Source organism: Pyrus communis, chromosome 6 (assembly GCF_963583255.1).
Source record: "Pyrus communis chromosome 6, drPyrComm1.1, whole genome shotgun sequence".
NCBI classification, from domain to species: Eukaryota; Viridiplantae; Streptophyta; class Magnoliopsida; order Rosales; family Rosaceae; genus Pyrus; species Pyrus communis.
In genome coordinates this window covers 25,922,681-26,024,477 of record NC_084808.1, presented here as the reverse complement: position 1 = coordinate 26,024,477, position 101,797 = coordinate 25,922,681, and the positions used below count along the sequence as shown (strand labels likewise).

General features: G+C 37.7%; 16 protein-coding genes and 1 pseudogene across 17 annotated transcripts; 10 read left to right on the top strand and 7 right to left on the bottom strand.

The window, feature by feature from the left end:
- Positions 1-11,063: 11,063 nt before the first annotated feature.
- LOC137737599 (probable protein S-acyltransferase 22) lies at positions 11,064-16,403 on the top strand. 2 transcript variants are annotated; one of them, XM_068477133.1, is made up of 9 exons: positions 11,064-11,604; positions 11,692-11,805; positions 12,772-13,158; positions 13,559-13,627; positions 13,715-13,786; positions 14,214-14,342; positions 14,511-14,591; positions 14,946-15,134; positions 15,385-16,403. In XM_068477133.1, the coding sequence occupies exons 1-9, from the start codon at positions 11,563-11,565 to the stop codon at positions 16,174-16,176; spliced, it is 1,875 nt and encodes a 624-aa protein (XP_068333234.1). In that variant the 5' UTR covers positions 11,064-11,562; the 3' UTR covers positions 16,177-16,403. The 2 variants fall into 2 exon arrangements, with proteins under 2 accessions (XP_068333234.1, XP_068333235.1); XM_068477134.1 differs by lacking the exon at positions 13,715-13,786.
- Positions 16,404-17,568: 1,165 nt separating this feature from the next.
- On the bottom strand, positions 17,569-18,576 carry LOC137736318 (uncharacterized). The gene has a single exon (XM_068475605.1). It carries the CDS (start codon positions 18,574-18,576, stop codon positions 17,569-17,571), a length of 1,008 nt encoding a protein of 335 aa, XP_068331706.1.
- A 2,531-nt stretch (positions 18,577-21,107) lies between these two features.
- On the top strand, positions 21,108-23,006 carry LOC137738206 (uncharacterized). The gene has a single exon (XM_068477838.1). It carries the CDS (start codon positions 21,504-21,506, stop codon positions 22,569-22,571), a length of 1,068 nt encoding a protein of 355 aa, XP_068333939.1. The 5' UTR covers positions 21,108-21,503; the 3' UTR covers positions 22,572-23,006.
- Positions 23,007-23,478: 472 nt separating this feature from the next.
- LOC137738005 (uncharacterized) lies at positions 23,479-25,831 on the top strand. The gene is made up of 6 exons (XM_068477603.1): positions 23,479-23,699; positions 23,882-23,911; positions 24,064-24,165; positions 24,647-24,754; positions 24,975-25,029; positions 25,328-25,831. Exons 1-6 carry the CDS (start codon positions 23,608-23,610, stop codon positions 25,397-25,399), a joined length of 459 nt encoding a protein of 152 aa, XP_068333704.1. The 5' UTR covers positions 23,479-23,607; the 3' UTR covers positions 25,400-25,831.
- Positions 25,832-30,879: 5,048 nt separating this feature from the next.
- Positions 30,880-34,667, bottom strand: LOC137737547 (protein argonaute 7-like). Its single transcript, XM_068477066.1, has 3 exons — positions 34,089-34,667; positions 32,548-33,790; positions 30,880-32,466 (listed from the first exon to the last, which is right to left on the bottom strand). The coding sequence occupies exons 1-3, from the start codon at positions 34,459-34,461 to the stop codon at positions 31,008-31,010; spliced, it is 3,075 nt and encodes a 1,024-aa protein (XP_068333167.1). The 5' UTR covers positions 34,462-34,667; the 3' UTR covers positions 30,880-31,007.
- A 4,388-nt stretch (positions 34,668-39,055) lies between these two features.
- LOC137737548 (CSC1-like protein At1g69450) lies at positions 39,056-43,513 on the bottom strand. The gene is made up of 9 exons (XM_068477067.1): positions 42,772-43,513; positions 42,440-42,503; positions 41,991-42,200; positions 41,664-41,855; positions 41,228-41,526; positions 40,685-40,961; positions 39,780-40,055; positions 39,467-39,700; positions 39,056-39,377 (listed from the first exon to the last, which is right to left on the bottom strand). Exons 1-9 carry the CDS (start codon positions 43,206-43,208, stop codon positions 39,213-39,215), a joined length of 2,154 nt encoding a protein of 717 aa, XP_068333168.1. The 5' UTR covers positions 43,209-43,513; the 3' UTR covers positions 39,056-39,212.
- A 1,858-nt stretch (positions 43,514-45,371) lies between these two features.
- On the top strand, positions 45,372-48,132 carry LOC137736852 (26S proteasome non-ATPase regulatory subunit 11 homolog). The gene is made up of 2 exons (XM_068476150.1): positions 45,372-45,543; positions 46,536-48,132. The coding sequence occupies exon 2, from the start codon at positions 46,562-46,564 to the stop codon at positions 47,828-47,830; it is 1,269 nt and encodes a 422-aa protein (XP_068332251.1). The 5' UTR covers positions 45,372-45,543; positions 46,536-46,561; the 3' UTR covers positions 47,831-48,132.
- A 444-nt stretch (positions 48,133-48,576) lies between these two features.
- Positions 48,577-50,603, top strand: LOC137736853 (vesicle transport v-SNARE 12). Its single transcript, XM_068476151.1, has 5 exons — positions 48,577-48,893; positions 49,163-49,221; positions 49,337-49,525; positions 49,849-50,019; positions 50,333-50,603. The coding sequence occupies exons 1-5, from the start codon at positions 48,797-48,799 to the stop codon at positions 50,483-50,485; spliced, it is 669 nt and encodes a 222-aa protein (XP_068332252.1). The 5' UTR covers positions 48,577-48,796; the 3' UTR covers positions 50,486-50,603.
- Positions 50,604-51,738: 1,135 nt separating this feature from the next.
- Positions 51,739-53,863, top strand: LOC137738062 (uncharacterized). The gene is made up of 5 exons (XM_068477664.1): positions 51,739-52,275; positions 52,834-52,933; positions 53,065-53,185; positions 53,341-53,436; positions 53,557-53,863. The coding sequence occupies exons 1-5, from the start codon at positions 51,879-51,881 to the stop codon at positions 53,689-53,691; spliced, it is 849 nt and encodes a 282-aa protein (XP_068333765.1). The 5' UTR covers positions 51,739-51,878; the 3' UTR covers positions 53,692-53,863.
- Positions 53,864-56,898: 3,035 nt separating this feature from the next.
- Positions 56,899-60,505, top strand: LOC137737045 (serine/threonine-protein kinase VIK-like). Its single transcript, XM_068476396.1, has 11 exons — positions 56,899-57,288; positions 57,415-57,489; positions 57,600-57,716; positions 58,217-58,311; positions 58,532-58,652; positions 58,780-58,859; positions 58,959-59,018; positions 59,223-59,344; positions 59,452-59,537; positions 59,644-59,759; positions 60,249-60,505. Exons 1-11 carry the CDS (start codon positions 56,989-56,991, stop codon positions 60,376-60,378), a joined length of 1,302 nt encoding a protein of 433 aa, XP_068332497.1. The 5' UTR covers positions 56,899-56,988; the 3' UTR covers positions 60,379-60,505.
- Positions 60,380-62,079, bottom strand: LOC137737047 (transmembrane emp24 domain-containing protein p24delta9-like). The gene is given in 5 exon segments (XM_068476397.1): positions 60,380-60,665; positions 60,761-60,837; positions 61,357-61,566; positions 61,677-62,033; positions 62,035-62,079. Coding segments are annotated over 5 exon segments (834 nt in total). The 3' UTR covers positions 60,380-60,520.
- Positions 62,080-66,042: 3,963 nt separating this feature from the next.
- Positions 66,043-69,961, top strand: LOC137737635 (rhamnogalacturonan I rhamnosyltransferase 1-like). Its single transcript, XM_068477176.1, has 8 exons — positions 66,043-66,685; positions 67,392-67,459; positions 67,539-67,627; positions 67,717-67,879; positions 68,235-68,524; positions 68,718-68,922; positions 69,046-69,203; positions 69,277-69,961. Exons 1-8 carry the CDS (start codon positions 66,430-66,432, stop codon positions 69,545-69,547), a joined length of 1,500 nt encoding a protein of 499 aa, XP_068333277.1. The 5' UTR covers positions 66,043-66,429; the 3' UTR covers positions 69,548-69,961.
- On the bottom strand, positions 69,908-71,992 carry LOC137737636 (ribulose-1,5 bisphosphate carboxylase/oxygenase large subunit N-methyltransferase, chloroplastic-like; annotated as a pseudogene).
- A 7,240-nt stretch (positions 71,993-79,232) lies between these two features.
- Positions 79,233-82,649, top strand: LOC137737852 (phosphate transporter PHO1 homolog 3). Its single transcript, XM_068477420.1, has 9 exons — positions 79,233-79,878; positions 80,017-80,347; positions 80,444-80,564; positions 80,659-80,788; positions 80,894-81,014; positions 81,105-81,363; positions 81,461-81,565; positions 81,662-82,135; positions 82,222-82,649. The coding sequence occupies exons 1-9, from the start codon at positions 79,272-79,274 to the stop codon at positions 82,456-82,458; spliced, it is 2,385 nt and encodes a 794-aa protein (XP_068333521.1). The 5' UTR covers positions 79,233-79,271; the 3' UTR covers positions 82,459-82,649.
- A 260-nt stretch (positions 82,650-82,909) lies between these two features.
- Positions 82,910-91,696, bottom strand: LOC137736471 (phosphate transporter PHO1 homolog 10-like). Its single transcript, XM_068475735.1, has 13 exons — positions 91,138-91,696; positions 90,563-90,911; positions 90,404-90,452; positions 90,226-90,297; positions 89,939-90,068; positions 89,660-89,780; positions 84,448-84,700; positions 84,194-84,298; positions 84,064-84,108; positions 83,822-83,971; positions 83,356-83,637; positions 83,176-83,262; positions 82,910-83,005 (listed from the first exon to the last, which is right to left on the bottom strand). Exons 1-13 carry the CDS (start codon positions 91,694-91,696, stop codon positions 82,910-82,912), a joined length of 2,298 nt encoding a protein of 765 aa, XP_068331836.1.
- Positions 91,697-96,853: 5,157 nt separating this feature from the next.
- Positions 96,854-98,932, top strand: LOC137736578 (galactoside 2-alpha-L-fucosyltransferase-like). The gene is made up of 2 exons (XM_068475825.1): positions 96,854-97,139; positions 97,341-98,932. The coding sequence occupies exons 1-2, from the start codon at positions 96,854-96,856 to the stop codon at positions 98,813-98,815; spliced, it is 1,761 nt and encodes a 586-aa protein (XP_068331926.1). The 3' UTR covers positions 98,816-98,932.
- Positions 98,933-99,595: 663 nt separating this feature from the next.
- Positions 99,596-100,965, bottom strand: LOC137737711 (uncharacterized). Its single transcript, XM_068477257.1, has 3 exons — positions 100,848-100,965; positions 100,359-100,762; positions 99,596-99,746 (listed from the first exon to the last, which is right to left on the bottom strand). The coding sequence occupies exons 2-3, from the start codon at positions 100,742-100,744 to the stop codon at positions 99,704-99,706; spliced, it is 429 nt and encodes a 142-aa protein (XP_068333358.1). The 5' UTR covers positions 100,745-100,762; positions 100,848-100,965; the 3' UTR covers positions 99,596-99,703.
- Positions 100,966-101,797: the final 832 nt, after the last annotated feature.

The following is a 101,797-nucleotide window of genomic DNA, read 5'->3' as shown; positions in this document are numbered from 1 at the left end:
TTATGAGTATTGTTACTAATCCATGTGTAATATTGATCGAAATATAGTGTTAGTTGGGTAAGACAGGGTAGCGCAGGACTGCAAATCATTTTCTTTACATGAAATTAACAACTTTTTTTTACTTTTTTTTCCAGACTCCTCCATTTAATACTCATACCCAAATTCACCCACTTCAATCAAAAAATTTCATCCCAAGTTCCAAATTTCCTTCCTCAATCCCCTTGGCGCCACCATCGCTATTGACCTGCCCACAGACAAGGAAACTTAGGCAAAAACACCACACAACGTTTTTATACCTCATCCATAAAAAAAATCATGATTCCGCCACTGTTTAAAAATATTAAAAAAAAAATCATGAATCTTCCTAATATTTAAATTCATGAATAGCATGTTTCACTATCTATGAAAACATCAATGATGGCTAAACTATTGCACATTAGAAAGACAAGTATGAAACAACAGTTTAACATATAATTAGTGGGAGTCCTTAATCAGAACGGGAAGCTTAAACAAGAAACCCTTATTTTAAATTAACACATAATTAGTTGGTTTTGTCTTTGATTAGGGTTTTATCTTAATAAAGTTGAAGTGGACGAACTGAGTCTAACCGCTTGGCCGTGTGTAAGTGGTTGAGCCATACAATTAATTAATTAGATTAGGGCTTGTTTTCATGATCCATCGGACACTCACACCACCCACCAAATGAACAACAAACAAATCATAAACTACGACTGTTTTTTGGTGTTCAATGAAAAACTTGACTCCATGTTTCATAAGCCCCAATAGAACAAAAATTAGGTAACAATTTTTTTAAGAAATGAGAACGATTGATGATCGATCACTCCCTTTCAAACTTGTTTCAAGTTCAATGTTTGGCTCACTTGCACTAACTATTTATTGTAGTTTATTCGGATTTTACTTTCGTCGTTGTAATTTTTTTTGTACATTCGCGCTTATAAACTCGTTACATTAAACATTGTTGGTCTAACTTGGGTTTTTTTTTTTTTTTTTTTTTGTCTTCTTCGGATGAGAAGACGTGCATAAAGCTGGATGGAAAATTTAATTAGTTTGCAGATTGGACTAACAAAGAGAACTATATTGATGAAAGTGAAAATTTGAGTAACCTACATGAAATATTAGTGCAATTTGGTGTCTAAGAGGCGGATGCTTACTGGAACCTAAGTGGTTTTAGGACTATCTGGAGTCCAAAAAATATACATGCGAAGGACTTCCGATGATCCTCTGAATGTTTTGTACGGGTCTCTTTGTACTTACTAAGTGTTTGATATAATATATGTTAGACATATCTTGACAAATTGCCTGAACAACACTTGACAAATTTTATTGATATCACGTTTTATTTCTATCTAAAAAACTTGGGACCTTTACGACCGGAACCACCCAAGACTCGAATCCTAGTCCACCCCACCACTATATAACGGTGTTTAAGAAAATTGAACTTGGTGTTCATATTTAATTTACTTATTATTCTCTTTCTTTTTCCTACAAATGAGGGGTAAGCTCCTTGTTTCATTTGTCTAATTCTCCTTTATGTCACTATGTGATTATTCAATACATAAAGCGTTAGCCAGGAATACAATAATATCAAATTAATTAAAATTAATTAAGCAAATAATATAATAGTTAGGTACAAATCACACTCAAAAGACTAAGGAGGAGGACATAATATATCTCTAACAACTACATCATCATATAATCTAATGATTATTAATGACTGTGTGAAAGCCTAGACCGAGTCAAAGACTTCCTGCTCAGAGTATTTAACTTGTTTAATTGGATTAATTACAAATTAGTGGATGATCATCTGGACAATGAGACTGATTCAAAAGAAGAAAAGAACAAAATCTAACATTGGATATCAGCAAAAAAAACATTATTTTACCTGGATTATTACTAAAAAGGAACAAAAAAGAAGCCAACAAAAAGAAGATACAAGAATTTTTTTTTTTTTTTTTTTTCCAAATATCACCAACCCAATTATTAGAACGCTACTTCGCTGCTAAACATTTCAGTAGGAGGTACTGCTTAAACCCAATCCCGTATAAACATGTGTTCAAATTTTGACGGGATCAAGTATAAGCAGGACCTCCTGTTGAAATGTTCAGCAACCAAGTCTTATTACAATTATTATGTTGTGGTAGACAGCTACACTGCACTACAACTGCTTGGTTTGTTCCCTGTTGCACCAATCCGCACCCACTTTTAATATTTTTATTTTTGGTAAAGCACTTTTAGAACTTGGAAGGAAGAAAAGTTTGAGAAATGTTAAGAAGACTCTCTTAAAAATGAAATTTTGTATAGACTCTTCGTCACTTCATGTTTTTGACACAATTTTTGTGTTAAAAATGAAACTCTCTATGGACTCTCTGCTGCCTCGTAACTCTCCACCCCTCTTATTTTGTATTATGTCCTAAAATTAAAACGCATGCATTAGCCATAATTATTTCCAATGTTCCAGTTTAGACAGTGCTAATTATTTTAGGAAATTGTAACAAATGACCCGTTTAACGAGCGATAAACTATATTAATTATTTAAATTAAATTAAATATTCTTACTCTTCAGTCATTTTTTCGAATCACAATGTCACTACGTTTGACCATTTCTGTACACACACACACACACACACATATACATATATACATTTATATATATATATATATGTTGAATCCCTTACCCAATTGATAGTATTTTAGGTATTTTGACACACGCAAAGCCAAAGGAATATATCCCTTCTCATTGGTTGAGTTTCTCCCAGATTTGATACAATGCATGCAGTATATATGTGCAAGCAAGGGTTTAAACGCCGAGACTATATAAAATTAAGAGACACAGCAGCTTCATCGATGGCTGCAAAAGGATTAAAATCCCCATGTTCTTGAAATTTATACGACTTCAGATTATACTCGTCGTAGACACAACTACATCAATGATGATATGTTTACTAAAGAGAAATAGAATTGCACCCATTTTAAGCGATTCAAGTGCATGCTAACGAGAGATTTTTCAGTATACTCAGAATATGAGATGGTACACCACGTGTCATTATATAAATGGAGGAAAATTTTATTTTTCAAGTGTATCTCCACTTGTATAATGACATGTGCAAGGGTGGAGCCAGAATTTTTTTCTTGGGTGGGCTAGTTGAAAATAGTACCATAAAATTATATGTTTATTTTTTTGCTTATATAAAATTATATATTAATCAATATAAAAGAACAACAATATAATATAAACTATTCTCAAAATCATAATCCTAATCGATAAATTCAAGGACCATATAAATAATTAACCTACTAATTAAATCAAGAATAAGTAAATAAACAGATTAAGAACGTACCAAAGGTGACATTCATTGGAAAATTGCAATAGAAAATCAAGAATTGAGGAGATAGGGATCTAATTGTGTATTTAAAGAACTTTATTAATCTTTTATTGAGTAAGAAGCACATAAGCTAAATTATGTAGGGTAAAGGGTAAATTGTCATTTTCTTTAAAGAATAGAATAAAGGGGGACTGAAAATAGAACTAATTTATAATTTTTAGCAGAAAATGTATTATTTACTGCCTCTCCTCTACTAAATATACATTAAATAATAATCTGTATTGAAATTGAGTAGGCTATAAGCATGAGTTTACAAAATAATAGTTCTATTCACAAACCCATTTTACTTCCAACACAGCCTTATTAATATTTTATTAGTGATCACCTTCAATTCATTCGATCTGAACAACCGGCAATTAAGAGATGTGTGTAAGAAGTAAAAATGAGTGTATGGATAGCACTACCCTTACAGAAAACCTCCCTAGGCTATAGCCCACCTTAGCCTTGTGGGTGGCTACACCATTGAACATGTGGTACCACCCCATGTTTCGAACACACTGATAAATCTCTTTGTGCTAACAGTTTTGTTATAAATTAACAAGTGGGACTCGCCTAAAATTAGGAATCAAACTCGTTAAGTTTTCGAGATTGAATTATTGAAGAGAGAGTATTTGAATTCCTAAATTTGGAGAATGATTTCAACCTAGCCCAGACCGGCTAAATAATTACTCTTGGACTCTGATGGGCTCAGATCAGCCCAAAGTCGCATTGTATAAGATGGTTAGAAATCTGGGCCCAGGTAGTAGGGCTGAATTTTCTTTTGGTGTGAAATTTTTACCACATTTTTCAGCCCAAGTGGGGGATATAGGTGCGGGACGCATATAGGATATACGAATATAGGTAGAGGGACCATCTAATCTAACGAACATTCAAGAGGAGAAATATTTTAGTGTGTCAAGGCACGACTTTGTACAATAAGTATCATGATACAAACGGTTTATGACATTTGATGTACCGAACTGTATCATCCGAGACACTAAAAAATCTCTCAAGAGGAAAAAAGTGGGGACATTAGGTTAGCTAGGCCTAGGCATGATTGAATGCATAACATGTTTGTCTAAAGTTCTAATTGTAAATATCTATCTCAAAAGCCAAAAGGGCCAACACCCACCCAACATTTCCCCTTCTTTAATTTCCCATCGAGTAAAGAGTGAAAAGTGATCCTGACTCATGCGCTTTTAATTCTCCATGGTCCTACTACTTCTTAGCCTTACGAAAAGAAAGGCCACATAAATTTCGGTGGGATTGCATGATCATGATAGCTCTCACGTCAAGTGATTCATACGTGAAACTAACATTTAAGAGTCCTACATTTTTTCTAGCGATGCCCAGCAAATTTTAGAAGAATTCAACTGTTTTTAACTCAAAAACCTTAACTCTTTGTGAGAACCAAGGCGATAGTCAAACTCTTAATTTGAAAATAAACTTGTATTGATTGTATATGATAACGTGAATGAGCCCATATTTATCATAAGTTTCAATCTATTTTGGAAAAAGGGAATGCCTTTGTAAGTTTGCAACAAAAAGAACCAGCATGACACATGTATACTGTCACAGTAGTGTCTCGTGTTATATATGTTCATTTCCTCCTCCTTATGTGTAGTCTTGGGGGCCCCTTGGAGTTTTAAGGAGAAATTGCAAAGGAAAACAGAACATCAGCAAGTTTGCCTCTCCACTGCTCTCTCCTTTAATCTGACTGACATACTTTTCTGTATGATATTTATTTGCGTATATTTTTTTAATTATGAAAGCTACATTCAGCAGTCCTTATCCATTATACATGTGTAATTTTCGACAGCTAACTTGGGATATCCAATAATCCAATGATTAATCTTAACACATCCTTAAAGGCTTAAACTAAATGATCATAACCCTTTTTGGTATTATGGAACAGGGCCATACTTTTACTCTTTTTGGTGTTTTTTTTTTAATTATTATTATTATTTTTTTTTTTTAACAAACGATATTATTTATATTAAAAATGAAGGATGGGTTTAGCCTCACAATAGGCTAGCAATAATGTGATTTAAACTCGCATTTGGCGAGAATCGAATCTAAAATCTCTCACTTGATCTTTTAAACGAGCTTATGTAGTTGAATTAAATATAATAGCTAAATGTGTGTCGATACTAAATGTAAGCAATTATTAAAAAAAAATAAAAAATGAAGTCTTGTATATAGACTTGAGATAAAAACTTACTCACAATGAAATTAAAGAAAGTTGATATTCCATCATAAAAATTGGTAAAATGGGGAGTAGTTCAATCACTTATAAGCACATGTAAGGTCCATCATTTCCCCGATGTAGGTTTAATACTCTCAACACACTTCTTCACGTGTGACGAATTTTGAAGTCTAGCACATGGACAACACAAATTGGGTAACGTGGAGCATGTGTGGCTGTTGAGCTTCACATGCGGGACAACTTGCTCTGTTATCATAAAGAATTGAGATTCCACTATAAAACTAATTGGTATCTCAACTACTTATAAGCACATGCAAAGTTTCTTATTTCATCAATATGAGATATATTCTTAAAAAAATGCTACTGTACGAATATCTTAACTCACGATATTTTAATTTCTTTACATCACAATGAGATAATTGAATCAAAACGTCGTTGTAATGATATCACGTTGCATGAAACGAGGAGAAAGAATAATGGAAAGGAGTTTCATTTATGTGAAGGGACCATGGATTCCATTGGTTCCATCCAAGTCCAACATAGGGAAGGAGAAGCTATTGTCATGAGCATTGCGAATAAACAACTCAAAAGAAAAAGATGAAAGGAGGATGGTCACGCGTCAAATGCTATCCAAACAGATCTTCTCTGTATCCTTTTGACGAATATTCTGAAGATTCGTAAATCGTTTTTGTTTATCGTGCATCGTATGATCAATTTTTGTCATGCATTATTTGTATTTAATTTTAAATAAAAATATTTAAAATGATTTATGATTGCGTGATGTACGATGAACAGATACAATTCACGAATTTTCGAGATCCTAACAAATAAGATCAATGAGGATCCTAATTCAAATGCTATCGCCTTCATGTTTGACACGAGCTTATAATTAACTAATAATTAATCATCATTATTATTATTATTATTATTTTGAATGGAATCATAATATTATTATAAACACAAATTTTGAGTCGTTTCATTTGTTTTTATTTTGTTGTTCATTTGTACTACCTTCGTATTCTTCTCGAAATGATGGTCTTATAATAATTATATATTACTTAGAAGTAAGTAAACGAAGCAACAATTTCTTGGCAAATAGTTGGTTAGATTTTGACTTCTATTTCCACCAAAAATAACAACTCCCCATGTTTTGCTTATGCATCACTCTTTTCACTTTTTGGTAAAATTATGAAAATTTGGAACATTAACATTTTTATCAGACCTATTTGTTGATTTACCCCTTAATATGTATAGAGATGCTAATTTTTTCCTTGAACTTTAATTTTAGCAAATTATCTCCTGAACATTTATAAATAGCTAATTTCCTCCGACGTTGGATTTTGAAATTTTCCATTCATCTTGGTCATGTGGACAACGCATGGCAACTATATGAGAGTGAAAAAGTAATTTTGTTTTGATAAATGTGTGAAAAACTGATACTTTACAACTTCTAATTGTATTCTCATAACTAATTCAGACAGAAAGTGTAGGGAGTCGAAGAGAAGAAAAAGAAAAATCAAAAAGCAATATGCTGCCCACATGCAAGATAAAATTACTTTATTGACCTCAAACATTTGCGATGTGACCAAATTGTATAGACAAGTAGATGGAAAATACCAAAATTTAACGTACGGGGGCAAATTGGCTAATTATAAAGTTCAGGAGAAGTAATCAGCTAAAATTAAAGTTCATGAGAGAAATTAGCAACTGCTTACAATTTCGGGGATAAAACTGACAATATCTCTTTTTATTAACTCATTGAACACGTTTAGTTTTTACTTTTTTTACAACAAGACTTACAAATATAATCACTCGCAGCTCCTCAAACAGTGCTTAGATTTATCTTGAATATTTTTCAAAGATTTGAATATAGAACTTCAGATACAGAAAATTATTTTCAAATATTATTTTTCACATCCCATACATACTCTTGTTAATTGATAACATAACTTGGATAAAGTAAAGAAAAACAAGCGCAAAATTAAATAAGAGTATGTAAAAAGAAAATTGTGTGTATAAATATTTGTTCTTAAATTTTTTTTTTATATATTTTTATTCAGCTTAATTGCTTGGAAAAAAAAATACTGGGATCAGCAGTTTCTCTCACTGTCAGTGCATGCCAATTGCCACATGATCTCGACATTGGTCCCAAGGAGAAAAGAACAAGAGCAGAAAAGTATCGATCATCTATCCACTACAGCTTCGTAAGATGTAGAAGCCGACGTGTACTGTGTGAACCGTCGATTCCATCATCAATAACAACCATCATGCAGCTTTGCTGGACATCCACGGTCGTAATCATCTGTCTGGTCAACGTATATGGAAATAGGTGGGGTCTCGTAAAGCGTGGGAGCATACACGATTTTTCAACGTTACAGGCACACGAAATAGTATATCACGTATTATTATATAAATAATGGAATATACATGTTAAAAAGTTGATAACTTAAAAAATAAATTTTCCTGCAATTTACATAAAAATAAGTAATGTACCACCTATATTCTTGTCACAATGATATTTTTTACATGCGAACAGATCGAGATCCAAAGAATTTAATGCAGCCCAACAACTCTGTCAGCGACCCTATACGTAAACTCCCTTTATTCTTTTCACTTTTACCTCGTATTTTTACCCAAACAAACCAGTAAAATTTCACGTTTGTATGAATAAAGCTAATTATGATTTTACTGAAATAATAATACCACAAGGCCGTGTGCCGGATACACCAAATTTTTTTTCATATGTAATTCCTGTTACAATCTTCTTGATTACCAACTTGGCATTTAATTGTAGTGTTTTTACGTTGGTGATATTCACATATCTATTTTTATTTTTTATACACTTTTGTTATTTGTTTTGCCATTTAAATTATTTGATTCATTTGATCTAACGGTAAAAAATTAAGAAGAGTGTGTGAAAAATAAAAATGAGTGTGTATGTAGCTATCCTATTTTTATTAGGACGATACTATATACGCTAAATTCGTGCACCAAATAAGATATTATATTATGTACCATATAAATTTTATTTATAATTATTAATTAAATTTAAACTTGAATTAATGTATAAATTTAATTGGTGACACATTATTTAGTGCATAAATTTGGAAATTTGAATCCTCTTTGGACATTAGTCTTTAGAGCTTAAGGAATAGGAAATTTGAGCCCTTGGTTTGTATGAAGAAAAATTGATGCCCTTAGTTTATGTCAGGTACACCAATAAAAGGAGTTCATAAAAACCGTCAAATTCATTTTGAATTTTAAATTATTTAATTATTGAGTTACGGATAGAGAGATCTGGAGCGAGTCTATATTCTAAGTTTGCTGAACGAATTATTTTTTGTACTATTTTATATGTTATTTTATGTGTCATCGAGGCCAAAATCTGACAAGAAAATGCCAAATGCAAATTGACAAAATGTTTTTAGAAACTCTAAAAAACCAGTGCCGGATGAATGGACTTCGCAATCTGCAGATTCTGCACCATCCCCTTCGATTGCCCCTTTGAGCCTTTTCTCACTGTTATGTCACTCTCTGGCCTTTTATCAAATTGTTTATCCATTTAAGTGGCGAATTTAGAATTTTATAACAATAAAGTTATGATTTTAGCCTAAAAAACCTCATTGAAACGTTTCGTCTAGCTTTTGATGATGAGTATACTGCTTGCCAAGTTAGGCCACATTCTATCAAATTTTACCAGGGCCTGTCGCGTGAAGCTTTTTATCAAAGACAATAAATGGAAGAAGAAAAAGAAAGAAAAGAACTACATATACAAGGCGTTGCACAAAAGAAGCGGTAGTTTGTAATTTAGTGCTTTTGACTTGTTCTTTTAATTTGCTGCAATTATGTGTAGTGTTATACACAAGTATACAAATTTAAGTTATGAAGCTAGCTATTGGGATCATGAACAACCAATGATCCCATGTTAGCTCCGCCATTGCCTCACACACATTTTATTGTCTGGCACTGAAGAGACTCTTGATACTCCCCAAATGTTAGAACAACTTGTACTAAGACGTTCGGACTATGTCGTTCGTTGAGCAACTCTCTTGAAAGCACAAGTTTTTCTCACATTTTGGAAGTACCAATAGTCCCTTGGGAGCACAAGACTTTTTCACTTTATGGTTTAGGAAACTTGTACTTTTATAGCTATGGATTTAATGGCTAAGGATCTTCATGCATAGTTTTCTCCGGTTCATATAAGAAATATCTGTAAACAAGTGAATCTTGTTCCAATACTTTATAAGTCATTATTTTTGGTCGAAATATTACTTTATAAGGCTATCTGTCTGATTACTTAGATGAAACGATACATTCATGTAAACGTACATAAAACACATTCTCTCAAATACAAAAAAAAAAAATATATATATATATATATATATCCATGCAAATCACTATTTCTGGACTGGGTTTAATTAATTAGATGGCAATGGTTTCAACTTTCAAGACATGAGTTGAGGGAGGAGAATTCTCTCCCTTTTTAATCTCTCTCTCCCCTTTCTTCATCTCCTATTTGAATGGTTACGGTTTAGTCACGTCAACATCTTATATTGATTTTTTTATAGAGACAAAAAGACAAAAAACAATATGTGAGAGGAGAAGAGGGAAGGAGATGAGAATAAGACGGGAGAGAATCCTATTCCTGAGTTGAGAGACCAATTAAATTTATCCAAACTAATGGCGTGCAAAAGAACAAACGTGAACCTTAAGCGTTCATCAAAGCAAAGCAATAGAGGAGAGAGAGAACAAAGTAGGACCATTCAACATCAACATCCTTGTTTGCAAATGTTTGCAGAATTACTCAAGTTCTTAGAAGGTTTGATGGTTAAGGCAAAAGATCCAAACTTGGGTCTTTTTCTTGAGGCATCAATCCAACCACCCCCTCCTTGTAATTTTAGACGACATGATGAACAAAAAAACAGCATTCAATTTAATTAGGTATTTGTCCAGTTCCTATAAGAAATACAAAGTTTTCCCATTAGAAAATACAAGATGGATGGACTTACTTACATTGGTTACTTCCCTGAAGCGGTATCTCAAACAATAATTAACAATGAATTCTCACTGTTCCTGTTAGTTTTGAATACCGTCACAATAATATAAGGCTATTTGGAAATGTTTTTAAAATAGCTGAAAGCGCTTTTGATGATGTTTTTATAACCAATTATTGGTAAAAAATGTAAGTGAATGTTGAAAAAGTTTTTTTACAAGAAACATATAATATAACTAATGCTTCAAATGCTTTTAGAATCCAAAAATTTCTTATCTGAAAACAGTTTCGATTATTTTAAAAACAATTTCAAACAAACTCTATATTACATAGAGATAGTGAACACGGTTGCATGGGGGTTGAGGGCAATTACAAAAAGGAGAGGGAAACAACTGTGAACTGTCTGTTGAACTGGTCTGCGACACACATGATTTGCCCAGAGGAAAAGGTAACGCTAGCAACAAATAAAAAAGTAATAGGTTGGTTGTAAGTAATTATAGGCAACGAGAGAAAACCAGAGACCCTCTCTCTCCTCGCATCGCATGTGTGTACAGTCAACCAGCCATACATCTTTGCTCAAGAAAAAAAAGCCCTGCGGAAAGAAACAAGAGAAAATCCAAAACCAGCAAAGGTCCTCTCTTTTTCTCTCACCTTCCATAACTCAAAGGTTATGATTGAGTGAACCAGGACTAAGATTCCTCATTGCTGTTTGTTGCCCATTTCTCTCAAAAACCCACTCTCTCTCCACCCTTTGAGCTCCTTTTTCCCTCTGATTAAACACCCTCCTGGAAGATGTTAATCCAGTCTCTGTTGGGTTGGTTCCACACTACCTCAATTATTTTTAATTCACCTGGAAAATGAGGGAAACTGGAGGAAAATAAGTAAAAGAGACACCCAAGTCAGGATTTTTTTTCCCCATACATTGTTTTCTCTGCTTTTCAATCTTGGGTTTTCAGCATTCCAGCTGAACATAGTGAAAGATGAGGAAGCATGGATGGCAACTTCCATACCATCCTCTCCAGGTAAAAATCTTTGCCGCCATTGTTGTTTAAGCTCAGTCAATTGGAGTACTAATCTTGTTTTGTGGGGTTGTTTTTGCATCTCTGAAGGTGGTGGCTGTTTCTGTATTTCTGGCGCTGGCGTTTGCTTTCTATGTGTTCTTTGCTCCTTTCGTTGGAAGGAAACTTTTTCAGTATATTGTGATGGGACTCTACGCTCCTCTTGTAAGCCATTTTCTTTTGAATCCCTTAATTTTGTGCTCATGTTTTGGTGGTTGGACAGCTGAGATCCGTTTTTTTTTATTGTTCCATGTGATTTATTCGTTTTGTTGCTTATTTATGTCTGAAATTCATTCTCCAATCTGGGTTCTTGCTCTTTCTGGGTTTGATTAATTCTGGTTCTTATCATTCACTTTAGCTGATAAGGGAAATGGGTTGCTTGTCTTTTAGCTTGTGTGATTTCTGTTGCATGAAATTTCAAAATTTGATGTGTTAAAGTACGAGATTTTGACAACTTGTGTGGACAAAAGCACATAATTTGAGTGTCTAGCTATATCGTTCTGTATCCTCGAAATTTTGAAGTGATTTCTGCTGATGTTGCAGTGCCCCTAAAGAGATTGACAAATAAGCTTGTTTGGAGAATAACTTTTGTCTGTGCAGCCATTTCTATAATAGCAATCTGGCTGCGTTGATTTTATGAATAACTAAATTGAAGTTTGAGACGTCAATCCACCGTTCCTATTGCTCTCTATTTTCATTGCCTTGAGAATCTAGACCATATTTAGTTTCCCATTGCTTGGGGATAAGTATGCAGAACAAAATGATGCTTAGCTCAAGAAAATTTAAAGATGAAAGGGAAACAATAGACTCAGGATAGTCTGTTTGAGTGAAAGGACATTAAATTGGGTAATGCAGGCAGACCAAATTTCTAAACCAAATTTTGTAAACCAAATGATGTGGATGTTGATGATTGGATTATTAAGTGTTGATTAACGTGCTTATTCCCTATTGGTGACGCGTTTGGTTTAAAAATTTGGTCTCCCCAACATTATCCCATTAAATTTGGAGCTCCATGTAGCATGTTTGATGTGCCAGTTAACGAAGTAGATTTACATTTTTCTTGATTGCATCCAATATAATATTACTTCTACCTATGCCCTCCTTGTTAAGTAACATCTATTTTCTTTTCAGATTACATGCGCCTTCAGCCTATATATTTGGTGTGCAGCTGCTGATCCAGCAGATCCACGAGTTTTTAGGTCAAAGAAATACCTCAACATTCCAGCCGATGAAAAGCATAAAAGAACAAAAGATTCTAAACTATGTGGGGAATCAACATCATCAATGAATGATGCTAATGCAGCTGGAGGAAAACCCTTGGATAAGGATGTTCTGGGCAAAGATGGGACTTCTAAAATGTCCACCAGTGATGGTGGAAAGAGTCCATCAGAAAATTCATCTTGCTTTCTACTAGCTTGCTCTCCGTGTGCTTATGTCTGCAATTGCTCCGGTTCAAGTGAGGAATCTCTGCAACAAGGTGAAGACGGCATGTTCTATTGCAGCTTATGTGAAGTTGAGGTGTGTAAATGCAGTTGACATCTACTAAAATTCGTTCTTCTTCCCATACATTTCTTGAGTTGTGCTCTGCATTAAATAACAAGCAGCGGAAACTGAAGGATTCATTTGAGGTGTCAGGTCAATAGTGTTGCATGCAGATATTTTGCACTCTAGTTTTGGCTTACATTTAGGAGATATCCTACTGCAAAGCGGGATTGGTTGCGTTTCATGATTGCCTAACTACTTTCCCTATTTTGTATTTTGTTTTCTAAGAGAAAAGCTTAATTAAAATGTAACCTGTTGGGGATCATTTCCTCCTAATATCTTCTCAAGCATCTCCTAACCATTCTTGAAATTATTCATGGCTTTTGCTTTGATGGTGTACTTAGTTGCTGTAATCCAAATAATTCTTCGCTCACAGGTTTACAAGTACAGCAAGCACTGCAGAGTTTGTGACAAATGTGTTGACCAGTTCGATCATCACTGCAGGGTATACACGATCTTGATTGGTTGAATATCCTATTTTCTTTTGTGTGCCTTTGTAACTCTTCTAATTTCATTCAATTTTGATTTGTAGTGGCTTAACAACTGTATTGGCAAAAAGAATTACCGACAATTTTTCACCCTTATGGTTACTTCTCTCCTCTTGGTAAGCATGCTCCTCCATTCCTTAATAGCCTTTTGAGTTTGCTCCAGTTCCAGGTAACCCGTGCCCTCTAATCATCAAACCCCATGGACTCTAGCCTTTTGTTTAAAATCTTGATGAAGCTTTGCCATTGATTCCATATGTCATCTATTACTTACCGGATAGGACCTTTGCCTTAGTACTTGTAGGATCTTCCTTGGCAATATTGCTAATCAATTTCGTTTTTTCACCAATGGCATTCCCCAACTGTTACCTCGACAGTCTTCCCTGGTTTCCTTATCCTATATTTTCTGTCATTATGCCCAAAAGCAACAAGCCGGAACCTGAAGATCGCCTCAGAGTAAGCATTTTTATTTTCAAGTCACTTTCATTCGAATTAATTATTGACAGGTATGTACATGGTTTGTGCACCATGTGCTTGAGATTGCAGCTTATTTTACAATGGTCAACTGGAATCTTCGTGATTATCTGCTGTATTATTGAGAGGAAGCATATCTCTGTGGATATTTCATCCAAGTTGGGAAGCAGTTTCTCTTTGGCGCCTTTCATCATTGTGGTGGTGAGTCTTCAGCTATTGTCTCGATTTCCAATTTAGCTGCATTTCCTAATCAACCTTCTGTAAATTCGTGGCTTTTCTAGTCTAGCTGAGCAATGCCTTCATGATGAGAATTATTTTCTGTGGTTTGTGCTTGTACTATAGAACTTATGAAATTCTTAAGCTTTGCAGGCAGCGTGCAGCCTTTTGGCTATGATTGCAACCCTTCCACTTGCACAGCTTTTCTTTTTTCATATCCTGCTTATAAAGAAGGTTAGCCTTCATACATAATCATGTTGGCGTTTTCGTTTTATATTACTATAGAGGATCAGGTCCTTGTAGTAATTGTTTGGATCATTTTTGTCATTACAGTTTCAGGATCCGTTTAAATGCCTCCAATGTCTTTTTCTCTAGTAATCGTTAGTCACCCATCTTACTGTCAATGAGCATTAATAATTATTCGCCAATTTGATACTTGTCCATTGAATATCTGTCTGTTTCACCTCAATTTCTTGCTTAACAGTTCACTTGCAGAACCTATCTTATCCTTTTTCATGCAGAATATATGTTTAAGGTGAATAGAATAAATTGTTAATTAGCTAACAATGGTAACCTGCAATTGTGCAGGGAATCAGCACGTATGATTACATCATCGCTTTGAGGGAGCAGGAGCAAGAGCAACAAGGAGTTGGAGGTCAGCAGAGTGCTCAAATGTCTCCTGCTAGCTCACTTACGGGATTAAGCAGTGCAAGCTCCTTTAATACTTTCCACCGTGGCGCATGGTGTACACCTCCACGACTGTTCCTTGAAGATCAGGTAATCTGATATGCAACTGTTTTGCTACAGTAGATAGTGCTTCCTGATCCGTGTTTATACTTGTTCCATTGGGTGGTTGTTTTCCAAGTGATGGACTTTTCTAGAGTTTCTCCTCCTTAGCATCAGCATCAGTGCAAGCTCCTTTTCCATAGGGCTTCCCAATCTGTAAATTGCAGTAACAGCCCTGATATTAGAACAAGGATCGTAAACGAAATGAGCTGATTTTGTTTTGCTGTTTTCCTTTTTCTAGTTTGATGTTGTGCCCCCAGAGACCGGATCTGTAAGTTCATGCGGAAAAAAGATGGTGGGAGGGGATCCAGTTAAGAAGAAGAATGCACCAGTAAAGATAAGTCCGTGGACTCTGGCAAGATTAAATGCCGAAGAGGTATCAAAAGCTGCAGCAGAGGCAAGAAAGAAGTCCAAGATCCTGCAGCCTGTGAGACGGGATGCTCCTTTTGTACTAGAAAGAGACAGCAGCTTTGGCGGAACCAGTGGGCGCCGAATGGTTCCAAGGCCTGACAATAACAGAAGGCGACCTACCAAGCGGGTGCGACTCCCAGCTGACCTTCCCATGGAGTCTATAACGAAGGGTTCAGCTATAGCTGTTGACAAGGGCTTTACTGAGACATCGACTAGTTTGGCCCCTCTTCAGCTTGAAGCTCGGAGTGCTTTCCAAACAAGCCGAGCTATGTCAAGCTCCACGGGAATTGTTGCTTCTTCTCCTGAGAGCAGTTTAGACTCACCTGACATCCATCCTTTCCGGGTGTCATCATCAGGAGCTGAAGAGGCAAGGCGGCTTACAGGTCTGCCTGCAGGCGCTATTGCAGCTGGCCAGAGGGGAATACCACTATCAAGGTCCACCAGTGATGGGTACGAAGGGTATGAAGCCTCGGGTGGAGAAGACAGCGACAGGGTTCCTACTAGAATTGTCCAAAGGTCAACAAACAGGAGTAACCTTCTCTTTGGGTCTGATCAGGACGAACGGGTTGTCAAACTGAACGCCTCATCATCTTCTGGCCTGGCTTACACAAGAAAGCTCTGATCAACAACTGCGATTTGTCGGAACTTAGGTGATTTTAATTTTAATTCTTTCATTCGTGGGGCTGTAATCCGCGTCGAGATCTTAGTCTCAGGGCTTCATGCGATGTACATAAATTATTAAAGTTCGGTTTCAAACTTTTAACCGAGATGCACATACTTCTGTACTGTCTGATGAGCTTAATTGCAGCCACACCCTCAGCTGGATTAATGTCAGTAATTACTTTCTTTCTTCCTCCACAACTGGCTGGGTAAAACAATATGGATAATTGACTCCTTCAAATGGCTTCCCAATAGCCATTAACATTGGGAACAATCCACATAACTATAAGTCTAAAACAGTATCGGTATGGTATCGCTTTTGAAATGTCTAAAAACGTTTTCAGAAAATAATCTTAAAAGCATTTTTGGGTTATAAAAAGAATTTTTGGTGCTTTATGGAGAATTGTTTATGTTGGGCTTGTTTGAAATTGCTTCTTTAGAAAGTTATTTTACTTATAAGTGCTTGTATTGTGATCACGTTGAAAATTTTATTAAAAATTCAAAAGGCGTTTCTGTTATGGATGACACTCCTGATTTTTTTTTTTTTTTTTTTTTTTTTTTTTTGTGTCAAACATGGTTTAGAAGCGCTTTGATTATATATTTGCTTCCAGATTTATTATTGTGCGTAGCATCTCAGTTCCTAAGAGGTTGCGCATTCATCCGCATTTCACTGCATCCAAATATAAGGCCAAATGGCAAGTGCTCTTTTACTACAATGGTGAAAAAGTGTTGAATCTTTGCATGATGACGTGAGTTTAAACCCCGTCAGTAGCTAATCTAACATTTAATTTAATAAAATCTATGCCGCCTTGTTACTTGTTAGACTCGCAATTTGGAAATTGGTTTTAAGTTTATTAATCGTTAGTGCCTTCCACTGCATCCTAAACAAGCAACTACCAAAACCAGAGAACTCAAAGAAGCTCAAGCTTGAAGAACTAACCACATCAAACGAACCCAGATTCAGCAAGGCGAGTTATGCATCTCGTATCAACTTTAAAATCGACAGATCTAAATGCGCAGATAGCTTCTTCGTTGGAACAAATTGTGGAAATCGTGTTAATGTTAGGTTTACCGGATAGTGGCTAGTCTAAAACAATTACTTTCAGAAGGAGCTGCAAGCGCTATGGCTTCGCTTTACATACCAATCCGAAAACAACAATGCCATCCGTTTCCCACAATCGTCGAAACACGAAAATCAGGCAACACCAATTGTATTTACAAGACATTTGTATTGATCACATACATTTGATTTTATTCGTTTACACATAAGGTCCGACTCTGATGTACTAAACTATACTAGCAATTACCAAGAAGTGCAGACGTTCTAAGTTGCAGACTGACCTCAAGCTCCTCGTCAAGCATATGCAACCGAAACAAGATGAGGGACTTTTCCGTTGTCGAAGGGCAAGCTCACATACTCCCTAGCAAACTCCTCAGCAATTTCCATGGCAAGCTCACCATTCACGGCCTTGCAATACATATACAACACCGTATTTGCGGCGGCATTGTAGAGCATCAGCAGCACGAGAGAAGTCGCAGTCACCACAATTTGCACCACAAACGCCCAGCTCTTCCACCCATCAGTATCTCCCTTCAAATCCAATGCCGAAACCCAACTGCAGAACCCCAAAACCCCCACGAAAAACCCGAAAAATATCAGCAACCACAATGCCACCCATCTCATTCCCTTGATCAAATTCGCACTTCGGGTCAAGGACCCGAATCCCCATTTTGATTCCACCACAACAACAACACCAGCCAGTGTCCAATTCACTTGAAGATGCAGCAAAACCAGAAACAGAGCAGTCACAACAACCGCTAAAAACCCAATGAAATAAGGCGAAGAGTACTCCAATTCAAACCCCATGAGCTCAGCTCCTCGAACCACCAAGAACACGTACAGCCCGAAAAGAACAAAAACCAATAAAACGAGGACCTGGGAAATGAAAGCAGTGCCCAATAGAGGGAAGAAGGAGGAGACAACGGATTTGACGGCGGAGACGAGCTTGACCGGCCGGCCATAGAATCCGTGAAACACACTGTAAGTGATCGACCCGAGGGCGCAGAGAGAGAAGACGACGGCGAAGAGGGAGAAAGCAAGGGCGATGAGAAGGGTTTTGGCGGGGATGATGGGTTGGTGCTGATGGGGGTCGAAAGTTGAGATTTCGAGGAATATCTTGGAGTTGTCTGGGACTCGATCGGCGAGGAGGTTCTGGATTGTGGGGTAAACGGTGGAGGAGAAGGCGAGAGGGAGGAGGAAGAGGACTGAGAGGGCTAGGAAGTGGCAGGAGTGGGCTTTGACTATGCGCTTGGATTCGTTGAGGACTGTGCAAACGGTTGGAGGCGGAGATGGGGTTGCCATGGCTGATCCGGAACGAAGAAGTTTGAAGGTTTTGGAATTGCAGGTGGAAGGAAGCCAATGATGAAGAAGATGATGATTTTGGAGGAATTGGGTGTTGAGGACTGAGACGGGCCCGGCTCTATTTTCTTGGGTTGGTCTTCGTCGGACCGCCGTTACTATGGCTACCAGCTCAAACAAATTAGGCTGCAACTCAGTCAAACGTAATGTAATATCACGTCAATCAGACAATGTTACGTGATTAAAATTAAAAGATATAACAGCCTGATAGACTTGAGATATTATAACTAAATTTGTTCCGTGTAAATTTTACTCGTATTTTTTTATCTTGAGTATTTATTAAGGGAATTGTTATTAACATTTCAAAAATCTTATTTGGCATTTTAAATTTTCTATAATTATAAAGAAAAATACACTTGTGAGGAGTGTAGAATGTAATTTTTGAAGTGCTAATAACTTTACTCTTTTTTTCTTTAATTGAGTCACCTTTTTAACTTGACTTTCATTTGTGTTTCTTTTATATTTTACAAATATTATACAAAATTGCCATCTATGTAAATTATACGTCAGAACTTTTGTTTAGAAAAATAAAAAAAATATTACTAAATCGCAGTATTAATAATAGAAAGAAATTTTAGTTCTCTTGCTTGCTTGATAGTTGCACCGTACGGGTCTTTAATTGAAACCCATTGTCATGCTACTAATATAGAAAGGAATCTAGGATACCTTTCTTTCCATATGATTATTAAATCGTTGATTCACGATGTATGGTGGCCTCTTTTTTTTTTTTTTTTCAGTTTGAACGTTTCGGTAAAGTTCTTTTACATTATGATTGAATTAAGAAAATAAATTTAGAATTTTGATAAAAGTCAGAATTTATAAATTGATATGCACTAATTTTCTTGTTTGAATTCATAAATATAAAAATTTAAAATTTTTACATGGAAAAAAATTTGGAATTTGGGATATCCAATTTCTAAGTTTAACTTCCATGTAAATAGATGTCATTTCCAAATTTCTATGAGTGAGAGTTTAAAAATAACAAATTTTGTATTCAACTTCCAGTATTCTTTTAAGTTAACAAACAGAAAAATTCACAAATTTTAAAAAATAAAATTTTATCGTTTCAATTTCTGCTATTTTAAAACTCGGAATCTTAATTTCTATAATCTTGTACATCTTACTGAATGTTATACCTTTCCAAAAAAGAAAAAGAAAAGAGACATGCATGCATTACCAAAGCAGTACTACCACATCTTTCAAAGTCCATCACAGACGCACAATTGCACGTCTCATTAAATGCTAATGTTTGTTGGTACATAGAAAAATAAAATACTAGTTCCATTTATGAGGATTTTAGTCAAAATAATTTTTAATATTGATATAATTCTTTATTTTAATCCATGAAAATGTAAATCGTAGAAGTGGATTCCTGATTTTGTCCATCGTAAATTATTTTGGTCTTTCCGTAAAAAAAAATATCAATATCCTTGTTAGGTGGACGGATTGGTTTGACCAGAGTATCTAGTCACGTGGTCATACATGTGACAATTTAGCCAAGATGATTTACAGTGGACAGATTTTTTTACAGAATAACCAAAATGATTTACAGCGGACAGACTCAGAGACCCCTTTTGTCAATTTTCATTGTCAGGGACCAAGTCGAGGAGTTATGCCAATCTCAATGATTATTTTGAATTAAAAAAAACCCTATTATAATAATCAAGTGGTAATTAGTATATTTATACAAAAAAAAAAAAAAAAGTGAATTTGGATTCTTGTTACTTGTAATCACTCTTTTCATGTGGTAATTAGGAAATTTATACACAAAGGAATGATTTTGAATCTACGCATGTGATCTAATATTCTAGTGGAACGGTATTGAGTTTCTACTCTAATATCGCTTTTATGTCACTTGAATTAGGTGCAATGTACAACCATTGATTACTCTCGTTTGAATTCTTTTATGTAAAACTCTTAATTTGTGAGTATAAATGCTGTAAAATTGTTTATGAAAACGTGTTTCCATCACTTCTCAAAACAGTGCCAAACGAGACCTTAAAATATCAAATTATACACAATATAATTTCTTTTATTTTATTTTTTTGCACTAAACCAATTCTTTACAAATCCCTTGTATCCTCCGAGAAATAAACAGTTTTCTCCTAAGCCGTATATTATCCAACAAACAAAAGTAAGTCTAAAACGTCGCCGTCCAGAGCGTAAGGTGGTGCAGCTGGCAGCTCCACCACAATCCCATATAAAGAATCCGAATCCTCGCTGGATTCTCTTTGTGAGGATTCTGAAAATTCGTGAATCGTATCCGTTCATCGTACATCATGCAGTCAGAAATCATTTTAAATATTTTTATTTAAAATTAAATAGAAACAGTACCTAATCAAAATAAATTATATGATGTACGATGAACGAACATGATTGAAAGATCCCTATATCCTCACCAAAAGATCCGGAGAGGAATCTGTTGGCCATATAAAAGCCCGACCAAGTTAAACTCACCGACGCGCACACTCGCATTTCCTTCATTCATTTCTTTAATTCTCCTTCACGCCCAAATTCCACACGCCATGCACGATTCTCAATCAAATCCTCCTTGAGAGTCAGCGCTCGCTCCTTCTCAACGCCTTCCTCCTCCGCCAGACTCGCCGGAGAACCTCCGCGAAACGCCTCTCCATCACCACCCCCAATGCGACCTCCCAGCTTTCAAGGTATTTCCCGTCTGTATTCCGTGACTCCTCAGATCTGTAGTGCCGGTAAAGCTTTTCGTGCGAATCTGGCTTCTGGGTTTTGCGTTTTGAGTTGAATCTAGCTCCGTTTGATCTTTAATTGTCATCACATATATATATACATATTATATGTATTGTAATTCTGTTGAATTGGTGTTGTGAGTGATTGATTTGGAGGACAAAAAAATGGAAGCTGAAAGTTCACCAAGAATGAGATTGGATCACTCGAAAAAAGAGGGATCCGAAGAACCCCATTTGCGTAGATTTGAGTTAGATCTCTCTGGTAACGATCATAGATTTCATTCGATGAGTGCTCTGGAGATTTTGAGGGAAACTGTTAGAATTCTCCGGTACAATTCGTGGGGGTTTTTGGCGATTGCCATGTTGCTAATCTGCCCAATTTCCGCTGTGCTTTTGTCGAATTTGCTAGTTAATCAGTCACTTGTAAAGAGACTAACCATTAGGATGCTGTTAATTGCAAAGTCCAGTGGGCTCCCTTTGAGGGATTTTATCAGTCACTCTTGCCAGAAGTTTGCTGAGATGGCTATCTCGTGTACAATGTGCTTTCCCTTGTACATCACATTGTCATTGTTGTCGAAGGCTGCGGTGGTTTACTCCGTGTATTGTAGTTACTCCCTGAAGAAGTTTGATGCATCCCAGTTTTACTTTGTTATGTGCAAGATATGGAGGCGGGTTGTTTCAACTTATATATGGATGTGTATGGTGGTTGCTGGTAGCGTCGTCTTGTTTTTGGTCCTTCTTCTTGCTGTGTGCAATGCATGTTCGATAGTGGGGTTGTCGCCGAATTATATTGTGTATGCTGCAATGGTGGTTGGGCTCCCCTTCTCGGTCGTTTTTGCCAATGCCATTATTATTTGCAACATTGCTATTGTGATCTCTGTGTTGGAGGATGTCTCTGGACCAGAGGCATTGGTTCAGTCTGGGGTTTTGATCAAGGGACAAACTCAGGTGGGGCTTCTGATATTTCTTGGATCGAGTATTGGAATGGCGTTTGTTGAGGGATTGTTTGAGCATAGGGTGAAGACTTTGAGCTACGGAGACGGGTCTTCACGCATTTGGGAAGGGCCTCTTTTGGTGATCATGTATTCGTTTGTGGTGCTTATCGACTCCATGAACAGTGCAGTTTTCTACTTCAGTTGCAGATCTTTGAAGATGGAAACATCTTTGGATGGTGAATCTCATTCGCTTTTGGAAACAATAACCTTTTCTACTGAATCAGTTGGCATTCAATGACACCATCAACATAACTTTTTGATACAATTATTTTGAAGATGGGAGCTGCTGCATGAAAAATTAGGATTTCGTTGCCAGTTTGTGGTCACCGGCTGTTAAATGCCGCAAACTTGTGCATTGGTAGACCTTCCGAGCAAGGGTTCACGGCCGGATGTAACCTCAAGTGCCTTCAGCTGGTTAGTATTTACTTCATTTGATTGCAAAAATTGACTAGTCGAGGGAGCTAGGAGAATGAAGAATGAGGAAAAGAATTCTCAAGGCCACAAAGGAAGTGATGGGAAGCGTTATTTTCTTCAAGAATAAATTATCCGTAGTTCAATTCATATTTATTTTTATTTTCCGATACATTATGCCAAATTAGTGTTAGTGTAATTCATACAGGTAAGTTACTTTAAGCTTATCCAAATTTACACCGTTAAACCAAATGGTAATACGGACAATATCTCAATCCATTTTCTTTCACGCACACTTCAGTTTTTAACAAAAAAAAATAATCAAGGAAACAAAAATACTGTGTTGCAGAGAAGCCAACTTCCTATTTTTGGGAAGGGATCGGGAGAGGATCTCTTTCTCCTAATCCACCAAATCAGGAAATCCGTGCCGTTGAAAATGGATCCAACGGCTGAAGTTATTATAACTTTTAAAATGAGCTTTTGTTTGTAACCGTTTGATTAAATTTTAACGGTACGAATCTCTTGATTTGATAGATTAGGAAAAAGGGATTCTCCCTTTGTGTACTCAGAACACGAGCCGGGATCATGGATAAGGAGAAAAGGTTCACATATTTTTTTTTACTTTTCTTTTCCGCTTCGTGTCAATGAAGACGTTTTGGGCTTGGGCCTGTACCCCGATAAGCCAGTAAATATAATGCTGTCCATCCAAATTGGTCCGAGACCCAAATCGGGGACGCCTTATACGACGTCGTTGGATCAAAGCCTATCATCCCTCCAGCTGCATCGTCATTTACCTCCAGAGACCGAGTTTCTGTGTGCAGAGAAGCAAGCGAGCTCTGCAAATCCAGTCCAGTCTAGCGCTCATGGACATCTCCCGCCAAAACAAAATTCAGAAATTCGAGGAGTTCGTCGACCAACGCCTCAAACCAGACCTCGTCCGCGCCATTGCTCAACGGTACCGTTTCGTACGCCCTCTCCCCACTACTGTACTGGAACCCCTTTTCTAGGGTTTTCTTGCGTACATTACCAAGCTCCAGTTGCATCAAATTTAATTGCTTATCAACTTTAATTAGGGTTTCCTATTTGCTTATCAAATTTAATTGTATATTTTATTGGGGTATGATTCTTGCTTTGCAGGGACAAGGTGTTCGAGCAACAAAAAGTTTTGTATCCCTTTCGGTTTTCCCTCTTTCTTTTTGATTAATTAAATTTTACCCAAATGTGATTTTTTTTTGGAAACTCGACATTCGGAATATGCAATTCCATTTGGTGTTTTTTGGTTTTTGAAGGTGTTTTCTTGACTTTTGTTTAAATTAAAGCTCAGATTTGCGGAAGAACATAGAGAATTTGGAGAAAAATAGTGTGACCAGTCTTAGGACTTTGGTTAATCTTGGCTCTGAAGTTTATATGCAAGCTGACGTGTAAGTGTTAGCATCTCTGTATCGTTCAACTTTCTCTAATTGTGCTTTATATGTTACGGGAGATGCGCATAAATAGAATTGGAGATATACTATTACTAACCCTAAATGAGCCGTATGTATGTAAACCACGTTTTGGTGCCTCTTTATTGACTTCTTAGTGTCTCTTGGGTTCTGATTTTGATTAAAACTTTGTAACCAATTCCATTTGTGTGTAAGTTTATATTCACTAGAATCACTACGTTGTTCGTAATCATAGGTATATTAGGCTAAATTGGTAGTTACCACGATCCACGACCACACATTGGAATCTTCATCAAAAGCATTATATATGTTCGTATGTTTTGTTTACTATTGTTGAAACTATTGTCATTCTTAGTTTTGTTTCCATCTTTGATATCGAAGGATTTTTAGTTTTTACCTGTTCCTTATTATTGCTGTGGGATGGGGCAGATTCACCTTCTCTCTGTCTGCATGTTCACAGGCCAGATACACGACGCATATTTGTAGATATTGGACTAGGATTTCATGTGGAATTCACCTGGTCTGAAGCTTTAAATTACATATCTCAAAGAGAAGAAAAGTTAGCCAGGTACGAGCTTTTGTTGTAATTGTTCCATGTTGGTTTTCTTGGATGGTTTTATCATGGCAGATTGGATTACAGGACAGAAACAAAATAAAATTTGTCGAAATAGATATTAGTGAAATGTATCCTACTAGATTCGTTGAAAAACCCCTATTCCCTGTTTTAATATATTCCGTCTTCTTTGATTAAGTACTGTCAAATTAATGCGTCTGATCAATCTCTGTAGGCAAGTTGAAGAGTGTACTAACCTTATCGCATCAATTAAAGCCCAGATAAAGCTGGTATGTTTACTTGCAGCAATGCTTTCTACTTGATTAGTTACATTTTTCCTTGGACATGGGTTGCAGAACTCGAAATTGTTTGATGGTCTCCCGTCTATCTCATTTGGATGGGATATTTTTGTGTTTTTTTATAAGTATGTGTTCCTATAATTCAGATAGTATTTGCTTCCAAAATAGAAAGTATAAGACAGAACAGTCGTAAAAGGCAATATGAAATTGTGATCAAAGCATGCGTACAGAATTTGGCATGGTACTGGAAGTGTTTGCCTACAACGATCTTACTATGAATTGCTTGCAGGTCTGCGAAGGGATTCGAGAATTGCTCCAGCTTCCAGCAGAAGCAAAAACTGCCTCAGAGCGCATTTTTTGACATCGACAACTTAGTAAACTTGCCGTCTCATGACTTCCAAGTAAATCAGACGTGTCTACGAGTACAACTTTAAATTTTTGATTGAGTGTTGGCATGCTTCTCTGCTGTTTCATTTTCTAAAAATTAAAAGCATGTATCCTCTTTGACCTTGTTAGAGCATCCCCAATGAAGGCTCTATTCTCCACGAGGTTACATTTCCAGCCTTAGCGAGAAATTTCAACCCCAATGAGCTGGAAAATGGGGCTAGATCCACTACTGGGGCTAGCAACTTCCTTTCTTGGGTAGCATAAAATCGGGCTACATCTAGCCCCAAAAAATAGTGGGTCCCACAAAAGAAGTAGCAACCCATGTGAACAAAATTCTATCAATCTCCCTCCACTTGCGAATACACTTATATTCTCCTATTATTATTATTTCAATTCTTTTTAGTTACTTACTTTTCTTGCAATTTGGCTAATTAATGATTGTTTTAAATTCCATAAGAATTAAAATTTCAAATTGATTTAATATTCATGGGCATTTGTGGCTAAAATTTTCAAATAATTTTTTTTTCGAAATTGTATCCTAATTTACCAATTGGTGCTAGGTAAATTGTTGTGTTATACGTGAAAATCAAATTATTTCAGAGGGCGAAGTGGAGGTTTGTTTCTTTCAACGGATGAGTTTGAGATAAGAGAATCTAATCCAACGAACGATTCATAAATGATGAAATCTAACTTTGTCATAATTTGAACTTTTTAGGTTGAAGGGTTTATAAAAAAAAATTTAAGATAGCGCGTCCAAAAATCAATTTGAGAAAAAAAAAATCATTGCTTAATCAAATTACTATATAAATAAATATATATAGCCCCATATAGAGCCTGAAAGATATAGTCGAGAGATTCTTTTATAAAGCCCCAAAGCTTTTCCGGAGCTCTAAAATGGGTTATATTCATCATTTTTCTAATCCCATATAAAGCCCCTCACTGGGGATGCATATGGTAGTTTTCCAAAAATGGGCTATATTACAACTCTTGTTGTCGATTCAGAACTTGCAAAATTGTGCTTGGCCATCAGGTATGTAAAATAACATGATGTTATGGTAAAATGAGAGCATTTAACCTTCCGTAGTTTCTTGAGCTTGAATTCACTTGCAAACTCAGTTGTACATGGTGCACTGGAAATGTGTCCATTTTCTCATGTTCACTCTTTAACCCAACCCTGTCCCCAAAGACCAAAAATATACACTCACCCGAAGGAGAGATTCTTGGGTAGGGGCTGTGGCATCCTCTCAGGGCATCTCCAACTGATGGCTGATCAGATGATTCGTTTTAGTCATCTGGTCCTCGAAGATATTAATATTTTAATAAACAGTACAAGGTCATATTTGCCTCCGTATCCAACCGAGGACCAAAGGGCCAGAGGGCTCGTTTTAGCCTTATCACAAAAAACCGTCTCCAACCGAGAGCCATAGGGCTAAACATAATTTATTATTTAAAAACTATAACTTAAATGTTGTTTAAGTTTCATGTTGTTAAATGTTTTTTTTTTAACAAATATGAAAAACTAGAAATGTTTTTAATAATTTCTTAAATGTTGTTAAAAACTACAAATTTTGTAAAATAAAAGTTATAGAAAAAAATAGAATTAAAAAAAATGAAAAATAAAAGTTATAGGAAAATTTTCGTAAATAAAAAATAATAATAAAACTGTAAAAAAAAAAATTCAAATCATTCATGTCGGTTTTAACCGATAGGATTTCCATTTTTTCTGGCTAGCTCGGGTTGGTTGGTTGGCTGCAGCCAGCCCTCCAGCCCTTTGGCCCTTTCAGATTCCATGAGCCCTCTGGTCTAACCCTCGGTTAAAGATAGTTTTCAGACTATTTTCGACTTTCTGGCCCTTTGAATCCTTCGGTTGAATATGGCCTCAGTTCAATAGGTGTGGCACTCACGCGGTCCACCCATTGTGTGGGGCTGATCAACGAGGCAGCCTGTATCCAAGAATTCCACCTCCGGAAGTATACTCACCAACTTTGCAGTCCAAAGGGTTCTTGGGCTTAACACAAAAGAATGTGCATGCCAAAATGCTAAAAATATTGGTTTTTGAAGCAAGCGCATCAAAGAAAAAGAAAAAGAGACATGGTTGCAGGTTAAAGGTCAGAGATTCGAGCTGGCTCTGAGATGCCGCCTGATCATTTTCGTCTTCGGATGCCTCCTTTGGTCACCTCGAACGAAATTGATTCGATGGATAATACCGTAATTTTACTGTACCAAATATTTACTTGCCCGTGGAAAACTGTGATCAATTGTTGCTTTGAAGTGACAGCAAAATGACACTGGATTTCTTGATGGATCCATCAGTTATCATTACTCATTTGTTTTGTGTGATTGGATAAAACTTCGATAAGGGTGCCCGATCACGTTATACCTAAAATATCCTAAAATATCTAGAAGTGGATTGTCTATCTTCCCATTTTTATACTCTCCCTATTTCTTATTGTTTGTGTGATTACGGTTAAGTCATGTCAACATTTTATATTCCTATTACTTTTTGTTTTATTATTTCTATAAAAAAATTAATATAAAATATTAACGTGACTTAACCGTGATCACATATTACAAGAGGGCATGGAAATAGAAGGGCATACAATCTACCTCCAAAATATCTTTTATAAATGCATTGATTTTTATATTTTGATTACATTTGAGCTTTCACTGATTCCTTAAAATATAGTTGGAGGCAGATTGTCGACCCTCCTGTTTGGATGCCCTTTCCATCATTTTCTATTTGTGCGGTTACGGTTAAATCACGTCAACATTTTATATTTCTATTGACGTGGCTTAACCGTGACCACATAAAATAGAAGGGGATGGGAAGGGCACCCAAACAAGAGGGCAGACAATATGCATCCAATATAGTTTCAGTAGTGTCATTTGTTGAATAAATACGTTCAAACAATATACCGCTCATCCAATAAATGCTTGTTACGTGATAGGTTGGGTTGAGGTTGTAATACTTTGAATATTTTATTATTAGTAATTCAAATTCAACTCACTCATTCTATAAAACAAACATTCTTTCTCTCCCTTTTCTTCTTGCTCTGGGTCTACCCTTGAATTTTATCATCATTTTAATATTGAGGACAAGAATAATTGGAGAAATTTTTCAATGTGTTAGGAATATTGTTTGGTACACTAAGTGTCATAGTTCAATTAGTTAGATACTTGAAAAAGAATTTCTTGTCACATCCCGGCCCGTGGCGGATCACTTCCCGGCCCCGCTCCACCACCGTAGCACAATATTGTCCGCTTTGGGCTTACCATTCCCTCACGGTTTTGTTTTTTGGGAACTCACGAGCAACTTCCCAGTGGGTCACCCATCATGGGATTGCTCTAGCCCTTTTCTCGCTTAACTTCGGAGTTCCCATGGAACTCGAAGCCAGTGAGCTCCCAAAAGGTCTCGTGCTAGGTAGGGATGAGAATATACATTTAAGGATCACTCCCCTGGGCGATGTGGGATGTTACATTTCTAATCACTTATATTATGACACTCGATGTACCGTGCTGTGTTCGCAACACAATAAAAAATTTCTTCAACAATTGCACTCTAAATTTAAAGAGTGACTATTCATTTGTATAATAGAAACTCTTTTACAGCATCTGGATATATTTTTTTACTTTGATCCTTTTAAAATAGAGTTGTTTTACAGGGATTTGAATCCCATATGAATCCAAATTGTGGGAATTCTAATAATTCTCACATCCTAACTATTTATCATATATCGTGCGGTTATAAATTATTTTAAATTTTTTATTTATACTTCAACATGAATAATACCTAATGAAAATCGGTCGCATGATGTACAATCAACAGTTAGAATGTGAGAATATGTAAAATTTCCACAAAGAGGATCCAGAGAGGATGCACATCGGTTTTACAGCATCCATCGGAGATGATCTAAAAGCTTGCCTAGGACCGAAAACAGAAATCCTAGTCACCCCTACATGGTAATAGCGTAGTGTAGTATCCAAAGGCTACATGTATGGAGCTGTGGACAAATCACATCACACAGATGTCAAGGTTTTCTTGTCCAGTTATACATAAATTCTACCATTATTGTACAACACATGGAGCTTTGCTTTCATTTTGTTACAACCAAAGAACCGTTTGCGCATGGTTGATTGAGTTTAGCACACTCTATTTATCGTACATCTCTAGATAAATGCATGGAGAAATTTAAGTTTGTATAGAACTGAATTATTAAGTTTGTTTTGGCGTAAGATCGAGCTAGTGTGGAGTCATACACTTAACAAGAGTGTCAAGTTCTTGTAAGACTTCATACGTATGACGTGATCGAGCATCTGTAATACGACTTGACATGCAACTAAAGATCCAACAATAAAAAATTCCGAGGTATGCAATCTTCATGTATGTATGTATGTATATATGTAGGTATACAATCTACCTACTGTCTAGAGAGCTTTGATAAGAGTAGGGAGAACAGAGGGTAAGGGGCTGGTGAAGCGTCCTGCCAAGACCCAAGTTGTGTCCCAGTCGTTCTGTTTCTTCTCGTGGCCGTGCAGTACTTAAAAAAGTATCTCTCTGACGCATACACAGTGCAATGCACATATACACAGAGAAAGGAAATATACGAACTACTTATATAAAACGAGTTTATTGTTATGTAACGTCTCAGTTCAACAATGATGATGAACCGATTCTGGGTGAGTTATGAGAAGCACAGAGTAGGAGAGAGAGGAAATAATCGTGGGAAAAAGCCAGGGTTTTGCAAAGCTGAAGAGACAAAGGGGGATGTCCAAAGTCAGACTTAGACTCCCTTTTACTTCAAATCCTGCCCCTTCTTGGCTCTTCATTGTCTTCTTCCTCCTCCATTCTCTCTCTCTCTTTAGAATTATTCAAATGGGCTGGCATTTGGCAGTGGCGACAGCTTTTGCTTCAGATTCTGAGTGACTGATACCATTCATTGTGGGGGACCATATATACTTACACACACACACACACACACACATATATATATATAAGAGTTATGAAAGTGCTTTTTTCGTTAAGTGTTTTCACACTTCTGCTTTCTATTCTTCTTGCCGTCTGCATAGTTTTGCACAGTTTGCATGCATGGTATAGTAATTACACTGAAAAGGCTATGTCACATTTCTCTCTTCTACACCCCTTTTGCCCCCACCACCACCTCTACACTCTCAACCTAAGATCGTCTCCCCTCTCTCTCCTCATGTCACAAATTATAGTTTTGTAGCAATGAAAACGATTCTTCCTTGTCCATAGGTGTATATTGCCGGTGGCGGCAATGCGCAAGATTTATCCAGGATAATGAACTAATTAAACTATAAAATGATAATTTTAGATGATGTTTGTGGTTAAATTGTTTACATGTGTATGTTGAGGGCTGCAGATAAAATCCGTCTCGGACTATTTACCAACTTTGACAGTGTCAAATATTTGACTAGGGTTTACGATGAGTTTGGCATGCAGATTAATCATCATAAGTTGGAACTGTTCTGTTACATTGGCCTAACCATCTCTGTGGCCTTGACTATAATTAAACTAATGAATTAACTGCCATCTCAAGGAGGTTAATTAAAGAGATTAAAACTCAGCAGTAAAACATGAGTTTCTTAACATTCTCACTAAGTTTTGGTAGAGCCATTTCCTTCGGAGGGCCAGCTCTGGTGAGTGTCGAACCACTTCTGGTGTAAGTTGTGGATTCTGACCTCTCAAGGTAAAGCCTGCCTCGATATGCCGCCAAGTGAGCGTAGTAAGCCGGGGGCACCAGAGAAACTGGCTTCGTGCACCTTGCGTACGTGTAGCACAGAATGTTGACCAGCTTCTGAAGTTCATCTGAAGTGAACTGGTTTTCATCCCACAATATGTGGTAATGAGTTGGCCTGCTTGTCCCCTTAACACCCCAATGGCTGCAAAGATAGAAGTCGAATTCTTTCGGGTGAGTGATCACGGTATCCACAACGGTTCCAGGGGGAATGTTTTCGTCGAGTAATTGGTTCTGCTTCGAAGACAGATCAGTTTTGAAAGGGAACAGCCTTGTGTGATGCCTCTTTTGAACCACTGCAAATGTTATGGGAGGTGCATAACCGGGAAAATTTGAACATGCCCCTTTAATGGCTTGCAACTCCTCTTGAAGCACTTTGTAGAATTGCGTTTCGCTTACCCCGTCTCTGAAGAAAATGATTCTCTTGGGAAGTTTGCCAACTTCCTGGCGAAACTCATTCAATAATTCTTCCACCATTGCGTCGAGATCCTGGATGATTTCTTGTCGATGCGTCTGAGACCTCATTCTTGACACGTACTTATTTGCCGCCGGCCAGTTCATGCTACTAACCACAGCAGCAACAGAAGGACTAAAATCATCGAGTGGGTGCGGATGAGTCACATCCGCGCCCATAAAGATCACTGGTTCACCAGCCTGAAGCAGCCGCGGGATTTGTGTTGGTAATGAATTGTACAAAGAAACCGTGCATCCTCCAACTTTTGCATTGATCTTGAGAGCAAGATTTGCCAAAAACTGTGAACCCATCTTCCCGAGGTTTGAGTACAAGCAGCATTGGCTTAAAACCCCAACGCTTGTATCCGCAATTCGCTTGAGATCTGCGTAGCCTTTGTGCTTTCTTTCCATCACACATATAAGCAGCTGGAGGTTGTTCGATGCACCTCTTTGGATTCTTTTGAGCTTGGATTCTAACAGCGACACATTGTTAAGCACTTGGGATGGTTCGAATTGGGGGCTAACAACCGTGTTCTTGTTGAGGAAGATTCCCAATTGTTCACATCTTTGAGATAGCTGGCGTATGAATTTTGGGATGCTATTCTTCTGATCAGGGGTGCCACCGAAACCAATCAACGCCCACCTCTCGATTCGAGTACCTTCAAACACATGGCTGTTTATAAGATTCCATTGCCGATCAAGACGAGAGGGAACTAGGTCTCTTACATGACCACCATCACCAAGCTTTAGCTTTGGAGGTTGAAGAACTCTTCCTTTTAATCGAGTCATGTCTCTCGAAACGTGGAGCTTGAATTCTTTTTCCTGAATGCCACTGTAAAGAAAAAAACTGAAATGAACATCCACAAATAATCATAAAGCAAACTGAAATACATTTTAGAAGTTGAGAGATTACCTTGTTGGCCCAACAGGACCTCTCATGACTCCATCTATAATGGCTTTTCGTTCTTTGGGGCGTTGGCAGCCCATCTTAAGTATCCTTGCAGTTTGATCATCGGACAGTTTCCCGAGAAACTTCTGGCCTTCACAGATCATGCATAGCTCCATCGGAAGATAGCATGGTTTACTCCTACTAATCTGCAAACAAGGCAAATTCCTGAATTGTATATCATAATTATAGTGATCCTTGAAGTAAGTCAACAGCCTCAAATTCTTGCCATCCCTGTCTGCAAACCAAAGATTTTCTGTGGCTTCCTCGGTCAAGCCACAAACGCGGTATCTCTGGACAGTTTCTCTGTGGCAAACAAAGACCCTGATGTTCTTCAATGCCTTCTCCACTTCTTTCCTTTCTTTATCAGTTAAGCCCCTTGTCTTCCTTTGAGGAAGGTCTTGAAGAAACTCGAGGCGCTTCTGCAAGTATGGGATCACTCCAACGCTTTCGTGGAATGCAGTCACGGAGAAATCAACGTTGAGAGCTAGTCCTTGTTGCGTTGGTCGAAGGCTCTGGAAGAACCCTCTCAGTCCTACAGCTCCTCCTCCAATTTCTTTACTTCCTCCCATTGAACTCGAATAGAGTGATCTTCCCACAGGTACACACTTCTCCAATGGCGCCTCCCTCAAGACGACATCCAAGGCATGGAGATAATCCTGAGGAATCGGCTTCCATTCATTGCCCTCCTTGCTCAAGTAACTACTCAATTCCTTCGCATCTATCTTCGACACGAGTCTGATATTTATACGAAAAAGTTTATGTTCTTGATGCTTCTCCTGTAAGTCACTGAATGCTCCATATGGCAATGTTGGCTTGCTTGTGGGGATGGGAAGGCTCATATAGAACTCAAGCCTATCGTCTTGGAATTCAACTGCGCTGTAAAGATTCTTCCGGCCATCATAAGCTGGAATTGCACCGGATAGCACAGCCGAGTTATCCTCGATCAGCTTCTGTTTGATCATTCTAGCAACTTCCTTCGACGGGTTAGGGGAAATGTCGACATTGTAATGGAAAATTCGCTGCGATAAATCGAATTGGACAAGAAAATGGTTAGCCAAGAGGGAGATTACAGTGCCCTCCACACCACCAGAATCTGGCCTCCTTGCAGTCACTATTGCTTTTCCTGTTCTTGCAGCTGTGAGCAACTTCCTTCCATCTTCTCCTTTAAAGGGTGAACTGGTTTGCTTCTGATACCCCTCTGAAGCTTCTGATTAATAGTAAATAACAAGATTACTAAAAAGTTAAGGAATTTGAAGCCTAAAACCAACCATTTTTATTGAAATTAATGCTTTTGAACTGGTAGCAAATATCATTTTTTCAACAATCACCCTTCTCATTGCAGATAAATTTCTATCCATCTCTCTAGCAGAAAGTAAATTACTGGGAGAACAAGAACCAAATATGTAAAACTGAAGGTAAATATAAAAACCAAAACTTTGAAACACAGATAGAAAAATGGCATGCAAAGGAAATAGCAAAAAAAAGCAGAGAGCTTTGAGGCTTACTTGGTGAAATTGTGAGTTGGGGCAGCTGGGTTTCGGAGGAGGCCGCGAAAGGAGGAGTATTGAGCCTGCAGGAATGTTTCTGGAGGTGGGTTTTTGATCGGAAGTGGTGGTTTGGAGGCAGAGGTGGAGTTAGAGCGAGTTGCAGAGGGAGGAGAGGAGGGAGAGGAAGAAGAGCTGGGTAGGAAGAGGAGTATCTCTGATTATAGAGGTTCTGGTTGCAGAAACCGAACTGGTTTGTGTGGCGGATTAGTTGGTGGTGGTGGTGGTGGTGGTGGTGGTGGTGCTTCTGAGGATTGGCTCTGCTGCCGCCCCTCAGACTTCTGGTGTTGGGGTGGTATTTCTGGTCGCCATTGGAGTTTTCTGTGTCTTCCATGGCTTGATTGAGTGAGAAAACAGGAATGAGAGAGGAAGAGAGGCTGTGTGCATCAGAGAGAGAGAGAGAGAGAGGAGATAGAGATGCCTGAGCAGAAAGCAGAAGGTGTGAGTAGTTATTGCAGAGGGACGGAGAGAGAGTGTTTTGAGTTTTAGTTCCGAAATCCTATGAGGTTTCTTTATGTCGAAATCGTTTTGATACTGGTAATTTTGAAGGGAAAAGTGGACCGATGCCTAAGAAAAGGTTAAAACACCAAATACTTTCGGAATTTTTTTTTTAAATTTTTTATTTTACAAACGATATTATTTACATTGAGAATCACAATAGATTAGTAATAATGTGGTTTAAATTTATTTTTCACGATAATTAAACCTATAACTTCTCATTTGCCAATGAAAAGAAATTCCACTAAACCGTAAGACAATGTCATTTGAACCTACTAATGCAGTCTATATGAAAAGAGAGAGAGAGAGAGAGAGAGAGAGAGAGAGTATCTTAGGGTAGAGTAAATATTTGGTGTGGTTAATTGGTTAGGGCAGCTTTCAATCTCAATAAGAACAAAATGAAATAAATTGCGTAGCTTTTTAAAAATAACGCGACCATGTTGCTCTATTAAAAAAAATTATTAATTTTTGAAAAAAATAAAACTTTAGACTATTTTCGGACAACTCAAAACTATACAGAGTGAAATCGAAATACACAAAATTCTTAGCTTTTGTAAAAGCTGCTTTAGGGATTATATTATCGGGTTGTTTACTCAAATTTTTTTACACAACGTATTGTACGATTGATACAAGACGTTATAGACTATGCTCTTCTATTTTACTGTATTGATTATTCAAACACCCTTTTTGTTTCATTGACTACCTGTCAAACATATGGATTCTTCGACCTTAACCTTAGACCTTTTCCTTGAAAATGCATGGAAGTCAAACGAGGATGGGAAAGGTTTGTTGATAGTGATTAGGGTTCTTATCCTTTTACACTATTTTTTATCCATCTTTAGTACTTTGCTCCTCCCTTTCTACAATTCATAATATTTGACTGCCTATTTTCTCCTCTTTTTTTAAGGCATCATTGTCTTTGAAAACGGTTGATTTGGATCTTTTGGGACCAGTTTTATGCGACCTCCAAGTGTTTTTTTAATAGTTTTAAGTGTTGTTATTAATGCGGGGGCGTTTTAAACCTCAAAGCGTGAATAAAAATTTAACACTTTACACACTAAAATATTATAATATATACTCGACCTACAAGTGTTGGTTAAGGTTGAAAAGTTAGGAGAACAAATAAAATACATAAATCCCAACAAGATTGTCCACATAAGCTTGATGACATCTTTTAATTAAGAAAGACTAAAACACTTTCTTTTTATTTTCTCCAAAATAAATTGTGTTTTACTAGCTCCGTCGAATATCGATTTTGGCTCTGTGTTAAGAATTTGCGCATTAATTGATTGGTTCATAATTTATTTGTGCATTCACAGAAACTGAAATAGTGCAAGAGATTAAAAAAAAGCGTTTAGATTAGAGGTGGGTTCAAAAAACTGAACCGAACCCCGAATCCAAGCTGAAGAAAAACTGAACTGAACCAAATAGTAGTTTCGATTCGATTTTTGATTTTATCAACAAAAAAAAAAAAAAAAAACCAAACCGAATAAAATCGAACCCATCCCTAAATTATATCATTATTTTTCAATACCCACATGATGAAGGGCATTTACAAATATCTGCATTTCTTTGTGTATTGAACATTATTGAACATTTTTCCGATTGTATTTCCACTTTTTAGTACTACTTGCAGCCCCCCATTTGCCTCATCTTTTGTGAACATGATTAGTGCTCGTGTGATGATAAGATCATAAGAGAAGGGACCATTGATCCACTTAGGAAGGTGGGCCCCTTTGTATTTTAAGGATAAACATTGTTGGAATGTGGTGATGGGACAATATGATTAGTGTGGAGCCTATATGCATTGTGATAATTAGAGCAGTGATCTTTGAATTTTTTATCCCTAAATTAAAAATTTGTCAAAATTAATCTTGAATTTGTCTAATGTAGAGCAATAAGCATTTGGGCTAACTTCGTTAGAATTTTCATTCAAAATAAAGGGCATAAAGAGAAAAAAAATAGATGAAAATTTTAATAGAGTTGGCCAAAAAGATCATTGCTCCACGTTATAAAAAGTTCAATAACCAATACTCATGAATTTTTAACTCTGATAACAAAACTTTAATTGAGCCAAAGTTCAAAAACCCCAATTTCTCATAAATATTTAACTTATTCAAATTTAAGACCACATCATATCCATTGTTCATTATTTTTTTTTAAGAAAACCTCGACAATCCAGTGTTCATAATTTTTTATTTTTTATTATTTATTTATTTAATTTTTTTGTGCCATGTAGCCTCCATTGTTTTGGTTTGTACAATATGAACAGTATTAATTACATGAGTTTACGTCAGAGAATCTTACATACAGTTAAAATTTATTACAACACTAATTACGTGAAGAGAATGATAACATGTCGAACGTTTTCACTCGAGTTTTTTCTTCTTACTACGTTCCTTTGGTGGTGTCAATATTCTTGATGCTCATGATGACAACTTGGAAAAGAAAAGGAAAGCAACAAGTGAGAAATGCAAATCCAAATTGGATACAAACAATGTAGAAACGGAGAAAACAGAATGGAGACAAAAGATCAAATCCTCCCCGCTGCAACAATGGAAGTCAATTCAAGCAAATCTGGTTGAACCCGATTAGCAGAAACTAACGACTCTTAAGTTTGATTAGCGGAGACTAATGACAATGTTTATCGTTTATGTCATCATTATTGCGTCATGCAAGATTATCTGTTACCAGCACTCCAATATTAAATAGATGAATATTATGAAAGTTGAAGTCAAGACTTCACTTTCATCTCCAACCGTTGCTTTTGCTTTGATCATGATGTCTTTGACATTCACAAAAATATGACCCTTTGATTAAATAATTCATCGGGAATGATAAAATTATTTACTTTGGCTGATAAAATATGACTCTTTATTAGTTAAAGTGATCATTCTAATTTCTATTTAAAAAACAAATTAAACAATTCAAAACCGATTAAGCATTCGGGTTAAGTCACTTAATTAAGACATGTCACTTAATTAAGTCACTTAATTCAAAAAATGTACATACGAGGGTCTTCCAAGACCTTCCGAACATTTCTTAAGGGTCATTTTTGTGCATATTAAGTGTGATAAATGCCTCTTGTGGGTGGCATTGATAACACCATCGGTAGCACTCGTTAACTTGCTTCGGCATGTCAATATCTTTTGACATGGATGCAATTTAGTTTGGCTGACGACAACAAGCCCACCAAATGTTCAACGAAATGCTTTAGGGAATAAATTGTGCGCTTCGCACTTTGTTTTTATTTAAAAACCTAGACCTTTAGAGCCCTCCAAGATTTGAATCCTAAATCCGCAACTGATTAGAACACAGCACTTGTCATTTGAATTCATATCCAAATCTTATTTATATAATTTAAAGAAGTTTAGAATATCAGTAGGTAAAAATACAAGTAACAACTGATTAAAAGCTCAAAATTCTATACATTTAAATGTAAGATTTAGAAAATTTGGTGTAAATTTTTGAAATATTTAACATGTTTTTGTCGTACCATGTTAAAAGTAAGATTGTTGCAGTCAAACATAATTATGAAAACACCAAATTTCAGTGGGCGGGAAGAAGACCAGTTTAGTGATGTCAAATTATAAACTTCACTCTTTCCCAAAAAAAAAAATTTAAACTTCACTACATACTTCCAATGGGAAGAGGCCACCGGTCAAGTTAAAGACCAAATTATAAAACTAATATTTAAATAAATAAATAATTATTGTTCGATTTTGTATACTTTGAAGCATTTTCTCTCTTTTTTTTCCCATTTTTAGTGTGAAATTAAATTTTGGAAAGCGTCAACATTCGTTGTTTGCAAATAGGGCTTAGAATTTTTCAAATGTGGGATTTGATTAATCTTGCAGTATAGTTACGACTTACTAGATGTGAGTGGCCAGTCAACCGATGGTTTTGTGTGGAGTACTCGTTACTCACATTCTGCAACTATTCCCGCATTCGACAAACCCCCTATTTACTTAGAACAATGAAATGCATATTCCGTTAAGTCAAACTAATTTGAAATTAGTCCATCACAGCAAATTAGTACATTGAATAAACTTTTAGAACAAAATCTTTTGACAATCTGCTATCAAAAGGGGAAGAATCAGACTTTTTAATATTAAAGTTGATTCAAGAAACTTTTCTTTTTTCCTAAATTTTAGCTCATGATCATGACTTGGACCAAGAAGGACACTAATCATGATTTACCTTGTGAATGGTTTAAACCATGCATCGATATTGCAACACCCTACACTGTATTTGTCAACTCCCCGGGATAAGTAATCGCGATTAGTGTGGGCTAATCGCGATTTAAATTGTGTAATTCGGAAGAAATGTAGGGATTACAGAACCACTAAGACACCTTTATAAAAATTGATTTCAAGAACACATCACAGATGGATATGCATGCATACAGATGAGGAGAATATACACATCGATCAGGTTGGAAGATTGATCTTTTCGGGACATTTTGTATTGCAGAGGGAAAAGAATAAAGCTATGGAATGAAACGAAAATGGGAGGGAAGATAACGCGTAGAGCTTGTACTATAACACCAATGTACATCGTAAAGACATTCGCGAGCATACCTCACACCTATGCTCGATGAGCAGAAGATAAAAGGGGACTGCTGAGCCTGTCACTGCTCCCAGAATAGTTGATAGGCATCAAATCGGGGTCCTGATAGACTGTGACCAATTTATCGAAAAATTCAGGCATTGAAGGATCGTTCTCATCTTGCCTGTCCTTTCGTATCAAACTCTGGAACAAAAAAGAAAGTAGGTCAAGCCAAAGATTTATAGGCCAGAAGTTGTGTGAAAGTGTTGTAGAAGTGTGACATTGAAACATACCTCGGCAGGGTAAGCAACGAAATTTGGAAGGAAGCGCTTCCGGCAGTACTCGTTGAAGAGAAGTGTGAATACAGGAAGAGGAAAGGTTAATGTAGATGCTAGATCGACCTTCTTGATTGTAAAGATTCCAACTGCAATAGCGTGCATAAGTACCAGAGAGAATATCATTGAAGTATGCACGATCGGCCAAAACTTCCCAGCAGTTTCGTACCTTGGAGCATATACGTTCATGAACTGCATAGTGATTTTTTCCGAGTATCAATACGCTATATTCAAATCAAATCCTCTAACTAGTTAATTGAAATCTACTGACCTGGTTGCGATAGATGATGAATCCGAGACAGAGGTACACCAAAAGGAAGGGAAGAATTAGTGGAGCAAGGAAGAAGTAAGTGATACCGAGAAGTACAAAGAAAAGAACTCTAGGCATGTGACTATGGTAAGTAATTGCTGGAACTTCAAATTCATCATCTTTACTGTCAGTAAAAGGTCTTTTTAATAGACTCCATATCAGAGGAATTATGCGAAAGAGTTCTGATGAAGTACTCGTCCATCCTGCCGTGACTACATACGCAATGAAAAAAGACGACTGCATCACCCAAAGTAAATGATGTTAACAAACTGAAAATAGTGAACCTGATACAAATAAGGCAGTTAACTTGTACACTCATCATTTTTATCGCATGCTTAAACTGAAGGGAATGTAATTCAGATTCAGATGTGTATTGCAAAAACATAGATTCATTCTCAGAAGTGCCCGACACAAAATATGTCTGAGCGTACTGATTGTAGCCATCTTTCTGAAATGAGCAGCTGTGATCACTTGCAACAGAAGGTGTGATCACTTGCAAGTTGCAACAGACATCTTGAAATAACTTAAAACTTGCTTGTACAAGATACTATTCAAAAGCAAAAAAGTTTGAAGATTTTAGCTCATCAGCTTTGAAAGGATTCATATACATTTTTGTGAGAAAGATCGTGATTTAGTGCGGTTATAGATAACAAAACAGAGGGCAATTGCGCAATAAAAAATGTACCAAATTTACACTATGAAATAGATTAGAGAAGCAGGAATTTGTTACTCAAAAAGCACAGACAATAGCCTACAGGTTAGATGTGTTGACAATTAACAAATAAGATATAAGCAGTTCCTAAGTTTAATTAATTAATTGAACAAGACGTTTATATAATTACATCGTAAAGGAAACATTTTCTCACCTGTGCTGGAACAGAAACGCCTAACTTTGAAGGAATATTCTTGGGGTCAAGAAAGACAGAAACCGCAGAGAAAACTGATCCGGAAAATACAGTAACAAAAAAAATGTTCCATATTGTGAACCAAAGTACTTTTGTACACGCACTCTTTTGTATATCACTGAGAGAAACATATCCTTGAATGGATGAAAAGAACTCCATGACGGGGGGCACCATTTTCAGAAATAATAGAAGAATAAGACTGGGAAGGTATCCTGTAACGACCTGACTAACAAATGTTCTGCAGGAAGACACAGAAAGTTAGATGTTTGCATCACCAAGTGATCCAGAACATAAAAAATTGTTAGAATAATTATTTTAACATTTTGAACTGTATAAAACCACAGCGGTCGTTTACAGAAAGAGCAAACGATGGCAATCTTCAGAATTCCATAATATTTTTGGTACAACCGATTTCTCAGAACTTTGCCTAAGATCAAGTATTTCACAAATGCTGCAGAAGTATTCATGAATTTAATCGATCACAATGTTGTGATATTTACTCACATGGTTAGAACGCTTTCGAGAAAGGGAAGCCAAACTTCCAGCTGGTTTAGGTTAGTAAGACCTTGGACAATTAGAACAGGAATAAGAAACAAGATTGTTAGGACTACGCATAAAATTATAACCACAAGCTTAGATATCCATCTTCGGATGAAAGATGACGAGAAGAACGGCCAATAAACATCATGAGGTTCAGGAGCTTCCTCTGTGACCCAGTTGGTAGGATTGTTTGATTGTTTCAAGCGGTGAGTAACTGCAGCACCATACCGAGACTTGAAGGAAACAAAAGCAGCTCGAACTTCCTTAAACATAAAAAAGAAATAAAATAAAAATTGAATTAATAGCATGCCCTGAGAACCACAATTACATACAACAAACAGTGGAAAGATCTTCTAGAATGCTGAAGAGAGTGGGGTGGGGAGAGAGAGTCATCACATACTTCTACTCCTAATGAAGCCTCTGATTGCTCCGATCTCACATTGTCCTCTACGTCTTCAAGCTTCTTTTCATAGTGATCCACAAGATTAACCTTGCGTCCAAGCAATCCAAAACAACAAGATCGTTTATACTTTTGCCGGTTGGGATCTGACTGCAAGTGAACGAGCCTGGTATAGAGTTCTTCCGCATCTTTCTAAAGAATGATAAAATCAGATAGTATTAAGAACAAAGTATAACATACAAAAACATGTTGAAGCATGCAGAAAGACAGAAATAGAAAACTTCACAACATTAAAACAGTATATAAAACATCAGAAACAATGCTTACAAGGAGTTTTTTAAGTTTGTTTGTTCGACGAACAACAATATGCGACAGATATGTTGAAGGGTGATACTCTCTAAAGAAGCTGTCAACTCTTTCGCTGACGCTGCTCCCATAAGGAACAGGTATGCTGCGAACTAAGATCGTGAACTGATGTGGTTGAGGTTTGGATGACTGAAAATAATCAAGCCGTCTTTGGGAAATATATCTATATTCCTGCACAAAGAAGGATCATTCAGTATCCACTTCCAACTTTCCACTCTTCCACAGATCATCAGCTGCAAACCAGTGACATCACAATTCGAATCTTGCGAGCGTAGTTTGCTTTCCAAGGAAAAAGTAACAACAAAACTAGCAACATTACATGCATCTAATACAAATTATGACGGTCTTAAGCACATCAAATTCGGTTTAACGATGTTCAACTATATAAGTGCACCAAAGATTTTACTTACATAATAAAGTAGACAGCAGACAAAGATGGTGACAAGGTACACAGCAGCAAAATGAATCCATAACCTGTCAAAAACGTCTGCGTTAGTAAGTTTAACTTTTGCATACGTAGGTTAGGCCAATTGGTCAGAGTTGCGTGCCCGCCCCCTTAACTCGAGTTCAAATCCCCTCGTAGTTTAAAATAGAATATCGCCTTGTAAATAAAATGATATAATACACAAGGAAGACTAACTATAAATTTTTCTTTAACAATTTTTAGACATTAAAAGAGCTTAATTGTAGATTAAATAGAATCAACAATTTTATAATTAGAAAATTTAATCTAATCACTCACTTGCTCGAGCCATTGTTCACATTCGAAATCGTAAACACGTCGAGAGAGTTATTCGACAGATCGGCGAAGTCAACATACTCGAGCTGGTTCCCGGAGCAGTTGACCGGAAGCAGGACGAAGACCCCGATAACTCCAGCGAACAGAAACACTCTGAGACTAAAATTAATGAGCCGCATGAAAACGACAGCGTCGAGGCCGGAGGACGACAGCAAGTCGTCCTCCGTGAGCTGCCAGGCCCGCTTGAGCCAGTACGGCGACGGAATCAGCCGCTCGAGGTTGAAACGAGTCGAAGAGTAGGACCCCCCCTCGGCGAGCAGCCGCGGCATGTAGACCTCATAGTTGCTCGGCTGCTTCCGGAGGATCGAGTAGAGCGTGAAGAAGAGGACGCAGAGGCCGGAGTTGATTGCGAGTGACGTCACCAGGGCGGAAACCAGCATTTTTCGATTTCTGCAAAAACCCTAGAGATTCGGGAGGTTTCGAGAAGCGATGAAGCTTTCGATCCGACAGTTGGCATTCAAATGGCTCGAAAGGGACTGCTCTCACAGTTGGGTTATTGATATTTTCGGGATGCCGAAAATACCCCTACATTTGCTTGCTTATTTCTCACGGAAGCGGGGGAAGCTTCAGTGAGGTAATGGAGATGGTTGGAGCGGATCGGGATTTTACCATTATTGTGGTGAAAGCGATGGTGTTTTGCATTTGGATTTCGGGGGTGATTTTGGGGATTTCGGTAAGGAAGACGGCCGCGGTCTGCTGCCCCAACTACCAGTCAAATTCCCGCCATCGCCAGATTTTTCTTTCAGACTCTTGCCTCCATATATCACGTGATGCTAATGGATATTTTTGGTAAGGCGCTTAATGAGGAATGATATGGAAACTCTTTCAAAGTCTATGAACTATTTGTGACATCACGGTTTAACGTTCTTTTCGCGTTAATATTATAAAATATTATGTAAAAGATATGAAGTAGAATTTCACTTTTCAAAGTCCTTTTAGCATTTAACAATTTGCAACGCAAAATATCTTTGTCACATCTTTAAAAGGTTAAAAGTGTGGATGACGTAAAAATGTGGGGTCTCACCTCAAAATTACGTAGAATTCAATTTTATCGATGTTTTGGTTCACAAGTTTGATTACCACAACTATTAAATCTTTTAATTTTAATTTAGTCATTCGTTTTTCATATCACTCAATAATGTGTTAATTGTAGAAAAATTGCAAAACGTGAAAGTGGTCTTACTCCGGGAACTTATATGTTTGTACTGAGTTATAATGAAAACGATGCCATGTTCCTTTGTTATTAACCGGAGAGGAGATTCAAGTTTTAAGCATCGTTTGAAAACGATACAAAAAAATATTAGCAAACTAAGTATGAGTTGAATAAATTAAAAATAATTATAAATTACTGAATTACAAGCGGGTAAATATACCTCAAAAATGTGCTATATCGTTGGAGATATTTCTTTTCTATTGGTCATAGGAGGAGACGAATATTGATGAAAGAAAAGGAGACGAGAAACCTTCACTGAACTTTTATTTGGTTCCACACTACCTATATATTAATTTTTGGAAAAGACTTTGCTGCTGAAGAATTCAACAGCAGGTCTATCCAAGTTTTGATTAAAAAAATCAAAACTTGAACAATTGTCCAATCGAAATTGAATGTAAGCAAGATCTGCTGCTAAATTTTCATCAGCTACGTTCAGTTCTTAATTTTCTTTCTTATTATTCTTTGGTCAATATTTTCTTCTTTTTGGTAGGTTCAAATCAATGAAGAGTTTTATTGTTAAAAAAAAAAAAAAAAAAAAAATCAAAGAAGAGCCTAAAAAACATTATAATAGCCCAGCCCACGATCAAACTAGGCCGCAATCTCACATGATGATCATTTAGGGCTTTTAGCTAGCAATTAGCCCAAACATGGGAAGGGACTTCTTTATGGTTTTTAAAACTGTAATGTTTCGGTCTAATGATACATTAAAAAACATTAAAAAATACAAGTTACATAACACAATATCATTCCTGTTGCGTTTTAGTTTTCTACACTTTTTTGCATTATTTACACATTTCTATTCTATATATTTTAAGCCGTCGTTTTTTGTTATTTAACTTTTACTGCTCCATTTCTTTAACTTAAATATTTATTTTTTTTGGTGATAATTTTTTCATAAATAATAGCGTTATTAGATTAAATTATTAGTTGCCAGAGAGAGAAGAGAGATTAATAGGAATTAAGCCCGAACTAGAGTGTTTGTTAAAAAAAAAAAGTGCATAAACAAATTTTTTTTCTGCCATTGTCGCAAAACGTAGTCTCAATTTTTATTTTTTTATTTTTTTTATTTCAAACAATAAATTTTGTTAGATTAGATATTACAATAACCACCGACTGAGTTTGAACCCCAGATCATCATGCAAAGACTCAACAACTTCCAACACTATTGTAGTAAAAACCACCTGCAATTTTCTTTCTTCTTTTATTTCTTTCTTGAGAAGAAAGAAAAGAGCAATTTTTGTTTTGTGAGGAGGTGTTATTCCATACAGCTGTAGGCCACCAGATAAATTACACCTCCAACAGGAAGTAAACAGCACACCATTCGAAAAAAAAAAAAAAAAAAGGAGAGAGAAAAGAGACTCCCACTGGCAAGGCTGAGCCCTTTACTGAAGAGTTGGGAACTTTCACAAATCGCCCTTCTCCCTCTCTCTGCATCACCACCGATCCTCTGCGCATCGTCTTCACTGTTTCTTCAAGCTCTTTCAAATCCCTAGGTCGACCGGGTAATCTCTCCTTACTGCGATCTCATTTACTTGAAAATTCTCTGAATTTAGGTTTAATTTTATGTGTTTTTCAAATTAGGGATACGTTCTACTTTTAGGGCTTTTCTCAATTTTTAATATTTGATGTTTGTATGCTGATTTCTGCTGGAAATTTAGGGTTTTTTCGCCTCCGACTTGCGTTTGTATCTGTGGGTAGTATGTGCTTACTCTGTTTTCATCCGATTTCGCTCGAATGTTGATGTGTTGCTGGATATTTACTATATTAATCATCAATCAATCTCCCTGGCTTTGTTTCAATTTCCTGTTCAGTTTGTTCGTCGGTGTTCGAGTTCAATTTTGTGTTTTTCCAATCGAATTTTGGTCCCTTAGGCACTTAAACCATAGTTGGGCCTTAAATCTGCGGGATGCTATTTCTTGTTAGTTATGAAGTTATATTGTAGATTGCCAAATTTTTATTAAAACCCAGTTTGTGATGTTGGCAAAGCGATGTATGAAATATGCTTTGGTTGCGCTAGATTTTGATTAGCATTGGTGCGACATGGTGACAGATATAAATATGCAGATGAACAAGAAACTAATCGGTTATAGACTAGCCATGTAGATCTTACTTGACTGAAGATTTCATAGGTTCTCGGAAGTCCAAATGGGTCGGCTAGATAAATTTGTGGTGCATATATTTGGGGCTGAGGTGGATGGTTAAATGTTCTTGTAAAGTAAATTAGTTGCTTCTTTGAAGATGGCTAATAAATGTCGGTAAATACTTTGCGGAGAGATGATAATCATTTTCCGAAGTTAGTGCTCTGGAATTTGAGTTTAAGTAGCGTTGTTATTTGCGTGTTATATTATTAAAGAAAATTCACCCAGCACATCAGAGTTCTTAAGAGACTTGCAACCACTTGGGACCCTTACTGATCCCTCTTTTATTTGGATATTCATTGCCTGATTTAATTTGCTACAGGAATATAGTAATTTGGTCTGTTCTATTTCTGCAGGACTTTGATAGTTCAAAGCATTGACAATGTCTTCGTCATATCTCCCAGCAACTACTGATTCGATTGCTCAGGCTGCAGAGGCCAAAACTCCATCTGAATCCATCTCTATTCTTTATCGCATTCTTGAAAACCCATCAGCATCTTCTGAAGCTATACGGATAAAGGAGCAGGCTATCACAAATATTTCGGATCTTCTTAGACAAGAAAATAGGGCGGAGGATCTCCGTAACCTTCTCACCCAGTTGAGGCCTTTCTTTAACTTGATTCCCAAGGCGAAAACTGCAAAAATTGTCCGCATTATTATTGATGCAGTAGCTAAGATACCAAACACGTCTGAACTTCAGATTTCCCTTTGCAAAGAAATGGTGCAGTGGACCCGTGCTGAGAAGCGAACTTTCCTTCGACAGCGAGTGGAGGCCAGGCTTGCATCTCTTTTGATGGAAAGCAAGGAATACTCGGAAGCACTAACTCTCCTATCAGACTTGATCAAGGAAGTGAGAAGGCTAGATGACAAGCTTCTCCTTGTGGACATAGATTTGTTGGAGAGTAAACTTCACTTTTCTTTGAGAAATCTCCCTAAAGCCAAGGCTTCGCTCACAGCGGCAAGAACAGCAGCCAATTCCATATATGTGCCTCCAGCTCAGCAGGGAACTATCGATTTGCAGAGTGGGATCCTTCACGCAGAAGAGAAGGACTACAAGACTGCTTACAGTTATTTCTTTGAAGCATTTGAAGCCTTCAATGCTCTTGAAGATCCTCGTGCTGTATTCAGCCTCAAGTACATGTTGCTGTGCAAAATCATGGTGAGCCAGGCTGATGATGTGGCAGGTATAATTTCATCAAAAGCAGGCCTGCAGTACGTGGGACCTGAGCTGGATGCTATGAAAGCGGTTGCTGATGCTCACTCGAAGCGTTCTTTGAAGCTTTTTGAGACTGCTCTTCGTGATTTCAAGGCCCAATTAGAGGAAGACCCTATTGTCCACAGGCACCTCTCCTCCCTGTATGACACACTGTTGGAACAGAATCTCTGCAGGTTGATCGAGCCTTTCTCAAGGGTGGAGATTGCTCACATTGCAGAACTGATTGAACTGCCAATCGATCATGTGGAAAAGAAACTGTCTCAAATGATCCTGGACAAGAAGTTTGCAGGGACTTTAGATCAAGGTGCTGGAAGCCTCATCATTTTCGATGATCCCAAAACAGATGCAATCTACCCAGCAACGTTGGAGACCATATCTAATATCGGCAAGGTCGTGGACAGCCTCTACGTGAGGTCTGCGAAGATAATGGCATGAGGTTTTACGGTCAAGGAGGCTGTTTCCTGCCCATCGCTTTATTTCTTTTCATTGCATTCGGAGTCGGTAATCCTTTATTTTCATGGTTTTAGACTAAATTGTACTTGTGAGTTGGGTAGGTTCTACCAGTCGGAGAATTTTCATTTTACACAAAAGGAGCTTGTATTGAGCCTTATCAGGTTGTTTGGCATTTACTTTTAGAGGTTAATTTTGTTGAGGAAATTTGCCATTTTACTGTGGTTTGTGTTGATTAATCCCCTTAAGCCCTAACCCCTTCCGGCTATATTTTTCCAGAGCTCTAATTCTTCATCTGAGCTCCTTTTTACAACAGCAATAGCTGATTCTTGCCTTTTTCAGGTATTGGATTACGTATTTTTGTGTTTGGGTCGCGTAATGTTTAGTACTGTTGTATGTGTTAATAAACGCAGAGGAAGTTTGGAATTGGAATAATTATTACTTCTCTGACTCTTCACCATTTCATTTGGAACCTCCATATTCCTTAAATGCCGAAAGTGTTTACCGCAATGGCGAAATGCAATCATGCCTATACATCTGTATTGGATTTGATTTCCACCGATCCTCCTCCCCTCTAAATGGTTGATCATATCTACTGACAAGAAAATTAGCAGGGAAAAAAGAAACAAAATGATCGAAACGCAGCGTCGCAAAGGGCAAAAAATCGTATAACGGCAGGGTAACTTAAAATCTACGGGGACGTCTTAACCGTCAACGAATAGAGAGAGAGAGAGAGAGAGAGAGAGAGAGAGAGAGAGAGGTGGACGCCTGTTCATTTTTCACGGAACCTGTCCAAGTCGAGTCTGGATTTCCGTAGAGACCAAAATCTGAAAATCGACGTTGAAGCCCCGATCCTCCTTCTCAGAACCCTCAGATCGTTGCCTTTCCGATTCCCAAATTCCCAATTGAATTACTAGATTTCTGCGCCGTGCAGTAAAATTAGTAATCAAGATGAGTGAGGTGTTCGAAGGCTACGAGCGTCAGTACTGCGAGCTCTCCGCAAACCTCTCGCGAAAATCGAACTCCGCCGCTCTTCTTTCCGACTATGGTACGATTCTATTACCCTGCCGATTTAATGACATGGGTTTGCGAGATTATCTCCCAATCTTCTTAATTATGTGTTTTTTTTTTAGTCAATTAGTAATTCAGGAACATTAATTCAGGGATTTCTTTTGGGGCTTTTATTGGGTTTTTTTTAGTTCAAGCGTTTGTTGGATTTCTTTGTGCAATTCAGGTCCCTTAATGCGTATTTGTACGATTTGGGTTCGTTCTGTTCGTTTTATGAAATGGGTTGTTTTGGGTCAATGTGAATTGCAGAGCAGAAGAAGCAGAAGTTTTCCGAGATTAAAGTTGGATTGGATGATGCCGAAGCTTTGGTAATATGCTGCACAAAAAACGCATATTTTCGCTTGTTTTTGCTTTTGCTGGAAAGCTTCTGGTTTTGTATACTTGTTTGTTTATGTGAACGAGTGATGTGATTTGTTTCCTCAGATTCGGAAAATGGACCTCGAAGCCAGAAGCTTGCAGCCAAGCGTGAAGGCGGTGCTTCTTGCCAAGCTAAGGGAATATAAATCTGATCTCAATAAGTTGAAAAGGGAAATCAAGAGAGTTGCATCGCCTGATGCCACTCAGGCTGCTCGCGATGAACTGCTGGAGGCAGGAATGGCTGGTACGCATGCGGTAAGTGTGGACTCTCTATGGATCATTCCACTTTCATTGTACCCTTCATTGATTGAGAAGTTTTTACCAAAGCATAGAATTTGGCTCGAAGATTTTTATGAGTTTATGCTTGGCAATCTGTAATCAAAATCCGAATTCCCAACTATCTAGGGTGCCCTTCTTGCATACTTTTCTCTTGATTTATGACAATGGTAACAACTAGGCCGTTTTCTTTTATTCTCAATGTACTATTTACAGGATACATATATTATATTTATCGTTTGTTGCTTTATCTTCGGTACATTACAATACATATTCTTGGTGGTTTATGGACAATGAAACAGGTTTCGTCTGATCAAAGAGAGAGAATGGCAATGTCTGTTGAGAGATTAAATGAATCAAGTGATAGAATCACACAGAGTAGAAGAACAATATTGGAAACTGAAGAGCTTGGTGTCTCCATTCTTCAAGATTTGCACCAACAGCGGGAAACTCTCCTGCATTCCCATCAAAAAGTATGTCAACTTTTTAATCATGTTTCTGCTTAACTTAAGGTTCGTTGTCACTTAGACTTCCTTTTGGCTTCCCCTGATGTCGAAATGGAGCTTCTCTTTACATGTCATTCACATATTTGAAAACCAGACTCATTCTATGAAGTGGAGCTCATAACTTCGGTGGCAGTGTGCCAAAAACCCAAGATATAATGTGGGCGTCTCGCCCTATATCATCCCAGGCCATAGTCCTTTCCGATATAGAATATGAACAAGGCAGCGGCACTAACGAATTGCTAATCTGTGTGTTTTTATTTCTTCCCCTTTTCTTTTGCAGCTTCATACCGTAGATGACGCCATTGACAAGAGTAAAAGAGTTTTAACTGCCATGTCAAGGAGGATGACGAAGCATAAATGGATCATAGGCTCAGTTATCGGAGCTCTTATCGTTGCAATCCTCTTTATTCTGTACTTTAAGCTTTCTCATTAACGGATACCTGATACGGATACCATCTGTGTGGTACAGGTAACTATATATCTCTATTCAAAAGGTTGTATCTATATATGCTTTGTTGCCCAGAGAGTTATGAATCGCATTCTTGTCATAATTCCCGTATTCTAAATCTGTCATTGGTCTGATTTCTGCGTACTTTAGTGAAATGTTTAGGGCTCAACTACTCGATTAATGAAGAAAAATCGTCATTCCGCTAATTTTCTCTTCAAAGTGATTCAATTTAGTCATAGTGATTAGAAATTTACAGCAAATTGGGGCATTGGATACGTGTGCGGGATGGTTCCAAGATGTTACGCCGTACAATTGTGGTGCTGCCTTTATCCCTACGGGGAAGTTGACGGCCCTTATGGGAGATTCGCCGGTACTCCGGCCGGAGCATGATTGTGTCAAGAACAAGTATGATCATGTACTTGTCAACTCATCACCCCAAAGAAAACACCTGGATTCGTTTCGAACTTGATATTACCAGTTCTGCACGCATGGCGATCACCTACTTCTCCATTCACCAGCGGAATGAACGTACGGAGTTGTTTTAATTATGTTTAGAGGTGCTTAATCTGGGCTATTTGAATATTAAAAAACGATCTTGATTTTCGTTTAGGTACGTAGTTGCATACTTCCACGGTCAACTCACATAATTTTTTCTTTCCCGATTTACATAATTATGTGTTTATAATTAGGATCAGTCATATTATAAATCACTCTACCAAAATCATCTATGGTAAAAATCAATTATAATTAGGGTAAATTATAACAATGGTCTATTAACCTTAATTTAATCGGAGCAATGGTCCCTCAACTAAAAATTCATTATCATTGGTCCCTCAACTTCAACCTAATTGGAGAAATGATCCCTCAACTGTAACCTAATTGTAGCAATGGTTCTTCCAACATAACTCATTTTGACAAAATTCTGACGAAGTTGACGAAAATAATCATAGTTACACGTTTTAATAAGTTGAGATACCCCAATTGTAGCACTGGTCATTCCAAAATAATTTATTTTAACAAAATAATAACGAAGTTAATGAAAATGATCATAGTTACACATTTAATCTACCGAATATTACTTAATTTATAATCACGAAGATCTGTCAATTGATCGTGAGTAGGAATAGTAGCAAAGTAGTGTTCCGGGCGCAAACGTAGTCCTGTTTCATGCAGGGACCCAAGTCTTGTGGACCAACCAGCACCACGGATTCATTCAGAATCACAACCCAAACCTTCCTTCCTTTTCTTGTCCCACCTTCTAACTTCTAAGCTCCGCCTACCACCCACCGAACCGGACCAACCCAGAGAGACCCAAACGTAATTGCAATTTTGCACCCATTTTTATTTTCAATTAATTCACAGCTTAACACAAGCATCCATGGATTCACTCTCATCGGTAAAAGTGTCGCCCTCCGTAGTCACCAACCCTCTCTCTCCGCGGCGCTGCCGGATGCCTCTTTCTTCTTCTTCGCTCGGCAGCTTACACAATCGAAGTCTCTGCCGATTATCCTCCTCCTCCTCCTCCTCTGTATTCGGTGTACCGTGCCCTCCCTATTCTAGAAGGAGGCTCGTGTGCCGGTCCGGCGGTGGCGGTGGAGCTGCGCAGGAGGAGGAGGACGACGGCGATGACGACGGAAGTAAGCAGGTGGAGAGAGCGCTTCACCTCGATGGTAATATCCCCTCTTCCTCCGACGAGTTCGTGAAACGCGTGTCGTCTCGTGCTTACGACATGCGCCGCCACCTCCATCAGACCTTCGATTCCGGCAGCTACGATGGTACGAATTCAGTTCAAAGCTGCTCCTGCTTTTATTAAGTCGTTTGAGAATAGAGATTTTTGCGAGTATCTGTTCTTTTAACGAGTGATTAATAAATTAATTAACAATTAATGGCAATTTATTTTATTTTTTGTCATTTCCTTTGAAATTCATGATTCAATTTGCTTGAATTAATGTTAAATATGTAGAAACTTTACTGGATTCACACATGACATGAGCTATACTTTCTTATTTCCTAATGTATTCACATGTGCAGTGGCTTTTAGCTCGGTTTTAAGAGCATTCGCACATGTACCCGAGGTCTCGTGTTCAATTCCTGTTTGTGTGGTTTAGTATAGATTATCCTATCGTTTGTCAACTATTGAGTACACGTGCAAATGAAAGAGTTGCAAAAACTCACGTGCATGGTTGGCTTTGGGATAATATCGTAGTGCATAATTGGTTTAAGATACTGGCACTGTAGCACCCCGAGTGTTATGGTGCAATTTTCTCACCATCACATTAATTGCCTGTCGGATGAATGTGATTTAATCTCTCCGTACACAAATCTTGGTTCAGTATTGGAGGCCAACCCCTGGAGAGGAAGTTCCAAGCCTGTGTATGTATTAACGCAAAGGGAAAACCAGTTGTGCACCATGAAAACCCGAAGAAATCGCAGGTCTCCTTCCTCAGCTCTCTCTCCTGTGTGTGTCTGTGTTCCTTTTCTCTTCAGTAGGCTTTAATTCTTGTTACTTGTGGCTTCAATAAGTCACTCGGTGTGGTGAAATGTTCATGGGGTATATGTGACAGTGAAGTTGAAACGGAGCTTGGGAAATTGTTTTCGAAAGGAGGGAAGTGGAACCAAGCGAAACAGCCTAGGAACGAGACAAAGTTCCAGATGCTTGTGGAGGATATTAGGGATGGAGTGCTTGTAAGTATTTGTCTCTCTTCTTCTTGCCAATTGAGTTAATTAATGCCTTGAGTTGTTGGTGTCAGCGTGAAGTTCTCATTTCGTAGGGATTCATAAATCTCGTCTTACTGTATCTACGGTTGCATATGTTTCGCAAATTCCAATGGCGTTTGTAGGTTTTCGAGGATGAGAACGAAGCTGTAAGGTACTGTGACTTGTTGCAAGGAGGAGGTAAAGGTTGTGAAGGTGTTGCAGAAATAGAGGCCTCATCGGTAAGAAATATAGAGCCGTCTTTAAATTTGGCTTCTTTAGCATCGCAAAATTGTAATTCAACGACGATGGATGCACTTTTTACTGAAGTGTAACAACAATTGTATGGTGTTATAAATTAGGTATTCGACGTCTGCCAGAAAATGCGAGCTTTTGCAGTTCTATTCCGTCGCGGAATAAGCCCTCCTCTGCCTCAAAGCCTGGAGCTCAACCTTCGGGCTCGAAGGCGCTCGCTTGAAGACGAGCAAAACGCGTAAAGAGTATTCGATTCCTTCTTGAAACTGTATATTTGTAAAAGAAATCATTCTTGTCGTCTCGGTAGCGTGTCACATATTGAATTCTTGTATGTGCCGGTCATATGTAACTTGGATGTCATAATATGCATGTGTAACATGTGGATACAATGATTTTTTCTAATTTTGATGGCGGCTGCCGTAAGGTCCAAATTCAAAATTGAGATGCATTTGCCTAAGAAAATTCCCATGTGCAAACAAGTCTCCCCAAGTTCCAAAAGTTTTGGATGTGAACGCGATTGTTACGCTATCATATAGCGAATTCACACATAAATTAATTTTTTTAAACTATACCCGCTTCATGATATAAACTATGCCGCTGTCAAATTATGGCATCTATTAATTTGGCGGCGATATTTATTGAATGAAATGAATACAATCCCAAATTGGCAAATGACACACCCGGACCGAAGAGTGCTGGCCGTCACACCAAGGTGACGTAGCCATGTGCACGTGCGGAAGCCAATAAAGTAATAATATAAAAGTACGAATAATTAAAAACTAGCATACAAAGTACTAAACAAGTGCTAGCGTAAGTGAAAGACAATTTCAGAGCAGGTCTACAGCAGTCCAAAAGAAAGTTGCGACATAAGTACACCCAAAGGCGACCCTACGCTGGTGAGTATCTGTCAGAAAAGCCGGGAGAATCCTCTGGGAAAACCACCGAAACTGCTAATCAACTAGAACCTGGAGGGGCGCAAAACAAAAGCGTGAGTGGGCAAAAACAAAGTTCTTTGAAAACCATTTAGCAAAATATAATCTAACCCCTCGCCGTAAAACCTGTATACTTCCCAGAAAATAACATATATACGTATGTATAGATATGCCAACCATGCTCAAGGGTATGCCAATCATGCTCAAGATATGCCATGTCGAAACCTCATAATGAAATGTATGTGCTCAGGTATGAATCATATCAATAACATAACATCTGGCAACCGGAGTCACCTAACGTGACCTGTACGGCTGCATATAGAGCTCCAATCTCAAACTCAATAACTGAACCTGCCCACGAGTCGGAACCACCTAAGTGGTCTGAACGACAGGCCTGGGTGTAACATATATATACGCTCTAGTGCTACGATCACGTGAAGGCTGTGCGAATAATCGCGGGTCACCTACGTGTCGGAACCACCTAATGTGGTCTGTACGACAGGACTGTGCACCTAACTTGGATCCAAGCTGAGCGTGTGGTGCGGGAGGTGAACATCACGTGAAGGACTGTGCCCTACTCTGGGCGGGAGCACTAACACCGGGGGTGCAGGTTATGAGCTCTCTAAGCATCTCAAACTACTGCTGAATGTAAATATGAATACCACTTACCTGGCACTTACCTGTGCGTCCACAGCACCCAATATGCATACGAATATATATATATATAAATGTATGCCACTACTAATGTATGATGATGCATAGACGATAATAATAAAGTGCATGGCATAACATAAATAACCCTTTTTAAACAATTTCTGGGAATATAAATGTATATAGGTATATACGGAAAACAAAAGCCCACTCACTGGTATGTGGAAGGGTCGTAGCCCCCCTGCCTCGCGTGTGCACGTTCGTCCTCGGGGTACGTGTCACCTATATGCGAAATAGCTATAAAAACGTTAACTTTAAAGCACATAACCAACTTCTCGTAATAACTTCTCATACATTGCTCAAAATGGACAAATGAATATACCAACGTGCTCTACACAACCTCAGGATCACAACCATATTTTTAAAATAATTTTTGGACCTCTCACGCGCCCCCACGCGCCAAAATAGGCACGGACCTACGCGCCCCCACGCGCGGCCACGTGCCATGCACACTGACGGTGTCAATTGACGCCGTCAGGAATATTCCGTTAAAATTCCGGAATATTCCGTTAAACTTAACCGGATACCGTTACTGCCGTTAGGAATATTCCGTTAAACTTAACGGAATATTCCTGTTTCTTCTCCGGCCTACCCTCGCCGGACTCCGGTCACCGGAAAACTGGGAAAACCTGCAACTTGGGTTTTCTCGCTCATTTCTCAACCGTTTTTCAAGATTTTAACACCCAAATGAAGCCCTAAACTAGTAGAACACGTCCCAACAAGTTTTAAGGGTTAAAACTTACGCGATCTTACCTGAGCAAACAACCAAAACCGGCCAACTTCGAGCAGGACGATCCCGACGTCCAAATTCGTCCAATGAAGCACTCCGAGGCTCCTTGGGACCTCACTAAGACACCTATGAGCTTCAAAAACCCAAAAACATACTAGATTAATCTTGCATGAATAGTACCCAAGTCGGACCACTTCGAATCGACGTGAAAACGAAGGATTTCTCACCTGAAAATGGTATGGCTGTGCTCGCCTCGACCTCACGAGTTCAATGGTGTCCTTGGTTTCCTCGATCTGTGATGGTTTGGGTGAGTTTGGTGTTTGTCCGTACGTTTACAGTGGAAATGGGAGCTCGGGGGAGAGAGAGACAGACAGGGAAAAGAGACAGAGAGAGACAGGAAGTGTGAATGTGTGTGTGTGTGGCCCAGCACATGCCACAACACACAAAACAACCAATAATGTCAAAGAACGAACTAGGAGTAATTTAGTCATTTCACACGTGCGTTTCGATATTTCCGGGACGGGATGTCACAGCAAATATTAGCATTAACATCCTTGAGTAATGCTTAACTATTTCAAGATTAGCAGGAATTCGTTCTCAAAATTTTTCGTGTTTTATTCACAAATCTTTGTGCTTATAATCAGAATCAGAATATTATAAATTACTCTTTAAAAATCATTTTTATAAAAACGAATTAAAACAAGGCCGTTAAGTCAATCACCTGTTACAAATAGAAAGACATATCGTAATGTTTTTTTATCATTTTCTTCCATTTGTTCTTATACAATTCGATGACTAAACGATCTTAATTTTAATTCATTTTTTACAAACATAATATTTATAGAATGATTTATAATATAAATTGTTCGGATCATAAACACAAACATCTATGTACCATAAACGAACAGTTTTGGGTATTATTCAAAGTGATTCAACTGGGGGCACACCAACGCAACTCCAAAAGCTACGACAAAGCGAGAAAGGAATGCGATTCCGTTGAAAAGTACGCCATAAAGCCAAAGTCACTTTGTCTTTTTTATCTTCTTTACTTGCTTGTTTAGATCTCAATAAATAGAAAGGATGACACAAAAACACATTAGCGCACAAGTTGCACCATATTGTCAAAGCAACAGCGTTCACATTGGTGGACCAAACTCCGATCACTGATGAGCTCCGACGCTTCCGACTCGTCCGGCGGAGGTAGTGCTTCGACGGCCGACAAGGACAAGCGGAAGGAGAAGGAGAAGGCCCGAGCCAGCACCTCCCTGATGCTCTGGCACGCCCACAACAACGACGGCGTCGCCGTCCGCAAGCTCCTCGAGGAGGATAGCTCTCTCGTCCACGCCCACGACTACGACAACCGCACTCCGCTCCACGCCGCCTCGCTCCACGGCTGGATCGACGTCGCCAACTGCCTTATTGAGTATGGCGCCGATGTCAACGCCCAAGATCGCTGGAAGAACACCGTACTTGTTCCCAATCTTCTGTTAGTTGTTTAATTACTTAAATAAGTAATTAAACGCAATGCTTTTTGTGTGTAATTACGATTATATGTGTAAATCGGGTCTTAATTATGTTAATCTTGACGGCAGCCTCTGGCTGATGCAGAAGGAGCTAAGAAGCAGACGATGATTGAGCTACTGAAATCGAACGGTGGCTTGTCTTATGTAAGTCCAAATTCCATAGCCATAATTTATTTCATGGAGTGAAGTTCTTTCGATTTTGTTTGGTTTGATTGCCTCTGATGCTCTTATTTCGAGTGTTTCTGGTACTGCAGGGCCACAACGGGAGCCATTTCGAACCGAAGCCCGTGCCACCCCCTCTTCCCAGCAAGCGTGATTGGGAGATTGAACCGTCCGAGCTCGACTTCACCAACTCACTTACCATTGGGAAGGTCTGAATTTCTTATCATTTACGAGTTTTAGTGGCCAACTTGCAATGAAATCTTGTTGCTTTGCACTGCACTGCTATGAATTTCTGGTTTCGTTTTCGGTTTTGCTTTGCACTGCTATGTAAATCTTGTTGCTTGGATTTTCACATCTGTGGTTTTTAAGATTTTCCGTTGTTTTAATTAGTTCATAATGTTACATCGAGTCGTTATGCTGTATATTTAGCCCCAACCCACTATAATCTGTAGTTACTGCTCAATATTCGCAGGCTTCGAATAGTAGGTTCCTTTGAGCTAAGATTTCCCCCAAGGTTGAACTCTATTTTCGCGAATGTGGTTACTTGCTCTTTTATGCAGATGATCTTTAGGATTTATCTTTTGTTTTTCAAGTTGAAGTAGTTGTGGTCTGCTCATGGTTTTGTTGTCACCACGCTAGATCTTTCTGTATTTCTATAATCATTTGCATTCCGCAAGATAGGCCTCACCTTGGAGGGTGTTGCTTTCAGGGATCGTTTGGTGAGATTTTAAAAGCGCATTGGCGTGGAACCCAAGTAGCTGTCAAGCGAATTCGTTCATCTCTTTCTGGTGATAGAATGGTGATGTAAGTTCCATCTAAATTTTTATTTGCGAGAGAAAAAAATATTTGCAACTTAGTTGCTGTGGAACAATTTATGCATATATCAAGTTTTTCAGGAGCCTGGGAGGTGACCTTAATGCTATGCTTAATATTGAAATCACAATCAGCATATTTTCTTTACCCACAGTTCCGTTATATTAAAAGGTTGTAGATTTCTGACTTGCTCATTGCTTTCCTGATACAGCCAAGACTTCCGGCATGAGGTTGATTTGCTAGTGAAGTTTCATCACCCTAATATAGTCCAATTTCTTGGAGCTGTCACTGAGAAGAAGCCCCTTATGTTAATAACGGAGTATTTAAGAGGGGTATACTTCTCCATATTTGAATTATGTTTGGAATTTTTATTCTCTCCGCAGGATTCTTGACAGTAGTTTTTAAGATGTGTCGTGCAAAGACGCTGCTTCTTACTTAATGTGTTGTGTTATGGTTTAGGGTGATCTTCATCAGTACCTCAAGGAAAAGGGTGCACTTAGTCCTACAACAGCAATTAACTTTGCTTTGGATATTGCCAGGTACTTCAATAAAACTTCAATCAACTTATTGCCTTAGTTTAAGCAACCCTTTTGGAGGTGAAAGAGGTTCCTAATGTTCCTAAATTTCAACATGGCCAGAGGCATGGCGTATCTTCACAACGAGCCAAATGTTATAGTTCACCGAGACCTAAAACCAAGGTAAGTTGATTTTATATGCTAGAATGTCTTTAACTAATACAATGCCCTAGATGATGCATCTGCACATGATGAAAGAAACTCTGGATTTGTACAATTTTACGAGTTTCCATTTCTATTTCTTTAGTCTGTTTCCATCACCGGGAAAATGTGCCTTGCTCGCAATGTTTCCTATTTGTGCTTCTGAATTTTGTTTGTTTATTTCAGGAATGTTCTCTTAGTCAATTCCAATGCCGACCATTTAAAAATCGCAGATTTTGGATTAAGCAAGCTTGTCAAGGTTCAGGATTCTCACGATGTATACAAAATGACTGGCGAAACTGGAACTTGTGAGTGTCTTCTGAAATGTTTAACATTGAGTCGAAGCTACTACTGAATAAAATTAATTATTGTCATAAAACTTGTTCTTTGTGTTTTGCATCGGAACAAACAAAAGACCGCTATATGGCTCCCGAAGTTTTTAAGCACCAGAGATATGATAGGAAGGTTGACGTGTTCTCTTTCGCAATGATACTGTACGAGGTAATGTTGGTTTCTGCTAGATATCAAATTCAGATTCACCCTTGAAGGAAAAGATGTCAAATTGTTCAATTCCAGTCCTGATTTATAACACTCTGAACGGATGCAGATGCTTGAAGGGAAACAACCACTTTCGGATTACGAGGCTTATGAAGCAGCCAAATATGTGGCGAAAGGACACAGGCCTTCGTTTCATGGAAAAGGGCACACCCCTGAACTGAAGGAGTAAGTCAGTTCTGTAATTTTTCCGTCAACCAAAATGTTCCCTTCATTCGTGCTCTTCCACTTGCATTGCTAATAAATTAAAAAGGTTTTTTTGGTCAAAATGGTCTTGAAATTGTTATAACTCTTCACTCTGGTCATTGAGATTTAAAATCCATGTAAGTTGTCCTGATATTATTTACCATCAATCATTTTGGTCATTTCTGAAAAATCTTCATTAGATTGGAAAAACTACCAGTTCAAGGAGAAGGGTTGATTTGACAAAAATATCCTCAATTAATGGAGATTTATTGTGGAAGGACCAAAATGATTGACGATGAACAAATCTCAATGACCAATTCTATTGATTTTAAATCTCACATACCAAAATGAGGTGTTTTGCCAATCTGAAGGACCATTTTAGCTAAAAAGCCAATCCAAAACCATGTCCATACGTTCAACAGGAGTGAGTGGCGTTCGGTTGCTTATTTCTTTCCGTCGATTGTTTTACAGGTTAATAGAGCAGTGTTGGTCTGCTGACGTGAACCAAAGGCCTTCTTTCTTGGAGATTATCAAAAAGCTTGAGAAGGTAAAGGAAAAAGTTGTACAAGCCGAACATCACTGGCACATATTTAATGCATAAATTTGAAAGCTTGCGCGAGTGTTCGTTGTGACTAGCGTTCTACTATTCTGTTTCAGATTCAATAGAAAATTCTCATGTTGTAAGCTATTTTACAAAATAAGCAGTAAACGACGGGACTATAGAACTCCTCTCCCGAAACATTTTATATAACCTTCTTCTTCTCGAAAAATGTCTTCAGGTGCCACACTTGCAAACCCGCGACTGATAAGCAAACAATAAGCGAAAGAAGGCTCAGCCAGGCCATTTTCGAGTTTGTCGCTCTGTTAAGATCCTGCATCTCTCCTTCCCTGAAACACGCATTGAGCAGACAACATATAAATGAACAAACGATTGACATCTGTTCCAAACGAAAATACTCATCGAACAAAGAACAGTTGCTTACCTTTCGCGGAGATAGAACATCTCCTCGTGAATGGAAGTAACCGTATCAAACAACTTTCTAAGCTCCAATTCCATGACCTGGTACATAAGAAGATAGACAAAACATTTGTCTCAATATATTCACAACTGAAAACATTTGCATTACCCTAACCAATATAAGAACCTTCGGCGAAGACAATGTAGCCTGCGTGAATTCTTCCGATACATCTATCAATGTTACATTGTCGGATCTTGCGTGCACACAAGACTCCACACTATCGATGGCCTCGACAGATGACAAGAAAACATTTCTTATCCAAGAAATACATACGAAAATTGGTGTTGATTCGTAATTCGCAAGTTATCAAGCATTTGCGTAAGGCATGGATCAATTGGAATTGTTTCGAAGCTCCCTAGTTATCAACATCCAACGAAACCAAATCTACGAGCACTAAGATAGTTTTGCTATAAATAATTTGCTACAAGAATTCAGTTTTAGTTAGAAATTAAACAAAATTACTACAAAGTTAACGGTATTGAAGCTGAATTTCTTAGCAATATCGTAATAAAAAACAAGCTAAATTTAGCTGAAAATATAAAGGGTAGGAAAATACTTACGTCAACGGTGCCTTTCTTGGCGACATTGGACCAGTCTTTGGCGGCGACGCCGGTTTTCCAATCGAATTCGATGGTCAACGTCGTCTCGGGCTTGAAAACCGGCGCCCAGAAGCACGCCATGTAATCTCCCGCCTCCGCCGCCACAAACGCAAACTGCCCCGATTCCACCAGCTCCGAAAAGTGATAGCTATTTCCGTAGTGCGACGTCACCTATACATATATATACAAATACAATTAAATCCAATAATTATATCGATGAATAAATAAAAAGACTTCAAATTCAACTTTTGGGTAGAAAAATTTGGAGAAATTAAGCGTACCCGGACGGTCAATTTGTGAGAATTGGGCATGGGCTGGCCTTCGTTGGGGTTGACGACGCTGTATTTTCCGACGGTCATGGCGCTGGATTTTATATCTTCCACGATACATTTCGTGTGACCCGATTGCAGCTCGAACCGCAGACATTCGGATGTAGACAATAAAAACCCTGCGATCACGGTAGCAAGTAGAAGACGCAATCCGACCATTGCTGTGACTGAGTGACGACTCGCGTGGGAAAAAAAACGCTGCGACTCGGATGACTCGGAGAGAAATCGAGAGGAAAGGGGTTTTTTCTTCGTTCTCTTCGGAAGTGAGTCGGACTCGGAAAATCTGGAATCTTTGGTTTGTGTTGATTTTTACAGCTTGGGCTCTTTAGGCCTGCTTAGATTTAGGCCAGGCCATGTCAGCTTTTTAGACACGTATTTGTTCATCATTCGTTGAAGCACGTAACTGAAAAGGTTGCTGTGTTGGACGGAAAAGGATTATCTCCGAATTCCTTTCTCCTAAACCCTCAAATTCGGAGATCTGGACAGTTGAAATTTGATCAAACGCTACAAACATAGGTTTACTGTAAAAATAATAATAACTTTAGCCGTTAGATTAAATTTAATGATCCCGATCTCCGAACTTGGTAGATTAGGAAGAAGAGAGGATTCCTTTCCGTGTTGGACTAGGACAATACTACTGTTTTTCTTGGGTCGTAATAAATTTTTTGGGCCGATTTGGAATTTGAACAAACTCAAATTTAGGCCCAACTTCAACCTAAAACTCACATGGGCTGCAAGTGGAGGCCCAAAACGTACAAACAAAGCTTTAGCAATTAGTATGCAGGCTGATACTCTCGTAGAACCGATCAATTTAGCATTAGCCGGCGACGAGAAGGACTTTCATGCAACAAGATAATTGTAGACAGTGATGGAGTCAGTATAGAGTTATTAGTTGTCTTTATTATGCACATCAAATGCTTGATAAAATGCCTCACTTAGAGTCTTTGGAGTCTTCAACATTACTCTACAATTTCCTGTAGCCATCCTTGACAAGAATCTACGTATCATTGTAATTGTTGACATATGTTTGTATCGCCTTCGACAAATTTTACAAGAACCGACATGTTCCTATCAGGAGTTTGACGAAATAGTCCAATAAAAATTATTAGGTTGAAATCATGACCCTCTTATTTGAAAATTCTAACTCCATTACTGATTATAAAAATATTTCAAAACTCATCATGCACTGTCATATAAAAAGTTAAAACTTATAACACAATAGCATCTCCTTTGTAAGCATCCCTATACCATATATTCCCCAAATCATCATAAGCATCCTCAACCATTTTTACATTTTTGGCCTTCACTTACGTTCCACGCACACAAATATAATTGCTGTTGCTTGACACTGCTTTTTGCCCGCTTGCCGACATCACTCTTTCGAAAACTTATGAGGCAAGCAGACCCTTTTTTTTTTTTTTTTTGGGGTAATGAGGCAAAACGACTTTACTTGAAAGAAAGGGAATTGAATTCCTGAAAAAAATAGCCAAAAATTGGAAACCTAAAACCAGTTGATTTGTCAATGGTTCATACTTCTTATCAAGGGTTGCATGTGTTTTGTGCGTACACGTACTATATATACAATTCCATGCAACACAAGTAATTTTAGCGTTTATTACTCGAAATACTAAAGTGTCGCAACACTTTTCTATCTATAATAAAGGACAGATTTGTCACACCATTCTTTTTATATACGTTATTGTGAAACTCACTTCGTAATATGTTTTAATGATTTGGATTGTCTATGATTTAGGTATCTTTCAAAGATCATTTATACCAAAAAGTACCTAAATTTGAAATCATACGACTGTTAGTTTAAGAGTTTAGTGTTTCTTTGTAGAACCGTATTGGTCCATTTTCTTCACTACAAATGAATGTCTTAATGGTATCTGAAACCATGTGACGGTTGGATTAAGAATTTGGTGTTCTTTGTAAAATCATATTCGTCCATTTTTTTCACTAAAGAGGAATGTCTTTATGATTTTGGATTTGTCTAATTTTTTTGTAAGGATAATCTATGAATGTTGTACGATTCAGATCATTAAAATACATTCTGAAGTGTGCCCCAAAAAAAAAAAATGTCAAAAGTTATATAAAAAAAAAGGAGAAATTAGGTTCACATTCTTCCTTTTGTTACTCCTTTGATTAAAACCTTATTCATTTCCATTTTTTGATCAAGGTCCTAGATATTAATAGCATCATTAATTATTTCAACAATTAAATATTTTTTATTTCAAAATATATTCATTTAATGTTAAAAATGTTACAATTAGTATATTTATATTTATGGTTAAAATTTTTTTCATATATTTTTAGTTTTAGTTTGTACCCATTTTTAATTTGCAACCCTTTTTTAATTTGTACCAATTTTGTTTTCAGTTTTAATTTGTACCCATATATTAATTTCTTTTTGTGCCCATATTTTATAAAGTTTTTTCTTGTATTTGTACCCATATTTTTTTATTTATTTGTACCTTTTTTTAATTTTGCTAAATGTACCCATGCTAATTATATGTACCATTCATGTAATTTTTTTCAAAATTTTAATCTTAAAATGTACTCGTTCTTAAATATACCAATTTGTTATATGTAAAATGTACCCTTATATATATATATATATATAATCTATTCAATTTTTTTTCGAATCCATTTTTAAACTTATATGGGTACATTCTTTTTTCTTTGATTTGAGATTATATCCATGTTAAGTTTAATCAAAGAAATTTACTAATTTTATTAACCCTAATATCTTTTTTTTTCTTTTTTTTTGCGATTTTGAAGAATGTACCCGTGTTTTGATACAATCATTTTGTTATTAATTTTGATGAATGTACCAATGTTTATATATATATATATATATATATATATATATAGACACACACACACACACAATAGTATATTTATATTTTAATATTTTTAATCCCACAAATTATGGTTTTTTATTTAAAATCTCATTAATATAAACAACTATAAATTTTAATTTTTAATTTAAAAAATATAGTAACGTATATATAAATAAATTATCACATTAATTTCAAGGACTTGGATCAAAAATTGAAAATCAACAAGGTTTCAGTCAAAGAATATTCATAGTTAGGGACCGTATCCAAAGTCTTCTTAAAAAAAAAATTATGTTATGGATCCATCTCCTATAATATACATCAATGATTTGAATATTGCGTAAACTATCATACATGAATGATCCATAAAAATTAATATATACATATACTCTTTTTAATAAAATCCAAAGAGATTTCAATTTCGAATTTTGTTACCATCCTTTAGAAACACTACAAAGTAAAATGTTTGATGGACTGGTTACAAGTTGAACAATAAAAAAATAAAATAAAAAATTGGAAAGCAAAAGTAAATATGAACTCCCTAAGCAAAGAAAAATGGTCCATAAAACTCTTCATATCCTCGGAGGCTTCGTTGATCGGCAAAGGGATCTTAGTATCTTAGAACATCTTGGTTTTGAAGAATCCTAGACTCCTATACCTTGAATTCATCAATTTAAAAATTAAAATGAATACAATTATTCTGTTTTATTTCTTAATTAGTTGGAGGTTGACTTTATGTATCGAAAAAGACATGCATGCATTTTAAACTCCACCATTTCATACATTAGCTTTGGAATTTTTTTATTTTTTTATGATAATTTGGACTTCATACTATATAACATATAGCATAGTTGGTACATGGTTTGGATTCATCCTAAAAGAAACGCTAAGGACATTCTCTCAAAAGTAGGATTTTTTATAGATTTTTTGTCAACTTATGTTTTTAATACAATTTTTTTTATAATAGATACAAAAATTGACGTTACAATGTGAAGTGATGGAAAATTCATGAAAAATCTCATTTTTTTAGAGAGTTCCCTTAGTATTCTCTTCATCCTAATGTATCATTATGTTACGTAGGAAATATTTTGTGTGTGTGGTGTTATTCACACTCAGTTTTACCTTTCACATACTTAATGTAATTTCTATCATTTGATCTTGTTCAATTCCGATAACCGAAAATTAAAAAGAGTGTGTAGAAGTAAAAAAAAAAGTATGCGGATAGCACCGCTATAATAATATATAATTTGTATCTTATTTCTAGATTTAGAAGAACGAGAATCAGCTAATAAAAGGTGGATCTTGGTTTTCTACTTGCAGTGCAAATTAACTGACTACTTTTATAAGCCTAACAAAAAAATATTGACAGCACTTATCAGACGAGTAAAACTGTAAAAAGCAAAAAACTGGTGTGAATATTTGCAACTTATATAAGCATAGAACGAGAGCAGAATCTAACCACCCAAAAATTCCTTGATTTTCTTCTTCATTCCTTTTATTTTTAATTAAAAAAAAAAAAAAAGTTCATAGCACGTCGCTGAGAAATCACAAGATTTTCCCGGAAAAAGGAGGAAGCAAGGGGAAAATCGAAAATTGCCTTGCGGTTGCATTGGGTCGTTGAGATTTTTAATTGGGTTATGCATTTAACTCGTGAAATTTCAACCTCCAGCCTCTCCGCGCCGATTCTTCACACAAAGTTTTGAACTTTTTCCCGTTTCAAAATCTGGGCTTTGAGGGCTCCCAAGTGTGTTTGATTCGGCAATGCTGGATTGAAATTGGGGATTTCGTGAGCTGAATTTGAATTAGGGGGTTTTGGGAATTTCGGAAACGATCGATGAAGCGGCGATGTGGTGTGTGAAAGAGGAATGGAGGTTAGATCTGAGGGCGGTTTACAGGTGCGGTGCGAGAAGATTCCGGCGCCGGTGATTGGGCGGACACGGTTGCAGGTGTGGTTCATTCGGGTGTGTTCGAGCTTGTTCCTGTGGACGTGTTTGGTTCAGTTAGTGGCGGTTGGGGAGCTATGGCATCCGCATTTGCTCTCGAATATAACCCATCGGATATCCGAAATCACGCAGGTTCCACTTCCGGCGGTCCCATCGCCGCCGCCTCTTCTCCCCGCCAGTGAGTTTTTAGATTAAAACGAAAGCTTTTTCTTTTACTGTAAGTTGTTGGATGGTGCAGATAATTTTGCTGGTGTTACTTGTATTGAGCATGAATGTGATTGTTGGAGTTGGTAATTTGAGATTAGTGCTCTACTTCAATTAAGTTGTGTAAATGTTACCGGCTTTTGTTATGATTATCTTATGCATGAATTTGGACTTTAGTTCATGAACTCAGAGTTTAGGCTATGAAAATTGATATTCGATTGAGGGATACAAACCGATTTGGCAGCTTTGGCGGGTTTGTTTGTTTATAAGTGTGGATCATTTGAGGTTAAGAGAAGGGAGTTGGTTGTTTTTAGTTGTTGGTGGAGAATTTAAGGTATACGTGCTCATATAGCCATATAGGTTGTTGTCTAATTTTTCCCGGCTCACTGCAGACTCGGAACCTTTTATGGGGTGAGTGTGGCTGTTAGAATGACTCATCAAAGAATGCCGACAACAACTATAGTTTTGGAACTCTTTTTATAGTGAATTTGAAATCTGCTTTTGTGAGAAGTTCGTTATTTCAAGGTTTTGATGAAATTGTTAAATAGGTTGTGTGATTCTAAGTATTACACTGCGATTTTTTTTAATGTTATCTTGAAATATTATAATAACGGGGATATATGAATATGAACTCGGTAATACAATATGGATATGTATGCCTAATGACCTGAGTTTTGCAGGAAATTATACAAGTAACGGTTTTCTTAGAGTTTCCTGCAATGGGGGCTTGAATCAAATGCGTGCTGCGGTTTGTGCTGTTTTCTTCTTTACCTTTCTTTATTACTTTATCCTATGTCTAGCTATTGACCGAAGCTTCTGCATTTCAGATTTGTGACATGGTCACTGTTGCCCGGCTTTTAAATCTTACGTTGGTTGTTCCAGAGCTCGATAAGACATCTTTCTGGGCTGATCCTAGGTAACAGTCCTTGGTCTGAATGAAACTGTGACTTAAAAAACTGATTCGCTTCAGCTTATTAATTTCAACTATTGGTATTTCTATTGCAGTAATTTTGAGGATATCTTTGATCTAAGACATTTCATTGATTCACTGCGAGATGAAGTCCGAATTGTCAGACGACTTCCAAAAATGTTTAGTAGAAAATATGGACATAAACCGCTTGAGATGCCTCCTATTAGTTGGTCAAATGAAAAATACTATCTTGAACAGGTTTGTGTACTCTCTTCCCAGTTTATTTTGGCCAACAAAGTATCTGACTTTTGTATGAAGTTAACAACTTTCTATAGAATCTTCGTCTTTTAACTACTAAATTGGTGATACCTTGTTTTGTTAACTATTTGTCATCCTTTGGATAACATGCACTCACTTGTGCATAACGTAGAGATGCAACTAAAACATATTCCAAATTGTTGTGTGATAAAACTGATTTAATGTTTTCGTTTATTGGGTTTCATTGAGTTTATCTATTCTCTCTGCTTCCTGATTGAATGCATTTGATTCCGTATGCAGAAGTTTCAATTTTTCAGTAATCATCCTGATTCAGTGCCTTGAATCCATTATGCAGATATTGCCGCTTGTTAGCAAGCATAAAGTGTTGCACTTTAACAGAACAGATGCACGTTTGGCAAACAATTGGATACCTCTTGATCTTCAGAAACTTAGGTGTCGTGTTAATTTCCAAGCACTGAAATTCACTCCCGAGATTGAGGCTTTAGGGTACAAATTGGTTCATATACTTAAAGAAAGGGGACCTTTTGTAGCTTTGCATCTAAGGTACGAAATGGACATGTTGGCTTTCTCGGGTTGTACTCATGGCTGCACTGAAGAAGAAGCTAACGAGCTCAAACAATTGAGGTTTGTCGTGTTCAAAACTTGACTATTAGTTTTGTGGAATGTTCCTTTGAAATTCAGCCAACAAACAACCTTCATCAGTATTACTTATTATAGTTTGCTTGATAAAAGAGACATGCTTTAAGCATTATTGTTCCCATAAAAATATATTGAGCTTTCCTTACATGCAATATATATTGGTGTATGTTTCATTCAGATATGCATATCCTTGGTGGAGAGAGAAAGAGATAATGTCTGAAGAGAAGAGATCTCAAGGTTTGTGTCCTCTAACACCCGAGGAGAGTGCATTAATATTGCAAGCCTTGGGGTTTAGTAAGGACACACAAATCTATATAGCAGCTGGTGAGATTTATGGTAGTGAAAGGAGACTTGGTCCGCTACGAGCTGCATTTCCACGGATTGTGAGTTGGTCTTCTAAATTATGTATCATGTCTTTTTACTATTGTGCGTTTGGGACTTCTGATATTAGTTGTTGCACTGAATGGTTGTTTAAACACTTGGGTCTTTTTGCTTGTCCGTTTTAGGTTAAGAAGGAAACACTTCTTGCTCCGGAGGAGTTGTGGCAGTTTCAGAATCATTCATCTCAAATGGCAGCTCTCGATTTTATAGTTTCGGTTGCTAGTAGTACTTTTGTTCCTACATATGATGGGAATATGGCGAAACTTGTTGAAGGTCACCGAAGGTATGCAAATATTCACAAGTCGGTGCAGGGTTGTGTACTATAAATACACACTTCCTAATTATATTTCATGCAGGTACCTTGGGTTTAAAAAAAGCATCTTGCTCGACAGGAAAAGACTTGTAGAATTATTGGACTTGCATCTGAATGGGACACATTCGTGGAATCAGTTTTCGGACGCTGTACGTTCCGTTCATGAGAAAAGAATGGGACAACCAACTCGACGCAGAGTCATTGCAGACAGGCCAAAGGAGGAAGATTATTTCTACGCAAATCCTCATGAGTGCCTCTGCGAGGAAACGAATTGTGACGACTTTAGCCCTGGAAACTCAAGCGAAATCGGATGACTGCAAGCGACCAAATCTGGAATCAACCTTCCACAGAATTGTCTTAAAGAGGGGTCAACAAATCCGTGTGGCTGTTCATATTAGGGAAGCATGTACACACACATGAGAGTTTTGTAGGAAGCGGCATAAAAAGGATTCAAGTTCCCAATTCGGGCGTCTAAAGATGTATTCATTCGTTTTTAATCTTTCAATTTGTCCATATGTTTCTTTCGTTTTCTCATGTATTTCACAAATTGACACGAATTCAGCGGTGTTCGGTTCTATATGAATTATAATTTACAGGAATATAGATGGAAACGTTTGTCCATTGATGAAACTACTGCTAATTTATGACTTATCCCTCAGTGACATGAATTTTCCCTACTTGGGTTCCCAGAAGACTTGTGTCTTCAAGCTCCCCGCAGAGGCCGAGATCCTTGAGCCGCCTTTCCTGGTAGTATTCCGGTTGAGGTAGTTCTGATTCTGTGTCCTTGAAAATCCCATCAATATGCTGCAGCACCTTCTTCTCCCCTTGCCTTATTCCAACAGCAATCTCAAGCCTCGGATCCAGTTTTGATTCTTTCAACTTATCAACTTATCATCCTGCAATGAAAGATTTGTAATTCAGTTGTTACAGATATATTAAAGCATGCAGATATATCAAAGAAGGCAGAACACCTCTTCGATGGTGGTGGGATAGCCGGAAAGAGCGGATTTGCAGGCATCTTGAACTACTCTGCATATGAGCTCTTCATTGGCAGGGCTCACCGGCAGTTGAAGGTGGTCCCAGATATCGTTCCTGAATATAGATTCCAAGAGGAAGGCGTCGGTCCCTCCAAGAGCTACCAGCCGCAGATATGGAATCAATGCAGGTGGAAGCGAGCTCTCCAAAAATATGTCGAAGTATGCAGTTTCTCCCAAACCATTTTTCTCAGCAATGTCCAGCTTGTCCTCATAAAATCGGTCTGGTTCGGAAATTTCCAGCGTTAAGGTAAATCCACTGCCATTAGTGTTGGAATCTATGATTCCGAAGTCCAAGGCAAACTCAGCATTGCTCTTGTTTATATCGTATTGGGAAAACTTCGCCTGCACGCCCGCCTTGACAGCAGCGGGGCTCCGTAGCGAAAACAGATAATCCCAATAGAAAAGACCTGCTGCTCCTTTGACGTCATATGCATGTTCTTCTGTGGTTATGCTGGAACTGTGGTTGATCTAACAAAAGAATGCGTTACTTGATATCCAAGGAAACGAGCAAGAATCATAATATTCGAAGATCGAGCTGTTTGCATTGGGAATTCAAGAACTTACAAAGTCTGCAAGAGGGATCAAAACAAGATTCTGACCGCGGAGGCGGGAGAATGCCCTCGATCTGAGTATTCCGAACGCCCAGAAGAAGTCGTCCATTGTGATGGGAGAAGGAAAAGGCTGCTTGTTAGGGAGGATGGTTTCTTGTTCCAGTTTTAGAAACTCAGTCCGCACGTACTCCTTTACACTCATTGTTGTGCTCGAAAGTTGGGTTCCTGCAAATCTCAGTTCAATCAATATCCGACCAAAGATTCAAAAAGTTGCAACAATCAACATGTTTGATAAAACTTACTGTCATTTTACTTTTAGAAAGCACTTTTAAAGTGCTTTTCCCACCAGGAAGCACTTCCGGGTGTGATTTTCTAACATACTAATTGCATGTGTTTTTCTACCTAAAAACACTGCCAAATATTATTAGAAGCGCTTTTGTTTTCTTGAAATTACATTTAGAATATTTATAGCTAAAAGCACTGCCAGACACGCCGAAATGAATGAATTGCAGTTGTAGTGAGTGGCTAACCTTGAAGCTCATCAAGCCCCTCTTCTGACCTGAACTGAAACCCATCAAAGACAAATTCTTTATCAACCCCCACAATCGAATCCGCAAACTCATTAAAAACCGAAATTTCCATCAAACAAAATTACTACAACACCCAAAACCCACCAGGACACAGTCGAGTTGGTCGACTCGGGAAGGATGTCAAGGTAAGTCCGCCACTTGGAGTCGTCTCTGCTTTTCTCTCTGATCAGAAACAGAGCAACCGACACCCACTGCTTCAACCCACTGCAGACACTTCCGACCTCGGAGGCCGAGACGGTCTCTGGGTTTATCCAGAGCCTCTTGGGTACCTCCAAAACGACCTCGTTTTTGGAAATGTCACGGTGGGCGACGAGCCCCATGCCTTAGGGGACCAAAGCAGGCTTTGCGGCAAGGTACTTGCTGGAGACCACGCCTTCGTCCCGGAGCCACTGCCAGAAGGTTTGAACCGGAGGAGGGAGCGACGGGTCGCATTGCATGCAGTGGGGAGGAAAGAGCGGTCACCGCAAGGCGGACGGGATTCCTGAGATGGGTTGGAGTTTTTTGTTAGTGAAAGCTTTGTTCTTGGAGTGGGGAAGAGGAAAGTGGAGGATGAAGAAGATAAGAGTGAAGAGAGTGTCCATTGTTTCTCTCTCTAACTCTCTCTCTCTCTCTCTCTCTAGATATTTGCAGTGTGGATTTTATAGATTGTGCATGCGGATAGGATATTTGGATGCGCCACCAACTGTTAATCCAATGCTAACGGTTTTACGTATGACCGAAGAAAAATTACAAATGTGACATTTTGCCACTTCAAGAATTAAAAAAGAAAAAAACTAGAATTTTAGGTAATTAATTTCTGTACACATTTTTTTCTCTAATGATTTTAAATTGAATAAATTAATAAAGAAATAAAGAATATAACGAAAAGGTGTGTGCGTAGGGAGAAAAAAATGTGTTTGATTTTCTAAATAAAACGCTTTATCGTAGTCATGTTCAATGGCGAAGCCAGAAATTTTCCCGGAGGGAGGGGCTGAATTTTAGAAGGTAAAAGCTTCCAAAAAGTATCGATAACCACATCATTTAAGATAGTAAATAATATTAATGTCGTTCATAATTTGTCAATATAAACAAGTTATAATGTCGTTCATATTTTGTGGTACTTTCCCTAATAACTTGGCATCATTCCTATGGAACTTAGAAAATCCTCATCCAAATATGAATATGAATGCATTTAGCCAATTTTAGATGTGCCCTACCAGGTGATCCGTTTGTGAATGATTGTGGCCGTGTTAGCTACGGTGTAGTGTTGGTCATGCGAGTTGGTGGGGGCAGTGTGTTTCAGTGTAGGTTCAGAGGAATCAGACGTCCAAAGAGGCGGCTTATCACTCTTAGGGTCGAGTTTCAATGACCAGAAGTGCATCCACACCTCTTTGCGTCTCTGTGGCTCGCCACTGCGCGCACAGTGTCTGCGCAACTGCAACAAAAAACAAGGCTTCTTTTTTTGAGAGAGGAGGGGCGGGTACTCGCTCTTGGGCTTCATTTCCAACGAAGGGAGGGGCGGCCGCCCCTCCTTGACCTTCTGTAGCTTCGCCCTGCTCATGTTGGGTCTAGACCCAAATTTACATGTGTTTTGGCACTTGATCCTTCAAATTTCGTTTTATTTTGTAGTTGTCAAATTGAAACATGGCCTATTCAGATTATTTTCCCATAGATAAATAAAATAAAAATCTCTGAATTTGATCGTAAATTAGGAACTATATCCAAAATGGTTTAAGATGAAAATGGGTTTAGCAAGAAGGGGATAACCACTTTAGGAAATGGGTTTGTGGGTTGTGGGTGGGTAATCACTAAGAAATGGGCTCTACATTGTTTCAATACTCGGACGACTTCTTCTACCATCCATTTTTCTTCACACGCTCTTATAAATGCTTTGCTTCTAGTAGATTTTGGTCAATCCACACAGCAAAAAGAATTTGAGTGGTTTTATCATGAACACCCAAGTTTCGTTTTTAGACACTTTTGATTTTTTCACACCTAATTTTCTCTCACGCATTTTTTTGGATAACTAAAATAATTTGTTGTTTATTTTGAACAAACGATATTATATACATTAAGATGGTTGAGGAGTAAGTTAAGCCTCATTATTGCTAAGACTTTTAAAAGGAATACCACTAGATTATAGTATTATGTGACATCCAAAATAATTTATTAAAATACACTTCTTTTCCTTTTTTATAAATTTAATTTTCTCCAAACACCCATTCTGCCATTTGACTTTCCACCACCAGCGCCACATCCTCGACTCGGCCTTCAACGACTCATCAGGAGCCTCAGGCATCTCATTAGCAACCACAAAAATTAATAGAAAAAAAAATACATAAAAAAAAATTCCAAAAATATGCAGATAACTAATTACCCATGTTTCTTATTTCTCACGTATTCAAGTTTCAAAACATCAACCTTCTTCTAAACACTTTATCTTTCTGTTCTTTCGTCTTGTAAGTAGCGGAGTCAGCATGAGATAATTAATTGCTCATAATTATCATACATCGTATGGTCAGAAATCATTGTAAATTTTTTTTTATTTAAAATTGAATATAAACAGTACCTGATGAAAACTGACCGCATGATGTACGATGAACAGATTTAAATTCATCAGAAATATATTTAATTAATTAATCACTAGCCTTGATGAACGCGCTCACGTGTGTGTAGAATGCATTTTTAAATGTATTTATATGCGTAAATTGACAAAAGGAAAATCAAATATTTGAAATAAATGAATACTCTTAGATTATGCTAGAAGAAACCCCTCACAAATCAATTAAAGCAGTTGAATTCATAAATCAATTAAAGCAGTTGATTTCCCTTTTTTTCTTTTTTTCTTTTTTTCCTTCTTCTTCTTCTTCCTCTTCTTCTTTTTTCTTCTTCTTCTTCCTTCGGATTGGGTTGGGGTTGTTTTTTTTTTTTTTTTTTTCTTCTTCTTACTCCTCCTCTTTCTTTCTGGGTTGCAGGAGGTTGGGTCTGTGGTGGGGGGACGAATTGGGTTTGGTTTGGGGTTTTTTTTTTTTTCTTTTCCTCTTCTTCTTCTTCTTCTTCTTCTTCCTCCTTCTTTCTGGGGTTGCAGGAAGATGGGGAAGAGAGAGAGGAGGGAGGGACAAAAGGGAGGTTTATTTTTTAATTTTTTTATGTACGTTTTTTTATTATTTTAATATTTAAATAGTATTAAATAATTTTTTTTGTTTTTAATAAAAAATGGGTCTCGGATCAAGCCACGTCATCATTTAACTGAGAAATACACGGTCAAGCTAACGGAAGGTATAACATTGACACAAATTCTAAAGATGAGGTAGGACATTGTCAATTTTAAAAGATAAGGTATGAAAGTGTCGTGACACCAATAATTGAGGTAGTTTTTTGTACTTTACCCTAAGATTTTTTATGTACTATTTCTTGGGTACTTTGACTATGTAGCAGTCATGGTTAAATACGATTCACCTGTACGACTTTCTTGCTAAGAAGATTATTCAACTTATGATTAAATTAAATCATCAACTATTATATTTGCCTTAAGCCAAAGTAGTAGGGTTACGATTATAATATGGACAGTTGGGTCTTGCGTTGCTCACCAAGAAATTGGTTTGTTGAAAACATGAAAGTGAAAGGCGAGAAGAGGCAAAACAAGATGTCGTCATGTAATTAGTTTGTAATACTGTCATTTTGGTATTTAGTTGCATGTAAATAATATAAGTTGGAAAAAATGAGAACCGTATATCCTTGGTAATAATATAAGTTGGAAAAAATGGTGTACCACTTGGTAATAACAGTATTACTTTATATTCTTCCAATCTGGCTCTGGTTAATGAGAAACGTATATCCTTGGTAATAATATAAGTTGGAAAAAATGGTGTACCACTTGGTTAGGACTCGAGGGCATCCCATCACTGAAATATCATGGGAGTACCTCATCTTCAATAAGTTGCAATTAACGTAGTCACATGGTTTTAGCATACAAACTTACTATAATAACTGTTCATTTTCTTTAAAACCGACTTTTTAGAAATTATTTTTGCAAAAAATAGTTAAATTATACATAATCCATGTATAAAACAAATAGATAATTTTATATCAAGTAATATTTACATAATGAATCGTTCATTTATTTAATGTTATGAATAGAACTAAAAGATCTTCTACTTGATTGAATATTCGCAAAATACAATCTTATGATGATTAATAAATGAATACTTTCAATTAGGCCTTAGTAAAACTACGTTAATCACATATAAATAAGGTAAATACAAGTATTGAGTATTAATTAGTATTAATTAATTCTGTCCAAGAACGAGCTTTAGAGAGTGGAAACTAATTAAGAAAAAGGTAAAAAGCTCTTTGTACGAAAATAAGTAGCTCGTCAACTGCTCGTCAACTGCGACTGCTTCCGATACGAGTACTGGAGAAAAAACGCGAAACATACGTTGTTTTGGGGCCCATTTGTCCTTTACTTTCTATTTTTTAGCACAGAGCTCGTCTCCTCTTCTCATCAATCATATCAAGCCTGCCCAAATGGACTCAGAAGCTTCTCGCGTGCGCTTGACTCACTCAGAGCTCACACACACACACACACACACACACACACACACACACATATATATATATATATAGGTATGTATGTAGAAAGGTCGTTAAGCATCAATCTGAATCCCATCTGTTTTAGACGGTTAAAACCGAAAACTGGAAACTAAATTTAAACTTGATTTCCAGAAATGAAGTTCGGGAAGGAATTTTCTGCACAAATTTAAACTAAATTCACACGGGGCTCTTATAAATGCTTTGCTTCTAGTAGATTTTGGTCAATGCACACAGCAAAAAGAATTTGAGTGGTTTTATGTACACCCAAGTTTCGTTTTTAGACAATTTTGATTTTTTCACACCTAATTTTCTCTTACGAATTTGAGTGCCTCTTATAAATGCTTTGCCTCTTATAAATGCTTTGCTTCTAGTAGATTTTGGTCAATGCACATGGCAAAAAGAATTTGAATGGTTTTATGTACATCCAAGTTTCGTCTTTAGACAATTTTGATTTTTTCACACCTAATTTTCTCTTACGAATTTGAGTGGCTCTTATAAATGCTTTGCTTCTAGTAGATTTTGGTCAATGCACACAGCAAAACAAACGATATTATCTACACTAAGATAGTGGGATAGTAGGTTAAGCCTCACTATTGCTAGCAATAATGTGGTTCAAATTCGCCTTTGGTGAAAATCGAACCTAAGACCTCTCACTTACAAATGAAGAGGAATACCACTAGACCAAAGTACAAAGTAGCACCAAAAATAATTTGTTAAACTTCCCAGAATACACTTCTTTTACTTTTTATAAATTTATTTTTCTCTAGACACCCATTCTGCCATTTGACTTTCCACCACCAACATCACATCCTCGACTCCGCCTTCAACGACGGAGCCTCAGGAATCTCATTAGCAGCCACCAAAATTAATAGAAAAAAAAATTACATAAATAAAAATTCCAAAGTTAGGCAGATAACTTCATCATCAGAGCATAAATTTTACAAATATTTGGTAGACAAACTTGTTGATGAATTTGATCTCCTTTCCTCTAAGACTATCTCCTCGCCCGTGCGCTGAGTCGGTTCAAGCATGAATTATTTGACCCCATTCGAAGGAACTGGCTCATTGTCCAGAGGATACGCACCTAAATTATAACTCTTTAATAATGCAAAATTATATTAACTTATTACTTGGTTGTGGTCCTTTGTGTTGTGTGGGATTTCTCACATGTTCAAGTTTCAAAATATCAACCTTTTTCTAAACACTGTATCTTTCTGTTCTTTTGTTTCGTAGGCTGAATTGTGTATGGTATTAAGTGACGGAGTCAGCACAAGGTAATAGATTATTCATAATTCTAACAACTTAAAAAATTTATGCATTTTTGGTTTATTGTATTTGATCGTATAAACGGTTAGGACTACAACCTCTTCTTCTTGTTTGTTCTTCTATTTCTTTACCGTCCATGTTTTTTCTCTTTTATTGTGTGCGGCTCTATTGTGCGCACCAAATACCCAACGAAATACTTTGACAAACCTCTACGTAACATAGTAGTTGGTGACATATATTGACATGAGCGGAGTTAGTCTTTTCTGTCGTTCCATAAGTGATATTCTTAAAATGTGATCAGAACAGTTTTGACAAAAGAAAATGTTTTCATACGATGCCATGCAGCCAATCCGGTTTGAGTAGTCAATTGATTATCGTGGCAGGCAGGTCCATGCTACTATTTTTTTCAGGTGCTATGTGAAAAATGAAAGAGTGAGGAACCTCACCGGATCCTTTTTATGAGGATTTCAAGAATCTTTAAATTACATCTGTTTATCGTATATCGTGCGGTAAAAAAATATTGTAATTTTTTTAGTTAAAATTGAATATAAACAGTATCTGACGAAAACTTGTCGTAGGATGTATAATGAACGGATTGAAATGCATCATTTTTTATGTACTTTTTCTTGGGTACTTTCACTTTGCAACAGTCGTGGTTGAATACGATTCACCGTACGACTTTCTTGCTAAGAAGATTATCAACTTGTGATTAAATTAAAAAGAATTTTAACGAAAAACTTCCGGTATTGTTTACTTTAACAAAAAAAATTATATTTTTACACTAAAAAGTCAATCATGGTACTATTTAATTTACCCTTTGTTTTGTTATTATCGTTAAAACTTAAAGTTTTGAAGTCATTTTAATTAGTTTTCCTTAAATTAAATCATCACTATTATATTTGCCTTGAGCAGTAGGGTTACGATTATAATATGGACAATTGGGTCTGGCGTTGCTCACCAAGAAATTGGTCAGTTGAAAACTTGAAAGCGAATGAAGAAAAGAGGCAAAACAAGATGTCGTCATGTAATTAGTTTGTAATATTGTCATTTTGACATTTAGTTGCATGTAATTTCTTTCAATCTGGCTAATGAGAACCATATATCCTTAGTAATAATGTAAGTTGCAAAAAATGGTGTACCACTTGGTCAGCACTCGAGGACATACCTCATGGGAGTACCTCATCTTCAATAAGTTGTTACTGATGTGGTTTTAGCGTACAAACTTACTATAATAACTGTTCATTTTCTTAAAAACCGACTATTTAGAATTTATTTTTGCAAAAAATAATTAAAGTATACATAATTCGTGTATCAAATAAATAGATAGTTTTGATACCAAGTAATAATTGTATGATGAGTCGTCACTTTATTTAATGTTATGAATAGAATCAAAAGATCTTCTACTTGATAGAATCTTTGCAAAATACAATCTTATGATGATTAATAAATGAATACTTTCAATTAGGCCATAGTAAAACTACGTTAATCACATATAAATAAGGTAATACAAGTATTGAGTATTAATTAGTATTAATTAATTCTGGCCAAAAACGAGCTTTAGAGGGTGGAAACTACTTAGAAATTATAGAAAAAGAAAAAGGTCAAAAGCTCTTTGTACGAAAACAGAAAATTCCGACACTCATGGAAAAGTTAGTCGTCAACTGCGACTGCTTCCCCTACGAGTACTGGAGAAATGCGACATATACGTTGTTTTGGGCCCCATTTGTCCTTTACTTTCTATTTTTTTAGCACAGAGCTCACTCTCCTCTTCTCATCAATCATGTCATGCCTGCCCAGATGGACTCAGAAGTCTCCCACGTGCGTTTGACTCACTCAGATTTTGAAAGCTACTTTCCATATATATATATATATATTTTATTATTATTATTATTATTATTATTTATTTATGTGTGTGTGTGTGGGTGTATGTATATATGCATGTAGAAAGATAGTTAAGCATCAATCTGAATCCTATCCGTTTTAGACGGCACTGGAAACTAAATTTAAACTTGATTTCCAGAAATGAAGTTCGGGAAGGAATTTTCTGCACAAATGGTGCCGGAATGGAAAGACGCATACATGGACTACGACTATCTAAAATCCCTCTTAAAAGAAATTCAAGTCTGCAAGCAAAGAAACAACCCCGACCCACCGGCCGCCGCCACGCCCCGCAGCTACGGCCTAAAGCGGAGGCTCACGTTGTACAGAGCCTTCAGCGGTCTGACAAAAAGTAGGCACACCCACCAGCCCGCCAGCCCGTCTTCCGCCTCCGACATTGAGAGCCAGGCCATTCTTGTCAACTCCGTCAACGAAAACGGCTCTGAGAGCTACCAGACGATGTTTCTGATGGCGGCGGAGGAAGGCGGAGTTCAGGAGCTGGAGTACTTCAAGAGGCTTGACGACGAGTTCAATAAAGTGGACAAGTTTTATAGGTCGAAGGTTGACGAGGTGATGAAGGAAGCTGCGGTTCTTAACAAGCAAATGGACGCTTTGATTGCGTTTCGGATCAAAGTGGAGAACCCTCAGAGAATGTTTGATTGGTCAGGGGAGATGACTCGCCTTGCTTCCGATGTTGCCACGTCTACAGCTGCATTGGCTGCCGCCACCCCACGCAGTGCCAGAGCAAGCAGTAAGTACACTCATAAGCACTTCTGCTAGAAGGGCTTAAAAACATGTTAGAAATTTTATCGAAAATTGGAAGCGGTAATTGCTAATATTGTGTTTACGTCTAAAATTGCGTCGTTTTAACATTGTGATTTGCGAGCAGGGCGGGTACTGGCTATGGATGCGATTGAAGAGAGCGGATCAAACAGTTCGGGTGACGAAGAAAAAGAAGACAAAAAGGGTGGAGACGTTGAGATGAAAGTGAAGAAGTCGGAGAGCGGGAGAGGCACTAGGCCTGCGCCACTAGATATACTGGACCAAGTGACAATGAATCACATGGCTGAGACGCCGCGTTCCACCATCAAAGGCTTCCTCAACGTGGCTCCACACACGGAGCTCAAGTTCAGCAGGGCTAATCTCAGCAAAGTTGAACAACAGCTCAGGGGCGCTTTCATTGAATTTTACCAGAAGCTTCGGCTTCTGAAGAGCTACGGGTAAAAGATATAACGACTTTGGGGCACCTAATTTGGTTGGTTTTCCTTCTGTTTTCTTGACTGTGAAGCTAACTTTGTTATCCGCGAATGAAACAGATTTTTGAATACGTTGGCTTTCTCAAAGATCATGAAGAAATACGATAAGGTGGCTTCGAGAGATGCATCAAAATCTTACATGAACATGGTGGATAACTCATACCTTGGTAGCTCCGACGAGGTGAGGATTCTTCATGCGTGATGCTAAAGAGAGGAAAGATTACGAGTTTCTGTTCATAGTTTTAATTTCTTCATGTCATTTGCCACTACCGCAGATTACAAAGCTTATGGAAAGGGTTGAAACTACGTTCATCAAGCATTTCTCGAACTCCAATCGCCGAAAAGGAATGGCGGTCTTGAGGCCAAAACCGAGGGTAGAAAGACATCGGATAACATTCGCTATGGGTAAGGTCTCTAGCTTAATCAGTATAGTAAACTTTCTTTCACTGAACAAGGACAATTTCGGCATCAATTTGTTTCGTCTGAATATGTTTACTCAAAAACCTTCAGGTTGCTTTGCTGGCTGCACAGCTACCCTCATATTAGCCCTTGTTTTGATCATTCGTGCTCGAAATATTATGGATAATCCGGAGAGAAGTAAATACATGGAAAACATGTTTCCTCTATACAGGTGACTAACCCTATGCTTTTCTATTCATTCTAAGTTTCCGAAAAAAGGGATAATACTGAATTTTTCGTGACATGTTATTCTTCGTTGCAGCTTGTTCGGATTCATAGTTCTCCACATGCTTATGTATGCCGGAAATATATACTTTTGGCGGCGGTTCAGAGTCAATTACTCTTTCATATTCGGTTTCAAGCAAGGAACCGAGTTGGGATACAGAGAGGTCCTCCTTCTGAGTTCTGGTCTGGCAATGCTAGCACTAGCCTCTGTGCTCGCAAATCTTGACATGGAGATGGACCCGAAAACCAAAGATTACAAAGCGCTAACTGAGCTTCTCCCACTCTTCTTGCTCCTGGTAAGATCATATTATTAGTTGAACTATTTAATTTCAGCTGCATTGGCTCATCAAACATCTAGAGATTATACGCTGAAACTAAATTCTTCTTATGCAGCTTGTGATTGTGATATTATTATGCCCCTTCAACATCATATATCGCTCGAGTCGCTACTTCTTCCTGGTTTGTGTGTTCCACTGCATCTGTGCTCCTCTCTATAAGGTAAAATTCCACAGCAGACACCTTGATTATTCGAGTTAAAAACTATAAAATGTAACTCGGTTGGACATTCTAATAGAAGTTTCGATTCCCTTACAGGTCACACTCCCGGATTTCTTCTTGGCAGATCAGTTAACTAGCCAGGTGCAAGCCTTTAGAAGTCTGCCATTCTACATTTGCTATTATGGCGGGGGAGACTACAAAGTCAGAAAAACAACTTGCAGATCAGATGACGTCTTCAAAATTGTTACTTTCATCGTGGCGTGCGTTCCATATTGGTCCCGCCTCCTTCAGTGCATCCGCCGTTTGGTTGAAGAGAAAGATCCAATGCAAGGTTACAATGGACTGAAATATTTCTTCACCATCGTAGCTGTCAGCATGAGAATAGCCTACACTCATAACAACGACGTGAACTGGAAAATTCTTGCTGGGATTTTCTCAATTGTTGCAGCTATCTATGGAACATACTGGGATCTTGTCGTGGACTGGGGACTTCTGCAACGCCGCTCCAAGAATCGATGGTTGAGAGACAAACTCTTGGTCCCTTACAAAAGCGTGTACTTCGTAGCCATGGTGAGTGCTCTTGATTAGTGGTTCAGATTCACAGTATGACAGTATAAGTTTTACTGGCGATTTATACAATGATTAAAACATTGCAGGTGTTGAATGTGCTGCTGAGATTTGCCTGGCTGCAGACAGTTTTGAATTTCAATGTCTCCTTCATGCATACACAGACAATGATCTCGGTTGTGGCGAGCTTGGAGATAATTCGTCGAGGGATATGGAGCTTTTTCCGGTTGGAGAACGAGCATCTCAACAATGTCGGAAAGTACAGAGCATTCAAGTCAGTGCCACTGCCCTTCAACTATGATGAAGACGAAGGCAAAGATGAGTAGGCAAAGCAAATCGCAAACATCTCAAATTGTCTACAGGCTGCTGAAACTTTTCTTCTTTTTCCTCCCCCTTTCCATTCATTTATTGCTGCAGCTGAATGCAGAGTTGCATCTGTAGTTCTTTATTTTTTCTTTTATTTTTTGGGAAATTTGTAAACGGAATTTGTTACATTTTACGTAATGCAATCGCCTTGAACAAATTATACTCCTACGACTAATAAGCACTCGTGAATACGAACCTTTCGGTATATACAGTTTCTTATAAACCAGAACCAGAGAATTTTGTTCAGGAATCAGGATCAACAACGAACAAGGCGATTCCATATGTACAATTACGAAATGAGCATTTATATGCTAATTGTGAATTGTCTACAATTAAACACAGATCGCACATTTTTTCTTGGTTTGCCGCTTCGTTATACTCGGGTGCATGAATGGAGCGAGACTTTCATGTTTAGTCATCCTTGTCGGCGTCCTCATCGTAGTAACTGAAAGGAAGAGGGACTGACTTGAAAGCGCGGTACTGGCCTACATTGTTCAAGTGCTCGTTCTCTAACCTGGTTAAATTGTACACGTTAATCTCTCAAGCAAAAGTTACTTAAAGGATGCAACAACTGAAGACAAAAAACAGTAAAAAGTCTCAATGTTGAATTTCATGAGAAAAATATACCTGAAGAAGCTCCAAATGCCACGACGAATGACCTCTAGGAAGGCGATGACAGTTGTTATTGTCATTTTATTAACGGTACGCAATTTAAATTCCAACACCAACTGCATCCAAGCAAGTCTCAATACCACATTCAAGACCTGCAATGGATTTCCATAAACATATTGTGAATTAATAGTAGAAATTGCAACATAGAACCCCATAACTCTCGAATTCAGTCACTTTAACCTTACCATGGCTGCAAAGTATACGATCTTGTGTGGAACTACAAGTCTATCTCTCAAATACTTGTTCTTTGATGTCTTTCGCAGAAGGCCCCAGTCCATTACAATGTCCCAATACGTATTCATTGTCGTTGCGACAGCTGAGCTAATCAAAGCTAACACCATCCAGGATGTCTTTCCCTTTTTCATTTCATAAACAGTTCGTATAATAACTGCAACGATTGTTGATAAGTACTTTAAACCATTGCAAATGTACTTCACATCCTTCTCATCACAGAATCGACGAATGCACTGCAAGACAAGATACGCTATCTTTAAGTGCATCTTTCCACACAGAGGACTAGATCTTCCAGAGATTATACGAAATTATAAGCTAGAATACAAGTGATACTATCCATCTCCATATTCATTTTCATTGTGAATAAGAGTGGCACACGCCTTTGAAAACACTAGAAAGAGAAAAATGTAATGAGACCTGTAGGAAGCGCATCCAAAATGGTACGACAGCAATAATGAAATATAACGTATTGTAGAGACCGTGGCTACGGCACTTGCTTTGCCTCCTTGAAGATTCTCCCAAACCGTAGTAGCAAACGTATAACACAAAACTCCTCAGCGCTTGCACCTGAGATCAGACAAAAGCAAAGAGCCTACTCAAAACAGAGTTGGGAGTATTTACTACTTAATACCAATAAAGTTATAAGGGGGCTTTTATACCTGGCTTGTAAGCTGATCTGCCAAGAAAAAGTCTGGAAATGTCTCCTGAAAATTTGAAAAACAATCAAGAAATCACGCTATTTAGCTATATCGTCTACTTAAATATCCAAATTGTTATCCCATGCATTACCGGGTAAAGAGGGGCGCATGTGCAGCGGAACAAGGATCCAATGAAGAAGAAACGACTTGAATGGTATATAATTTTGAAAGGGCAGAAGGTGATGGCAATTACCAACTGCACAGAGAAAGGTAACACACATCATTTGCACAAAGTGAGAGGCACCAGGCTATAGTTCATGGAAAAGGTCATGCAGCAGAAATCAATTGTGCTAATCAAGTTCAAGGGACGCCACAATAGATACTCTAGCACTTCATAAATCTTACAGCAAGTAAACCCAAGGGAACCAATTCTGTCACTGTCTTGTATTTTTCAGCACTCAAGTCCAAGTGTAAGTTTGCCAGGAAACCACCCAATGAAAGTACTGCAAGACCAGTGGCAAGGAGAAAAACTTCGCGGTAGCCCAGCTCCGTTCCTTTCTTGAAACCAAATATAAAGGCATAGTTGACCCGATAACGCCTCCAGAAATATATATCTGCAGCATACATGAGCATATGTAGAGTGATGTATCCAAATAAACTGCAAGAAAACCCACTTGCATATTAGAGAAAAGACAGGTCAAATGAATAAGATAATATTGAATTTTGAATGTCTATTTTTGTATATGTGTGTAACTTACAAGGAAAGCTCATATAAATGAGCGGAAGAAAGGAAAGCAAAACATAAAGAAAGAAAAAGCAAAGCATGAAACATGGAAGCATAAAACATGGAAGGAAACATGGAAAAGTAAAAAGCAAAGTATGAAACATGGAAGCATAAAACATGGAAGGAAACATGGAAAAGTAAAGTTTCTTCCAATACTCCCCCTCAAGCTGGATCAAAGGGATTAATTGATCCAAGCTTGAACAAAAGACGTTGAAAATCAGCAGAGGGTAATCCTTTTGTGAAAATATCCGCAAGTTGATCATGACTGCGCGTGTAGTGAGTGTCGATCACCTTGGACTGAACTTGATTTCTGACGTAGTGACAATCAACTTCAATATGTTTAGTTCGCTCATGGAATACAGGATTCGATGCAATGTGCATCGCGGCCTGATTATCACAGTGTAGGGACATGGGTTGTTGATGAGGAAAACCTAAAGTCAACAGAAGGCTTTTGAGCCAAATAAGTTCACAAGCAGTGGACGCCATAGCACGATACTCTGCCTCTGCACTAGAGCGTGCAACAACACTTTGTTTCTTGCTTTTCCAGGTAACTAGGTTGCCTCCCACAAACGTACAAAACCCAGTGGTAGACTTGCGATCGAGAGAATTGCCTGCCTAGTCAGCATCGGTATAGCCTGAGATCTGAGTGTGACTATTGTTGCGCATAAGAATTCCTCTACCAATGGAACCCTTAAGATAATGTAGCACACGATGAACAATCTTCAAATGATCCATGCTTGGAGAGTGCATAAACTGGCTAACAATGCTGACAGCATATGATATATCAGGACGTGTGATAGTCAGATAAATGAGTTTGCCAACCATTCTTTGATAGTAACTTAAATTGGGAACTGGATCACCGTGAGTTTTTAGCTTCAAGTTGCTATCCAAGGGGGTACGAGCAGGCTTGCAATCTGTCATTTTTGCTTCGTGAAGAAGATCCATGACATACTTGCGTTGGTTGAGGAAGAAACCCTTGTGAGAGTGTGCCATCTCGATGCCCAGAAAGTATTTGAGAGTGCCAAGATCCTTGATAGCAAACTTGTTGTTGAGATACTGTTTAACAGCATTAATCTCTGACATATTATCACCTGTCACAATTAGATCATCAACATAAATGAGCACAACTAGTTTACCCACTAAGCTGGAACGAACAAATAGGGAAGAATCCGCAATACTTCGACAAAAACCAACCCTTTCCAGAACATGACTGAGCTTGGCATACCATGCACGTGGACTTTGCTTGAGACCATAAATGGATTTATGGAGTTTGCACACCATTTCTGGATTGTTTGATTGAGGATGACCTGGGGGTAGCTTCATGTAAACCTCTTCTTCAAGTTCACCATGCAGGAAAGCATTTTTAACATCCATTTGAAAGAGAGGCCATGCATTGTTAATTGCAACCGACAACAATACTCTAACAGTGTTCATTTTTGCCACCGGAGCAAATGTCTCTTTATAATCGACGCCATAGGTTTGTGTAAAACCTCGAGCAACCAAGCGAGCCTTATTCCTTTCGATTGTGCCATCTGAATGAAACTTAGTTTTGTACACCCAACGACTCCCCACTGCCTTATTTCCTTTTGGAAGTTTCACTATAGTCCATGTGTTATTTTCATGGAGGGCTTGAAGCTCCTCTGCCATAGCATTTCTCCACTCACTATAAAGATTGGCTTCTTGAAAACTTTGAGGTTCTCGAGCTTCATTAATGGCACTTAGGAATGTAGCAAAAGAAGATGAAACTTTGCTATAATCAATAACATCAGTCACGGGATACCTGGCAGTGTAGGTCACATAATCATGCAACTTGGATGGAAGTTTCCTCTCTCGTGCAGGATTGCGACGAACTGTAGGAGATTGAACTACAGGTATTTGAACAACATCATGGTTGGAAGGATCACTGGAGGGTGCAGTGTGAATCTCTGATGAGGAAGGGTTTTCATCTTCAAGATGTTCCACCGAGTGAAGGTTAACATCATCCGGCACATGATCACTAGGAGTGCATGTTGCATCTTCTCCGTTTGGATATGGAAAAGGAAATAAGTCCATCAAATGCTCCCCCTGTCTAGAGTAATCCAGTGATTGTGAGAAGTAAGGAACATGTTCTTCAAATTTAACATCCCTTGAAACAACCATTTTTCTAGTTGTTGAATTATAGCACTTGTAACCTTTTTGGGTAGATGAATAACCTAGAAAGACACATTTGGCAGCCCTTGGGTCTAGCTTGTCACGATTTTGAGTTTGAATGTGAACAAAGCATGTACACCCAAAGACTCTCAAATGGGAAAAGTTGATCTTTCTATTTTTCAAGACCTCATAAGGTGATTTAAAATTCAACACTTTACTAGGCAATCTATTGATGAGATATGCTGCAGTAAGGACTCCTTGAGACCAAAACTTCTTAGGCACATTCATGTGAAACATAAGAGCTCTAGTCTTCTCAAGTAGATCTCTATTCTTCCTCTCGGCCACCCTATTTTGTTGAGGTGTTCCAACACAGCTTGTTTGGTGTAATATACCATGCGTGCTCAAGTAGTGTGACATGTTATGAGACATATATTCTGTGCCGTTATCTGATCGTAAAATATGAATTTTTGAAGCAAATTGGGTGGCCACAAGTCTATGAAAATCTTGAAAAACTTCCATCACTTCACTTTTAAATTTCAAAAGATACAACCAAGTAATCCTTGTGAAATCATCCACAAAAGTCACAAAATATTTGTATCCATCAAAAGACTCTATAGTTGGTCCCCAAACATCGGAATGCACAATTTCAAAAGGGTTACTAGCCCTAGACAAAGAGGAAGTAAATGGTAATCTAGTAAACTTAGAAAAATGACAAACATCACAAGGACTTGTAACTTTGCACATATTTGGGAACAAGGTGGATAGAACTTTTTCAGAAGGATGTGCTAGACGTTGGTGCCAAAGTTGTTGTTCTTGAGCTAAGCTTGAAGTGACTTGAAAAACCTTGGGAACTTGAATATGCTTGGAAAGATAGTAGAGACCATTTAAGAAAAATCCTTCACCAATCGTCTTCTTGGTGACTACATCCTGAAAGATCACATTTTTGGGAGAGAAAATGGCAAGACAATTTAATGAGTTTGTGATCTTGCTAACAGATAAAAGTTGAAAAGGGAATGAGGGAACATAAAGAGCCTCAGACTCGACATCACTTGAGATCAAATGTATTTTTCCTTTTCCCACAACCATAGCATTTTTTCCATTGGCAACTGACACTTGGGATGGAATAGAAAATTTTTCAAATTTATGCAAGTTTGTAGACTTGTTAGTCATATGATCAGTGGCTCCAGAATCTATAATCCAATAATCATGCACATTACCAATGCTGAGAGCAGTTGAGAAGGAGTGTAAGATACCTGGGATGTCCCTTTGTACCACGCCTTCATTTCCAGCCAGGAAGCCAGCAAACTGTCCTAGTAGTGTAGTTTGATTGTTGTCACACTGATTTAGTGGTCCTTCACTATCTCCAAGACCTTGTTTCTTGTGAAGAAACATAGCAAACTCGTTGATCAGTGCAGCTGGATTAGTGGTGAACTTCAGTGCTCCATCAGAAGAAGTTGTGGCAACATGATTTGCCTTGTAAGAAGGGTTGTACGAGCCTTTCGAGACACCTTTGTTATCCCTAGGCAACTTTGGTTTTAACTCTGGATGAAGAATCCAGCATCGGTCTCTTGAGTGCCCACCAGCATCACAATGGCTACATTTTAAGCCAGTTTTCTTTCCTTTGTAGCCTCTCTCCTCACCAAGTTTTTGGTTAGAGAAGTAAGCCCTAGCTTCTGGTATATTTGCCTTCATGTCCAAGGTCATGACTTTCCTTTGAACCTCTTCTCTTTGAATTGTGGCACACACACTTGAAAAAGAAGGCAGGTCGGGATTCATGAGGATATGGCTTCGAAGATCTTCGAATTCAGGGCTCAGGCTTGCTAGGAGTTGGAATATTTTGTCTTCCTCGGCTCTTTTAGTTAGCACAGCAGCGTCGATGGTGTGTGGTCGATACACATTCAGCTCGTTCCACATAGTGGTCAGCTTTCCAAGATGTTGCACAAATGGCTTCCCTTCCTGTTGCAAACCAGCAATGTCCTTCTTTAACTGAAACACTCTAGCCGCATTGTTCTGATTTCCATACATTTCCTTGAGATTTTTCCAAAGAGTCATGGAGGATTCAGCATAGCTAAAAATTTCTGCAATCTTACGATCCATGGAATTGAGTAGCCACGACATGACCAACTGGTCTTTGCATAGCCAAGCATCATACTCCGGTGAGGTAGTCTCAGGCATTGGAATAGCACCATTAACATAACCAAGCTTTGATCGTCCTCCCAGAGCAAGAGAAACTGCTCTCTCCCATGGAAGATAGTTAAACTCATTTAGCAAGACAGAACTAAGACGTTGATTTGGGTTGATATCAATATCTAAGTGTGGTGATGGTGGAGTAGCATGAAAGCCGTCTCCTTCCAAATTTACTAAGCTTTCTTCAGCCATGATTGAAGGACAAGAAGCTCACAAATCTCTCAAGAGAACACCACAGAGACAGGCCGGTTAGGGTCACTGCTCTGATACCATATTGAATTTTGAATGTCTATTTTTGTATATGTGTGTAACTTACAAGGAAAGCTCATATAAATGAGCGGAAGAAAGGAAAGCAAAGCATGAAACATGGAAGCATAAAACATGGAAGGAAACATGGAAAAGTAAAAAGCAAAGCATGAAACATGGAAGCATAAAACATGGAAGGAAACATGGAAAAGTAAAGTTTCTTCCAATAGATAACTTTTCGTAGTTGAATACCAGAAGGTTAGCGGTCACCTGTAAAGTGGGAAAATGTTTTCCACGTACTCTGCACCCTCCTCCTTATCCAGTAGTTTTCGAGCTTCAATTCTTAAAACAATAGCTACCAGTAGTGCAATTGAGCAGCCAGAAAAGAAACCTGAAAGTTAAAATGAAATAGGAATTAAATTATTTTCTTTAACAGAGAACTAGGAATTAACAATTGGAGACTCCATGACACTGCTACATGTTGCAACGGTCATATTTCTAGAAGAAGGTGGAGCAAAAAAGGTCAATTAGCACTTTTACTACTCTTACCGGAGAAGAATGTTACACTGTGCCTTTCTCTTTTAGCTTTTGGCCTCAGTGACTTCATACCTTCCCTGCGATTTGAGTATGAAAATTTTTGTATGAAGGTAGTCTCCACTCTCTCCAACAGGTTAGTGACCTATAAAGAAATAAAAATGAACCGATAACTTACAAATATACACCTCTTCAACATGTTTACAGGAAGAAATGATTAGAACTTGAAGATCAACAAAGCAATAGAATTCTGAATGCTGAAATGATTAACAATAGAAAAACAAGAAATACATCTGACAAACCTCATCAGAACTGCCAACATTAGAGTTGTCTACTATTAGCATGTATGATCTGGCCGCTCTCCTTGATGCAATCTGTGTTATTAGAATGGATTTTTCATCACAACACTTTGCTTAAATTCAAATTGAGAATATGGAACTCAAAATTTTGACACATTTTGGTTTGAAATGTATGTCTTACCTTCTCATATTTTTTCATAATCTTCGAAAATGCTGAGAGGTTCATAAAACTGGTTCATCCATTTGCAAAAGTATAAGTACATAATACTGAGTGACAACCCAAAATGCAAGACCATGCATCCAAAGTGGAAGGTATGCTGACGCAATTACTATTTATCACCTGTAGTGCTTTAGCAGTTGAAGCTGGTGGTAAAATTGAATGAACGCAGCTCTTAAACGTTCTTCCACTCTCTTCAGCTCCTCTTTATCAAAGCTCAACTCTTCTTCCCTAGTGTCCTTGAAAACACCTTTTATGGTCGATATTGGAGATTCAAGCGTATTGGTAATCCTCACATGCTCAAGAACCTCCATAGGATCTTCTTTTTGGGTATAGGTTTTCAATAACTCTCTTCCGTCACTACTAGAATTCTTGACATGGTTCGGATTGACTTCTGAACCACCAGTGCTTGGTTCTCGTCGATGCTCCTCATTTACTTGCAATCCAGATGCCAAACCAATAGGCTCATTTTCTACACATTTGGCAGGAAACTTGAATTTGTAAGAATTAATTAAAAGATTATTGTAATCGTCAACCAAAGCTTCATAATTAACCACTCTCAATTAAGTGTATCATCTATTAATATGCTTGCACTGCATGTATTACACACACACACACACACACACACACACACACACACACACACACACACACATATGCGCACATATAACACAAATTGATCATATATCTCCACTTACCTAAGTTGTCATCTGCACTTGACTTATTACTTGTCAGGTGTACTGCAGAATTGTTATGTCTCTTTGAACGAGAGCCGTATTGATCAAGCTTCTTGACTTTTAATCTCAGTGCAACCAAAGCCTCCATTTGCTTATCCAGATTATTTGCTTCTTTCTTCACCTCCTCCACTTTATCATTATAAAAGGTATTGACTTTGTTGAGCTCTTGATCGAGTTTTCGGAAGAATGTCGCCTCAATATCTCCTCCTTCTTCGGATTGCCTCAGAAACTTGGTCTTGTAAACCTCTCTGCAACCGTCTCCCTGCAATGTGTTGACATCGATTACTTGGTCCTCGATATCTCCGTTGCTCCGGAGACTGCCAGATTGTAGCTCAATCCCACTGATGGTTCTGTGCGGGGGAGAACGTCCCCGCTCAAAGTCTTTGGAGGGTGTTACGGAGTACTTGTTTCGCTTGTATTCTCTGAGCTCCCTTAGTATCCTCTTGAGACCATTGTAATCCATGTAGGCTTCCGCCCACTCAGGCACCATTTGTTTCTTGAAATCTTTGCCGAATTTCATCTTGATGTTGGGTTGCAAGCAATTGCTTATGGTTACATAAAACTGTTGAAAGTTCTGAACTCCAATTCCCTGCAAATAATAGGTGGTTTCTTAGAGAAAAACAATATCCAAAACCAAACCCAACAAAAGTTATGAGAAGCTTGAGCAATCAACTATGCATTAATCTGTAGATTACCCTGTTTTACTAAACCAAATGGAAATTAACGAAGAACAAAAGATGGGGGGGTTTTTTTTTTTTTTTCTCAGAGACCCATCTCCTCGAAACTGCCATTTGAGCTCCTCTTTCTTCGTCTTGAAGTAGTAAGAAACAAAAGAGTCGCTCAATCCAATTAGCTATGCCGCTTCGATATATGTGCATACAACAAAAGTCACCGACTAAAATACACAAACACGTAGTGGGCATTACATGCAGTCCCGTGACATTACCTTACGTGCTTCAATTTTCCAAAATTCAACCTCACACAGCGAATGGAAGTCGTATTTATTAGCTGGGTCTGGATTTTGCTGGGTTGGAGTGCAACGCAAGCAAATGACACTTCAGAATGCGGATAAAAAAAACACCACTTTTTACACGCGTCGCCATTGGAGCCTGAAACTTCTGCTGAGAATCCAGGCCACCGAGTTTGATGGTGGTGACGTTCCCTCCGCCGACTCTTGAGCAGGGTCATTTCCAACCGCCATTTGCTTCGACTGTAATTGAACAGAGGCACTGGTGGCTGATGGGCCTCTCTATGATATTATGGAAGATGGGTTGGACTAGCCTGGCCCAGATTCATATCAGCCCAAGGTTGCGGATCGTAACATTCAAATATTCAGTACCCAGATAGATACCTAGACCATCTTCAATCGAAATAGATAGACATAGCCTCTTCCGGATAGACCTAGGCCGTCTTTCACAAAGTTTGTAATTTTGTTCTTTTGGTGGTTTGAAAGATTCGTTTCCCCTTGCAGGCAAAGCTTGAGAAGAGCTAACTCACAATGAAAGTGTTGCTCAGTTAGGGGGACTTTTCATACGACAAAGAACTGTAGTATGAAATCATCTTATGCTTTGATTAATTTATTATGAGTTGGTTTGAGATTGTTGTGCTTTAAAAAAAAAAACTGTTTATTAAAAAATCTGAAATATTAAATGTGTTTGGTAAAAAAAAAAAAAAAAAAAAAAACTCTGTCAATGAAATTAAAAAAGTTCAAATGGCAAGTATACCCACACATGTTTTACAAAATTACAATCTTTACCCTTACATTATTGTCTTTGATAATTATTATATCACATCAAATATCATACTATTTTTTGTCATTTAACATATTCAAAGTAATTTATATAAAAATTTGTCAAACACTCGTACATTGCTTTTTTTTATTAGAGGTTTTTTAGTCAAAATGGTCCGTGAGATTTGCATAACACATCACTTTGGTCCCTGAGATTGAAAATCAATAGAAATGGTCTTTGAGATTGTCCCCCATTCATTATTTGGTCCTTTCATTAAAAACTCTGTTAAGTGTCTTGGAGTTCTTGGCCAAAGGTTTGGGTAATTTTCAAAGCTTCGTAGCTCAATCATTTCTTAATCAAATTCGACCCATAATATATCAAAATGAAGATAGGAAAGTGTAAAACAAGATTATACCTATTTGGAAGCCCAATGGTTACTAGAGATGGCCGGAAAATATCCTGAAAGGTAACTGGTTTGTGGAAAAAATGAAAAACTCGTTGGAAACTAAGTAAATTTTAAACATTCATAACTTCTTCAATACTCAACGAAATCAAGTGATTCAAAAACGAAAATCATAGTTCTCGATAAGACGAAGAGAATGGTACCTTTCTTGATGGCTGAATCAAAGTGGTTTGCCCGGAAGGCGGCTTGAAAGTGGATATCTTGGTCTCAAGTTAGCCACTTTCGAGCTGTTTTCCGGCCAAACCATGACGAATTATCTATCAAGAAAGGTCACTCTATTCATCTCGTTGAGAAGTATGATTTTTATTTTTGAATCACTCAATTTTGTTGAGTATTGAAGAAGTTGTGAACGTTTAAATTTTACCCAGTTTCTGGCGAGTTTTCCATTTTTCCCGTGGACCAGTCACCTTTCAGGCTATTTTTCGGCTATCTCCGGCAACCATTGGGCTTCCAAATAGGTATAATCTTGTTCTATACTTTCCTATCTTCATTTTGATATATTATGGGTCGAATTTGGTTAAGAAACAATTGAGTTATGAAGCTTTGAAAATTGCCCAAACCTTCGGCCACGAGTTCCATGAGACTTAACAGAGTTTTTAATGGAATGACCAAAATAATAGATGGTGGACAATCTCAGGGACCATTTTTATTGACTTTCAATTTCAGGGACCAAAGTGATGTGTTATGCAAATCTCAGGGGTCATTTTGGCTAAAAAGCCTTTATTAGAAGCACTTTTACAAAAATAAAGTTAACCAAACACTCAAAACTTTATTTTACTGCGGTTTATTCTCACAGCATAGCAGAAACAATTTAAAAAAAAAAAACACAGCAATACCAAACTAGTCATATGTAAAGTTGGAACATTATGTAAGGGTGGAGGCACTATAAGACCAGTATAGGCCAAGGCCTACCTTCACTCTTTCAGCCTTGTTAAATATTTATATTAAATTAATTTTTTTAAACTTAGTATTATACTCCTTTTAGATGACACAAAACTCTTAAATACTATTCACCAATAATTCAAAGAGAAATTTTATTTGAACCCATGTAACTTCTTTCTATACCCAACTTAAATTTAAATTGCAAATTGTCTATTTTACCCTATTGCATAATTACTACTAAGTACAAAATGAGATTAATAATAAAACTCAAATTTATCAATAAACCCATTATACACTACCATCACTTCTTGTTTATCCTACGTTTATTCTGACTAAAACTCTAATAGGTCTTATAGAGAAAAACAAGTTTTTTTATTGATGGATGGTGATTTTGAAGTTTTGAATCCTCCAACTAAGGTATGACTCAATTTATGAATATTTTGTTCGTTTGAATTCAATTTTTTTAACGTTTAGAAGATGAGTATTTGGGTTTCAATTTTTTTCATCAATCCCGAATGGTTTGTTAAACTTTCTGCAATTAGAAAATTAGGAAAAACTTCTTACCAATTTTCTTAGATTATAAACTTCCTTGCTTGTTGATAAATATAAGGGGATGAATTGTTTGATTTGTTGCTTATGCACATTAGTAGAAAGAAAAAAGACAAATGTTTGGGTTTGGTAGCAGAAAGAAAAAAAAGTAGCCATGGAAATGCTAATGGGAAGAGGGGGTGGGGCAAGGACGCCTCTTTTTTTTTTTTTTTTTTTTTTTTTTTAAATCCAATTACAAATGTTATTTTAGAAAGGAAATGGGTGTAAAGATAACTTAACATTTTGAATTGGGTTTGTGAGAATAGTTTAGGTAATAAATTTGGGTTTAAAGAGAGATTAATTCTTTAATAAAAAAACAATATGTATGAAGAGAGTAAGTTGGGTGTAGAAAGAGGTTACATGGATTTAAATAAAATTTCCCTAATTAAAACAAGAGGTCTCTTTTTCTTTGAAACTCACAACAACACTCATCCTAAAACTAAATTTAACATCTTATTTTATAAACAAATCAATAACTCTTAAAATTAAAACCTAAAGTCTAATTTAGTTTTATAAAAAAATATTCTTTTTGACTGCCAACCGAAGAATAATAAACTGTGAGCTTTTCTTTATCCCTTTCTTGAAATTTCTTCTTTTGTTTTTTTTTTGTCCTCCAAATTCCCAATACACAACATGTAAAAAAGCATTTAGCGCCCCAAAAATTTAATTAGCTAAAACTCCAAGCATGTATTATATCCTCTTGTAAATAATATCTTCTTCTTCTTCTTCTTTTTTTTATTTTTATTTTTTATTATTTTTTATTATTTTTACATTTAGGTGAGGCATTTCCTCACCTAAAATCCTGACTCTGCTAATGACATTATGTACTTTTGTTCTGATGCGAAAATCACCATGTCTATCATTATTTGACATAAATAAAAAATACAAATGTTATGTTTATCAATTAAATTGTGATAAGCGAAACTGAGTAACACACATTTATTAAATTAAAAATATATAAGTTACACGTGATTAAAAAAAGTCTTTTGCAAGTACGTGCTAGTTAGGTAGAAAGTAAAGTAACAATATATATCTATCACACATTTCTGGTTGCCCATCATCATGCAATCTTAGTACCTGTGTTTTTTGGACTAAAACAAAAATGATGTTCCCAAAGAATAAATCTGTGAAAATTTGACCTCTGGATTAAAATTTTCATACTTTTCTTTGCTTTCCACCAAACTACATCCATGAAAATCTTGACCATACGAAGGTCATATTCCGGAACATTATATTCAAGAAGCCTTGTTCTAAAATGCACTAAACAAATATATTTCCTCCCAATTGCATAGCATCTTGTCATTTTCAATTCTCAAAGTCTAATTTTTATAGTGAATTCTTAATAAAATTAGACTAAATACTTTCTTGACGTTATATAATCTCTCATCTAAAATGATCATAACGTTAAGAATAATGTTAGGAAAATTAAAATTTTAAATCAAATTTGCAAACCAAATGAAATGACACTAGTTGAAAATAAGCACGTTAATCAACATTTAAATAATAATTCAATCATTAACAACCACGTTTACAAAATTTAAATTTAAACTGTTATTGTCCCGAACCCATTGTTAATAATTTCGATTTGGGGACTCACATAATTAATTCCATTATTGGTTAGGCTTTTGTTTTTGTTAAATATATTTGGCATAAATTTAATTTAATTGGTCACATCAGAAAGTTCAACTGTATTAAAATAATAATAATAAAGTTCAACCAAAGCAAGTTGCATGCGCAATCCGCCTGCCACGTTTGGCCTGTTGAAGACGAAACGAAACCAGGCGAAACCCGCTCATTTCTACGACCTTAACCACCACCCCGAAACAATACAGAGACTCTTCCCACTTCCCAGAATCCCAGTCCACCTCCCTCCATCCCCTCTCTCTCTCTCTCTCTCTCTCTCTCTCTCTCTCTCTCTCTCTCTCTCTCTCTGCATCTGCACTCATTTAATGAAATATAAACCGAGAGATAACCATGGCATGCTCGAATCCAATCGAGATATCATAATTTATGAATGGATTTGAGAGAATCCAAAGGCAGGAGGCGACTTTCACCGCAACCAAACCCCGCAGGCCGTAATAAATCCATCTCCGCCGCTCGGGTCGTCCCGTCGAAGTCCCGGCTAATTACTCCGATGAATATGACCAAGATATTGGCTGTTCTGTTGGTCTCTCTCCCGGTTTTCGTCACCCTCTCTCTCGTTCTTCGAAACCCGCCTTCCCATCGAATCAAAGGCTTCGCCGATGACAGAATTATCGAAAGACTCGTTCAAAATGAGACATCATCGTCGTCCAGCTCAGGTAATATATAAGATTCAGTATTGTTCAAACAGCCTTACTTTTTGTTTGGTTACTGAGAAAAATGCAGGGAAAGTTCAACAATGAATTTCATACGTTGAACTCGGAATTTTAGATTTTCTGCATGCAAGATTGGTGGTCTGGTGTGGAATTGGATGACGATCAAAGTTTGATCTTTCTAATTGTTTTGCTCTGATTTTACAGTAGATGGTTTCTCAGATCATACTCATATGCCCAAAGACAAGCTACATGATGGACTAATTGCTCCTGGATTTGATGAAGGTTCTTGCTTGAGCAGATATCAATCCAATTTCTACAGAAAAATTTCACCCCACAAACCATCTTCTCATCTTCTCTCCAGACTCAGAGGTTATGAAGATCTCCACAAGAAATGTGGGCCACACACCAAACCCTACAACAAAACCCTGGAGCAACTCAACTCCAGTGACCCTATCACTGCCATTGGTAGTTCAGAAGAGTGCAAGTATGTGGTTTGGATATCTTACAGTGGCTTGGGGAACAAGATACTCACCATATCCTCTGCTTTCCTCTATGCCTTGCTCACGAACAGAGTCCTTCTCGTCGACCCTGGAAAGGACATGGCCGACCTCTTCTGCGAGCCCTTCCCTGAAAACTCATGGCTGTTGCCTAACGACTTCCCTGTTAAAGACCGATTTGACGCGTTTGATCAGAAATCTCCTTATTGCTACGGAAACATTCTGAAATCAAAGAATAATAAGATCGCAAACGCTTCGGCATCATTTTTGTATCTTCATCTGGCTCATGATTATGATGATCAAGATAGGCTCTTTTTCTGCGATGAAGAACAAAGTCTGATCGAGAAAGTTCCTTGGCTGATTATGAGAACAAATAACTACTTTGTTCCATCGCTTTTCTTGATGCCGTCTTTCGAGCAAGAACTCGAAAAGCTTTTCCCGGAAAAGGAAACTGTTTTCCACCACTTGGGTAGGTATCTTTTCCAACCTTCAAATCATGTATGGGGGTTGATCACAAGATACTACCAAGCTTACTTAGCAAAGGCAGATGAGAGGATTGGGATTCAAGTTCGAACTTTCGAGGCAGGGCCTAGCCCGCTTCGGCATGTGATGAACCAAATCTATGCATGCGCTTTCAAGGAGAAACTGCTTCCTCAAGTGGATAGGAAGAGACCAATCGTCACCGCTACATCAGGAATACCGAAACTTAAGTCGGTTTTAATTACTTCTTTGACCTCAGGGTACTCTGAGGATTTGAGGAATATGTACTGGGAACATCCGACTGTGAATGGGGACATAATCGGGGTTTTCCAGCCGAGTCACGAAGGGCATCAGCAGACGGATAAGAATCTGCACGACCGGAAAGCTTGGGCTGAAATGTACCTGCTTAGTTTGTGTGATGTGTTGGTCACAAGTGCATGGTCGACTTTCGGGTACGTGGCTCAAGGTCTAGGAGGTCTGAAACCGTGGATTCTGTACAAGCCGGAGAATCAGACGATGCCTGATCCATCTTGCGGTCAGGTCATGTCGATGGAGCCATGCTTCCATGCTCCACCGTTTTATGACTGCAAGGCGAAGAAAGGAGTAGATACGGGTGCACTTGTGCCTCATGTGAGACACTGTGAGGATATGAGTTGGGGACTCAAGCTAGTTGATAGTCATGAATCTCATGACCAGTTGTAGCTGTTTTTCTTAAATGTAACGCGAGATAGTAATTCTTTTGGGCACCATTGTTGATATAGTCAATTTTTTCCTTCTCATGTCCCTCTCTCTATTGAAAAAATTACAAAGAAGATCCTTCCCGAATCTTTTAGTGAATGCATGTATCAAACTATATTCTAGATAGTGCAACTTGACAAATGTCTCGTTTGAAAATACTTTTAAAATGACTAAGCATTTTTTATGAGAGTGTCTTTGCAACAAATTCTTAGTAAAAAGCAAGTGAATTCTACTTAAAGTGCTTCTTGCAGGAAACACTTTTTTTTGGTAATCATGTAGGAAGCACTTCAAGTGATTTTGGAAATCAGAAACACTTTCAATCATTTTAAAAGCACTTCCAAACGAGCCCGAAAATTACTAAACCAATCACACGCATGATCATACTAACGTCCTAAATTGGTAAATTCATAGGTCCTATTTGGACATGGTTTCAATATGGTCCCTGACGTTCATAAACTCGGCATATTGAAAATCGACCAATGTCAATGCATTCCAAGTTAAAAGGCTGCTCAATGTTTTTTGCTTGCGCCATTACAACTACAGTTTAACTCATAGACAGCATTCAGCATGGAAAATTCTAGTGCAACAAAGTTCTGTTACTTGCCGTTTTACCTAAAAGAAAGCTACCATAAACATGCTTCTGAATCATATAACTAAACTGGACTTCTTCATTTGCATTGCTGGGAAAATATAAAAATATTATTAAAAAAGATGTTGAGAGAGAGAGAGAGAGAGAGAGATAGCATTCATCAGTCATTAAGCATAATGCCTACAATATCAAAGCAGTATCTAACTAGAAAACTCATACATATGGCCAAAGTTGCAGACTTGCTCATCAGAAAATCAAAGGTCTTAATTCTTTCTGCCTTCGCACAAGATAATGTGGTAACCATGCCTGCACAAGGATCCAAACAACAACAAAATATGAACCAAACTGTGTCTCTAAATTCTGCACAAGTATAATATCACACTTCAAACTTAATGGCATCTTACAGCATCTAATCCAAAACCAAAATGAACGGATTGGGCAGCAATCATACTGATAATTGAACACTAAATCGACGATAGAACGTGATTCGTTGCAGGTTTAGTGCCGATTAGTGAAAAAGTTTTATTTTAGTTTCAAGAATTGCTTAAGTTCTATGAGAAATGCCAAGGAGACTCTCTCATAGTGGGACTCTCAATAAACTCTCTGTCACCTCACGGTTTAAAGTTAATTTCCGTTTCAACATTATAAAACATCGTGCCAAACACCTGAGCTGAGATAGAGTTCGTAGAGTCTCCTTAGCATTTCTCAAGTTGTATTGATAAATATGAAATGAGTGATAAGAATTGCAGCCAAGCACAATCAACAAGCAATCTGATGTGACCTAAAACATGAGTTTATTGACTATAATCCAATCCATCATCAAACAACATACGTATTTCTATTCCTAATCAGCTACGTAAACAGATAAAAGGAGTAGCAGATAAAAAACTGAAAGATTGAAACTTTGGAAACACATACGTCGATTTGAAAGGCGCACTGGTTGCCCCAGTTGGAGTAGCGAAAGCAACATCCTGAAAAGGTCCTGCCATCTTCCCCCGAGGGAACCACCCAAGATCCCCGCCTTTCTTCCCCGACGGGCACTCGGAGTACTCCGCCGCTAGCTTCGCGAACTCTGGAGGAGGGACTTTGTCGCCGTTTTCGAGCCATCCGTCCTGCAGCTTCTTGTAGGCTTCGTTGATTTTGCCCTGCTTTTCACAAAGTATATGCCTTGCTTTCACATAAGTGCAGGTGCCTAGCCCATCGGCGGCCTTCCCGGATTTGCCTTTTCCTTTTCCGCCACCGTCTTCGCTGCCGCCCGCCGCCTTTCCCTTCCCCTTTCCTCCTGCCTTCGCATCCTTTCCCATCTCTTTGACTAATTTATCCTATAAAATTACCGTTTAACCAAAATTAACACACAAATTAACAAAACCCACAAATATATTGCACAAATGAAATTTTAATTCTAACCGATTGGAAGTCGGAGTGATCTTCTCCCTTGGTGCCAAGACGACGGCCCGGACTCCGCAGATTTCGCAGACTAAAGAGAGAAAGTGGTTGGTTAGGATTTGCCCTCCAATTTGTGACATATTACTATTTGCCCCTATTAGTTTGGGCCTTTCAAAAATTGGACTCCAAAAACATGTCAACGGTTAAACGGTTGAGATTTAGCTAAATTTTAATTAGTTAAATCTCATCTGTTCATTCATAAAAAATGCGTGAAAGAGAATTTTCAATTTTTGGAATGGACATTTACCTTTTGTATATTGTGGAAAAGTTGGTGATGTAATTGATCAGATTGGCTTAAGTTATAAGAGAGCAATGTATGTTTTACTAGGAGAAAAAACATTTCATCATTACTAGGAGAAAAAACATTTTGTAATCATGTAAACAGAAAGTGATCCTTGAGATATGCTTGTGGAAAAGAGGAGTAAAAAAGATTTGCTCCATGATATACCTTCCTTATGACCATGGTCGGAAGAACATCTTGCTTTTTTCACTTTTCTATATAAATATTTTTAATTTATATTTGATTTGTGCATATATATAAGTTTTGTTATGTATGGTGACGCACTATTAGATTTGATATCAAATGTTGACAATGATGGAGCCATGATTTTAACCTAAGAGGGGCCTAAAAGTCTCAATTCGAAATGCTCTTCTGATTTTACAAAATTATTTTGTCAAGTCGTGAGCAACGTACTACCGTCGTTTAAGTTTGGTGTAGTGTTGTCCTCATCATCATCTTCCTTAAACCTAAACCCCAAGCCTCTCATTTTTTTCCTTTGTCCCTCCACTCGTCCCTATACCAGAGTCTTCCTCAAAGCTCAAAAACAACAGACTGCCTGAACTACGTAGGAGCCACCAACCTCAAATCAAACCCGATGAAATAAATTAAAGTAAAAATGTTGGATTAGGAC

Coding starts and splice junctions, on each gene's coding strand:
- LOC137737599 (XM_068477133.1), top strand. CDS start 11,563: ATGAGGAAGCATGGATGGCAACTTCCATACCATCCTCTCCAG. Junction 13,628..13,714: donor AGTTCGATCATCACTGCAGG/GTATACACGATC, acceptor TTTGATTTGTAG/TGGCTTAACAACTGTATTGG. Junction 14,343..14,510: donor CGCCTTTCATCATTGTGGTG/GTGAGTCTTCAG, acceptor TAAGCTTTGCAG/GCAGCGTGCAGCCTTTTGGC.
- LOC137736318 (XM_068475605.1), bottom strand. CDS start 18,576: ATGGCAACCCCATCTCCGCCTCCAACCGTTTGCACAGTCCTCAACGAA.
- LOC137738206 (XM_068477838.1), top strand. CDS start 21,504: ATGGAAGCTGAAAGTTCACCAAGAATGAGATTGGATCACTCGAAAAAA.
- LOC137738005 (XM_068477603.1), top strand. CDS start 23,608: ATGGACATCTCCCGCCAAAACAAAATTCAGAAATTCGAGGAGTTCGTC. Junction 24,755..24,974: donor AGAGAAGAAAAGTTAGCCAG/GTACGAGCTTTT, acceptor CAATCTCTGTAG/GCAAGTTGAAGAGTGTACTA. Junction 25,030..25,327: donor TTAAAGCCCAGATAAAGCTG/GTATGTTTACTT, acceptor AATTGCTTGCAG/GTCTGCGAAGGGATTCGAGA.
- LOC137737547 (XM_068477066.1), bottom strand. CDS start 34,461: ATGGAAGACACAGAAAACTCCAATGGCGACCAGAAATACCACCCCAAC. Junction 33,791..34,088: donor CCAACTCACAATTTCACCAA/GTAAGCCTCAAA, acceptor ACTATTAATCAG/AAGCTTCAGAGGGGTATCAG. Junction 32,467..32,547: donor GGTCCTGTTGGGCCAACAAG/GTAATCTCTCAA, acceptor TTTTCTTTACAG/TGGCATTCAGGAAAAAGAAT.
- LOC137737548 (XM_068477067.1), bottom strand. CDS start 43,208: ATGCTGGTTTCCGCCCTGGTGACGTCACTCGCAATCAACTCCGGCCTC. Junction 40,056..40,684: donor GCGTTTCTGTTCCAGCACAG/GTGAGAAAATGT, acceptor TGGGTGATGCAG/TCGTCTTTTTTCATTGCGTA. Junction 39,701..39,779: donor TCATCATCTATCGCAACCAG/GTCAGTAGATTT, acceptor ATCACTATGCAG/TTCATGAACGTATATGCTCC.
- LOC137736852 (XM_068476150.1), top strand. CDS start 46,562: ATGTCTTCGTCATATCTCCCAGCAACTACTGATTCGATTGCTCAGGCT.
- LOC137736853 (XM_068476151.1), top strand. CDS start 48,797: ATGAGTGAGGTGTTCGAAGGCTACGAGCGTCAGTACTGCGAGCTCTCC. Junction 49,526..49,848: donor GAATGGCTGGTACGCATGCG/GTAAGTGTGGAC, acceptor ACAATGAAACAG/GTTTCGTCTGATCAAAGAGA. Junction 50,020..50,332: donor TCCTGCATTCCCATCAAAAA/GTATGTCAACTT, acceptor TTTCTTTTGCAG/CTTCATACCGTAGATGACGC.
- LOC137738062 (XM_068477664.1), top strand. CDS start 51,879: ATGGATTCACTCTCATCGGTAAAAGTGTCGCCCTCCGTAGTCACCAAC. Junction 52,276..52,833: donor CGATTCCGGCAGCTACGATG/GTACGAATTCAG, acceptor ATCTTGGTTCAG/TATTGGAGGCCAACCCCTGG. Junction 53,437..53,556: donor CAGAAATAGAGGCCTCATCG/GTAAGAAATATA, acceptor GTTATAAATTAG/GTATTCGACGTCTGCCAGAA.
- LOC137737045 (XM_068476396.1), top strand. CDS start 56,989: ATGAGCTCCGACGCTTCCGACTCGTCCGGCGGAGGTAGTGCTTCGACG. Junction 59,019..59,222: donor CACCGAGACCTAAAACCAAG/GTAAGTTGATTT, acceptor TGTTTATTTCAG/GAATGTTCTCTTAGTCAATT. Junction 59,538..59,643: donor TCGCAATGATACTGTACGAG/GTAATGTTGGTT, acceptor GAACGGATGCAG/ATGCTTGAAGGGAAACAACC.
- LOC137737635 (XM_068477176.1), top strand. CDS start 66,430: ATGGAGGTTAGATCTGAGGGCGGTTTACAGGTGCGGTGCGAGAAGATT. Junction 68,923..69,045: donor GAGCTGCATTTCCACGGATT/GTGAGTTGGTCT, acceptor TGTCCGTTTTAG/GTTAAGAAGGAAACACTTCT. Junction 69,204..69,276: donor CTTGTTGAAGGTCACCGAAG/GTATGCAAATAT, acceptor TATTTCATGCAG/GTACCTTGGGTTTAAAAAAA.
- LOC137737852 (XM_068477420.1), top strand. CDS start 79,272: ATGAAGTTCGGGAAGGAATTTTCTGCACAAATGGTGCCGGAATGGAAA. Junction 81,364..81,460: donor TCCCACTCTTCTTGCTCCTG/GTAAGATCATAT, acceptor CTTCTTATGCAG/CTTGTGATTGTGATATTATT. Junction 82,136..82,221: donor GCGTGTACTTCGTAGCCATG/GTGAGTGCTCTT, acceptor AAAACATTGCAG/GTGTTGAATGTGCTGCTGAG.
- LOC137736471 (XM_068475735.1), bottom strand. CDS start 91,696: ATGAAATTCGGCAAAGATTTCAAGAAACAAATGGTGCCTGAGTGGGCG. Junction 84,109..84,193: donor CATGCGCCCCTCTTTACCCG/GTAATGCATGGG, acceptor TCAAATTTTCAG/GAGACATTTCCAGACTTTTT. Junction 83,638..83,821: donor TTTGGATGCGCTTCCTACAG/GTCTCATTACAT, acceptor CTTGTCTTGCAG/TGCATTCGTCGATTCTGTGA.
- LOC137736578 (XM_068475825.1), top strand. CDS start 96,854: ATGGATTTGAGAGAATCCAAAGGCAGGAGGCGACTTTCACCGCAACCA. Junction 97,140..97,340: donor ATCATCGTCGTCCAGCTCAG/GTAATATATAAG, acceptor CTGATTTTACAG/TAGATGGTTTCTCAGATCAT.
- LOC137737711 (XM_068477257.1), bottom strand. CDS start 100,744: ATGGGAAAGGATGCGAAGGCAGGAGGAAAGGGGAAGGGAAAGGCGGCG. Junction 99,747..100,358: donor AGTGCGCCTTTCAAATCGAC/GTATGTGTTTCC, acceptor ATCCTTGTGCAG/GCATGGTTACCACATTATCT.